A 139,551-nucleotide genomic window follows, 5' to 3' on the forward strand; every position below is an offset into this window, starting at 1 on the left:
TCGGTGCTGGGGCTGTGCCATTTGCACAGGGGGGATGAGCCCATTATCTCCACATTAGGGGAACTAATTGCCCATTTCCCAGGAAGTCTGTGGGCAATAAAAGTAAGTGGGCCGTTTTATTTCCTTAGCAGAGAGAAGCTGGCCCAAAGGATGGGGGGAGCCTTTATTTTTCTCTCTGGTTAGTGGGGGTGTCAGTACGGGCTGAGAGCAGCCCCTCCCCTGCTTCTGTCCCCAACGCTGCAGCGGAACAAGGCTACAGCCCCAAACCAGGAGGAAGGAAAGCTGTCCTGTCCTGTGCCTTGGCTGCCTCCCATCCCAGCTCCTGTCCGCACAAAAGCTGAGGCAGGACAGGACACACTAGTCCTTGGAACTTAATGAGAACTTGTCACCTCTCCCAAGATCAGGCTTCCTCAAGGCTGCATTTCCCACTGTGGGGTGACAGGCTTTGTCCCCTCCTGGATGAACTTGGAGGTGGGGTCTATGGGGAGGCTGCAGGTAGAGCCGCCCCTCACTCCCCAGCAGTGGGTCTGAGTCCCACCCTGTGTGGAGGTCCCCAGCTCGTGGGCTGCCTGCCATGGACAGCCTGCTCCGTGCCCAGGTTCCCTGTGTCCCAAAGGTGGATTCGAACCTGTGGCAACAAACCAGCTGAAGGTTCCCTGTGCCCTTTGCTGCTGTCACCACTTGAGGGATGGTGAGGATGGAGATGACACTCTTTAACTTGCGGCCCACAGCACCTCTTCTACCAGGGAAGGGCACACAGGGCCCCATAGGCAACAACTTTGCTGAAGCAGGCGGCCTCTCAGGATGGCCACCACATCCGGTGTCCAGCATGGCGCTCCTCCTGTCCACAGAGCAGCTGGGCCTCTCTTAGCTCCGTCCTGCATCACCTGAAGGCCAACCCCCTTGGCGCCCTGTTTCCCGGAGAAACAGTCTTTCTGGTTCGTGTGCTATTTCATCAGTCTTTTCTCTTCCTTTTCTTTTATTTTTTATCCTCACCTGAGGACTTTTTTAAAATTGATTTTAGGGAGAGAGGAAAGGAGAGAAACATCGATGCAAGAGAGAAGCATTGATTGGCTGCCTCCCCCAACCCAGGATTGAACTGCAACCTAGGTATGTGCCCTGACTGGGAATCGAACCTGCAGCCTGTTGGTTGTGAGATAATGCTCCAACTGAGACACACCGGCCAGCGCATCAGTCCTTTATTCTTCCATCAATATACATGGATGGTGGGCCTACTATATGCCAGGGACTGAAGTTGGTGGCCCAGGAGAGAGTTTGTTTGCAGAGACGGCAGGTTAGAGAGAAGCGTGCCCCCTGCTGTCCAGGTTTGGCATGCGGTGCTGTGCTGTTACCTAGCATTGTCACTTTTGCCCATTGTCCTGAGTGATTGGGGCTGGGAATTGTTCATCAGGATGAAAATTCTCGCAGATCTTGGAGAAGGAGGGGGCTTAAAATGTTCCAGAGTCCCAGAGAGTCATAGGCCCTTCCCACATTCAGAGTGAGGGGTCTCCTGAAGGCCCAGACATCAATCAGGAGGTCTGTCTGCCACAGCAGGTGGTGACTGTGTCATATATTTTGCACGTATGAATGAAATCACTGGTCATAAGCCAACTAAAGTGTCAGGTTTGGTCCAGGAGCTGTGGGAGCAGAGCTGAGTCTCAGGGAGGCTCCAAGGAGAAGGTGGCATTTGAGTTGGTGAAGGATGGAAAGGGCTCCTGAGGGACTTTTCTTGACACCCAGAAGTTCCCATGTCACACCTGGAGACCTGTAGCTTGGCTCAGCACACCAGCCTGTGAGCTTGCCGGGTGCCTCGTGATGCTCAGACACACACAGACAGGGAGACACTCCTCAGGTGCAGGGCCACAAACACGTGGGCACCCCCAACCGTTCACACCCACCGCGCGGGGCCTGCCGGGGTGGAGCCGGGTTTGCAGGAAGGTGCTGTGGGCTCTGTCCCACTTCGATTCCCGGGTCCAGACCGTGCCTTTCAGGGCTCAGGCTGCTGGAGCTGAGCTGACCCACCCGGCCTGAGCAGCTCAGCTGGAAGACCCCACGCAGCACGTTCAACGGCAGTAAGGAAGGCTGCAGAGGCAGGAACCTCGAGCACTGTCCGGGCTTTGAGGGCCAGGAATGACTGTGCTATGTGCGAGTGGCGCCTCCTGTCACCAGGATGGGTGTCTACAGGATACACAGGGACATGGGCAGGGACACATGGGACACACGTCTGTGTGCTGGGTGGTTGTTGGGCTTGCAAGCTTCCCTGCATGTGTAGTCAGCCCACATCTGTCCGAGGACAGAGATCCCTTCTCTGTGGGGACTCTGCAAGGTGGCCCATGCTGGCCTTCCGGGTCCCTGCCCCAGACAGGGTCACTCTACCTATGGCCCGAGTTGGGCCTGGGTGGTGGCCGGCCTGTGGCAGGGGGGTGACCGGAGGGCCGGCCGCCCTGGGGGAGGGTCCTGTACCACCAGCTGTCGCGCATGGACACAGCTGAGGCGACAGCAGCAGCAGAGCCCAGGCTGGGGCCCTAGGGAGCAGATGGTGCTCCCTCCACTGTCTCGTCCTTCCTTCCCTTTTGGGTCACCTTTCTCCTCTTCCTGTCTTTTCTGCTTTTCTTCCTGCACCTCTTCCCCACCCTTTCCCTCCCGTTCTCTCTGGCCACACTTGGGCCAAGTTGGCTGTATCATGTGGACATCTGGGTGCTTCCTTTCAGCTTTCTCTGTTCCTCTGTTCCCTGCCACCCAGCCCCGCCCCCTCCCCCTTCCATCCCTTTCATTGGTGGTTGCCCTTGTATTAACACCACCAGCTTTCCTCCTGTCTTCTCGCGTCTTTTTCTCTTGTTTTTTACCCAGATTCACGCAGTGGGCAGGCGTGGACAGGAAGGACCTAGATCCCACTACCTTTGGGTATGTCCCCCCCTGCCCCCCCTGCATATGCACTACTGACCCTTAGGTGCCTCCACCCAGCCCAGGGCTCAGGTACAAAGCACAATGGTCTTACTGCACGTATACACTTATCTGATATAAACCTTAAAACAGACCACAGCCAGAGAAAAGGCCCAGACATCTGCCCACACGGGGCCACTCACAGAAGGACATGCTGCTGGGCAGGTGGGACTGGCCAGGCACGGGCGGTGGTGGCAGCAAGCCGCCTCTCACAGTCGCAGTGGCCAGCTCTTTGGTGCTGAGTCCCTGTACTTCCTGGCACGGCTCTGCCCAGACCAGCCCAGCTGGCACCGGGCACCCTCCTCCTCCTGGCTCAGCTCCTGCAGTCCTCCTGGCTCCTCCTGAGGAGCTACCAGCAGCTACTCAGCTCTGGGCTGTAAATCCCCCTCTGGAAAGGACCGCAACCCGAGGGGCCAGCAGGAAGCCCCGGCGTTCAGGATGGCTCCCACCGACCTGCCCTGCGCCCCCTCCGACAGCCTTTCCCATCACCGTGATTTAAGGGCTCCCTCTGCCCTCGTGGACGGGTGATAAATCTGAGGTAACTACTGTCTGCTGGCCAGCTTTAAACCTGTCACAGCCCACTGCAGTGAGTCCTGGTCTGCCCGACGAGACGACCTTGTCAGCCAGCTGCCCCGGAGAAGTCCCAGTGCACCCACGCGGGGACTTATTTATGAGCCGCAGACCCCAGGATCAAAGCCCCTGTCCATCAGAGAGGGCGGGGGGGGGGGGAGGCCCCTCCTCGAAACCAGACAACCTCAGGCCGTGCTGCTACTTAAACTTGAATGATGCTCCCTAGCCCCCTCCTACTTTGCCTTCTTGACCAACTCTGAGTGTACGCCCCCTTCCTTCCACACACACAGACACACACATACACACACATGAACAGAGACTGGGGGGAGCTTTGGTGACAGAGTTGGGGTAACAGAGAGGGCTCCAGCACCTGTGTGTCTCCCCTGAGCTGGGCACCAGCGCTGGAGTTGGGGACCTAAGAGAGGGCAGTCACATCCTTCCCATTCCTGGCATGGAGCTCAAGTCCACAGGTGGGGTGAAGGGCAAGGGGAGGGCTGATGCCGGACCTCAGGAAGCTGCGGGCTGGAGTTGGCCTTCCTGGCTGCACGTGGCTGTCCTGGGCGATGCTCAGGCTCGCAGGCCTCGCAGAGAGAAGCTGCTGCTCAGGCAGATGCCCCAGGCCTGTGGGAAGAGCGGAGTGCTCTCAGGGCACCAGCAGGAACCCCGAGGCCGTCCCCAGGGAACCCTGTTTGGTTAGGCTCCATGACCCTGTGGACCAGGCTGGCCTGGACTCTGCCCCGGAAGAGCCCTGCACCCTAAGGGGCGGGGGGAGGGGGATATCTGTGGAGGAGAATCTCAGAGGGGAAAGCAGTTTATGGCAGAGAGGTCCTGCTGGGGGTGGAGAGTGAGGTGGGGGATGCAGATGGCGGAGGACATCGGAGCCGTGGTTAAAATGAGGACGGAGGGACAGAGCAGGAAAGACGCAGTGACAGGAAGCTAAGAGTCTTGATCTCCAACCCCGGGGTGAGAGAAATCACATTTTCTTTATTTTTGTTAAAGTAGCTTAAATGCTGTCTTGTCTTTATTGCTACAGAGTGGTGAAAAATTTGGAAGGAAACCCCCCGTCACTCTCCCTGGGACTGTTTTACTTCTTAGGAGATTAAGGAGAGCCCAGAAGTGGGGGTGGGGGGTTGGGGATGTGGGGAGAGGTGGGGGTGGGGTGGGGTGGGGGTTGGTAGGGGCAGGGATGGGGGTGGGGATATCTGCTTTTGACATCATCTGCCCTGGTTGTCAGAAAGCCCCAAGCCCAGGGCTGGCCCTCATGGCCTAGGGGTCCTCTGCCCCTTTCACACAAATCCAAGGGGGACACTTGGACGTCTGAGAGTGGCTGGAAGTCTCTCTCTGAGGACCACGTGCCCCAGAGGATTCTGGGGCCCTGTGACAGGGACTGCCTGCCAGCCCCAGGCCACTTAAGAACTCAAGACCTCAGCCTCTCCTGTATTGAAGGAGCAACTCCTAAGTCCTTGGGGGGAGGGGGGAGGGAGGTGGGGGAGGAGAAAAGGAGATAGGAAGGCAGTCTTCCCCAGAGAAGAGGATGTCACAGTCCAGTGCCAGCAGGGACCTGGACTCCACACGGAGGCACTGGTCCTGGCTCTCTGGGGCCCCTGGGTGTTCCCACCACATTGCGGCTGCCCGAGTCACCCTGGAAAGGGGCCAGGGTGGGAGAGGGGTGCCCCTAGAACCTTGTGCCCCTCTGGTCACAGGACACCGGCTGCTCTCTGGGGCGTGGGGTACTGTGGGTGCCCTGGTCTGTGAATGGAGCACGTCGGTGACCCTGAGACCTCTCAGCGAGCATCCTAGAGGGTTCCAGGGACCAGCCGTGATGTGGGGACTCCAACAGCCGCGGTTGGCGTCTCTTCCCCCCTCTCTGGTCTCTGGCGCCCGAGCGGCTCGTTTTTCACGGAGCCGTGTGACTTTCTAGACTATATTTTCAGCCTCAGTTTGACGTCAGTCCCTCGCTTCCTCCCCGGGGACAGGCTTTTTCACTTCGTCAGGCCATCAGGGCCGGAGCCTCCCCATCCCTCGGGCCTCTCGTGTCGTCCCTTCTGCCACCTCTGGCGGTTCCCTGGGCAACAGTGGGCGGGGCTCCCTGACCGGTGTGGGGGAGGGGGCGGATGTGGAGGGAGGGGAGTCCACCCGGTGCGTCACCTGGAGAAAAGGGGGTGGGGGTGTTGCCCTGTGCATGCGTGGGTGGAAATGGGGGGGCGCAGCCAGGCAGGTTGGCCCAGAGGTGGCTCCTCTGCTGACACTCCCTGGACCAGGATCTGCCCAGGGCCTCCGGCGAGGGAGGGGAGACGAGGCCATGGGAGGGCGGAGTTGGGGTGGTGAGGGGGGAGATGGAGCAGGACGGAAGGGGTGACGGGTAGCGGCAGAAGCAGGAGAGCCGGCTAATAGCACAGTCACAAATTACATGTTCCCCGGGGCATCGCTTTCCCATTTATTTCGCTCCTTTAATCCTTGTAACGACTTTGCTGTGGATGTCCTTCCATTTTTCACAGATGGAGAAAAACCTTTGCAGAAAGACTCCTCTGGGCTCACAGCGCCCGAAGCTCAGCTCAGCCTGGCCCTCGGCTTTGGCGGCAGAGTCTCAGAGCTGAAGGGCAGGACCTGCTCCCAGAGCTGAGTGCGTAGGCATCAGACAGTGGCCCCCGAATATTGTGTTTGAGGGTGTCTCCATCCTCACCCCATTTTTGGACCTAGACTAGGACTCTGTGCCAGGCACCCCAGATACAGTCAAGACACTTCAGTTCCAGTTCCTGCCGTAACATCTACCTTCTGTGTGACTCCCTGATGGTTACCTAACCTCTCTGGGCCTGGAAGGCCTCATTGTCTTGGATCCGATGAGTTTAACACGTCCTGTACCGACCTCATCTTCTCTCTGAAGCCCCACACTGGGGGAGCAGACCCCTACACAGCTCATCCTCCCAAAGGCTCTCTCTGGTTAACAAAGCCCTCAGCCCTCCCCAACCAGAGCCCAGAGTCCCCCTTCACGCCCCTCTCCCGTCACATCCTGTGGATGGTGTCTCCTGGTGTTTGGTCAATGCCCAGAATTGTTGGTGGTTCTTTTTCTTACCAGCCTCTCTTCCTGCTTTGAAAGTTATCAAGAGATCTGAACCCAGAACTTGGAGATAGCCAGATCTGCGAGCCTCCCTTCTCCCTTCTTCTCTAGTCACTGTATCCCATCCCCCACCCCAGGGACTGGGGCTGAATTCAAAACTGCTTCTGTCTGTCACCCAGTTCCCACCGCATGGCCTGGGGTCAGGTTTTCCTGGCACCTAGGGGTGGCACTGTGTCTCAGTGGTGAAGCATGTGGGCTTGGGACTCCCATCTCAGTTCTGCTACTAATTAGCTGTGTGACCCCGGCAAGTCACTGAACCTCTCTGTGCTGTGGTCTCCACACCTGTAAAATGGGACCGATGCTAGATGCCGCACCTTGTTATGAGACTTTGATGAATTTATACACACAAAATCCCTAGCAAAAAGTAAGCAAGCAGCTGGCAAAAGTAAGCAAGCAGCAAGGATTACCTCCTGTGGCTATTGCCTGGAGCATGATAACGACCCCCCAGTGGTCTCTCTGCCCTCAGTTTCATCCCCTCCCGTAAGTTCTCCACTCAGTGGCCAAATGCTCTCTCTGCTGCTCGCATCCTTGCACAGCTGCCCGAGAAAACGCAGAGTGCCCAGTATACATTTGGCTGGATGTCTGGTATTTTTTATTTGCTAAATCTGGCAACTCTACTTCCATGCTTAAAAATATTCCCTGGTCCTCAGTGAGCTTTAAAATAAAACCTAAGCTTTGAAGCGTGACATTCAAGTTCTCTGTGATTCAGACCACTGCCCTCTGTGTTTAATCTTTCCCCTCCGTATTTCTCCCCACCCCCGCCCCCCATCTTATGCTCCAGCCATCTCCAGCTGCCTTCTTGGAAATCCCAAGGATGAATCTTAGCACTTTTTGGAGCTGGGAAGAACCACTGGCTACGTTTTTTAGAAAGGTTAATGGCTTGTCCAAAGTCACACAGCAGTAAGTGAGGCTCACACCTCGCAAGCCGGGGTCCTTGCTAGGACCCCAAACCTTGGTCTGGAAACACTGAACGCCACCATCAGGCCAGAGGAAGACCCTTTTGGAGCAATGAACATATTAGGTTTAAAATTTCTGGCCTCGGAGGACTAGCAGGAGCTTCATTTGGGGTTTGCGTGGGTGAGGGAGGCCGGATCTGCTGGCCCGGAGCGGTTTCCAGGGTCTGCCTCAGCAAGCTGCGATGCTTGAGAGCCTTTTGGGGGGTGGAGGGGACAGAGTGATGACCTGGCAGGGCTCAGGGCTCAGGTAAGGAGCACCTCAGGGTATAAGGAAGTGCTTCTGAGACTTTGGGGGGGGGGGGGGCGGGGAAGCAAGGTCCTGTGTGCAGCTCTGTTTGGAATGGTAACTCATTTTCCCAAATCCAGGCAGCTGGGAGTGAGGGCATGTGAGGCTGGTGATTCTAACGTGGGCAGACTGGTCCCTGCTGGCCCAGCAGCCTGTGGTGGCTTCAGGGACAAACACAGAAGGAAGCCATCACGATGGGACTGGGGGACACCTTCCCCACGGGGCTCCTCGGCAGGTCCTGCTACCGTGCAGTCACCCCCATCCAACTCGCAGTGGACCCGCTTCCCCAGAAAGTGGGCCAGGTCCCCAGAAAGTTCTGGCTCCGTGACAGCCACTCAATGGAAATGTCTCTGTTCAGTGCTGGGAACTCGGTCCCAGTAATTGACTTGTATCGTGTCCAAAGACCATGCACATGACCAGCCCAGAGGAGTGCACCATCTTTAGCAAAAAGATTTATCACAGGCTGTGTGGCAGCTTCCCATTTGTCTGGCGCAGAGATGGGAGCGACTCCTCGCCAGGAGTCAGTCATCCTTTGTCTTCAAAGCAAATTCCTCCATGGTTGGAGGCTTCCTGGCCCCGGTCCCGACTCCTGCTGGAGACTCAACATGAACAGTGGGGAGTGAGGGAGAAGGTAGAGCGCTGGGTTTAGGAGCCCTGAGTTCTAGACCTGATTTTGCCCCTGGCCGGCCCATCGCTGTTATGTTATAGCATCCAACCGAACCACTCACAGGTCTAGGTGAGGAAATGGATTTGCAGAGGTGAGGGACTTAGACAAGGGCGCCCTCTCAACTGGTCAGTGGCGAAGGTCCCATGGTTTTTCTGCCTTATCATCTCACTGGCGTATAAACTCATGGGACAGAGCGAAGATGGTCAGGTAAGAGCACAAGCAACAGCGAGGATGCAGGAGCTGTGGAACCTGGTGGACTTGGGTTATGTCACCCTCACCAGCTTTTAGCTGTGAGACTGCAGATGAGCCTCTTGCCCTTTGCAAGCCCCATGCGTGTTAGGTTCTTGGCGCAGTAAAGGGTGCTCCCGAACGGTAGTTCTTGTTATCGCTGCGGTTAAAGGCGGTGTGGGCCCTGTATGGAAGGAAGGCACCGTGGCCTGTAGTTGGTACTGACAGAGTCGCTCCAGGGCCTCCTGTGGGCTGGAGGGGACCAGGCAGAACAGCAGGAGACAGTGGCATTGAAAGGGGGCTGTGAAGGGCAAAAAGGCTTCTGATGAGTGAAGCCAAGAGGGAGGAGCTTTGAAGCAGACTGGATGGAGCCCAGGAAGGTGCCAGGGGGGAAGGCCCGGGAGAGTTCTGGGGCAAGCGGCCGTGGGAGCTGGGTACCCACCCACAAGGACATGCACTTGGTCACCTGCTTCCTGGAACAGAGGCGATTGGTTTTAAATTCATTTCTGTGTGCCAGCCACTTCGTAACCACTGTCTCCAATGCTCACAACCGCTCTTCAAAGTAGGTAACACCGTCCCCTTTTACAAGTAAGCAGGTGAGGCCCACAGAGTCTCAAGAAGCTCCCCAAGTCCACACGAGTGGGGACAGAGCCAGGACTGAGTCGGGTCTGTCTCCAAAGCGGCACTTTGCCTGCACCCCTGCGCTAACACCAACCAGCCATGAGTGAGTCTGCGCTTCCGGCCCACATCCCTGCTCTGAGCTGGGGGACGGCGATGGGAAGAAGGTGGCACTGTCTCTGGACTCTGGTAGCCAGCGGTCTTGGTAAGCTTGCCTGGGGCCCAGCTGGCTGTGCCTGCACACGGGCTGGCCCAGCCTCCCTCCTCAGACTAACTACTGTCACCTTCGAGGTGGGGACAGTCCACTGTTTGGTAGGCCAACCCTCGGTGGGACAGGGCAGGTGGGCTGTGTCCTCAGCTCCATGGAGATGGCACAGGTGATGAATAAGGGAGACTGAGCCTTGCCCTGGGCCACTGCAGCTGCCACCTGCCTCCAGTGGGTTTTCATCTCCGGGGGGCCTGCTGGACATCTCTTCCAAGGCTGGGTGGTGGCAGAGTCCGCGGCTGACGTCTGCTTTTGTTTTCCGTCTCCTTCAGGCATATTCCAAGGCGAGCGTTTCTTTGTCTAACCTGACTCCATCTCCTCCTGGACCCTTCACCCCTGGCTGCTTGAGCGCATGTGACTGGACCGCGTGAGTCAGCTCCGAGGTGGGCAGCGTCCTATCCCAAGGCCTGGCTGTCATTTCCCCTCAGCCCACCGCAGCCAGAGCACTGTTCCTGTGCCCGAACACCCAGCGCCTGTGCCACCACCAGGCATTTCTGAGAGGGCTTCCCATCCACCTGCCAGGCTAGGCCCTCCTTCCCACCTCCCCCCCCCCCCCACCAAGCCTTTCCTGACTTCTGTGACCCACCTTGTTTCCAGACTGGACCGTCCCCGGAACACAGCTGGTGGTTAACACGCTCCTCTTCAGTTTGCTTCCCCGTGTGCACCTAAGCAGGCAGCTACACGAGGGCCAGACAGGTCTTTTCCTGCCTTTTCATTTCCTCCCCACACGGAGCAAGGAAGGACAAAGAACAGGGTGATGTTTGAAGGATTTAGATAGATAGGTGGGGGCAGATCCGGGATGTTCTGATTAAAAAAAAAAAAAAAAAAAGATTTCCATAGGTCACCAAGGATGACATCTGCCTTTGCTGGCACTGAGGGACTTTCCAGTGATTTATCAGTCTTTCTCTCCTCATTTATCAGCCGAGGTGGGGGTGGGGGCAGGGCTGAGTCCTGCTACAGACTACCTGAGCTGTTTCCACCTGTGTAGAGGCCCCCTGCCTCCAGCCAGCTGGGATAACCTGGGAGCAAAGGTGTCTAAGGTTCCACTCCCCAGAGCCACCCCCAGCCCGGAGCCGAGTCTGAACTAGGTGCAGAGGAGCGCGTTAATGACACACACCCCTGTTCTTGCCCTAGTTCAGCAACTGATTTGCTGTGTGACCTTGGACAAGCCACTCCACCCCACTGGGCCTGATTTTCTTCATCTGACAGCAAGAGTAGTGGCCCAGGGGACTGGTAAGGTGCCTTCCAGCCCTGAACCTCTGCTCTCCCGACTCCAACACAAGATGTCTATAGCTGCACAAATAAAACGTCCCTCCCCTGACCGGCAGCTTGGGCAGATCAATAATTCTCTCAGAGCGTCCTTGCAGTCAAGCGAGAATGCTGCAGTCTCCCCCCCAGGACCCATGGCACTTGATCTTTATTCATTGTTCATCTCCTCCCTCCAGCCCCCACCCCTCACCACCTCACCCCCACCCCCACCCCAGGATGCGGCAACTTGCCATGAATGAAGAGTGGCTAGTCACGTGGCCTGGTCACTATGACAACGGATCCAGCAGCCGAGGTAGGCATCAAAGTCACATGAGAGCCCCGGGAAACTGGCTGAGGTATTTATGGAAGCAGTCTGGTGCTTTTAGGGAAATGGGTCTATATTTGACTCAGGTAGGAAAGCTCCACGCTGGCCCAGGGGCAGGCTGGTTTTACATCGGGTTGGGGGCGCACAGCCCCCTCCCTTCCTCTGTACCCTGGCGCCTCCCCTTCCGCACCCCTCCCAGCTGCTGCTGCTGCTGCTGTCACTACTGCAGACCCCACTCCCTTCTGTTTACAAACAGGGCTTCCTCCCAGGTTGGGAGTTTGGGGCCCCAGGATGCTGGTGCCGTGGGCAACTGGGGACACCCTCCTTCACTCCCCCCAGGTACCAACAAGAGGAATGTCCTTGCAGCTCTCAGGAAATATTAGAAATCATGGTACTGTGATTACTCAAAGGCTTGGCCACTTCTTTCTTCCTTGTGAGTTTGGAGGGAACTGTTAAATGGAGGAAGTATAGAGCAAGACTTGGAAGGGGTCAGCCACCCAGCCCTGCAGGGGTTACAGCCACTTCCCAGAAAAGCGAGGTCATGCTCCCAGTAATGCTATTGGTTATTAAGTGCTCATGGGCGTCTGTTGTCTCGTCCAATGGTAGAGATGCCACTGTCATCCCCATTCCACAGATGAGGATGCTGATCTGTCTGATTCTCAGTCTCTTCAGTGTGCCCGAATGGAGGGGGCAGGGGACCTGGGAGAGAGCGGCATAGACAGGCAGCCTAGAGAAACAAGGAGAAACGCATCTTGCAATTTTAACAAACAGGTAATAAATGCACGGGATCAAAGAAAAATTAAAACCAAGTTAAGTCCAATACCAATTTCCCTTTCCAGGGTCCTCCAGCCTCCATCCACTCTGCAGAGGAAGCCACTGTGACCAGGTTCAGGCATCCCTTTCCAGAAGTCTCATCTTTGTATAGAAGCAGACAGAGATGTATGGACTATATTGTACATGGTACAGAATGCGGTATGAAATTCCAGAGGCACTGGACGAAAGGTAAATCTTCCTCCCTCGCCTGCCCCAGCCGCACAGTTCCTCACCCCAGAGGCAAGCACTACCGCAGTGTGTTATGTGTCGGTCCAGTAGTGGCTCCTATGTTTCCCTACAGGCACGTGCAGCGCACCCGAATGGCCACACCCTCCCCTGCCGTTTTGCATCCTTATTTCATTTAACAGTGCATCTGGAGATGTTTCCAGTTCAGAACATAGAGAGCAGACTTGTTCATTTAAAAAAAACTTTTTATTATTGTTCAAGCACAATTGTTTCCACTCCCCCCTCCCCCACCCCACCCACCCCCAGACTTGTTCATTTTAGTGACTGCAAAGAACTTCCTTGCATGGAGGTACGGTACGTTATTTAATAGTTCCTTGTTGATAGGCATCTAAATTGTTTCCATTTTCTTTACACTTCAAACACTGTTACAAGGGGTGTCTTTAAATGAATGTCTTTAAACAGCACGTGTGCAGAAACACGTAAAGCCTGTGCCTTCAAAATCCTGATACATAGACAGCAGCGATTTTCAAGTTTTCAGAACATGCACTACCTGCCTATTTAGTCAGGGGCCCTGCCCCCTTTTCCCTTACCTTGTCAAATAAAAACACGGTAACAGCCAGCACGGCGGTAGCCGTGCAGTATGAATGCCTGTCTTGAACCATCAATGTGTAGGTCTCATCATAGAGCTGCATCTTATTGGTCACGTCGCATAATAGGGTTGCGTCTGATTGGTTAATTCTTGGTTCCAGAAGCCTTATGTACAAGTGTAGGCATCTGATTTTTTGATAAGTCACTTTGTAACAAAAAGGGTGGGTAATTACTATTATTTTCTTTGTAAATCAATCTAAATTATACCTATTTTTTTCAGATTGGCAAAAAACATAATATTTTTTTGGTGTGCCGCAGAATTTTCAGAATTAGTTTGTGTGTGCCATGAGATGAAAAAGGTTGAAAATCACTGGTGTACAGTAAGGGGCCGTGGGTATGCGCCTTTGTAGTTTTGATAAGTATGGTTTAATTATCTTCCGTAGAGATTGTGCAGTTAAACTCTTCCATTCGCACATGTGCGTTATCGACCTTTTTAAAAAAATTATTTGCCAACATGATAGGTTAAAAAACGGTATCTCATTTTTCATTTTGCATTTTTCCATTATGAATGAAATTGCACACTTTTTTATGTTTTTTAAAAGATTTTATTTATTTTTAGAGATATGGAAAGGGAAGGAGAGAGAGGCAGAGCAATATCAGTGTGTGGTTGTCTCTCATATTCCCCCTACTGGGGACCTGGCCTGCAACCCAGGCATGTGCCCTGACTGGGAATCGAACCGGTGACCCTTTGGTTCACAGGCCCGTGCTCAGTCCACCGAGTCACACCGGCCAGGGCTGCACACCTTTTTATATGTGTAAGAGCCACTTGTATTTTATTTTCTATGAACTTTCTGTTCCTATCCTTCTCTCTTCTTATTGATTTTTAGGAATTCTTTTACCTCCCCTGCTTTTTAAGCAGCCACTCAACAGATGCCGCTAGACACCCAGCACAGGGCAGGGCGGTTCCAGGCATTGCTGACCCAGTGTTTGTCTAGCTGGGGAGCCAACAACAAGCAGATAAATGGGACAGTGAATTGAGTGCCAGGTGGCGATCAGCGACTCAGAGAACAAGAAAGCAGAAGGAAAAGGGAGAGCCAGTGATTCCGTCACTCTTAGAAAGGCCTTCCCCACTCAGCATTGTCTCAGTCTTTCCCATCTTTTCTTTGAGTGCTTCTATGGTTTCATTGTAAAAAATCCGACTTTTCGAAGGCCAGGGTTCTGACTTGGGTGACACTACTACCTAGGATACGTTTGGTTCCCTGTGTTACTAATTCCTGTGTTGCTTTTATCATTGCTTCCTCTGTCTCCTTTTCCTGAGTTCTCGAGATGGTGGCTTGGTTCGTTGATTTGCAATCTTTTTCTTTTTAATATATCCATTAAAGGTGATAAATACCCCTGTAAATACTGCTTTTGATGCATTCCTATGGCTTATTTTCATACATTTGTTCATTTTGATACATCTACAATTTATATGGGAAGAAGGAGTACGGAAAGGATTCAGACGTACTTGTTTTTGGATGGTCGAAGCAATACCATGTGTTAAAAATCAGTCTTTCCCCCACTCAATTAAAATGTAATCCTTATCACTTGCTCAGTGATGGGATCTGGGTTCACTTCTGGACCTCTGGGCTCTGCCTCCTGCATTTCTCACGACTGAGACCTGTGGCTGAGACGATGATGTGCTTTACCGGGGCTGGTGGGCGAGTTCCCCACCACGCCCCTCGCCTCCCCTGGTGATTTCCCTGGCTAATTGCTTGTTTCTTTTTCCGTGCGAACCTTAGAATCAGCTAGTCTGGTTAAAAAGAAAAAAAAAGCTCATCCTTTTGTTATTTTCATCATTTTAGAACTGTAGATTTAGAGCGAGTTAACGTGTTTCTTACGTTTCCTCTTCCGCTCTAAGAACATGTCCTTTCTTATGTTCTAATGTCCTTTGCAATCTCTCAGTGGCATTCAGGTGTTTTCTTTTTTTTATTGTTGACACTGTTACAGGTCTCCCCCATTTCCCGCCTTAGCCCCCCCTCCACCAAGCCCCCAGGTCCACTCCCCCCCCACTGCCTTCTGTATTGTTGTCTGTGTCCATGGGCTAGGCACACATGTGTATACGTTCTTTGGCTAGTCTCTTCCCGTCCCCTCTGAGATCTGCCAGTCTGTTCCACATGTCCCTGCCTCTGGTTTTATTGTGTTTCTCAGTTTATTTTGTGTATTATATTCCACATATGAGTGAGATCATGTAAGATTTCCTACACATCTTTTAAAGTTTATTCCCAGCATTTTCCTTTTTTTTGGTTATTGCTCCTGCAGATGAAGCATTTCTCGTATCTTCTCACTGGTTGGTATATTTGAAGGTTATGATATTTTACATGCTAATTTTGCATCCAATCACGTTACTGAGTTATATTCTTTTTTATGTTTTTTAGATGTGAATTATTTTTTAAATGAAGCTCTCAGCCTTTAAGGGGAGAATGCACATTATATTGAACCCCCTGCCCCAGGGTAAATGGCTATTTCTTAATTCAACGAATTCATAAGTGTAGGGTGTTCAGAATTGTGCCCGGTGCATCTTACGAGCTACTGGTCACGGCAGCAGTCATAACCCAGCCTCGAGTTTGCACACGGGGCCTTGTCTCATTGAATCCTCACAACGACCCCATGATGATAGAGAGCAGATTATTCCTTCCATTTTCCAGGTAAAGAATCTGAAGGTCAGAGGTATGAACTGATTTGTCAAAGGTCATTTGTAAGGTAGTGCTGGGTCAGAACCCAAGGTTACCCGACGCTGCATATCATGCAGTCTCAGAACAAGAGATGAGGTCAGTCCTTCTGTGAAGTGGAGGGTCCCTTGGAATCGCTCCTTTGGGTGTGTATTCTGCGTGTTCACACAAGTGTGTGACTAGTTGGGGCTCCCCACCCTGCTCAATGAGGACTCTACGGATTCAGAATCACTGGGCCACTTTCAAGACCAGTGAGTCCCAATTGAAGTCAAAGGCTGGGCCAGGCCTGCATTTGTGTGGCTCCCTCATTACTTCCCAAGAGGAGCAGAGGCTTTCCAGCCTCACACACCAGGCTCCACCTCAGAGACTTCCGCTCACATTCTGGCTTTCTCTTCCACTTGTCCCTTGAGCCCAGTGTCTAAACAGCCTGGCTGGATCCAGGCCTGTAGGTTGGGGATGTGGTGAATTCCATCACAAGCCTGCTCCTGCTTGTTCTTCCTTTCCTTGCAGTGATCCTCTAGCTCCAGACGGGAAGCGAGAACTTGTTATACCCACCCCTGCACCTGCCAGCCACGATTCCATAAATGCAGCCTGAACTTCAGTTGCTTCTGACGTGGGGTGCTTCTGTTTGAGCAGCCATTGCATGTCGTTGCTTCATTGTAGCTTGAAATAAAGTAAACTCTGGTAATTTTTTGTATAAAGTCTGATGAAACTGAGGATAATGGATTTTGAGAAGAAGCAGCAATGTAACAGAATGAACTCATCTGTGTGGTTTCTACAAAGATTCTTACTTGAATCTTTGGCAAGAGAGAGAGAATGATAATCCTATTCCCTCTTCCAAGCAGCATAATACTCAGAGCAAAAATGGGCTGAACACACCCCACAGGTGCTAACAAGGTCCCCTCTTCATTTGGATGAAGGTTGTGGTTGTCTTCTTGCCTCCAGGGGCTGCTTCAGGGCTTTTGTTAGGCTCTGGCCTCTACAGAGGAAAGCTGCTTAGCTCCTTTACACCTTGCAAGCTGTCCTCCGATTTATAACTCCTGCCCTAGATGCAGCCATGAGCTGACTTACCTATGCACTGGCCCCGAGGACTTTCCCAGGTGTGATCCGGTTGGATCTGAAAGCCTGACCACTGCGAGTCGGCCGCAGCAGGTGGGCTCTGAGTGGTAGGTAGGGCTGTCATGCCCCAAGGCTGACAGCAGGTGAGTCAGGTGAGGAGGGCCAGCTGCCGGCGGTGTCCTGCACCTACCCAGGGAAGTCCCTTCTCTGTTCCCTCCTCGCCACATGGCTCAAGTCTGGACAGGTGACCCTCTGGACAGCCTGGCTTGCAAGAAGTTCTGTTCCTTCTGTAGAGGACCCCAGGACAAAGAGCCTTCGCCTGAAGCAGCCTCTTCGAGCTGCTGGCTCAGCCCCTCACTATCACCATCATCATCATCACCACTATCATCCTCATCACAGCAGCAAGAGTGGACATGTGTGAGGTCCTCACTATGCGCCAGGCTGGCTGTTACAAAGGTGTCACTTGGGAAAATCCCATTTACTAGTCAACATCTGTGAAGGGGGCACTATTATTATTCCCATTTCACAGGCGAGGACCCTCTGGCCCTGAGGGGTCCCTGGCTGGTACGGGGGTTTGGGGGGCAGGTGAGGCTATGAACCACAACCACAGGGACCAAGCTTTGAACCGCACACGCACTGTGCTACCCACCGCGCTGTGCATGCAGGGACTGTGCTGCTCTGTCCCCCAGCCTCACAGGGCCGAGACCTCACTTTCCCACTCATTTCCTGACTCAGGACCCGTGACTACCGCCTGTGACTCCAGCGGACTGGTGAGAGGATGTAGCCAAGTGGGGGCTTACCGCCTTTTGTTAGGACCATCGCCCTGGGGCAGGAAAGGGGAGTAAGGAGTCAGAAGTGCCAGGGATGTGGACCAGCCCTGGAGACACTCAGGGCTCAAGTTCTTGCTTCCAGTGTCCGTTTCCCCCAGGGAGTCACCCTGGCATGTGCCCCTTCCTGCAGGTAAAATTCCACCGCACACAGGGAGGCCACAGCAGGGTAATGTCTCTCGAGGAACCTCAGTGAGCCTAGCATGTCTTCTGCAGCTACACCCTACCAGAGGTGGATGGGGGCTTGTCAGCTACGCTTTGGGCTTTGTGCCCTAAATGGGCAGGGTTGGCTCATGCTCTTTGCTGATCTGTCACAACTCGTCAGGAGGATGGGGTCTCTGCAACCACCTGCTGTGGGCAGAGGCCCTTTTACTGCTTCCAGGTCAGGGGTGGGGAGGTTCTCAAAGGTGTGAGAGCAGTACGTGGGCCAGACCTGCTTGCTACTTCCATAATTATTCAGCAATTACAGGGCTGTTCTGGTTACTTACTGCTGTGTTACAAAACACCCTAAAGGTTAGTGGCTTAAAACAATAATTATTTTTCCCTCTCATGGTTTCTGTGGATCAGGCGTTTAGGAAGGACTCCGTTTGTCTCTGTTCCATGCAGCGACAGCTGGGGAGGCCTGACCGGTCTGGAGAACCCACTGCCAAGGTGACTCATTCCCAAGGCTGGTGTGGCGGGGCTGGCTGCAGGTCAGGAGCACAGCCAGGGCTGGGGCCTCAGTTCCTCTCCGCATGGGCCTCTCCGTGGGCAGCTTGGGCTTCCTCACAGAATGGGAGTTAGGTCTAAGAGCAAGCATCCCGAGAGAGAGAAGGAATGCAAGCTACCATGGGCTCACGGCCTGGGTCTAGACACAGCGGACATGGCAGGACTTTTCTCATTCACGGAGTTGCGGAGCCCAGTTTCAAAGGGGGAGACACAGACTTCCCTTCTTGGAGAGAGTGTGGTCAAAGAACTGGGGGGGAAATGCTGGAAAAATGGATAATTGTGCCACGTAGAACAAAGGCAAGCTCATAGCTTATTTAGTATCTGTGCCTTAAGATACTCAGAAACACAGACTCAACTTAGGTGACCAGTGTCCGACACCCCCGGGTGCGAGGGGCTGCCTGGCCTGTAAGCTCGGGCTGAGCTGCTGCTGGGGGCGGGAGGCATGGGGGCGTGAGTGAAGAGGGCCCCGCCCTCTAAGCCTCACACTCTGACATAGTAGGCAGGGCGTAGAAGAATGGAGAGAGACCTACATCATACAGACCTAAATGTCAAGGTTGAGAGCAAGGGCTTTGGACCAGGACGCACCTTACTCTCTGACTTGGAGAGATTATTTAGACACTAAGCCTTAGTTTCCCCATCAGTAAGATGGCGAGACTAATAGTACTTACCTCATACTGTTGATATTAAAACTATATAATTTAAATATATTTCTATAGGCCTGGTAAAAGGCAGAATCAGTGGTCTAGATAGTCCACGGAGAGCTGGAAGTTTCCAGAAGACTTCCTGGTGGAAGCCTTACTTCCTGTTGCCCTCTCAGGGTCTTCCATATGGTGCCCTGCCCACCACCCGTGGGTGCTTTTGGCAAGGACAACTTCCAGGCCTCCTCTGTAACCTGTCTACAGGTCTGGACACCGTGGACTGCCTGCTCCTCCTCAACCGCCTCTGGGTCTTCTCAGCCCTCGACTTGTCCTCTCTGTCCCGTTCCCTGACCCTTGTGCACCGCCCCCTGCGCCAGCTTCTGTCCTCCCGACTATCTTCTCCACGCTTCCCTGGAGGGCTCTCTTTCTCTCTGGGTCACGACCCCCTTTATGCTTATGACCCCAAGCCTGTCTCCAGTCCATTCTCCTGGACTTGATAGCCACATTTCTACCCATTCTTTATTTATTCTTTCAGAAAATCCTCATGGAGAGGCTGTTCTGTGTTGAAGCTGGGCGTGGTCTCCGCCCTGTGGAATGTATACACCAGCGGTGGGTCGGGGGCTGTCATACTGTTAGGTACTGAACTACAATTGTGACAAAGGCTACTGAGCAGGAGAAATGTCCACCTGGGAGGCTGACTGAATTCTTATCTGTGGTCAGGAGAGGCCTGAAGAATTAGGGTCTGAGGCGAGGGGGTGGAAGGCTGAGTCAGGACGGGGTGGGCAGGCGGAGAGCTGGAGAAGGCCGGTGTCGGCAGTGGGCTGCAGGGAAGGCCAGAGGAGGGTAATGTGGAATGAGGCTAGAGGTGAGGGGGTGCCTGTTAAAGAGGGGGGCAAAACTGCAAGCTTGAGAAGGCTGCGCTCCTAGTTGTGCTTTCAGAAGAGGCACGGATGGCTTATTGTTTCAGAACTATCTTTTTAGGATGTTTGCATTGCAGACAGCTTTGGAAGCTGGAGATAGGGTCTCCCCAGTGGAGGACAGGTTTGTTCGCTGTCCAGTATAATAACAATATAGGTATAATGACATCCTGGGCAAAGGTTGGGCAGGGTTGCTCAAAGCCCGTTGTAGGAGGTTGGGATTTCCTAAGCTCAGAGTTCCCCTGATGGAGTATCTCCTGGACACAGCCCCAGGCTCCTCCCATGGTCTTGGCATTGAGGTAGACTGACTTGACTGGGAAGTGCAAGCTGCCTGCCATGCCTTGAGTAGTAAAGTCCTTTGTCTCTGGCCCGGGAGTCTCTTGGCTTTTGCCAGGATCCAGGAAGCTGGCAGGCCACCTTGTCAGAAAGCAAGGGTAAAGTCTGAGCCTGCAGAGTTCACAACAATGGTCCTACCTCCAGATTTGCCTTTCAGTACACCTGAGGCACCTGACCCCTCCCATTCTTCCCAAACACCTGTCTCTCATGCCAGGTGTTTTCAGGCCCAGCCCTTTCGGCCCTCCTTCATGATCTCAGCTGCACCCAAAGTGCTTGTTCCCCCTGCCCTGGCAACTTGCACCTTCCTGCCTTCTCTCCCTCTCCTCTCTCTTGGAATGCCTCTTCTGCTCCAGGAGAGCATGTCCTCTAGAGCAGAGATGATTCATTCCAGACTCCACACACAGCCCTCCAAGGCCCTGGAGCATGGAGCCTACCTCCCTACCTCACCCCTGCTCCAGCTTGGGCGGTCACTCCCCCTGCACACCACCACGCTCTTGTAGCTGTGCTCTGTTGGGCTGTGCCCTCCACAGGGTCACCCTTCTCTCCTTCCACCTTTTGAGGCCAGGATCCTGTCTCACCTCATCCATAAGGTCTTCCTAGAGCCCAGTCTCCCCTCACTGCCCCCCACTTTCCTCATCTTCTAGAGTCTTCCGTCCTTCTGCCTTGTCTTGTGGCTGCTGGGCAAACCCCACTCTGCCTCTCCCAGAGGTTTCCCACCACCATCTCCGTGATCTCAATCCCTGCAGCACCTTCAGTAGGAGCCCAATAGAAGAGGGACATGTTGAGGAGCTGAACTGCACAGCGGGGAGGTCCTGCTGGAGGCAGGATGGGAGGGCCCCAGAGCGGAAGAGGCATTCCGAGAGAGAGGAGAGGGAGAGAAGGCAGGAAGGTGCAAGTCGCCAGGGCAGGGGGAACGAGCACTTTGGGTGCGACTGAGATCATGAAGGAGGGCCGAAAGGGCTGGGCCTGAAAAGGTGAAGAAAGGAGGCCCAAGACTCAGGAGGGCCTCGGCTATTGGGGCCCGACTCCTCTCTGAGGGCAGAAGCCGTGGGGACTCCTCTCCAGGGTCTGAGCTCCTTGGTGAGAGGCCTCAAGAGGCTGGTGCCCTGAGCAGCCCCTGTCCCTCCTTCTGCCCACCCCCGCCCCTCCGCCTGCGTCGGCCATCAGAGCCTCGCTCGCAGCCCCAAAGCCTCGCATTGACGCGGGCCCCGCGCGTGAGTCAAGCCTGCGTCACGGCGCCCCGCCGCCAGGGTGGCCTTTCGGAAAGCGAGGGAACAGTGCGCGCTGCGCTCCGCCCAGCTTCGTTCCGCTCCGCAGAGCCCGGCGTGACCAGGGCGAAGGGAAGGTGGCACTAGGCTCCGGCTTCTGCAGCCCCACGCGCTCCCTCTGCCGCGGCACCTGGGTCCCCGGACCGCTCCCCAAAGCACTGAGGGAGCCGCGGGCGGGAGCTGGGCCGGGACCGTCGGCGAGAGAGGGAGCGAGAAGCGAGCAGAGTCGCGGGAGCGAGGCTCCGGGTCCCCTCCCAGCCCCGGCCCCTGCCCGTGGCCACCACACTCCGGCTGACTGTGGGAGGGGCCGTGCGCCCGCCACCCGTTGGGGACCGCAGGTGCTCCGCGGGAGTGCAGGGGTCCAGTCCGCGCGACGGTCCACGCGGGACAGGTGAGTCGCGGGCCGCGCCCTGCCTGGCTTTGCCAGGTCAGCCACTGCAACTTTAGCTGTTCCAGCGCCGCCCCAGCCAGGAAGGCCTAAGAACCCGGGTGCGAGGCGGCGCTGCTCGTTCATCCGCCCGGCTCTGCGCGGGCCTGGGCTCCTCCCCCCTCTCCTGCCTCCGTTGCCTGGCGACGGAGCCCTGGGGCCGCGCTCCTCCGGCGTTTCGGGGGTGCCTAGGTCCGTGCTCACGAGTTGGACACCTGACGCCAGCTTCCGGGGCTCTGATGGGCCCAAGAACTCCGGAGGAAATGGGGCAGACTTGCAGAGACAAGCGCCTGGGGCTTGCGGGGTGGAGGCCCGGCGGGTCTCCTCGCCTGGAGCTGCGCGCCCAGGGCGCAGTTCCGCGGGGAGGCTCCTGCGCTGCTGGAGACCCCAGCCGAGCCGCTAGGCTTTAGGCCCGTGACCTTGACGGTATCATTGACAGGAGAATCAGAGCACTCACGCCCGAGATGAATATTTAATCCCTAGTTCTGGGGCTGATCCTCGCTGAATTCGGAGCTAGCGGGAAGCCTATCCTCCCTCTAGGGAAGCGTATCTGGGATCGGAATGGCGGTGATGGGGAACATGCGCGGAGTACAGGTGGAGGGGGGGTGTCCTCTCGGAAGAGAGGCCTCTGACTCGTTTATACCTGTGCGCGCGGGGCTCGGCTCTCTAGCGATGCTCGCAGTACTCCAGGGGCGCTGCCGCCGCGTGGACGGAAGCCTGCTGTTTCCTTTTAAAGCCAAACAGCCCTCTCAGGGCTCCAAGTGTCAGAAACCCGAGGTCGGGTTAGAGGACCTAGTCTCTGTCAAGAGGTATTAAAAAAAACAAAACAACAACAACAAAAAACTTGATCCCACTCCTCTTTCCTTTGGTAAATATTATAACGAATTCTTTGGATTAGGAAATTTCTAACCAGAACTATATTTGGGGCAATTCAGCTGTGAACACGAGCAGGTGGGGTTGGGGAGATCTTTCGAGGGCACTGGCCCTTGTTAACAGGAACTTCTAGAAACTAAGAAGATCTTGTAATGGCTCAAAAAAAAAAAAATCAATCAAAACTTTAGTTAGGTCCTGTTAGGCTGTGCAGGGTGCACTGATGGACGGCCGTCCGTCTGGAGAGCAAGGTCAGAGTGTGCAGACGTTAGCCACGGGGGCTTCCTGTGTCTCGGGCCATGCGTACATTGTCAGTGGTCTGGTGAGGTGGACCCAGCACTTGGGCAGGAAGGGCTTTGAGGTCACACCTGGTTGTCCTTGGCTGTGGCCCATTGACGGGGACCATCAGAGGCTCAGCTCCTCTGCTGGCTTTTTCTCGAATGGAGCAGCTGTGGCTAAGTAGGTGGTGAGTGTCAGCGAATCCGTAGCCTGGAGGTGACTCAGTGCAGGAGGCAAATCGTGCCACCCGCCCTGGTTGGAGTGAGCTGGCTGGGCCTGAGTCACACGCGGAACTGCCTCCGCTGCTTGTGAGTTGAATGGAATTCGGTACCAGGACTTGCGAGTGGGAATGGCCAGCGTTGGGGGCCCCTGATGCCAGCGTAAGGGGTGGGCAAGTCCTCAGGGGGAACTAAGCGGAACTCAGGCTGCCTGGCTCCTGGGCAAGGGTCCTCGAGCCATGAGCCCTGGGAAGGGCAGGCAGGGCCGGGGTGGGGCTGGGGTGGGGGAGGCCTCGGGCGAGGCTCTATGGTTGTGGTCACATGGCCCAGTGCTCTGCCATGTGCCAGGAGGGTGACCTTGGGCGAGCCTCTTTACCTCTGGAGCCTGGGCTTCCTCGGCGGGAAACCAGGGATGCCTGAGGTGCCTTTGCCGCAGGCTCATTTGGAGCCCAGTACGGACAGGTAGCAGATGAGCCATTGTGGTTAAATGTGAGTTCCCCACCTCTTTTTTCCTGGGCCTTACCCGGAAGTGTTCTTTCTCTCCCTGCCCTCACTCCTTGGTGTGAGAGGGGGTAGAGACAAAAGGAAGTGGTGGGGCTTCACTCGTGGTTGAGAAGGACCCTGCAGCTCAGCTGCAAACTGACCTACTTCTGCCCCTCAGTTCTCCCCAGGAGACCCTGAACAGGGAAGCCTGAGGAAGGGCCTGGCTGTAGGGGAGGGTGGTGGGCAAGCCTGTGCTGGGTCTGCGGGTGCCCTGGGACGACTGCAGTGGCTCCCACAGAGACCTTGACTCCTGAGCATTGTTCATGGCTGTGGCCCGGTCCCAACTTGTGGCACCTGCTGGGTGGACTTCAGGGGTCCCTGCCCTTTGATCTGGTCTTGCCATCCCGCTCCCCACCTGTCCCATCTGTAGTGGAGTTGGAAGCTCCAAGACTGCTGTCCTGGAGAGGTGAGGCCGGCCTTTCCCGAGAGGGAAGGAGTGTGTCCCTTGCCTGCCCTGAAGGATCCCAGGCCCCTGGCTCCCTCCTCTGGAGTGTGTCTAGACTTGGTGCTGAGCTAGAATGTGTTTGCTCAAGAGTGGAGGAAATAAGGGAATCCCCAGGGCAGCAAGAAAGGTCTGCGGACCCAGGGGACTCCAGTTTGCTCCTGGAAACATGTGCGTGTGTTTGCATGCATTTGGGGGGGAGTGTGTGCACCCTGGAAATCAACGCCCTTCCCATGCGATCTGGCAAACTCCTAGGGTGCTAGGGACAGAGGTGAGAGGATTCTGAGAAGCAGGCCTCTCTCCCTGGGCACCTTCCCTTCCCTCAGGCCCCTTTCCTGTCTGGCTGAGTTGCAGGAGGACGATTCATCACTAATCCCTTTAAAGCTGCTAAGATAAGCAGCAAAATACTTTAAAGGGAAGATGAATTTGGGCTTTTTTTTTTTTTTCCTAGAACCAGGTCTGAGTTATCACTCGCTCCCAGGCTGGGCTGCAAGAAGTCATCACGGCTGCACATCTGGAGCTCTGGGATAGGAAAACGAAAATTGTCACTCAGCCCCTGCAAGGTAGTCTCCCATCGGCCTCCCTTAGCTGGTGGCCCCGGCATTCCAAGGACAAAAGCTCAGTTCCACGGGCAGATCCGCATTAGTGCGCTCTCCCACACTCAGGACAGAGACTGTGGGGAAATGCCCGCTTCGTGAGCTCTTCAGAGGGGCGGGTGCAGTTCTGGAGTCCGACAGCTCACGCCGCACTTGGCACCCAGCGCTAATATGCAGATTTTCATGGAGGCTTCCGCGCTGTGCTAAGTGCTTTATTCATACACCATCTTGTTTAATCTTCACTCCATCCCAGGAGACAGATACTGCGCTCGGCAGTTTTGAAGATGTGGGACTTGAGGTTCAGAGAGGTTGAATAACTTGGTCAAGGTCATCCAAGAGGTGTCTGGCACCCTGAGAGTTTGAACTCTGGCCTGTCAGGTTCTAAACTTCGTGCTCTTGATGTTGATGTGATATGTCTCCATCCTATGTCCTTTATACATGCTTGCTGGACCCTAGGCATTTACCCACACGAGGTTTGTCTAAGCCCACGGTTCGCGTTCTCGAAGCTCAAGCCCTGAGAAAGGAGGCAGTGAGCCTCCGCCAGTGGGAAGCTGGTAGAGAATGAACAGACCTCCACTCGCAAGGTTTGGGGAACGCTGTCCGTGGTTCCATGTGGGTTGGAATCCACCCGGAAGAAGGTTCCAGGCTGCATCTGGGTGCTTTGTTGTCACGTCTGCATTTCTCTCCCTGACTTCTCACTGCCCCCCCCCACCTCATTCCCTCACAGTTTGCCCAGGTCTGGGGTTGCTGCTGGAGCGGTGAGGGGAAGAGTCAGAGCAGGCTGGATGTTGCAGGGAGGACTTTTGCATCTGCAGAGTCAGGTGGGAACTCTAGTGTGTCGGGTTTCTCTGCTGGAGAGCGGCAGCCAGGGACGACTCACAGCAGTTCCCAGTGAGATCCCGAATGCTTCACGGTTATTTACAGCAGCTGCCCGCATCAGCTGCTCCGAGGGACGAGGGACGCTGCTTGTGTCCCAAGCTCGTCCCCTGGAGAGCCCACCCTCCTCACCTTCAGGGCTCTGCCACTTTGCATCCTTGGCAGTTCTGGGAAACTTGGCGTGTGCCTCTCTCCATCTCTTCTCTCTCTGAGAAGTAAATCACCATGCCCGGAGGAACAGGCCCCACACTGCCCTAGCCTGCCCAGCACCTCCAAACCACCCTTGATCTCGGCGGGAAGTTCCTGTACGTGAGGGTGGATAGTTGCACTGGAAGCATTAATGTTGCCCCCGCCCCCAGGACACAAGGTGTTCTTCCCAGACACCCCTGCCCCCCAGGAAGCTATTTTGTGGACATGGAGCCCCTTGATAATCCCGCCCCTGACCCCAGCACGAGTAATTTTAAAAATATGAACATTGTTCATCTATGAATAAATCCAAGTATTAAAAACCATAATTAGATATTCACGGTGTACAGGAAACTCGTGAGAACGGGAGCTCAGGCGCAAGCTGGATTACTGGACGACATTATCCTCATGTTCAGAACCAGGTGTATCCCTTAGGGAATGATTCTGAGTCAGGTGAGTCCCGGGCAGCCCGAGTCCCCAGTTTGGAAGGTGAGATGCAGGCCTGTTTGCTCTGTGGCCCCTCGGGCAAGCATAGGGCCCCGGGAAATCATGCCCCCACTCCCCGGCCTGGGGTCACCTCACCAGCTGTGCTGATCCCACCGAGCTGCCACCCTGCCTTCCAGAGCCGACTCAGGGCTCACTTGAAGATAAGTCTCCTCTCACTGTAGTCCATCATTTCTAACTGCTGGTTTAATTATAATTTCTGCTGGATTCTGTGCACCGCTAATTTGCTACCTATTTTAGTTGCAAACAGAATTCATTGGTGCACACCCCTAATTCCTATTGGTTGCATGGTCCCTTTAATTACAAGACACCTAGGCTCCTGTGGTTTTAAACCCCACTCCAGGTGGGGCGTGCTGTTTGATAACACTACCTTTCAAGAGATGTGAACTCACCTGGTGGAGTGGCTTCCTCAGGTGTTTCCAGGTGGATATTCAGTGAGGACATGGGCCTCTTCCTCCCCCGTGTGTCTACAGGACAGAGTGGGGGTTCTCCTGCACTGGGCAATATGGCAGTGGCTCCCCAGTGGCCTGGCGGGCGCTGTCCACGGTCCTGGCACGCTGCTGAGACACCCTGCCTGCTGGTTACCTGGGGACTCCTTTAGAACAGCTGGGAGAAATCTCCTTGACCAGTTCCCCATATTGCATTATGCCATTGGCTTTGGGAAAGGAGCCGGCCAGCTGAGGAGGCTCCTGACCCCAGGGACAAATGGTGGGGGCCGCACTCGTCCCACTGTGGGCTTGCTGGATGAGACTCAGGTGAATGCTTTTCGACTCGGCTTGGTACGTTGGGCAACTTCCTAACCGGTGCCACAGGTGGGTGGCATGTGGCCCAGTAGGCAGGATACCTTCATCCTTTGGAGTAGCCTGGAGCTGCCTAGGGTGCTGGAGCCCCCTCCATGTGCCCCAGTGTGCCATGCCAGTTTGCTCCTCTCTGTGGGTCAGGCATGCAAAGGACTGGAAAGCTCTAGTGTATCAGAAAGAATGTGGGCTGCAGAGTCGGAGACACCGGTTCAACTCCCCATTCTCCCCCTTTATGGTGAGTCATCTTTTTAATTTTTTTAATCCTCACTTGAGGATATGTTTATTGATTTTAGAGAGAGGGGGGCGGAGGGAGAGAGAGAGAGAGAAAGAAACATCAATCGGTTGCCTCCCTCATGCAATCTGACTGGGGAATCGAACTGCAGACTTTTGATGCATAGGACGATGCCTCTACCAACTGAGCCACTTGGCCAGGGCATAGCTGGGTAATCTTGCACCTGATATTTATCTTGCCCAGGCATCTTCGTTTGTAAAAGGAGAACAATAGTTCACCCCGAGTTGGTGGGGGATACATAACATATGTAAGCATAGTAGGTCTTCAAAGATGCCTGCTCCCTTCGCTGTGTCCTGCGACCGGGCCTGATAGGAGCGCTTTTCTGCCCAGCCCTTCACGAAGCTGCCCTGAAGGCTGGCGAGGAAGCAGACAAACGTTTCTGGTTCTCAGGAAAGAGGCATCATGGTGGGCTGTAATTAAGGGTTCCTCACCGCTGTTTCTTCAAGTGCTCTTCAGCAGTCTGGTGGGTAACTCCAGTAATTGGACACCCTCGGCGTCCTCTGTGTCTCTGTCTCTCTCTGTCTGAGACAAGAGAAAAGAAGTGGCTTTAAGGGAATTCAGGTCAGAGGATCGCGGCAGATGCCGTGAGGACCCATCTGTCACCACCCAGGGCCTCCTGTGAATGAGAGAAGGAGAGTGAGGCCTTCACTTGTCACTCCTGGACTTTTTATTTTCACATCTGATTTTTAAAAATACTCTGGTTTCCAAATTGGGACAGTCTGCCTGCCTGCGCCCTGGCGCGCCCTTCAGTGCCCTCGAGTCATCCGTGTACTTCTCCCTGTGAATCCTAGACCTCATCTAACAGCCTGGCCTGGGTCCCCATCCTCTCTTACCCACCCTCCCTGTTTCTTCCCTTGTACACAGTGATCCCTTTTAATACAGATGGGTCCCCTTATTCCCCTGCCTGAGAGCTGCCAGCAGCTTCCCGTTTGCCTTGAAAGCAAACCCCCAGTGCTTTCTGTGGCCCTTGAGTCCTGCCTGCTCGGGGCTCCGGCTGGCCCCTGTCTCAGCACCTCCCCCTCTCCTTTGCTCAGGATGCTCTAGGCATGGGGCCCCTTCTTGTCCTTCTACTCATCAGATGTGCCCAGTCCTGCCTCAGGGCCTTTGCACTTCCTGTTAGTGCTGCCCTGGGTGTTTTCCCAGCATATCCACATGGCTCTACCAGGCCTCATTCAGAGTTGCTTGCCCAACCCCCTGTATATTGTAGCATCCCTGCCTCACTCCATCCCCTCCTACTCTCTATTACATATTTATCTGATATCTTTACATATGTTATAGATACAGTATATTCCAGTATTCCTGTACACTATTAATTATATATTTATTGATTTATTTGTCCCTTTGCACTAGAATATAGATTCCACAGGGCAGGAACATTATTTGCTTGGTTCTCTGCCCTGCTAGGGCCTGGATCATGCTTAGTGTTCCGTAAATATTTGTCAAGGAAGGAGAGGAAAGGAAGGAGGGAGAGAAGGAGGGAGAGATATGGAGAGGGATTTTCAGAATCCCATATTTACATTTCAGCAGAATCTCTAGTTCACAGGGGTCTTTGGGCTCCATTCTCCTTCAGCCCAAGAGGGAAGCAGAGGGTCTGCTGGAGCCCCGAGCTCCTGCATCCTGCTGCCAGCCCCAACGTCCTCAGGCACCTGCTGTTGTGCCACGTTGGGGCCAGGATACCGCAGAACAGGGGGTGGGTACACTTCTGTTCCTAGTTGAGCCCACCCCACCGTGTTCTCACATGAACCTGGTGCTGATCTGTGGTGTGCCCTCTGTGTGATCTCATTTTATCCCCATGCCACCCTGGGAGGTCGGAGCCCCATCCCCATCATTTCAGAGCCAGGAGCGGAAACTGAGAGAGGTTGGGTGCTTTCCCGAAGACTCACAGCTAATCAGATGCCCCAGGACTCAACTCCAGGTTTTCCGGGTCCAAAGCCCATGACCCTTCTGTGACAGCATTGTGGTTTTGGAGCCAGGTGGTCGGTGGGGACCCAGGGCCTTCACTTCCCGACTGCGCCTCATTGCGTCACTTCCAAGATGCATACTTGGGCATTGTCCCATCTTCAAGTCAGGACGCGATGCCCAGTCAGCGATGCCTCAGATTGGCTGTTGGTCAGCAGGCTGTGGGGACCTGGTTGGGTAAAAACCTTCCATTGGCCCTTTCCAGTAAGTTCCAGAAAGTGCCAGCATCAAAGGGCCTGAAGGTCCATGGAATGTAGGTCGTTCATCCCTCTGAGCCTCTACTGCTTCGTTTGTCGATGGGCATGATAGTGGCACCAACCTCACGCCGTTGGTGGTGGGTCAGAGCAGATGGTGGCTGCTCCAGAGTCCGCCCTCAGGAGCTGCTGCCTGCGTGCCGCTGTTGTCAGCGTCGCTATCACCACACCCGCTGTGCCGGCAGAAGTCCCCTCAGCACCTAGACTCCAGCACAGGTCTTGCGTCTGTGGGGCGGCCGTGGTACTGGTCTCGCTGCCTCCCCACTGGGCACGTATTTCGCCCACGTGAAGCAGTGAAATTAAACCAAAAGATTGGGCTGGCACTGGCCTGCCCACATTTTCCGGTGCCCATTCCTGCCCCCACCCCTCCCCACCATCTGCCCGTTTTCTTGCTTCCCTTCCTCTTGACGGAGAAAACAGAATACCGACTGCAGAGAACATGCAGAAACATGGGACGGCGAGGTGAGCTGCGCCGTGGAGGGCGCACTGGCTCCTGTGCCTAAGCTGTTGTTTGGACCTGTCCCCCCAGCCCCTGGGACACTCGGGGCCGAGCCTGTGCCCATCCGGTGCTTGTTTCCCAGTGGGGAGGGTGGATGCTGTCTACAAAGTGGAGAAAGTGGGGCAGAGAAGAGTAGCTCCTTTGTAAGAAGCCCACAGTCAGTGAGCAATAGTCAGGCCTTAGCTTTGAACTGTCGCTCGGGGCATCCGTGGGCATCTGGTGTTCCTGAGATCAGAATATCGCAGCTGCAAATGGGAACAGAGTTGAAGCTGGGAATTACATCAGACTCGAGAGAAGTTGGGGAGCTCGAGCATCAGGTCATCAATCCGCTCATTCAGTTCATTCATTTCATTCCCTGAGCACATGTCATAGTAAGACACCGGGACGTGGCCTTGCAGAAGCAAGGGTGGTTTCAGACCCCACAAATCTGCGAAGCGGAGTGAGAGATGACCGTTCCGTTTATTTGGCTTCTCAATCAGCCTTTCATTTTCTTTCCCCTCCCATCCATGTGGTAACCAGATACAGTTGGTAGGTAAGCCCTGTTCCCTGTTTTGCAGATGCATGAGGAACAGAAAGCTGGCTTCTGAGTCCTGGGGTCCTCCCCACATGTGCTTCGGGGCTATGCTCCATTAGAGTCCCCCACCCCAGCTGGGTGCACAGTTTTCCTGGAGGTGCAGCCGGCTCCCTCATCAGATCTGTTAGCTTGACAGGCCCGCCTCTGTGTTTCAGAGGGGAAGGCAGGGGATAGATTGCACCATCGGCAGCAGCAGGTGGTTCTTGGGAAGGCAGGGACCCTGGGACATTCGTCAAGTGCCATACTCCGTCCTGTGTGGGTCGGGCATGGCACTCAGGAAAGGAATCAGCTGTGGAAACAGCCAGCTGTACTAGAAAGCCAGATGGTAAAAGCACAGAAGAGCATTCCAAGGAGCGGGCTGAGAAGGGGAAAGAAAGGACATTCATTCTCACTTAGAGATGGCAGACGGTGTCGTGGAGGCCAGACGGTGGACCTTGAGCCTCACCACCTCCAAAGACGGGAGGCTTCAGTAGGCAGCGGGAGTGGAGGGTGGGCGGGGGTCCGGGAGAGGAGCTGTAAATGCCACAGCAAGTCAGCGCCAGGCCACGTGGCATTTCAAAAAGCTGCCTCCGAAGGCCTAGAGGAGAAGTGTGCTGGGAGCCTGCTGCAGGCATCCAGCAGAGGGAGGGTCTGGACCGGAGATGAGGGGTGGGAAAGAGGGCAGATCTGAGCTTGCTGACAGGACTCAGTGACTTTTGGTTGGAGGATGCAGGAGGGAGAGGTCAAGAATGATGCTCGTGTCCCTGCCTGGGTGTCCTGGGTGAGGAAACCCAAGGAGAGCAGCCACCCGGTCAAGGCCAGGGCCTGCCAGCAGCAGTTTGCTCCAGGTGACTGCCCGAGGTTTCAGTAAAACAATTAAAAATAATTTGGAGGACAATTTGTGTCTCTGATCACAGTGACCTGTTTTGGGCTCAGTGGAAGCCCAGAGGCTCTGAGGTAATTAGGAGAATTTGTTGGGGCCAAAATGGCTTGTCACGCGGAAATCAGGAAGCTGTCAAGTTCTTGGGGAGAGAGGGCCCCAACCTCGCTTCCTTCTCAGCCCGAGTTAATCTCGCATTGGACCTTGTTTTGAGGGCCTGGGAGTCTGGGGTCTGTTCACTGCTTGGCTTCCCTGATGCAGAGGTTTGCACTTAAGAATGCAGAGTACTCCTTCCAGGGCCGAGGGACCCGAGGGCAGCTAGCTAGGCCTGCCCCATGGGGCTCGGGGTCTGGCCACCTTGGCTGCCTGCTTTCCTGAAGATGTGGCCTCTCTACTCAGCTCCCCAGGGGTCTGACTTGGAAAGTAAGTGGTTCCCTTGAGTTACACGGTACGACCTTTCCAAGGGAGAGACCCCCAACCCCAGGAGGCAGTCGGTGCTCAGAGGGCCCTGGCTATGTGGGGCGGAGGGGCTCCAGTGCCGCCTGGTCTGGGGCGAGCAGCCGTCCACACCCCTTGAGGTACTGGCTGAGAGCTGTGCTTGAAAAGTTGTTGTGAAGCCCTCCGCCCCCAGACAGGAGATGTTTTTCCCTGTCTGCCTCCTAGTCGGTGTTTTTTTTCTCTTTTTAGGAAGATGCACAGTTCCGTGGCTCAGTCCTGCCTCCCTCACGTGCGCTCTTCTGAGCTGTGAGCCATTGGTTGCTAGGTGACAGACTGGCACAAGGCTTCCTGGGCCTCCAGCCCCTCTGCATTGCGCTTTGAGTAACGGACGCGTCCCTTTCAGAGAATGCCATGGAATGGCACCTTATGTGCTGTTCCCAAAAGCAACCTCCCAGCCACCCCCGGGGGGAATTCTACTACAGCTGGGCTGGCTATCAGAGTGTCCCAGCGAGCCCTCAGGGGATGAAGGTGGCGTGACAGACAGGCTCAAGAGCCTGCAGCAGCTAGAGCCCGGAGCACGCCAGGCTCCCTGTCATCCGAATGCAAGGGGGCACTCACCGGATATATGCAGAGCTGAAGGGGGCCTCCGAGGTCACCCAGACCACCCCATTTCACATGCAGTGAAACCGAGACCCCAGAGGTCGGGGCTACCATGCCAGTCTGCCAGTTTGCGCAGTTGGTTGGTGGTGGGTCAGGCCCAGCAGCCCACCGACCTCCTGACACCTGGATCATGGCTGGCTCCCCTCCTGGGTCCTTCGCTGACCCTGGTGCTTGTTCCAGGTCATGCTTCGGGGTCATGGGCTGCGCACGCGTTGGATTCCCGTGCGCTGGTCTGAAAGCTGACCTTCGCCAGCACAGGGACTCCAGGTGGCAGGTAGGGTGGGGAGGGAGGGCTGTTCCAAGTCACTGCTGGTGCCACCTCCCCTTTAAAATCATGGAGAGGGCACCGGAGTGAGGAGACCCGTGAGCCGTGCCTGCCTTCCCTCTCTTCTAGGTGCATGGCATGCAGCAGTGCAGGGAGTACGCTGAGTGTTTCCTCTTGTGGAATTCATACTTCTTGTAGAAGGGCCAGGCACGAAAGAAAGGAAAAGACATCGAAGGGCCGGTGGTGGTACTTGCTGTAGACAGAGCGCAGGGTGGGCTGAGGGGTTGGGACCTGGAGGGCTGCCATTTTATGGTCCGGAAAGGCATCCCTGAAGAGGGGACATTTGAGCAGAGGCACTCAGGGAATGAGTGAATGAATGAATGAAACGGGAGCACTCAAACCCGGGCCTGTCTGGCTTCAAAGTCCCTGATCTTCGCCACCACCGCCTTCGTCCTCTGCTCGTCCCCCAGGGTCTGGCCCCGTGCCTTTAGGCTGTTGGCGTGCTCTCTCTGGGCCTCTGCTGCCTCATACGTAAACTGAGAATGGTGCTAGGGTCCCTCGAGCCTTCATGTTTTAAGTGTCAGACTCAGGGGTTGTCACCTGATCACATTCACTGAGCACGGAAGGTTCCAGCCAATACCGCAGCCCAGCCCCGAGCCTCAGCCTTCGCGGTGAAGTGTCCTGCAGAGCTGCCAGTACTGGAGGCCCCTGGACCCCACCCTGCAACACAGGGTGCTCGCCCAGGGTGAGGGCGGTGCCGTCTGGGGAGAAAGAAGCCTTTCCTGTTGAGCTGTTTCCTGTGATGCTGCTGTGGTATCTCAGGCTTTACCACAGCCTGCTGATTTTGTCCTTGAGTCCTCCTAGTTGAAAGTGAAGTGTCCCCACCCCCAGCCCTTTCTCATGTTGGTGACCAGAGCTGCCACTCATGGGGCTGTGTATGGAGTCAGCATCGAGATAAATTCTGCAGACCTGCGGAACACCCCTTGCTTTTTTCCCGTTGTGGCAGGGTGCACAGTAAATCAAACCTAATGCACTGCAGGTCGCTCTGATCAGACCCTGCTGCAGCCGGAAAGCGGGAGACGCACTCTGCACTGAGGCGCCCTGCCCACGCGGTGTCCAGTGGGACCCCGACCCTTCTCCCCTGTCCAGTGTTAATACAAATTCTCTGTGTCAGCTGTAGGAGAGGGGGGAAGCTAGACAACAGCCATTGCAGGCGCCTTAGGTCCACTCCCTGTCAGTGCCTAGGGACAGGGACCTGCTGCTGGTTGCGGGGGGGGAGCAGGGCTTATCCTGGAAGCCCCACATGAACACCTGCCTCCCCAAGTGCCCTGGGGCGCCATTTGATTGTGCAGCAGCCCAGGGAGGCCGAGGGCTGGAGGGCCCACAGCCACACAGTCCCTCCTTGGGGCACTTTCAGGACACAATGGGACAGTCAGCTGACACACTGGGGAGACCCGACAGAGAGCTGCATTTTTTCTAGGGAATTCTGGGGTCTTCTAGGCAGGTGGCTCTGTTACGGTCACTCCAAAGCCCAAGACCCTGACTGTTCCTGGGGTGGCAGAGGGCTGTCACTAAGGACTCACTATCCCCTTGGATGAAGAGGACAGGGAAGTGTCACCTGGTGATGTGTCCCAAGGTCTGGCCTGGGAGGGTTGGCTAACCCTACAGACCAGCGTGGACAGTTGTCCCCATCTGCCAGGCTTCCCAGTTTCATCAGCATCTGAAGCCCAGCGGGGAAGGCACCCTTGCCTATGTGGTTGAGGCGTCCGTCTGAGGACCACAGACGGGAGCCGGCTTCCAGAGGCAGTGCGCCGCTCAGTTAAGTAATGAAAGTGCAGGGCAATTGACGTCCCTAGAAAGACGCAGGGCGACTGCAGGCCATGTGTCCATGAGTTTAATTTAAAAGTCTCTGACCTCCCCCTAACGAGGAAGGGCTTTGAAATAGAGCAGAATGCTGGGTCCTTCAAAGGGCTCACTTCCTGGGGGCTTTATTTCTCTATGGGGAAGCAGGGAAGATGGATGAGGAATGGCGGGGAAGGTGCCACCCCCGCCCCCTCCACTGTCCCTGGGGAGCAGACACTGTCTGCTATAAAACTGTCCCTGCAGGATGGAGAGCCGCTCTTGGCTGCGATGGCCCTCAGATAATGTCATCGGTGAGCGATGACCCAGGATTTGTTGGCACTGAGCACACACCTCCAGGACTCTGGTGCCAGAACCCTGAGCCTGGTCAGCGCTCCTGCCTGGGGACGAAGGGGCCACAGGGGCTGGTGTCCAGGGGCCCCATGGTGAGAAAAATAGCCCCCCCCATGTTAATATCCCTTTGAATCACCTGGGGACCCTGCAAAAGTACAGAGAAAGGCTGAGCGGGGCTGGAGCGAGCCTGACGCTCTGCATTTCTAACCAGCCCCTGCCATGCTGCGGGCCCATGGTGACATTTTGAGTGGAAGGACTCTAGAGAAGGCAGCCGCTGGCTTCCCTGGGTCCCACCAGGTGCTTTAGGCTCATAAGAACCAGTGGGGTTGGCCTTGGCCTTGGCCTTGGCCCAACCTGCTCAACCCTGGGAGCAGGAGGCCCGAGTGGTAGTGGGGCCTCTGCACAGTCAGTCGTGAGCACTTGGATCTGCTCTGATGAGAGACAGCAAGGCTCTGTGTCTGACCTTGGGTTTGGGTTTGGTGTCTGCTGTGGCCTCTTCTGCCTCATTAGACTTGCCCTCTACTGATGCTCAGATAAGACCTGGGGGGAAACTGAGTCTGCAGACCTCAGGTTCCTCAGTGGGCACCCCTGATGGGGAGGAAGGCCAGCTCAGTATTCCATGCCACAGACCAGCTCCATGTGCATGACAAGGAGTTGACTTGATTGTGTCCACCTGAGTCTCCCGCCTCTCTGGTCTGGCCAGCTAACCCTCTCTTGCCTGCCCCACTTCACAGGTCCCGGATGAGAAGGAGCTGACAACAGCCGAGTCCCACCTTCTCTGTGTGCCGGGCAGCAGGGCAGCGTGGCCCCGGTGGCACCGATGCCAAAGAACAGCAAGGTGACCCAGCGCGAGCACAGCAATGAGCATGTCACGGAGTCGGTGGCCGACCTGCTGGCCCTCGAGGAGCCCGTGGACTACAAGCAAAGCATCCTGAATGTGGCGGGCGGGGTAGGCGGCAAGCAGGCAGCGGTGGAGGAGGAGCTGGACGCCGAGGACCGGCCGGCCTGGAACAGCAAGCTGCAGTACATCCTGGCCCAGATCGGCTTCTCCGTGGGCCTCGGCAACATCTGGAGGTTCCCCTACCTGTGCCAGAAAAACGGAGGCGGTAAGCGGCGGGCCGGTGGGCTGCGCGGTGCCCTGCAAACCGGCTGGGCTGAGGGGTGAAAAGGAGCACCCCTTGTCCTAGGCAGAATTGGAACCCTTGTAGGCCGGAGCTCAGGATGACAGAGTGAGGCTCCCCAGGAATTGCTAAGACCTATCGAGATCTTGGCCAGCCTGGGTTCAAGGCCCCATCCAGCAGTCAGCTGTCTGCGGTGCAGCTTCATCTCCCTGCGCCTCTCTGTTCCTCATCCATAAAATGGGAATGATAGTAATTCCTGCCTGACAGGGTAGCTGGGAGGGTGAAAGGAGGTTTCCATGAAGAATGCTGAACACGGGATCTTACACACTGTAAGGAGCAACTTCTGGCCATTGTGATTAAACGCTTACTAGGTGCCAGGCACTGTCCTAGGTACTTACTAGATGTTAGGCTGAAGTAGACAAAACTGCTGATATTTGAGCATCTTGAAACGATCAAAGCTGGTTTCGTATGGTTCGACCATCGAATCCCCCAGCAACCCCATGTTATTATCATCCTCATTTTAGAGACTGTGCAGCTGAGGCACAGAGAGGTTAGATGACTTGCTCGAGGTCACATAGTTAGTGATAAAGTCAGGACTCAAGCCTGGACAGCGTGGCCCTAGGCCTGAGCACGCAATCCCCCTACCTACCGCCTCCCAGGTAGGAGGGGCCCTGAGTCTGAATCCCCCTAGAAGGTCTTACTCCAGTATCACGCCCCTCCTGCTCCCCAGAGTCTGGGCCTCAACCCCTGCTCAGCATGCATCTCAACAGGTCTCAACAGGCTGAGACCACTTTCTTTTTTCTTTTTATTTTAAAGATTTTATTTATTTACTTTTAGAGAGAGGGAAAGAGAGGGAGAACCATCAATGTGTGGTTGCCTCTTGCACGCCCCCTACTGGGGACCTGGCCCACAACCCAGTTATGTGTCCTGACTGGGAATAGAACCGGTGACCTTTTGGTCTGCAGGCTGACACTCAATCCATTGAGCTACACCAACCAGGGCCCAGGGCAGTCTTTCAAATCCCAGAAATAACCTCAGGGTTGGCCAGAAACAAGACCCAAAGTGTAGGCTGAGACATAGACCGTCAGCGATTGTTTGAGATCCCGGAGACCTCCAAAGTCAGTCTCTGTAGCCATCGTCTGCTGAACTTCCTAACCCTGAGCAGTGCTCCTGCCGTTCAGACTGGTGGCCTGAGGCTCCTGCTGTCCAGGAACATCAAAGGAAGCCCAGGGGTATCCCTAAATTGTATTTCCTGGGGTGGAAGAGGGTGCATTTTCCAATGATTTCAACAAGGTTGATATGAAAAAGTACCTCTGATTACCCAGAAATCGTGCCCACCCAGCCCCCATCCCTGAGCCCTGGGGTGGGCGAGGCCTCTGCCGGGTGCAGAGAGCAGTAGGCAAGGCCTGAGTAAAGGGTGGCGGGGGGCAGGTGTCGGGTGGCCAGTCCTTGCTGCAGGACCCTCTTTGGACTGTACTCACCTGGAGGCTTTCCCTGGTTCTCTGGGGAGAGGAGAGGCACATCCAGAGAAGATGCCAACCTCCTCCTCTGATGCCCTGAAACCCACCTCCCTGAATGCCTTGCCCACCCAAGGCCATGTGGGCAAAGTGCAGAGCCAGCGTGGCTGTTGCCGTGGCCCTTCGCTGCCCCGCGGATCACTGCTCTCCCTTCCATCTCCCCGGCCCAAGACCACAAAACAGAACTCAGTGCAGAGACAGACCTTCCCTCCTTTTAGTGCTACAGTGCGACTGCGTGTTAGCGACAGTGGAATTCATGTGTGCGTGTGACTGTGCGTGTGTGCGTTAGTGAGCTGGAGGCTGTTGTGTGGGCTCAGTGGACTGCCTCCCCTGGGAACTTCTCCCAATTAGCTCTCCTGGCCCCTCAGCATGTGTGTGCTCAGCTGGTTCCGTGTGACGTGTGTGTACATGTGACAACATTGCTCACGTGAGTCTGGAGGACCTGCCAGCTTGCCCAGGAGAGTACCTGAGCCCTCTGTTGTCCTGATGTGCCCTCCCTGCATGGGCCTGGTGCAGAGTGGCCGACTCCTGACTGTTGCCAGGGGCCGGGTCTTGTGCCTAGAAGATGCCGATCCCCTGGGTTTGTGGGCAAGCTGAGCACATACTGGGGAGCATGTGGGATGTCGTGTTGTGGGGGGCAGAGTGGTGTGGCTGGAGGGGCTTCTCGAGACTCTCAGCTCACAGGGCATGGCCTGGGGCGACCAGCAGGGCACCGGTGACTGGTGCTGGCCTGACGCCCTTTGACGGACAGGCAGGGCTGGGCCAGCGGCTCAGCTAACAGGACTGAGTCATTGGCACAGCGCTCCATGGGGTTGCTCGTCCGTGTCCAGATGCGGTTTTAATTCTCCTGCTAAATGCCCTGTCACTTGGAAACAAGACTCTGTGTGCAGCGAGGCCCAGGACAGCGAGTTAATTTATCATTCGGAATCTTGAGCGGTATCCCTTCTGTCCTTTATGATCCTCCCAGCTATACCTTCCTGAACCTCTAATCTCTCCTGTTCCTCCCAGTTAGCTGTAGATTCATGGCCACGCTGGTCAGACCCTCTCCCTGGAGAGCTTCCAAGCTCCGCTTTGCTGGAGCTGCCCGGTCTGCTGCGTCAGCATCTGGCGCAGACACAGGGAAGGCTGTGCCCGGGGTCTGTGCCTCCGGGGGGCCCACTCCCTCTGGGCTGCTGCTCCATGGGTGGCAGGTGGAGTTGTGAGCAGGTGTCCACAGAGTAGATCAGGAGGTGAGTGTATCTGTTGGCGTGTGCCTTGACATGCGGATTCTAAGAGGCAGGACAGCGTCTGTCTGTCTTTGGGTCCAGCCTTGTAAGCAGGAGGCATTGATGTATGCCTGGACCCTCCCTTAGTGCTTCAGGTCGGGGGAGTCGAGGGGATGAAGGAGGGTTGAGGTGGCCAGTGTGTGGTAGGTCGCACATATGAGCCAGACTGCTCCTGAGGAGCCCAAGAACTAGTGACAGCTCGAGATGTTCGGAGAGGTGGGCAGGACTGCGCTGTGCTCCGACACCCTGTGACGCCCCTCCCTCCCCTGCAGGTGCCTACCTGGTGCCCTACCTGGTGCTGCTGATCATCATCGGGATCCCGCTCTTCTTCCTAGAGCTGGCCGTGGGCCAGAGGATCCGCAGGGGCAGCATTGGCGTATGGCACTACGTCTGTCCCCGCCTGGGAGGCATTGGCTTCTCCAGCTGCATCGTGAGTCAGGGGCTGGCCCCGGGCACTTACTGGGAGGCAGAGGGGTGGCTCTTAGGTACAGGGTTTCCAGACCAGAGTCCTAGGCCAGGCCAAGGGCAGGGAAGGAGACCCTCCATGTGAGAATTGCTCCCAGCTGGTGACTCAGGACCACGTGATTTCCTCAACCGAAAGTTGGCTCCACAGCCTGAAGCAGGATCTAAATTGGGGATGTCATTGAGGAGAAAAGGTGGGGACGTATGCACAGGGGGTCCCTGGGACACTGCTGCTGGAGCCCTCTGGGGACATGTAGACCACCCTGGATACCACCCTCTGCTCCCCAGCCCAACAACTCCCACGAGGGAGGCCCTTTCTCTTTCCTTGGTCAAAGAGCACTTTAATTGGGCGAGTGCATGAGCAGAGCCGGAGGGCGACGGGTGAGGCTTTGGAACAGCAGGAGGCAGGGAGACCCCTGGGCAGGGAGTGTCGTGAGGGCCCTCGGCTCATCCACAGGGCCTGGCTTAGTGCTCTAGGTTGGGACACGGAGCCTCCCTTAGGGACAGAGCCCACAGGTGCCCACGCTTACACCTGGGCTAAAAACTGGGACCTGCCTCTGGAAGGGACGGAGGATTCTGTCGGGTGTGGCAGCAGGGCCTGTCCAACCCTGGCTCAGACAGAGGCCTAGGAGGGTCTCTGCAGCCACCTCTCTCTGCCAGTGTCACCTGTGCGTGGAGGACACGGCCAAGTATGGACCCCTGCTGGGGCTGGCCATGGGTGTGAGTGGGGTCCCTGCTTAAACTGAAAGCACCCAGTAAAGGCAGTGGGGGTCCCTCTCCCTCTGTACCCCCTAAAGGGTGCTGCAGGGTGTCTGCCCCTGCACACCAGGGCGCAGGTGCAATCGATGAAGCCAGGGGCCCTCAGCTGTCATGCCGACCAGCAGTGTCACCGATGTGTAAGACAGCCGGGCCCTGGAAGGCAGAAGGGACCTGTCACCGTCCCTGTAGCACATCTGTGCACGAGAAAGCACTGCTTTCAGAGCAGCACCTTGGACCCTCGGTCAGAACTACCCAAGTCAGTCACCGTACTTCCAAAACATGAGAACTGACGTCCTCTGAGGGGTGGGCCGCAGGCAGTGCCCAGGGAGCGGAGTGTCCTGAGAAGAGAGAGGGCACAGGAAGCCAATAAGAAGCATCCAGAACATATCGAAAATCACCACAGTCCGGGGGTAGTTGACTACTGAGGCCAACGCTGTGCGTGCCCCCAGGTCCCGGAGCAGCTCTAAAACTGTGAATCTGAGGCATCAGGAAAGGGTGGGGAAGAGCTTTAGAGCATCTTAGAGAAATTTCACACTGGAAAAGATTAACATGTTAAGAGTTTATGCGTAAAGGAGAGAACTTTAACATCAGAAACATTCCTCTATGGATTCTCTGAATACCAGGTGAAGGGAGGGTTAGGGGGCCTTCAGCTGCCCAGTCTCATCCCTCCTCCTCCAGCTGGTGCTGAGCCTTGAGTGGGGCAGGGGAAGGGTGGGGGAGTGCCCTGCCGCCTCCTTGACCCCTGCCACGGACCCTCGTCCTCAGGTCTGCCTCTTTGTTGGGCTGTATTATAATGTGATTATCGGGTGGAGCATCTTCTACTTCTTCAAGTCCTTCCAGTACCCACTGCCCTGGAGCGAATGCCCTGTCGTCAGGAATGGGACCGTGGCAGGCAAGTATGGGACCCCCCTAAGTATGACCAGCTGGGGATCCCAGCCAGCCCTGTCCCAGGAAGGAGTGAAGTGAGTTGAGGAGGCTTCGGGGCTGTACTGGCTGCGGTGTCACCTCGAATAAGACACCTTCCCTCTCTGATCCACATTGCCCCTTCGGATGCCCGTTCACCAGCCAGCCCCACAGAGTCTTATGGGGATTGAACGAACCAGTGAGTGCAGGTAAAACTCTGGAAACTCGACTTTTCTGTGGTTGTTACCAACTACTCTGCACTGCTCATGTACCGTCCTCTCTGGGAACAGCCTTGATTTGTGTGCCGTTTCCATAAAAGGCTGGGTGATTCCTCCCACTCACAGGCAGGTAAACTGAGGCCTGGAAACCACTCTCCCACAGTCACACCACTGATTTATCCAGGGGGTGGGAACCCAGATCATCAGCTCCCAGCTCAGGCCCTTCCCGAGGAACTAGGGGCCAGGTCTGCCCGACCCTTCCTGCCTGGACATGGGCAGGGCATGGCATCAGCGGGAATTGAGGTCAATGTGCCCTGGCGCTGTTGGGAGCCTGGGTGTCCAGAGGGTCTGTCAGATCCTGGCCGAGCCAGTGCAGGCCCAGCCCCTCCCTGCTGCACTCTCCTCTGCCCCCTTGCGCACTGCTTTCCCCGAGGGCGAGGGCGGGGGGGAGGGGGGCCGGCAGGGGCGGTAGCTCTGCAGCCCCACCGCTGAGACCTCTGCTGCCGGTGCAGTGGTGGAGACCGAGTGTGAGAAGAGCTCAGCCACCACCTACTTCTGGTACCGAGAGGCCCTGGACATCTCCAACTCCATCTCGGAGAGCGGCGGCCTCAACTGGAAGATGACCCTGTGCCTCCTCGTGGCCTGGACCATTGTGGGCCTGGCCGTCGTCAAGGGCATCCAGTCCTCGGGGAAGGTGAGTTGGGGGGCACTCAGACCCGTGCAGTCTGAGAAAAGCAGGGAGGGGGGTGCTGAGAAATCTGGGTCGCCCTGTACAGGGTCCTGTGGGTGGGCTTGGCCTCTGGGTGACTCAGGATGAGGACACAGGCCCCCCCCAGGGTGGGATGGAGAGTCCCTGCTGCAGTATTGTCATCCCCCAAGGGGGTTCCACCCAGGTCTGTGCGGGTGCAGACCAGCCGAGCCCTCCACTCCTCCCCACAGTCAGATCTCCTTCAAATAAGGGCACATTCTTCTCTGTCACGTGTCGGTGTTTGTGGACTGCCGGGGCTGGGAAGGACGTTAGGGATCCTCTCTGCTCATTTTTCAGAAAAGGAAAATGAGGCCGAGAGAGGGGAAAGCAGCTCGCCTGAGATCTCGCAGCCAGTCTGTCCACCTCAGGGCTGGAGTTAGAGCCCGGGCTGTATGTCTGGGACCCCAGGCTCTTTACCAGACTTGATGAGCAAGGAAGCTAAGCCTTGGGACAGTAGTATGGTCTCAGCCACCTCCCCTTCCCTCTCTAAAGGCCAAAACCGTGGCTGACACTTTGTGGCCCTTATCGGTGTAGGAATTCATTTGATCCACAGTGGCCTTTTTATGAGTTAGGAGTTATTGTGCCCATTTTATAGATGAAGAGGTGGAGGCAAGCTGAGGCTAAGTAAACAGTCCAAGGTCACGTGCTCCGTAAGTGGTGGAGCCAGGAGGAGAACACAGGTGGTCTGGCTGCGGACTCGAATGCTCTCACACACGCCCCTGACCTTCACCCCACCTGGCCCAAGCAGCCCTCCCGATCTGTTTCGGTGCCACAGACACTGTGTGCACGTCTTCCTTGCATGAGGCTCTGTGCCAGGCACGGTGGGGCAGGTGGGGTGGGGGGAGCGCGGGGTATGGAAAGGCGCAAGAATCGCACATGCTAGAAAATGGCACACGATTTACAGGCATGAGAGGCAGGACCGTCTTCTGATGTTTTTGCTTTGGAGCCCTGACTGTGACCTCCTGGCTGCCTTCTGTCATAGGAGCTCTGAGGACGGGGGAGATCCCAGGGGGGGCATCCAGGCACAGGAAAGCAGGCTTGAGATGTGAAAAAAGTGAGGTCGGGGGAGCGAAGGGCTCCTCGCCCCCTTGGTGACCCTCGGGGGCCGGGGGACCTCGGGCCCAGCCCTGCCAGCCCTTGAAAGGAGAAAGGCAGCCCCAGGCCCAGCCCTGCTGACTCCAGCTTTTCCGTGCTCCTGTTTCTGCCTTGGCTGTAGGCCAGACATGCGGTGGGGTTGGCCCCGTGCCCAGGGGTCCCAGGGCTCTGCTTTCTGCAGATATCAGAGGAGGCCCGTGTGCCCCAGCTGTGAACAGGGAGGGAGCTGGCAGCTGAGGGGGGGGGCCCTGCCCCATGGTGGGTCCCTGTCTTCTCTGCAGGTGATGTATTTCAGCTCCCTCTTCCCCTACGTGGTGCTGGCCTGCTTCCTGGTTCGGGGGCTGCTGCTGCGAGGCGCCATCGACGGCATCCTTCACATGTTCACCCCCAAGGTAGGCATCCATCAGCCTCAGGTAGCGCGTGGTATGTGGAGGACCCGCTGTGTGTCAGGCGCTGGGGGGGTGCACTGGGGGCCGAGCCTCAGCCCTGCCTTTGGGGTTCCCAGGAGAAAGACATCGTGTTAATTTGGGTGAAATCAGGAGAAGCTTTAGGGAGGAGGTGATGTGTGAACGGAGCCTCTGGGAGCAGATAGGATTTCAGTGAGTGGCAGGACATTGCAGTCAAAGGGACCACGTAAGCAGGAGTGTGGAAAAGCGCTGGGCGTGCTGAGGCCATGGGGGGAAGTCCGGTTTCACTGGGGCACAGGGACAGGGAGTGGTGGGGCTTCCACGGGGTGGATCTGTGACAGCAGATGCCTAGGAGAAGGAAGCTGCCCCTGGGAATCCCAGCCTGTACCCAAATCAGGGGAACAGTGTCACTATAAAGATAAGAGATCACGTGGTTAGTGGTTTTACCCTCTCCGAATCCATCCATATCTCCTCTCATTCCATCCTCCCAGAAGCCCAGTGAGGGGCCAAGCAGGACCACTGTGCCCGTCTCCCAGACCTGCAGCGCAGGCGTCCCGAAGATGGTCACCCAGGGTTCCTCCCGGAGGTCTCTGCCCACCATGTGCCACTGCCAAGGCTGTTCCCCTTTAGACCTCTGGGCATGGCTGGCATGAGCCAGTCCCTGAGAAGTAAGAGAATTTCAATGCAGCTTGGGATGTCCTTCAAGGTACCCCAAGCTATGTAATTAGCAACCCTGCTGGGCAGGCTGGGAAGTCCACCTCCAAATGCCAGCTGACAGATCAGCCACCAGCAGGGCCTGGTGAGACTCCGGTCCACGAGCACAGGTCAGAAGCTTGCCAGCTTGAGGCCCCAACCTTGGCCCTCAGTAGTGCTGTCTCACGTGTTCACACACACACACACTCACACCCACATACAAAGTGCACCTTGATGACACAGGGCGAGGAGTGCCCATCCCCTCCCCACTCCCCCTGGTGGGTGGTGATGGGCAGGACACACTTACTCCCTATACACTGGAAGCCAGAAACCGGCCCTCGGCATGCTGGGAAATCACTTCTGAGGTTTCTATGGTAACAGCCATGGAGGTCCACTTTATAAGGCCCTTGGTGAATCTCCAGAGACATGAGTGTGACTCCCGGGCCATGTGGCTAGCCCAGGGCTTTTGTGAACACATGGGTCTGACAAGGGAAGAAAATGCAAACCTGGTTTCTTTATGGGGTACCGGCCATGAGAAGAAAACCAACTGTTTTATGAATTACTGCAACTCTATCTCTAGAGGCAGTCTAATGCATACACTTGAGTCTTTCAGTTACACTCTGCTGAACCTTACGAGGAAATGATTCACTCTGGAGATGGTCATAAATGCAGCGTGCGCACAGGACTCCAGGTGGGCTCCCCAGTGGTGTTAGGAAGGACTGGTCTAATTCCAGGAACCAGGGAACCGAATTGTGGCATCGGCTGCCGGTCCCAGCATGCACAACACTGCTCCCCATTTGAATCAGACACTCTTGGAAACATTTTTTTTTATAAAGATTTATTTATTTTTAGAGAGAGAGGAAGGGAAGGAGAAGGAAGGGGAGGGAAACATTGACATGCAAGATATACTTCAATCGGTTGCCTGTCACGTGCCCCCAACTGGGGACCCGGCCTGCAACGCAGGCATGTGCCCTGACTGGGAATCGAACCATCAACCTTTCAGTTCACAGGCCAGCACTCAATCCACTCAGCCACACCAGCCAGGGCTTGAAAACATCTTTTTATTTGTGAAATATCTCAGGCATATAAACACACATACATACCAATATAATAAACATTCTCTTTGTTTAATATATTTTTAAAAGATGTTATTTATTTATTTTTAGAGAGAGGGGAAGAGAGGGAGGAAGAGAGGAAGAGAAACATCAATTGGTTGCCTGTCACATGCCCCCAGCTGGGGACCTGGCCTGCAACCCAGGCATGTGCCCTGACTAGGAATCGAACCAGCAACCTTTTGGTTCACAGGCTGGCATTCAATCCACTAAGCCACACCAGCCAGGGCTGTCCAACACTATTTTTTGAGATTTAGCTATAAACATATATGTAGCCTAGTGTGTCCATTTTTTGCTGCTGCATAGTATTCCACTGTAGCACCAGACTAAAGTTGATTTTTTCATTTCTACGTTTGTTCCGTGCTCACCATTGCTAATAATGCCACGATAACCGTGATTACTCAGGTCTTCGTGTGCACAAGTCTCTCTAGGGCACGTGCATTTAGGAGTGGAACTGCTGTCCCAAAGGATAGGCGTACCTCCAGCTTCAGAAGATGTTGGCCAAATTGCTTTCCAAGGTGGTGGCCTCCATTCACCCTCCCCCAGTCCGTTAGACTTCAGTTACTGTGGATCAGACTGGCGCAAGTGGTTGGTGTGCACTTTGAGCAGCAGGGGGCGCTGCTTTCCAAAACCCTCTCGTGGGTGTTCCCGAAACTCTGTGATTCCACTTGCGCATCTGCAGAGGCTGGAGTCTTTCAGAGATGAAGGATGAAGAACTAAGTCCAGAAGGCCCTAGAGGAGCCAGGTCACCAAGACCCGGCCGGTGTGGCCCCTGGCCCACTTAGCTCTTGTGACTTGCCCTCTAGATGGAATCTGTGGGCCCATCCTGAGACCCTGCCCACTGTGCAGTTCTCTGGGGCGGCTCCTGCCCTTGACCCTGGAGGGATGTGTTCAGCAGGGAAAGGGGGCCTGAGGGCCTCAGGGGATGTCTTCCATCAAGGACCATAGCCTGTGCCACTGTTCGAGGCAGGTGAGGCCAGCAGCGATGGCTGGGGGGAGGTTCCCATGGTCGAATCCTTCCCAGCCATCTGCACAAGGCCCATTCCCAGAAACAGCTGTGGATAGCCCAGGCATGGCAGAGCTGTGCCTGGTCCAGGACAGGACGGGGAAACGGGAGGACCCCTGGAACCACCGTGAGTTCTCGCCCTGGAATGGCACCACAGAGTGTCAGGGCTGGGGGTGCACACGGCTGCCTGGGCTGCACCCTGCCCCACTCCCACTGGCCACAGGAGAAATGACAGGGGCTGTGCCATTGGGCAGCTATGGCAGAGGCCAAGGTTTTCGGCTGGGCATCTCAGCACCCTGAGGGAAGCGCAGGCTCTCTGTGGATGTGCTGAATGCCCTGGACATAAAGTCTTTACTTCCTCCCGTGAAGCCTTCCAGCAGCAGAGGCAGTCCAAGCCGCAGGACCCGGACTTCCTGCCCACAACTTCAGGCGGTTACTGAGCATGACAGGTGCCACGTGGTCAGGATACCACGATGACCAGTAGCATTTTGGATGGGACCTGAACTCACGTTAATGGCTAATGAACTTCTCAGACTCCTCCGGCCACTTCTGTCCTGATTACTTTTTCCCATCCAGTTAAAAACCCAAGTCAGTGTGGGGCACCACGCCACTAATCATGTGGTTAGTTCAACATAACATGGTGGGTAATGGTATGTTTTAACCCTCACAAATTCGAGGGAGTGGTCATCACAATTATCAGTGCTCATGCCCTTCGGCCCAGCGATTCCACTTCTAGGTATTTGTCCCGCAGACGGACTTACCCACAAGCAGAATGACCTGTGCTCAGTCTTGGTCATTACAGCATTTTGTTTTAGTAACAAAAGACTGAAAACAGCCCAAACGACTGTCATTCATTTATTGCCTCATTCAGCAGAGGTTCAGCGAATGCCTGGGATGTTCTGGGCACTGGTGTGGGTCCTGGGACCCGGCCGTGAACAAAGCAGGTGAACTTCCTGGCCACCATGCAGCCTGGGAGTTAGTGGTGGCAGACAGACAATATAAGAGAAAGGAGATGCTGGATGGTGTGGGTGAGGAGGAAGATAAAGCAGAGAAAGAAGGGCTGCGGGGAGGGGTTGCTTTAGACAGTGTGCTCAGGGAGGCCTCGCTGAGAAGACCACGTTTGCAGGGAGACCTGAAGGAGGCGAGGGAGTGGGCTGTGTGGCTGTGTGGAGGTGGCACATTCCACTGCAAACAGGGAGGACAAATGAAAGGCCTTGAGCTAGGACGTGGCTGGTGCGTGCAGGGCGGCTGGCGTTGCTGGAGCGGAGGGGAGGGCAGTGGGAAGCAGATCCTGAGGGTCTTGCGGGCCAGGCAAGGACTTTGGAGTTTATTCTGGGCGCCGCTGGAGCAGAGCAGAGGAGTGACGTGCTCTGACTTCACCTTCGAAGGGTCGCTCTGGTTGCCATAGAGAATCCGAGCAGTCCAGGATGGAGCAGGGAGAGCTGCTGGAAGGCAGCCCCAGGTGAATTCATCCAGGGGCTAGAATTCATTCTGGGTGCCAGGTGCGCATGGTTGGAGCCCAGGTATGGCCATGGGGATGTGGAGGAAGTGAAGTCAACCAGGGTTGCTTGCTGTTGGATTGGATGTGAGGTGTGAGAGAAAGAGAGGGCTCCAGGATGACTCCAAGGCCTTTTGCCTGAGCAATGAATGAGGAGGGTGGTGTTGACATTGATGGAGATGGGGGAGGTCGGTGGGAGGAGCCGGTTTTGTGGGGAGCACGGAGAGTACTGTTTTGGACGTGGCAGGTTCGGTGGGTGGAGATGCTGAGTGGGTGGTTAGGTGGATGAGTGTGCAGGTTGGGTGGATGTGTAAATTTGGGAGTCCAAGAATTTAAAGTCTCGGACTGGTTACAGACGCTCTGAGAGTGAAAGCCCACAGAGAGGAGGTCTGGACACCGAGCACTGGGGTCCCGGGGTTTAGAGGCTGGGGGAGGAGGGAGGTGTCTATCCAGAGGCAAAGAGGAGAAAGTGCTTTAGGAAGGAGGGAATGGCCAGCCACACCCACAGCTGCAGAGAGAAGAGGCCACGAGGGCTGGGAGACAGCGGGAGCACGTGGCCACAGAGGGGTCACTGGTGACCTTGACGAGAGGCGTTTCGGTGGAGTGCCGGGGACAAAGTCTCATAGTAAGGAGTCCACGGGGAAATTGGAGGCGAGAAATTGGAAATGTGTAATAGAGGCCACTTATTTTCAGTTGTGCTGTGAAGGGGTGCAGAGATGAGAGAAATGGGGTGTTACCTGGACGGGGCTGCAGGACCAGAGGTGTTGTTTCAGCATTTCGTGTGATAAAAACCAGCCATCACGCCCTGCCAGTGGGGATGCAGAATGGTGCAGCCGCTGCGGGAGAGCAATCTGGCAGTGCCTCAGAAGGTCGGGCAGGGTTAGCATATGACGCAGCAGCCCCACTCCTGGGCACGTGGCCAAGGGAACTGAAAACATATGTCCCCCCAGAAACTTGTACCCTAGCATTCAAGGCAGCACTGTCGGCAATAGCCAAAGAACAGAAGCAGCTCAAATGTGCATCACGGATGAATGGAAAGGTCAGGGATGGTATATCCACACAGTGGAGTAGCACCCGGCCATCAAAGGGAACAGGGTACCAATCCATGCTGCAGTGTGGGTGAACCTTGAAAACATTACGTACACGAGAGAAGCCTGTCACGAAAGACTACGTAGTGTGTGGTTCCAGAATGGGCAAATCTGGAGAAACAGCCATCTGTGGGGCGGTTGGGGGGGCGTGGGGAGCGACTGGCTGCTAATGGGTACAGGCTTTGTTTTGGGGTGATGAGGATGCTCTAAAATTGACCATGGTAATGGCCGCTAGATGTTCCAAGATTGATGGTGGTAATGGCCATTAAGTTGCGTTCTGAGACTCAATTTCCAACATGGGGGGTGGTACTGCCTGCACCTCCGTCCAGCAATTCTTGGAACGCCAGCTAAGTGTCTGAGAATTCAGTCCAATTTAACTCAATTCTGAAACTCCTCAGAGATAGCATCCAATGTCACAGGTCAGGGGTTCGGTCCCACAGACTGCCCCCTGTCCCCAGATGCCAGCCACAGTCCAGGTTGTTATCTGTACCTCTGACCTCTGACCTCCTGGCTGTGGATAAGAGATTCCCACAACCCCCCTGCTTGGGTTCGATGCATTTGCCAGAATGGCTCACATAACTCAGACATGTTACTTAGCAGATCACTTAGGGTTTATTGGAAAGGGATATAACTCAGGAATAGCAAGAGCTGCATGGGACCAGGTGTGGGGAACGGGTGCGGAGCTGCTGTTCCCGCAGGTGAGCTGCTCTCTCCTCATCTCCGCGTGCTCGCCAGCCTGGAAGCTCTCGGGACCGTCCTCTCTGGTTTTCATGGAGGCTTCCTTATACAGACACGAAGCATCAGCCCCTGGCAATGGACTCACTCCCTAGCCCCGAGCCTCTCCTATCACAGAGTTGGTTCCCTGGCAACCAGCCCCCACCCTTAGTTGCTTCCCAAAGTCGCTTCATTCACATAACACAAGGCATCTTTCTCACTCTGCACACTTAGGAAACTCCCAGGGTCTCAGGAGCCATGACGGGGGGGGGGGCTGTGGATGAAGACCAAATAGCTTATCGGTCGCAAGGCCACAGCTGCCCAACCCTGGTCTACTAACAACCACTGAATTACACACTTAAAAGCTCCAACAAGGGGGGAGTTGATGCTGCGTGAGAAGAGGCAACTGATGCCCTTGAGTGAGCAGGAGAGATGGGACCCTGGAGGGGTCGATCTTGGCAGTGGGGAGCACACACTGTCCCCACAGGGACTGGAGGGACAGGCTGGCCCATGGGCGCCAGGTGTGGCAGCCACTTCTGGCAGGTGTCCTTTTTCTCTGAGGAGCAGGAGAGGAGTGATGGAGGAGGGGTTGGAGGCCCAAGGAGGAGAGAGTGTGAGGTGGGCTCCCGGAGGCTAGGGGGAGGCTAGGGGTTGGGGAGTGTTCACTGGTGAAGTGGACCAGCATGGGACTTAGAACCATCACGTGTTTTACGTGGACGGTGCTCACTACATGCTGGGCACTGTTACGCACACCTTCTGTATATTAGCTCATTTAAATGCATTCCAACCCTAGACGTGGCATTGCTGTTACCACCGTTCCGCATGTGGGAAACTGCAGGACAGAGAGATTCGCTGACTTGTCTTAAGTTCACACCTGTCCAGGGCGCCAGGTGTGCGTTATGTGATTTCTCCAGCTGTGTTCAGCTGCTTAGGGGCCAAGCCCAGAGAAGATGGAGGTTTGGATGTCCCCAGGGTGCGGAGTTTATTGAGTGATGACAATGGAGGAATGGCAGGGGAGTTGAGAATGTCAGCAAGGGAGTGGCCAGAAGGAAGAACCATCACACAGCCAGTGAGGAAGGGAGGTTAGGACACGCACAGGGTGGGCAGCAGGAAGTGGAGGCAGGGCCCAGTGGGACAGAAGGCTTTCTGGAGTCCAGACATTGGAGGAAGTGAGCTGGAAAGACAGGGTGTCTGGAGTGTGGGGTCCTTAACACTGAGGTTACCATTGGAGCACAGATGTGACAAAGGCCACGGCACAGGGATCGGGGACACCTGGGAGCCCTGGGCAGCTGGGCAGACGCGCCCCCACTATTCACAGTTGAGTGAGGGGACTAACTACCCCAACCACTGGGTACGATGTCCAGTCTCTTCCAAGCTCCCCGGGGATTCTAACGTGCAGCCAGGCTGGAGACCCCAGGAGTCAGAACAGGGAGATGCGGGAGCTGCCAGGGCAGGGTGTAGAGGTGGGGGATTTTGCTGATGGCGGACTGAGCTCCCCTGGCTGGGTGGGGCAGAGTGCCGGTGGTGAGGAAGGGATGCGGGCTGGAGTCGGAGCAGGGGACAGGCCCAGTTATCCTGGGTGCAGTCCTGATGAAGAAGGACAACCCCGGAGTCGTGGATGTCTTGCAGCAGCTTCGGTACATGGGGCCCAGGAACTGCGGGGCCAGGCCTGGTGGTCCCTTGGGCAGACCGTGGGGATGAGGCAGCTGGCCAGGAGCCCTGGAATGCTGCGGGTTCCCAGCTCAGCACATTGAGGGGGCACAGAAGCTGGGGACGAGGGTGGTGGCCCAGGAGGATGCAGAACTCCGTTGATACCTCTGGTATGGACATTGGGGAAAGGGGGGGAATACACACCCACACAGGTGTGTGCATGGATGTGTGTGTGTGTGTAAATATACCATGTTAATATCACTGGCAGGGTATGCAAGAAACTGATGTCACGCCTCTGTCTAGGGAAGGGGACGGGGCATCTGGGCTACAAAGGTGACGAAAAGGAGACCTTACTGTGGACCCTCTTCTGCTTGTTGAGCTTTAAAGCATGAGACTGCAGTACTTACAAGCAGCCACGATGGGAGGAGCCACACCAGTCTCCGGGCATTTGACTCGGTGGGACTCGCACACGTGGAGCTGTGGGCATTGCTGCCCCCAGGATCTAGACAAGTGAGCTCCCGACCAGTGAGCCAGGCTGGCTGCAGGGTCAGGGGTGTGCGGGAGCCCTGAGAGAAGAGAAGTGGGGCCCCTGCGAATCCTGAAGGCCCAGGCGTGGGGCTCCATGGTTAGAGCAAGGCCTCTGAGCAGGATGACGTGGGCAGCCCAGCCTGTCACCAGAGGGGGCGCTCCAGAGCCCAAGGCCTGGGCCCAATCCCAGCTCACCGCTCAGCAGTCAGAGGGCAAGCTCCTCGGCCTGTCCGTTTCTGCAGCTGCAAATTGGGCGAAGCGGGGTGGCTCCGTCACAGCTGTCAGGAGAGGCCCCTGGAAGCATCAGTGTTGTTACTCTCGTCCCTCCTGAAGGTGACTCTGCCCTTAGGCAGTGGGCACTCCGAGCTCCAGTGCCAGCTGGCGTCTCACGGTCCCGTCTGGCTCTCACACGGGCGGGTGTCGGGCAGTGTGCGAGGGGAGGAGGGCAGGTGCCCCGTCACGAACCCACTCGGCCTTTGCACCTAGCCGCAGCTCGTGGAGTCAGAAAGCATCTCCAGGCCACCGAGTCAGATGCCACGAAACCCCTGGCTCCCTGTGTGAGGAGTGACTCAGCCGTCGTGCCGAGGACGTGACAGGAAGCCGTTGGTGGAGCGTCCCGGGCAGGGTGTGAGCCTTGTCCTCGGTGCAGCGGCCCGTTCCCCACCTCTCCTCTGCAGTCTCATCCTGATGTCCCGAAAGGGCGCTGAGCTTCCTGAGGTCTGGCTGTGGGTTCATTCTCGTTGACACTGTGGTCAGGACCTTGCTGAAGTCTGCACCGTCACTCCAGGAACCCTGAAAGATCCCCTTTTAGTTCAGGGAGCACAGGCATTCCGTACTGCAGGTGCCTGGCTCAGCTCACCTTAGGACACAGGTCAGCCTTGGCCTGTCTGTCTGTCTGTCTCTTGTCCTCCCCTCCCCACTCCCCAGAACTCCCTTCTCTTTCGTGGGCCAGATGCTGCTAATACAAAGATGGCCCAGGTGGGCTCCATCACTAAGAAGCACAAAGTGTTGAAAGGAAGACAGACACATTCACCTGTAAGTCAAGTGTGAGCTGTGAGAGCCCAGGACCATGACTGGTTCTGCTAGAGGCAGTCAGGAAAAGCTTCTAAGAGGTCATATTTGTGCTGGGTTTCGAGGTATTCATAGGAGTTCACCAGAAAATGCGTAGGAGGGAGGAAATTCCAGGCGGAGGGAAGAGCCTGGGCTAAAACCACAGGCAGGAGGAGATCGTGGTGCTTTGGAAGAGTCATAAGTTCACGGCAGTCAGAGTGTTCAGAACGGAGTGGGAGAGACCTTCCAGCCAACAGTAGGGAACCAACAAAGATACTTCAACACACAAATGACACGGCCAGAGTTAGGTCTGTCTCAGCCTGCCTCTGTCCCAGAACTTTCTGCTGCTTTCTGGTTGGAACTCAGCAAACTACTCAGAGCCCTCCCACTATGTCCGGGCTTCTAGCCTGAGAGAGGTGCCCAGGTTCCGGATTGGTCGAACGCTCACGATTGACATCTGTTACATCAATGAATGCGGCACGAGTAATCCCTCCCTCCATTTCTGGAACCTACTGGGAGGATCTTTAAAAAAACAAAACTCACCCAGGAGAGGGAGGGTACAGAAGGACTACCAGTAGGACTAGGGTTCTAGCAGGCCCCCCAAATCTGCAGGGGATACGTTCTAGGAGCCCCCAGCGGATGTCTGAAACCGTGGACAGTACCTAACCCTATGCACCACAGTTATTCCCTGTATGCACCCAACTTCTCACTTGCTGTGCAGTTTTCACAGCAAACACGGCACAGCTCTCTGGCGTGTCTGAGTTGCCAGCCTCACTACTTTTGCACTTTGGGGACATTATTAAGTAAAATAAGGGTGACTTGAACACAGGCATGCGATACCGCGACGGTTGAGCCGACAACCGATGTGGCTGCAGTGACTGATGTCTGGTCCCCGCTGCACAGAGGGACGGTCCCGTCCCGGGCCAGACGGCGTGACATTTGACCACACTGCCCAGAATGACGCACGATTTAAAACTTGTGAATCATTTATTTCTGGAATTTTCCATTTAATATTTCCGGACTGCTGTTGAGCATAGGTCGCTGAAACTGGAAAGCAAAACCTCCAATAAGGGAGGACGAGTGTGTTTTTTTCTTTTTTATCGTCTCGAATCCCTCTTAGGAGTGTGGATAGGCCCCGTTTCCTTATTCACAATGCCTGAATCCAAGTAGCCCAGAAAAACAAAGGTGTTTTCTTTTCTTTCCCCGGGAACTCATTTTGTGTCAAAATGACCTGAGCAGATACGAGGCTATTTATAGTCATTATCGATTCACTCAGTGTGGATATTCATAGTCTGTGGCAGAAGGGGGAGTGGATTTGATTGCGTGTTTGTCCCAGACCCCCAGGGGCGCTGCGTGACTGGGTGGCATGTGCGCTGTATTACCTGCCCACAGTACACCTGGAAACAAAAGCCTCATTTCCAAAGCCAGCCTGGCCCCCGGGCGGCGCCAGAAGGAAAGGCGGGCCTGTGTTCTTGCACTGGGGCAAAGAGGAAGACGGGCTCCATTTCTGCGGCAGTGCGCCCTCTGTGTGTGCTCCGCAGTGACCCTTTTAAACCGCTTCACCGCCTGCACGCCCAGACCGCCCCTCCCAGCACTCTGGCCCCAGCAGGTGACCCTCCCCCTGCTTTCCGGGCCAGCTGAGTCAGGAGACCGTGTGAGGAGGACACCGCGGCCCGGGTGAGGTGATCTGTAGTTTAGAAACACCTCTGCCCCCGCTGGTGAGCACCATGGCTTTGAGCAAGCGTTGCACCTTCGGGCCTCCTGTCTGCTCTTCGAAGTGTGAATGGTAGTCCCTGCCCCCACCAAAAGTCCTCTCTGCCAACGAGGCCGAGGCGTTTTGTCAGGGTTCAGTGCTGCGAGGGGCCAGGCATGACCGGCGGCTCTCCATTTGAGCGACGGCGAGATGTCGCTCTGGGAGGGAGACTGTTATTATTTTATTATTCCCATGTTTCTGATGAGGAAACTGAGGCTCATAGAACAGGCATGACCACTTGCCTCAGTCTTCTCAGCTGATTAAAGGTGGGGGTCCGATGATGTAGACAGACGGGGCGGTCTGACTCTAAAGCCCTGGGCTGGGTCCAGGCCATGGTCCCTGCCTTGGGTAGCAAACGGTAAAAGGAGAACAGGTGTGAAAACACTTTGGAAATTGCCCCCTGCCTTCCAGACGCTGCTGTGGTTCAGGCTTCTGTCAGGTCTGAGAGCAGGTGGGGGGTCAGGTGGGGGCTGCCCCTCTCCAGGAAGGGCTGAGCGGGGCGAGGCGGAGTTCCTCTGTGACCTGGAGCCTGTAGGTGTGTGTGAATGAACATTGGGCATTTTATTTCTGGGAAAAGGGAGAGTGGATAGGCAGGAGAAAGACACTGGTGTCTTTTTACGTGGTTCGAAGTGGAAGGAGACCTTGACATTCTTAGTTCTCTTGTACTGTTGTGCAGGCTGTACCCCAGACAACTTCAGGAGGCACCACTCACACTCTAGTCTAAGTGAGTGGCGCTCCCTGGAGCTGTGCACTACACATTATATGATGGCCCCAGCGATGTCCCTTTGTATCATGGCTCCATGGTAAGCAATGACAGCAGTTAAAATGAACCAAGTCTGCAAGCACAGTGTTTATTTTCTTACCTAAGCCTGACAATGATGCTGTGAAGTCGATACTCTTGATATCTGTGTTTTACACATGGAGATATGGTTACATAGGGGCTAGGGGAAATGGCCAGGGTCACACGGCTCTTTCCCGCTGCGCCAAGGAGCCTCTGAACTCAGCCGAGGCTGAGGAAACGCGGTGCAGTGGGAACCCCATTGCACTTGAACACAACCGTTACTGTGTGTCTCTTTTCTTCCTCCTGCCACGGTCTCCTCCTGCATAGCTGGACAAGATGCTGGACCCGCAGGTGTGGCGGGAGGCGGCCACGCAGGTCTTCTTCGCCCTGGGGCTGGGTTTCGGGGGCGTCATCGCCTTCTCCAGCTACAACAAGCAGGACAACAACTGCCACTTCGACGCTGCCCTGGTGTCCTTCATCAACTTCTTCACCTCGGTGCTGGCCACCCTCGTGGTGTTTGCTGTGCTGGGCTTCAAGGCCAACATCATGAATGAGAAATGTGTGGTCGAGTAGGTGGCGCCTCTCCCCCGTCCTTTCTCCTCCCTGTCCACACCACCCTGGAGGGCGGGCGGGCTGTGGAGGTGAGTCCCTGTGTCCCCAGGCTGGCGGATGGAGATGGAAGGAGCTCTCTAGCCCCAGCCCTGGACCACAAGGTGTCACAGGTGTCTCTGTTGATGGCCAGGCAGAGGGAGGTCCTACCTGGGAGGTGCCCCCAGAATCGTGCTCACCTCCTGCCTTTTTCCTGGGTCCTCTCCCCTTCTTGCTGCAGGAATGCTGAGAAAATCCTGGGGTACCTCCACACCAACGTCCTGAGCCGGGACCTCATCCCTCCCCACGTGAATTTCTCCCACCTGACCACCAAGGACTACACGGAGATGTACAAGGTCATCAGGACCGTGAAGGAAGACCATTTCTCAGCCCTGGGCCTCGATCCCTGCCTGCTGGAGGACGAGCTAGACAAGGTGTGGGACAGGCTGCCCTTCCCGGACGGGCTGGGAGGTGGACAGGCCATGGGGCTCATTTGTGTACCTGATAAGCAAGGGCCTCCTATGTGCCCAGACAGGGAGAGGGGGGAGGTGTCAGCTCAAACCCCTGCCCTGAGGCGGGCTGAGTCTTGGTGGGGGGATGAGGCTGATACACATCATAGAAATCCCAGGAAGTGTGTGGGACGACTTTCATGTTTATTGAATGGGCTTCCTGTGCACCAGTCACCGCCACATGTCACACACTCAGAACAGTGCCTTGCACACGGCAGACAGAAAATGACAGTTTACAGCAGCACCTGCCCTTTGCTGTCTGTCCCCTTCGGCCCTCGTGACATGTCCTGAGTCGAGAGTTAATATTGTCCCAGTGTTATGGGCGAGTAGCCTGCAATGGCAGCTTGGCCGGGGTCACCTAGTCAGTAGGGGACCCAGGGTTCAAGTCGTCATGTGCTGAGTCACCCCTTGATGCTTCTGCCACTGCCCCCGGCTGCCCCCACTGCCCACTCTGGCACCCATGGCTGCCCGGACCCTCAGACCCTGGGGTAGCGCAGGGGGATGCTGCACCCTCGTTAATGCCCAGGCGCAGGTTCAGATACCCTGTTCCATCCCTATTTGTATAACTGGAAGCTTTCACAACGACCTTTCTGGTAGAAGTGGGAACAAGAGAGAGACATGCCCTCAGGGTTCTGGGGCCTGGGTGGTGCTCACTCTGGGTGGGGGGTGGGGGGAATGCAGGTAGAGCCAGCTCCCTTCGCCCTTGCCCAGGGCGGGGGGCAGGGATGGTGACACCCCCCGTGAGACATCCGAGCTCCACATTAAGTCAGCTGCCCTCTCCAGGCACCACCTGAGCACTGAGAGAGCTGTGCCCAGTCCCCCTGACCTGTTCCTGAGTGAGCACGAGCACAGGGGCTCTGTCCGGGGACCCCTGCCTGCTTCTCCCCCAGGTGACTGGCAGCTTCCAGGACCTCCCTCTTCCCTGGCACCCGCCCCATTCTCACTGGCGCAGCCGGGTCCTCGGAATAAAGCCGGGACCACAGCAGTGTTTTCTATGCTTCCACCTTGACAACATTCACACAACAGGGAGTTGCTCCCGCAGCCGCCGATGTCACGGGGCAACGGGGTGGGGGGGGTGTCAGTGGTCAGCGTGTGGTCAGGCACCCCATGAACAGGGGCCCGAGCATCATTGCTGTGGTTGCTGTGGTTCTCTACCTCAGCTGCCCATCAGAGCCAGCTGGGGGCTCTGTAACACCCTGGTGCCCAGCTTTCCCAGACCAACCTGATCATTGTCTCTGGCGTGAGACCCAGGCACGGTTGTTTTTAAAGGCTCCAGTATGATCCCATGGGGCAGCAGCAGCTGAGAGCACGCTGTTGAGGTCTGGAGATCAGAGCTGGGAGCAATCTGGGAAGACTTCTTAGAGGAGGAGTGCCTCGAGCTGAGTGTGTTTCTAAAAGGGGGCATCTTCGTCTGAATCACCTGTGGTCCTTGTACAGCTGGCAGGTTCTAGGCCCCACAGTGGAACTGCTGAATCGGTTGGTGTTTTACTCCCTTTGGGGGGATGGATTCTGACGCCCACTCAAATCTGAGACACACTAGCCAAAGCAGCTGGATATAGATGGGGGTGGGGGCCCCTGGGAAAGTCCTGCAGCTCGGAGGGCAGAGGTGGTGAAGCCAGTGGCTCCCAGGGTGGGCGTAGGCCCACGCGGAGCCCTCAACCTCTGCCCCCGCCCCCCGCAGTCCGTGCAGGGCACAGGCCTGGCCTTCATCGCCTTCACCGAGGCCATGACGCACTTCCCTGCCTCCCCGTTCTGGTCCGTCATGTTCTTCCTGATGCTCATCAACCTGGGCCTGGGCAGTATGATCGGGACCATGGCCGGCATCACCACGCCCATCATCGACACCTTCAAGGTGCCCAAGGAGATGTTCACAGGTAACTGCTCCTGGCCGGTGGGCTGCCCTGGGGACAGTGACGGGGCCATGGCTCTGACTTAGACACGCTGGGCTCTGACAGAGTCACTCCTGACCCACGGGGCTGGGCCTGCTGGAGGGAGGGGTAGGATGGGAGGGGTCTGGGTGCCCCCAAGACCCCCGGGCCCCGCCCACCTGCACCTCTGCCCCCACACCGGCCTCCCGGCTCTCTGTAGTGGGCTGCTGTGTCTTTGCATTCTTCGTGGGGCTGTTGTTCGTCCAGCGCTCCGGAAACTACTTTGTCACCATGTTTGATGACTACTCGGCCACCCTGCCGCTCACCCTCATTGTCATCCTCGAGAACATCGCTGTAGCCTGGATCTATGGAACTAAGAAGTAAGGGGGCTGTGGGGGAGAGGTGTGGACAGGAGGGGTCTGTCCCAGCTTGGCTCCCCCATTCCCCCATGAGAGCGCTGTGTTTTCAGGGCTGCTGTGAGAGGGCAGGGGGTCACGGAGCCAAAAGTGCCCTCACGGGTCCTTTAGAGAAACCGAGGCCCAGAGGGAGGCATCAAGGCTGGTGAGAGGCAGAGCCAGGCCGAGGACATGAGTCTCCTGGGCTCAGGCCCTGACGCTGCCCTCCACTGCCTGCAACCATCTCAGCGCCTCTCCTGGGTACCGACTGCTCAGAATTTTCTGAAGCTTAAGCACCTAGTGGGTATACGAGGGGCCCCTGCCCTCCAAGCGCTGGTAGACTTCAGCAGCCTGACTCACAGCTTTAAGGCTTTTACATAGGGGTGAGAGACGGGGTGTGGCTGGGGCCCGACGTTGGGGGTCAGGTAGGTAAGAGGGTTCAGCAATAAGAAAGGATGGGCTCTCGTGGCCTAAGCCTGGGGCAGACCTATGCTCACTGCCCACCCCCGGCCTCATTCCTCACTTAAGGACTAAACTGTACCCCCAGAAAGCCCCAGGACTGGGTCCCTCTCATTTGCTTAAGGCCAGGGCTCCGCTGACCCCCTCAGCCTGACCCTCCCCTGATGTCTAGACCTGGCCTTAGAATCAGGCTTTCTCCCTGTCCCTGAGAGAGCCGCCCACTTCTGGGAGGGTGCAGGAGGGGCCGGTGAGAAGGCAGGGAGCAACCCCCCGAGCCAGGGCTGGGATGCGCTGCTGGAAGGTGCTGGCTCTTTAGTCCCTTCTCAGAATATTATTTTTAAATGCATGTGATAAAGTGTATAGTATTGTGCAGGCAACTCAATTTATTCAAAATTAGCAAAATGTTGAAAATCTGAGATGTAGTGATGTCCGTGTACTTCATTTTTACTGCATTAAGTTGCGAGATCTGGCTGTGGGTCTAATAACAGTGGTAACTTTAAATGAGCAATGAGAATCAATGATATTTGCAGGTAATTTCCACTGTAATGTGATAGGAAAATATCTGAGATTTAATCTGTTGCTGACAGAATCCCAGGTGCTGTTAATGCTACTGTGGTTGCTTGCATTTATAATAGAAAGAAATGCAGTATTTCAGTGAGGTATTGTTGAGGTAAAGGTGATGTTTTAACGCCATTCATGGACATGGCCTGCAGCCCCCCCAGAATTCCACCCACTGGCGGGGTAGTTAGAAACCCCTGAGTCAGGGCACCCCTGTTCTGGACACTGGGGAAGGTGCACTGCCACCTCTTTTCCAGCAGGGGGAGTCTAGAGCCTGGCCATTGTGAGTGGGGGGTGGGGGCGCCCAGAGCACACAGCCCCCTGGTGTGCCCCATGGGTTGTATGGTAGCCTTGGGTAGGATGTGACTTGATGTAGTCAGAGGAGGTTAGAGGAAGGCGGCAGAGCCTGCCCAGAGGCCAGCGGGACCACAGAAAATATACCAGGAGCCTTGAGGGCGAAGAATGGAAGAGCCTGGGAGGGATGGAATGGTCAGGGAAGGCTTCCTGGAGGAGGTGGCTCTGGGGGGAATGCACAGGCTCCAACTTCTGAGCCCTCTGCTGCACCTGGCAGGTTCATGCAGGAGCTGACGGAGATGCTGGGCTTCCGGCCCTACCGCTTCTATTTCTACATGTGGAAGTTCGTGTCTCCACTGTGCATGGCTGTGCTCACCACGGCCAGCATCATCCAGCTGGGGGTCACGCCCCCGGGCTACAGCGCCTGGATCAAAGAGGAGGTGAGGGATGGCAGCCAGGCCCCTCAGGACTGAGGGTCAGAAGGGCTGACGCACCAGTTCAGTCTTTCTAACCCATGTTTTGTCTCCGTGTGTGGGGAGTGAAATCACCCATCCTTTTTTACGAGTGTAGAGACTGGGATGCAGGGGACCAGCGAACTTTAGTAGGGACCCCTGTGGGGACCAGGATAGTGGGTGGGATAGTTGAAGAGGGCGGGAAGAGGTGCTCTGGGGAGGGCGAGGCTGCGGCAGTGTGCCCTGTGAGGCAGCTGCCCTCCCTTGCCCACCCCTAGGCTGCCGAGCGCTACCTGTACTTCCCTGACTGGGCCATGGCCCTCCTGATTGCCCTCATCTTGGTGGCAACCCTGCCCATCCCCGTGGTGTTCATCCTGAGGCACTTCCACCTGCTCTCCGATGGCTCCAACACCCTCTCCGTGTCCTACAAGAAGGGCCGCATGATGAAGGACATCTCCAACCTGGAGGAGAACGATGAGACCCGCTTCATCCTCAACAAGGTGCCCAGTGAGGCGCCCTCCCCCATGCCCACTCATCGCTCCTACCTGGGACCCGGCAGCACATCACCGCTGGAGCCCAGCGGGGACCCCAATGGACGCTATGGGAGCGGCTACCTCCTGGCTAGCACCCCTGAGTCAGAGCTGTGACCACTGGTCCCCCCCACCACCTCTCCTCCATACCCTACCAGCCCCCATCCCAGCCTGGCCACCCCTCCCAAGAGAGGTGTCCGCCCTGCCTCATCCCCCACCCCAGTCCCAGCCAATTCGGCTCCCTAGACCTGGGTGGGGGTCGCACCATCTAACCCTCTGAGGTCTCCCCAAATGGTGGTCACATAATTAGAATACTCCTGAAGTTCTGATTCTCAGCGCAGGGGAGACTCCAGGTGGCCACTTTTGGATGGGGTCATTTCACCTTCCTTCTCTCCCCCTAACCTGCTACCTGCAGTTCTTAGGTCTCGGAGTCCCTCTGTGCTGCCAGGTGGTAGTGCTGGTGACAGGCACGGGGGCAGGGTGGGGTACCCAGCAGCTGTCTGATTGAAGGCTGGAGATGGGACAGATGTATCAGCACCCGGGGCTCAGGCTTCAGGTCATTTGAGGCACATGGTGCACTGACAGCAGAGGGGTGGGGGGCACCCCCACCTCCAGCTCTAGGTGCGATCTCTGATGTCCTAGGTTCTGCCTGAGTGGGTGGGGTGTGCTCCCACATCCTTCCTGGGAGGGTGATGACTAGGCTGGAACCTGCCTACCTCTGTGAGGGCTTAGCCATCTCCCTGTTGTCTCCCCGCCCCCAGCCCCATCCTAGAGCCCAGAGTGGTGGCCTCTGCTCTTCCCGGAGGTTCCCAGAGCACACCTGCCCACAGCACAATTCGGATGGTGTGCAGCACAGCTGCAAAGCACACCCCTTCATTTCACCTGGGCCCCTACTTTCTCTCTAGTGGCAGCTTTTCCCCTGGAATGGGGTCCCTGGAGTTCAGGGGCCCACATCCAGGAAGCCTGGCATCTGGGCAAAGGGTTTAATTCTGCTGCCCCTCTGGGCCGGCCGCCACTCACCCTCTGTTGTGTGAGCACAGCTCCCCAGGTGCACATTGTGAACAGACACCTCGGGAACCTTTCCCAAGCCACCCGGCCCACTCCGGCCAGGGCCACAGGCACTGCTGTGGACCCTGGAGGTTGCCAAGGGGAGGGGGCTGGGTCTCTGTCCTGGGGCTCAGCCCCACAGCATTCCCCACCCCCACTCTTACCTTCTGGCTTACCCTGGAGTAGGGCCACCCTCAGAGTAAGGCTGGGAGGGTTAGAACCTGACTGGAGAGCAAATGTCTGTGGAGGGATGGATGGACCAATGAAAGGAAGGATGGAGGCTGGGTGATGGATGGGTGGATAGATAGATGATGGATTGGTAAGTGAGTGGATGGATGATGGATGGGTAGGTGGGTGGGTGGATAGATGGATAGATAGATGGATGGATGTGTAGGTAGATGATGGATGGGTAGGCAGGTGGGTGGATGGATATGGGTAAGCGGGTGGGTAGATGGATGGATGGGTGGATGGATGGATGGATAGATAGATGATGATGGATGGGTAGATGATGGATGGGTGGGTGGGTAGGGGGATGGATGGATGGAAGGTAGGAAGAAGGGCAGACTGGCTGGCACAGCACACCTCTGAGAGCTGTGGTGGGAAGGGAGGGAACAGGCCACATTGCTAGGCCTGGGCACCTTGACAGAGGGTCCTGAGTCACTTATGAGGGTGGGGACAGACTAGGCCCAGGGTTCCCTCCTTCATTCCTTAGTCCCTTGCCCCCTCCTTTGCCTGGGGATCCATCCCCCATCCCACCATTTTTCTTACCCTCCCCTCCCTCCCTCCTCCCATTTCTGGCCCTCTCAGCCCCACCCAGCTTCCTTACCTGAGGGGAGAGGAGAGACCCAGGTGTCTCCAGAGACCAGAGCCTTTGGGGCACAACGTTCCGCCGCAGGCCCCTCACCCAGCAGCACCTCCTACGTGGCCCCAAGCCCAGTCCCAGCTGATTTAGCAACAGGAGAGGCAAGGCCCCAGGAGAGGCACTCCACTATATATACTCTTCTGTGTACCCTACTTCTGTTGTACAGTCAATCCGAACGTGTGGGTGTCCTTGCTGTTAATGACAGACCCCCTATTACCCTGCGGCCGGCGGACTATTTGCATCCTCAGTGCTGTACAGATCTATTTTCATTGTATATCTGATATATTTTTAACTCTGTAGCTTGTGGCTGGGCCAGGCCCCAGCCCGCCAGCCTGAGACAGGGACTGGGCGGGGCAGCTGCTCAGTCAGAGGGCTGGGGAGCACGCCGAGGCCCGTCGTCCGGACTGTGTCTGCTGTGTTAGCCGTAGGGCCTGGAGCTTGACGTGTGTGTGCGTGTGTGCGTGTATGTGTGTGGCGTGTGTGTCTACATGGGTGTGGCTGTGTGTAGGGTGCTGACTTGTGAACCCCAGTGTTCACCGTGCTCCTGAAGACCCCACCGCCTTCCCTGCCTCCCCCTCCTCTCAGCCAGGCCTGGGCCAGCCTGCAGGAAGCCCCCAGCTGTGGGGAAGGTGGGCTTTCCTTGCCGGGGACTCGTTGCCTTCACACCACTGGGAAGAAAAGACCTGGTGGGGCCGGGGAAGCCCCTGCATTTATTTTCCAGTCAACTTCCTTCTGTCTCCCTGGAGACCCAAGCTCTCCGTCCTGCAGAAAGTCCTGGGCTCCTTAAGGTGGTGTGGCCCCAGGAGGCCTCTCACAGCGCCCGGGCCCTGCATTTGACTTTGGGACAGTCCCAACCATGCTCAGAAGGGGCTGCTGGCATGCACACCTTCGCCCAGTCCTCAGGGGGCTGGACGTGGGCCAGGGCCAGGGCAGGTGGGGCCTCTGATGAGGTGAGATCCAGCCCCAGGTTTCTTGGGGGAGCAGGAGGTGGTACCACGTCCCTGTGCAGGGTCCCCGCCCACCCGGGCTGTGGTGCTGTCCTGCAGCACCCACAGGAGACAGGGGGGATTCCAGGGCAGGGCGTGCCTGAGAGTCCCCTGCTCGCTGCCCTCTGGCCCGATCACCAGCTTCTTGTTCAGGGAGCTATCTCTGCTGAGGCAGCTTGAAGCCCAGATGGGTCTGGACGGGCAGGGTGCACAGTGAGGTTGGCTTTGCCCTCCGGCCATAAATCTGCAGAGACTGTCACAGAGACTTTTCCTAGTGGTAGGAGAGGCCGCGGGGCTGGGGGCTGGGGGCTGTGTGGTCCCGGACCCTGCAGTATTCCGGGCCGGGGCGCTCCTGCCACTGCCCCCAGAGTAGTCCCCACGGTGGAAAAGGGGAGAGGCTGGCAGGTTGGAAGGCACCTGACCCCCTGAGCATATGCTAAGCCCTGAAACTGGGGGCCTGAAGGGAACCCAGGGCCCCTCCTCATCCCAGGCACTGCTTTGTACAGACCCAGGTATACACTGCGAGCATCACTGGCTTCTGGCGCAAGTTCAAGTTCATGTGCCCATGGCTGCCCAGAGCCCTGGGTAGGTCAAGACCACTCAGCCCAGGGGAGGGGACGAGGTAGTGTCACCCTGGAGCCCCTCCTTTCTCTCTGCTCCCCCCACGGTGTACAATAAAGTGTCTGTTCTTACCAACCCCCTCTTGCCTTTCTGACCACCCCGGATGGGGGGTGGGGGCAGTGTTGGGGTATAAGCTTGGGTGGGAGGCTGTGGGAGCTGTGTGTGTGGCTGGCCGGCTGGGGACTTAAGGAGGGTGAGGAGGGATATGTACTCGCTCTCCCAGGAACTGTCCTGGTGTCCTTGTAGCGGCTGTGTTGGGCTCCAAGTGCTCCACACCGGCCATGGCTTGTGTTTGCAACAGCTGGCTCTCTGAGGCAGATCCAGGTGACCCTCAGGCAGCACGGGTTTGCGCTGCACGGCACCGCTTACACGTGGGTTTTTCCCCAGTAAATATACAGTCGGGCCCCTGTATCCTCAGGCTTCACTTCTATGAGTTCAGCCAACTGCGGGAGGACGGCAGAGTTTCCCGTCTGCAGCGTCTGCAGACTCTGGCCGTTCTATACTGTTCCACAGACGGAGCCTGCTCAGGCCTAGATTTCTGTCTGCGTTGTCCAGGGGTCAGCGGGCTGGCAGGTTTTGGTGTCCGATGTAAGGACGGTGTTTGGTGTCCACTTACAGGGCCTTGAGGGGGAAATTCCTGCCCTGCCTTACTGCCAGGAAGAGCTGTACCTGTCAGCTCCGTAAGACTCTGGTGTGCGGAGGCCCCCACAGGGAACGGGGCGGGGTGGGGGCGCTGAGAGCCAGGTAGGAGCCAGCAGGGGACTTGAGGGTTCATGGGGGCCAGCCACGTTCTAAGTTGTGAGGGAGCGGCCCCTCTCTTCAAGATGAAATTGGGATTTGTCATTACCTACTTTCCCAAATTTCAATCTCAAGTACTTACGAAGCACCGAAGGGGCTGATGGGAGGGGTAGGTGCTGCTTCTTGCCTCACCAGCAAGGAGCCCAGACAGTGGAAGAAACAGGAGGTTTGGCTCCTGGGGGCGGGGGAACCCCCACCTCACCGCATCCTCTCCAGCCTGGAATGCTGCTGCCTGGGCGGGACACCCACAGCCCAGCCCCCCAAGGCACCTTCCACTTCCTCCTCCTGCCAGAGAAGACAGTGCTGTTCCAGAAACAGCCAGCAGATGGCAGGAAAACCTTTCTATCCAGATCTTGGTCCACTCCTAGCTCTGTCACTTGACGCCTTTGTGGGCCAGTTTATTAGTTAAACAAATATTTATTATGCATCCACCATGACAGGCTCTGTGCCAGCTATGGACTCACAAAGATAGAGAAATCATCCCCCATTGTCCTGAGTGTGGGGAGAGGGAGGGAACCCCCCTCCCCCACTCCCGACTCCAAATCTCCCCACTTGCCTCCCGAATGGGAAGTGTCTTGGTGCTGCAAATACATCACTCCTGGAAAATTTACTGAACCCTTCGGTTGAAAGTAAAGCTGTTGGTTGAAATGTCAACCGTCCTGTCAGGGGGGACACACAAGTGCACTAAGAAACACTGTAACAAGGCCTTGCGTTTGAGGGAGCTATGGAGCTAGACTTCCCAAGTTCAAGTTCAAACGCCAGCCAGGCCTTCTGCTTCTTGGGAGCTCTAGAGCAAGTTATTTAATGCCTCTGAGCTCACGTTTCCTGGTCTGTAAAACAGGTATAAAGAAAGGATTGAAACAAGATGGCACATCTTGCTATGTATCAAGTTACCCCAAATCTTAGTGGTTTAAAACAACTCTTTTATTATGTCTCGTGGTGTTTTGGGTGAGGGATTCAAGCAGAGCTTGTAAGTGACTCTCCTGGTGGCAGCTGAGGTCACTCAGTGGTATTCAGTGGCAGACAGGCTGGCCTGGAGGGCCCGAGGCAGCCTCACTCACACGGTGCAAACGCTGGCACGTCGGTGAGAACGGCCACAAGGCTGGGCTCGAGTGTCTCCAGAGGGGCGTCTACCACTGGCCACTCGAGCCTCGCACATCTCTGAGTGGCCAGACTTCTGTGATGGCTCAGAGAGACTATTTCAAGGGACAGGAGGTAGACACAGCCACTTCTCAAGGCCTGGGCCTCGAAAATGGCTCAGCGTCACTTCTGCCGTATTCTACGGGTCACAGCATCTGCCCAAGGTTAATGGGAAGGCAGTGAGACCCCATTTGTCTGGGGGAGGAAAGGGACCAAAGAATTTGTGGCTGCCCACGTGATGGATCTATTATTCCAGGGGGCTAGGGACTCCCAGTCATCGGCCCTTGTGAGGGTACTTTCTCCTAAGGGGGTGTCAGCTTAGAGGCACAGCACAGGGACATTCGCAGAGAGAGGTGAGTGGCTGAATTGCAGCCTGGGTGCAGGGAGCAGGCAGGGAGGAAGGGAAACACAGGCAGCGGGTGGGGGAGACAGCTCCCTCTGCCTCGTGTGCTCCAGAAGCGGGCCCCACAAGGTAGGTTTGAGTCATGGCTTTGTCCCCAGCCGCACGACTTTTGGTACATCACTTAACTCTCGGAACCTCCGTTTTCTAATGTAAAAAGAGAATGACAATAAAATCTCTTTCTTGCAAAGACGGTGAGAGAAAAAAAAAAAAAAACAAAAACTCCTGGAGTACCTACTGGGATGCAGTATGGAATTATTTCCAGCTGGAACATAATAGGTGCTCATTAAATATTAGCTTCCTTCTTGTACCTGTAAGTCCATGGCCTGCTTCCTTCTGGAAGCTCGTCACCCAGGTAAGGAGACTTCTCTCAGAGCTATTCAGAAAGGACAGTTTCAGCCTCAAACCCAAGGAAGTCCTGGAAGGAGGCAAGGGAAGGCACCATTTCCAGGAAAGGAAGTATCAGATCGCGGGGTTCTCACTGATATGGCTTGTCCTCCTTGAATCAGGGAGAAAAAAATGCCTCCTCTGACCAGCACATTATGACGGAAGTGATGCTCTGTGACTTTGGAGGTGTTAAAGGGTTAGTGGTTCTGGGAGGACTCAGCTGCCACATAAGAAGCCCAGCTACCCTGAGGCTGCCCGTGCTGGAGAAGCTGTGTGTTTACAGGTGCTTAGGTCAACAATTTCAGCTGAAACCCAAGCCGATTGCCAGTATCAACTACCAGCCAGGTGAATGTGCCCTAGTGGACACGCCCTAGTGAACATGCGGCCCAGCTGACCTTCAGACGTTCACAGGCCTGCATGGAACTGTCCAACCGAGCCCCTTCTAACCTCCTGACCCATAAAACCATGAGCCAAATAAAACACTTATTGGATTTACACCACTAAACTGTGGGAACAATTTGCTTCACAGCAATTTCAATCACAATATCTTAGTGATTACCTGGCCCAACACCCTCGTAGAACAGTTGGGGAAACTGAGGCCCAGAGAAGGAAGGGTTCTACCCAAAATTCCTACAACCAAGCAGGGGGGACACTGGGTCAAAGCCTGGGTTTCTTGACTGAGTCCTGTGCGCCCTCTAGGACAGCAAGCTGCCAACAGGAAGGGCTCTCCCCTGCTCCCCTGTCCTGCCCCGCCCCACCCCGCATTAAGTCCGAGTATCAGGCACAGACAGAGAGTTCTGAGTGCCCAGGGCTGCGCCGGTCACTGAGAAGCACAGAGAAGGATCAGGCAGGCCCTGCCTCGTCGTGGCAGTCATCACCTGACTCGGAACGACCTGCCACGCTCATAGCCCCTGGTGCCCACTGTGTCCTTTACTTAGGTTGTCTTATGTAGCAAGAAGCCCGGGCAGTGAGGAGAAGACGACATCTGCCCCTCAACAGCAAACCAACCACTGTTGAAGCTACGCCATGCCAGGCACAGGAGCTGCGGAGCAGGAAGATGGTGCTGATTCACCCTGTGGCTCCCCGGCTTGGAGCTAGCTGGGGCTGGGTCTCTGTTCTTCCCAGGCTGGCCCAAGCAGGGGAGGGTCCCTGGGCTTGGGAGCACCTAAGAGGAGCCCGAGTTTGGTTGGCCTCTCCAGACAATTTCCTTCCCCTTCCCTAGGACACTGCTGGAGGGGACTGGGTCCATCAGGACTAATTAACAATGCTGATGAAATGAACCAGTTTTGCTGGAATTTAGCCCAGGTGGGAGGAATCTGTACTTTTGAAGATGGAGACAGACTGTGCGCCAACGAGTCTCGCCAGCTGCGCCCTGCACTAACCTATGTGCATGCATGTTCTCTGGACGTAGGCTGGGTGTCTACCGCAGCCGCCTTGAGCAAGGAGGGCTCTGGAGGTCCACTCAGCTGGCCTTGGCCTTGTGATTCCCGTGAACAGCATTCTCTGAACACCATTCTACATGCAGAGGCCAGGTGGGCACCTATGTTGGGCTCTGCCTTCGACCCAGACCCAGGCTCAGGCCCAGCCAAGTCTCCCAGAGCTCACTGCTGCTCTCTAGGCCTGAAATCCCTCAAAGAGACACTGCCTGCAAGCTGGCCTCAGGTCCCTTCCTGCCCTTTGGTTCCAAGTCCATGGTTCACAAGCTCGGAGTCCTGGCCAGGCCTGAGCTTGTGGCCTGCACCCTTCTGGTCCTTTCCCTTTAAGAGCTGGGCCATCAAATGCCCCACTTGGAGATCCCCAGAGCCCCAGATACACCTTCATGCAAATTTTCACAGGAGCCCAAACCCTGATTTCAGCCCCAGTGCAGAGCTGTTCTAGCTGACCCCCACAGGGCCCTCAGGCTGTCCTCTACGCTGGGTCCTCCCCAGACCCCTCCTGGGAAGGCTCTCAGCTTGGATCTGGAGCCTGCTCCTCTCTGTAGGCTGAGGGGCCTCGGGGTGGGAGGCAGGGTTAAATGAACTGATAAGCAAACTGGAGGCTTGCGGCCTCCTCTCACCCTCCCTTCCTTTCTCCTTCCATGAGGGGCAGGGCCCCATCAGCCTCCCCTCAGTTATGATGGCCAATAAAGCAATTCAATTAACCGGGCTGGGGAGCAAGGCAGGCCGGGAAAGGGTGCTGGCTCCTTGACCTGGACCTGAGGGAGAAGGGGGTGGTCCCTGGCAGGAGCCAGAATGCCAAGAGGGGCAGACATGGGAAGCAAAGGATAGGACCTTGCTCTGGCAGCCGTGGGGCCTGCTACTAGGCCTGGAGCCCTCCAAACAAGCAGAGTCCAAAGGAGAGATTGCACGCAGAGAGAAAGGAGAGATTTCCTGTCACCTCGAAGTGGCTGAGCCCCACACCAAGTTCCTATGGGGAGAAATGGCTTTGATGTCGGGCTTGCCCTGGTGGGACCAGCCGCTGCTCTGAGAACAAGGACCCTATTTGGGGGGCTGTAGAAAAGCTGCAGGTGCTCGGAAGGCCCCTTTGTGCCACTCTGGGCTCAAACGTGCTTCCCCTAGTCCTTTGCCACACTTAGATTCCTTGGTGGCTGACACTACAGCCTGAACTGGCTCCTAGGCAGAGATGTTCAGCCCCAAGGGGACAAAGGTGAAGAAGAGGTGGTAACTGAGGGAAAGAAGCTTGCAGAATTAGGAATTTCCAACTGTGAGTGCTTCAGTCTTGCTTCAGCCTGTCAGTTATCAAGGATGGAAAAGGGAAGGAGCAGGTGGAGTCCCAGATGGGACGTTGATGCCGGCAGAAATACAAGAGGTTCTGGAATTGATGGGAAGTCCAGAATCAGCTGCCACCCCACCGGGGTTCGCCCCCTTTTCTCTTGATCAACACAGTCCTGAGCTAAGGGGTGGTCTGGCGCAGGGTCTCCTAAAACCACCAGGGGGCAGCACCCACCCATCCAGAATAGACTCACTGCAGGTTAGGCAGGGGGCTCTCCTCGCTTCCTGGGTTCTGTGCTTTGGGGAAATAGCATGACCTCATACACGCAGAACTGATGGGAGACCAGCCCTAGGATGCCAACTGCAGCATACTGAATTCCCCAGAAAATTCCAGAAGGAATTAGCCCAGAGCTCTAGAATAAACCCTTCAGCCAGTGCTGAGGCCTTCTCTGAAGGCCAGTGGCCTGAAGCTGAAGTCCCCAATTCAGGTGCTTGTCAGGGGCTGAGTCAGGGGCCCTGCTGCCTTGGGGTACCTTCAACCCACTGTGCCTCCCAGGCTGGGCCCTCTAATTCCCTTGGCTCCTCAGGGGTTCCCTTACTCTCGAGGCCAGCTTTCTGACCTCCTCTCCAGGGCTCCTTTCTCCCTGTGCAGCTTTCTTCCTCCCCGCACCCCCCACTTGCCAATCACCACCTGCAAACACCACAGAATGGAAGCACCGAGAAGGCAGAGATTCTCTACAGAAAGGATGGTGTGGAGCTCTGTTGTTGTGATTGATTTCCAGTGCCTGGAACAGCTTCTGGCACATAGTAGGGCTCCAGAAATACTAATTGAATGAACAAATGACTCAGGAGTAAGATGGGTTTTCACCTCTCCCACCAGCCTCTCCCTTCCTTGGGATGACTGAGTTCAGGCAGCCTGGAGAACAGAAAGGGGGGACCAGACCGCAAGGGAGTTTGCCAGTGCATAACCAGGTTGGACTTTACAGCTGCTCATTATGGTCTGGTTGTTAATATTCTCGCTATGGTTCTTCCTTCCTCACTCCAGCGTATGGCCCGGCCTGGATATTCCCTTCCCAGTCATATCTGGGATTTTTCTTTTTTGCCGCAGGAAACTCAAAGCCAGCTAAACTCTCAAATGCAGACATCAGGTCCAAGGAGTACAGACGGGGTGCCACAAACGGGGTGCCAGTAAATGTGTGTTTCTGGCTACAGTCCAGATGCCCAGACTCTTCTGCCTATTAATGTAGATCATCAAAGATCATCGTCATTTTGGTTTCCTCACTCCATCATTAATGAGGCTTTGGATTATAAGTATCCCTTGAATGTGCACCAGGCTTTTAACCTTTTCTCGGAGAACCCCCAGGCCCTTGTCTTGCTTGTCAGGTGCTGCCAGGTACTCCTGGTCTGGAAATCGGACGGTGTACAGGTGTCTGGGCAGATGTGTCAGTCACCTTGCATTTCTGCCTTAAGATCTTCCTTACCTCACCCAGACGGCCCTGGAGGCTGCTTGAGACTGTACAAAATAAAATGAAAATTAAGATGAGGCTTAATTTAAAGATGTAGATGAGGTCCTGGACTTAAAAACAAATGAATCTGGAAACTGCTTTTGGGATGAGGCCAGTCAAGTTGGCCGGTGCCTAATGCTTTGGGCATGGTGTCTTCTCAATCACTTAGCAAACAAGTTCTCAGAGGCAGGCACTGTGGGAGAGAGCAAGATGAAAACGCAGTGCCTGGGGGAGCTGGGGTCAGAGAAGCTGATGAAACATAAAAAGGGCAAAGTCACATTGCAGTGAGTGAAACAGCAGCAGAAACAGGACGGGGTCACAGGGCAGGGCGGCAACGAGGACTTAACTGGGCTGGGCTTAACTTAATGGTCTTTCAGGCCCAGCCACCGGACACGCGGAAACAGCACCAGGACTCCAGTTCCCCTCCCCCAGACCAGGAGCCAGCGTGGTCCCCATTCCACCGAGGGGACTTCCGTGAGTGTGACAGAGGCGGTAAGCATCAAGACCAGGGCCTGGTTGGGCCTGGCTGGGCCTGGTAGGCGGAGGATGGGGGCGGGGTGGTCAGGAGGCCCAACACGGTGTCCGGGGCAGGAGGGGACACCATCTCTCCACTCGCTTTCTTATCCCGCCTCCAGTTAGCCGCAATGAAACCGCAACAATGAGGCCAGCTTGGCGGGGAGGGGGCGACCGAAGCCGACAGAAGGGGAGGGCGGAGGTTAGAGGTCAGGGGTGGAGAGAGCTTAGCTGTCACCAGGGCTGCAGTGGGAGGAGCTGCGGGCTTGGGGGAGGCGGGGAGGCGGGAGGAGTGGGGCGAGCGGGGAAGGTGGCGGGGGCGCGCAGGAGTGGCGCGCTGGGTTGGGCGCTGGCGGCGAGAGGGTTACGCGCCTCGGCTGGGCTCGGCCTGGCCGAGGAAGGCTGTGATCTAGCCGCCGAAGCCCTGCAGCGAGCCCTATCGGCCCCGCGCCGCGCCCCGCCCACCCCGCCCAGCGGAGGGCGCGCCCAGGCGAGGCGGGGCCGAGAGGAAAAGGCGCCACCGGAGAATGGTGTCCGCTAGCATCGGTGGAGGGAGGCAGAGAACCCCTTGAGCCCCAGCCCACCGGCGCCGCTGCGTCCCCCTCCCACCCGCTAGGCCACCTCTCGCCCGCCCCCTGCCGCGAGCCAAGGCCGGCGCCCCGCTCGGAGATGGGCAGACGCGTGGATGGCACGGCTCCCAGCGCCGCCAGATCACAGGAGCCCGGTGCCGGGGCGCTGCGCTGAGGTTCCTACTTGGCGCATCCCGGGAAGCCTGCAGGTGTCCTTGGCCGCTCGGCCGCCGCCCGGGAGACTTCTTCGCCAGTGCCCAGATCTCAGCTCTCCGGAGCAGCCCCGCCCCCCGGGTTCGGCGCAGCCAGGACGCCCCGTCTGAGGCCCCCTCCGCCCCAGCGCAGCCCCCGCCGCGCAGCACCCAGCCCAGCGCTGTTCCAAGCCGCTGCCGAGCCGCGGACGCAGGACCTGAGGCTCGCTCCTGCGGGTGCGCTTGTTTTCCTGCCGCCGCCTCGCCCTGCGCAGCCCCCGCCCGCCCGATCGCCGCGCTCCGCTCGGCCCCGCCCGCCATCGGTGCCTGGCGCTGGATTTATGAATGGGGGATAGAGGCCACATGCCGCCGCCGCCGCCTTGTGTTGACCGCACAGAACCCGGGCCCGCGGAGCTCCGGCTGCTGTGAGAGCGTCGGCCGGGCCCCGGCAGCGGGTCGGAAGACTTGTTGCTGCTGCGCTGCCGCCGCCACCGCGGGGAAGCCGGCCGCTCCCGGGGCTCGGCGCGGTCTGGGAGCCAGAAGGTGGCCCGTGTGAGTGTGAGCGCGCGCGCGCCCCGGAGCCTCGCGGTGCGCGGGGACTGTGCGCCTCCTCTCCTTTTGGGGGGTAAAGTGGGGGCGTGTCCCGGGCAGAGCGTCTGAGTGTCCAGTCCTAGCGGGGGAGCGTGTGTGTGCTTGCCCCTGCTCCACCCCCGCCACCTCCGGCCCCTCGCTGGGGTTCTCGGCTCCCCTTTCCCCCTTCTGCCTCCCTCCCTGGGCTGCCTGCCCAAACCCCAACCACCTGTGCACCAACTCCTCCCGCTCCGCGCCCCGGGGGGGAGGCAGGGGCAGGGCCACGCCGCAGAGGGGGCTGCCGCCGCCTCCTGCCTCCTTGTCGTCTCCTCCCCCTCCCCCGTCTGACGCTGCCTCCTCGGGAAGGGTGTTTGGAGGGCAGCGGCCGCCCCAAGCCGAAGCCCCGCAGCGCTTCTTATGATCAGCTCGGTGTGTGTCTCCTCCTACCGCGGGCGCAAGTCGGGGAACAAGCCTCCGTCCAAAACATGTCTGAAGGAGGAGATGGCCAAGGGCGAGGCGTCGGAGAAGATCATCATCAACGTGGGCGGCACGCGACATGAGACCTACCGCAGCACCCTGCGCACCCTGCCGGGCACCCGCCTCGCCTGGCTGGCTGATCCGGACGGCGGGGGCCGGCCGGAGTCCGATGGCGGAGGCGCGGGCAGCAGCGGCAGCAGCGGCGGCGGGGGCTGCGAGTTCTTCTTCGACCGGCACCCGGGCGTCTTTGCGTACGTGCTCAACTACTACCGCACGGGCAAGCTGCACTGCCCCGCCGACGTGTGCGGGCCGCTCTTCGAGGAGGAGCTCACCTTCTGGGGCATCGACGAGACCGACGTGGAGCCCTGCTGCTGGATGACCTACCGGCAGCACCGCGACGCGGAGGAGGCGCTGGACATCTTTGAGAGCCCGGACGGAGGCGGCAGTGGCGCGGGACAGGGTGATGAAGCCGGCGACGAGGAGCGGGAGCTGGCCCTGCAGCGCCTGGGGCCCCACGAGGGAGGCGCCGGCCCAGGAGCTGGGTCCGGGGGCTGCCGTGGCTGGCAACCCCGCATGTGGGCACTGTTCGAGGATCCCTACTCCTCCAGGGCAGCCAGGGTGAGTGGCAGGAGCCTGGGCCATCTCTCAGGTCTGCAAGGGGGCCCGGGCTGTGGTGGGTAGAGGCAGGGAGGATCCTGACCCAAACTGACCTAGCTTTCCACCACTTCCCTCCCCATTCCCCCTGCCTTCCGTAGACCCCGGGAGTAGCCCACCCTCTCCCCTGCACACCTCATCAGGAGATAGCACACACTTGACTTACTACTTGGACCGGCCTGCTTTGCTGTATCGCTTCCCAGTACATGGGGGTGCGCTTTGCTGTGCTCACCCCCACTTCTGTCTGCATAGGCTCCCTGTGTTGGTTTACCCCCACTCCTCCACAGGGTCGGAGCCCTGGAGGGGAGCTGCCCGTTGCCTCTTCTGCCGGGGTCAGGCTGGGTTCAGGGGAAGAAAACTACAGAGTGTGTTTAGCACCCACTCTGTGGCGTGCTCTGTGGCATGCCCTTGGTGAGCTGCCTCCAGGTGCGCCACCTCACTGAAATCCTCCTGCAGCTCAGAGTGCGGGGAACTGGGAGTTTCAGAGAGGGGACACGGGCTTTGGCCTCCTCTGCTCATAAAAGGCAGAGCTGGGACCAGAACCCAGGCCTGTGGTCCCAGGTTTGGGAAAGGCCTCTTACAGGGTGACAAGATGCCTGCCTCGAAGGTTTCCTGGATACCCCAACGTCCTGGCCTTGGCTGGGGTGAGGGGAGAGTTAGACAGGGAGAGCCTGATGCCTGGGCCCTGCAGGCTGCCACGGCCAGTGGCCGGGCACAGGCTGCCTGATGATGAGCCCAGATTCGTTGCCTCTTCTTCCTGCTGCAGCGCTGCTTGGCTTCCCAGAAAGCCCTGGTTCGGGGTTCTGCTTGATATGGGTGAGCGGGGTGGGCAGGGGGGCGGGCAGCTTAGTCCCTTCCCAGCACTCCCTCCCTAAGTTGATCCAGTTTCCCTAAACGCCCCTTGGTGGGAGGGGGTGGTGGGGCAGCGGAAAGCAGCCCTGAAGGGTGGCTTTAGATTCTGTGAAAAAGGGAACCCGGGGCTGGTGTCTGGTCTCCTGGCTGGCAGCGGAAGCCTGGCTGGGGTCTCTCCGGGATACCATGTGTTGGGTCTAGGGACTGGTCCTGTCACCTCTGGCATCCCAGGTTGTCATGCTGCTGAGTCCCAGAGCCCTGCTGCCCTCTGCAGCACCTCCTGGGCTGGGCCTCCCCCTGGTCGTGGAAGGAAGAGTTTCATTGCACACCGCCCCCTCCCCCAGGTGAGGACAGGAGATGAGGCAGTGGGGTGCAGGCAGGGGCCCAGCGGGCCTGCTAGACCAGGGTGGGTGGCTCTCCCTCCTGGAAGACAAGGGAGGAGCAGAGGTCTCTGTGGCTGTGGCAGGCTGGGCTGGGACTGCAGGTGTCCCAGGGCTGGAAGGCGGGGACCTTCTCCATGGCTGAGAGTGAAGCCAGGGTCAGCTGCCCTAGTTCCTTCCCCTGCGGCCCCTACGCCAGCTCAGAAGGTGAGGTCATGCCCCAGCCTGGGTCTGCTGTGAGTTCTGTGGGCCTCTCAGTGTAGTTCCTTGACCCTGCTGGTGTCCTCCCTTGACTGTGTGCACTAGGGGGACAGAGACAAGTGCAGGTAATTCGGACTCTTCCAAAGTCGGGGAGGAGGAGGCAGATTTAGCTTGATGGAGATGGGACGAGCCAGGGGGAATGAGTGAGGTGCCAGGGGAGCTAGGCCCTATTCCTGGGCACTCTGGGCTCTCTGGGGACTTTGCACCTTCTCAGGTTCTTCCCTCTTGGATACCAAGGGGCGGTACCATCAATGAGTTTATTTCCTCTTCACCTCACTGGAGAGTGGCCCGGCCGGGGGCTCTGAGCTTACTCAGCCCCTTGAGGCCCTCCAGGCCCAGAGTCCTTTTGGTGTAGAGTCACAGCAGCCAGGGCACTCCGGTTGAGGTGGGAAGTTTGGGGCCAGCCAGGGGTCCCATGGAAGAAACGCAGAGACCAGGATTCAGAGCCGTTTAGCATCGTGTCAAAGACACTGAACCAATAGCAGAGCCAGCAACCCACCGCGGGTTTCCAGTTTCCGGTTGTTGAGACCGATGTCACAGCTGTCTGTGGCTTTGGGGGCACCCCTGCCACTGAGCCCTGCCCTCCTGCGCAGGAGCCCAGGGAAAGGGGGGCCTTCAGCTGTTCCTGGGACTCAAATGAAGATACAGAATTTTTAAAAAATTAACTAATGACAACTGCGATGTATTGAGCACTCCATGCGCATACTTGGCACTAGTCTCTAATCCTCCCAATGAATTTACAGTGGAGGCATTATCCCCACTAATAGACCGAGGCTGTGAGAAGGTAAACAACGTGCCTGAGATCACACAGCCACCCAGTGGCGGGCTGTGAGCCAGCGCCAGGGCTCACGACACTGGAGCCACCAAGTCCTCCACCAACGGTGGGGAGCTGGCTCCTTTCTCACTCCTGTTGGAAGGTGTTCTGAGGGTCTATACTTCCTGTGGATGACTTCAGAAAGCCCGAGGGCAGATGGTGACACTTCCTCTCTTATCCTTCTGGGCCTGGGCCCTCCCCATTCTGTCACCTGGGTCTGTGTGCATGCCTACCCTGGTAGAAACCTGCAGCGCTGTGCCTGTGGCCTTGGGGTCCTCACTGAGGGTGGGTGGAGCCCAGGAGCAGGACTCTGCCCCAGGCGTCTCCCCGCACCAGCGTGTCTGGTTTGAGTAGTGCATTAAGACAGGAGCAGACCAGGCACCAACGGAAAGTGAGCTGAGCTGATTGCAAGAGCCTGTTGCCTAGCTACCAGCCTGGCCCAGGTCAGGCAGGGGGTGTTCACCCCTGCTCCCATCACTATGGCCGGGCCCTTGGGAGGTGGTGCTGTGGTTCCATTTCTCTGGCCGGACCTGGGAGTGAGCACAAGCTGGTCCTGTCCCCACCTGCCCACTGTCCTCAGTCCCAGGTAGAGTGGGGCTCAGCGATGGCCAGGGTGGCTTTGTAGGCCGAGGGAGGCCAGCGGCAGTCTTGGCAGCAGCCAGAGCTATAGAATCGGGTTTTCCTCCTTTCCTGAGGGCGGACAGGAGGCTGATGAATGGGACTGGGACACTCACCTCCCTCACACCCACTCTGCAGAGGTCCCAGGAGCTGGGCTGGCCTAGCTTGCTTATCGACCCTCTTAAGGATGAGAGTCCTCCTTTGGCTAAATCAGTCCCAAGGAAGGGTTTCCCCAGGAGATTTCCCTTCTAAGGAGAAGACGTGTACGCAGGGTCCCCGCTGTCCACAGGTGGCTGGAGCTGGGTTTGCATGCTGATGAGGCATCTGCTATGTGTTGGGTGCTGTCACCTCTGCTTTCTTCGAATATCTCATCTGGCTGGTGTCAGGCAGGGATTATTAACCTCAGTTTACAGAGAAGGAAACTGAGGCCTAGAGGGGCTTGTTCAAGGTCACCCACCACTCAGTGGTAAACTAGACTCAAGGCCGGATCTCGCGAATGCACGTCTGCTTACGCAGCTGCCTTGGCCCCTCTTGGGGCTGCAGCCCAGGGGCCTCTGACTTAGGAGGGCTGGGAGGGGCCCCTCTGCTCTCCTGCTGCCCCTTCCCTCACTTCGCCCTCCACACGAACACTCCTGTCTCCTCCGTCCCCAGAATTGCCCGAGTCTGAGCTTGCTCCATTTTTTCTCGCTGTAGGACTTTGATAAGACAAAAAGCAAGGGGACTGCGTGGCCCAGGCCCAGGCTGAGGACTGAAACCAAGGCCTTCTCGAGAGGAAATGCAGAACCCAGTACTTTCGCCCCCAGGCCTGGGCGTTGCCTGGGACCAGCTGGCCAGTGGGCATGACAGGCTTTGGAATGAGGACAGGGGTCACTGGTCCCTCCCCTTCGGACTAGGGAGAGCCAGCAGGCCCTAGGGCAGCCCCTCTGCCTCCTCCAGGGGCAAGGGGGGGTGTCAGGCCGAGGCCTACAGCCCTCCCCCACATCCCACCTGCCCTGAGGCAGCCTCCATGTCCTCCTGGGCTGATTTTGTGTTTTTCTCTCCGGCCCAACATTTGCCTCTTGAACATCTTGTTTCTGGATGACGACGTGTTTCTGTCGCAGGTTGGGGTTGGGTGTGAAGTGGGGGAGGGGATAACATAAACTTGGGCTATTTTGGAGAGTCAGGGGAGGGGCAGGCAAGGCTGGGCCTACGGAACAGGCAGCCCCCAGGCCCCTCCCCCGCCCCACAGACAGCGTGGGCCTGGGCACCAGTGCACCCGTGCCATCCTTGTGCCTGGGCGAGCCGCTGGCTGAGACCTCTGCCCAGCTCCCTGCTGGGTGATGGTTACCCAGCCCCCGCCAGGGGTCCCTGTCAGGCAGTAGAGGGGGCCCAACCCGGAGAGCCAGAGTCTGAGAGCTTAGGTGCCTGGAGTCGGTCCCAGGCACACACACCTTTGTCACCTCTAGCCTCAGTGAGCGGGGCTGACCATCCCTCCTCAAGACAGCCCCCCTGGGACCAGGAGAGGGAGCAGGCAGCCCCTTGGCTCTAGCCATTCAGAAAATATTTGCTGTGGGAGAGCAGGCAGGGCTCTGTCAATGCAGAGACGAGTCGGAGGTGGTGCGTATCCCTGACAAGGGCCAGGTCAGGTGCAGCTGGTGGCAGTAAGGGGAAGTTAGGTGACAGGACACAGCCATGATAATACAAGACAGATCAGGAGTGGTGTCCCAGTAGTCTTAAAAGATAAAGTTCAATCGGAGGCAGGGGAGGAAGTGACAGGGGTGGGGGCGGTGTGCAGGGAGGCGTCCTGAGGAGGCAGAAGGTGAGCTGGGGAGGCCCTGCAGGGTGATGACTTAGCTCCCTGAGGTAATTTTTAGAAGGAGGCAGGTTATAAATAAATAAGTTTTCAATGTGGGTGGTGTCTACCCATGCAGAACGAGGGAAGAGGGGAACTTCTGGCCAGGGATGAGCTTGAGCAGAGATAGGACAGCTTGGGACAGGGATGGGCAATGCTTGGCTGGATAAGTTCCAGGCCAGCGGTCTGGGCTGGGCTGGATTCCTCCTGGGGCAGGGACTCATTGGCTGCGGGTGGCAGCTCAGTGGCCCTGAGAGGCCCCAAGTGCTGGTGTGACAGGGTGGGATTAGGTAGACACTAGCCCTGGACTCTGGAACCAGTGTGTGTCCTGGTTCTAGGTCGGAGGGCCCAGGTTCTGCCTTGGGGGCACGGGGGTCTTTTGGCTAGAACTGAGGCCTCATAGGGCAGGCAGGCCGTCTCCCAGGAGCCCAGGGACAACTCAGAGGTGCCCTGCCTTGCAGACGCCCGCTCCTTCCCTCCTCTTAGCCCTCGGGGCTGCCCACTTCCTTCTCAGCACTTCCCAGGCTCCTGGATCCTGCTTCCCCAGAAGGCTCAGCTCCTCATCTCGTCCCCGCAGTGCTTCCTCTGCAAGTGTCTTTGGCTGTGTTCTCGAATTTCTTTTCTCCTACACTTCATCCTTAATATAGGTTCCCGGGCATGAGTCTCCTTATGTTTATCTGTCCCTCTGTCTCCTTGGCCCTCCTTCCTCGGGCTCCCCTCCCCTGCCCCCACTGGTTGTATTCAGTTTCCAGTGACTGGTGTCTGTCACCTCCCCGCCACCCCCTGGCCTGTGCCAGATTCCTGAGATATCTAGGCTCTCTGCTGAGTTTGACAAATATCATTTCTGTGCATCCTCAGAGGGGCCCTACAAGGTTAGTACCACCAAGGTTAAGTACCACCCTCAGCCCCTCGGCATACTGAGCGTGCTGAAGCCTCAGGGCCTTTGCCCTGCCTGTTCCCTCTGCCTCTCCCCTCCTTTGGGTGCTCTCAGAGCTCCTTCAGTCTCTGCTTGGGCGCCACCTTGGCACTGAGGCCTGGCCCGAGCACCCTATTTGAAACGGCTCCTCCACCCTCACGCTCCTTACCCCCTGTTGTCTTTATTTTTCTCCCTGATGCTTATTCCCTCTGATGCACTGTATATTTTACTTTTCCATTTGTTGACAGTCTCCCTCCACTAGAATGTAGTCTTGTTTTTTGTCCCGTTCTTCCTCAGCCCCCAGAAGAGTGTCTGGCGCGTAGTAGGTGCTCAACTTTCTGTTTGATGAACAGCGATCAGAGAGGTTAAGAAACTGGCCCAGGGTTTCCCAGGAAGTAAGCAGTGGAGCCCAACTTGTGCCCAGAAGTGTGTGGCTTTCCATTTTCATCAAGGACCATCCAAGGATAAGCTTGGTGAAGGAGGCTGGTCGCAACGCTGGGCCACTAGCTGAAATACCTGGGGCTCTGGGGACGGGAGTGTCCCCAGCCAGCCAGCCTGAGGGGCCCACAGTGAGCAGCGAGCTTGGAGGAGCAGTGGTCTCCCGCCCAGAGCCGAGGCCCCTCCTGTCCCAGGTGATGCGACCCTGCACCCTCCCAGCTGCCAGGAGAGGAGCTGACTCCGCCTGGCCAGTTCACGCGGGCCTGGCCTGGCCTGGCCGTTTTGGCATTTTCTGCCTGGGCAGTTCTGACCTCCAGCAGAGTCGTGCCCTGAGTCTCTTTGGAGGAGAGTGGTTCCCTTTGGGAGGTGCCGGTGGGAAGGAAGCTTTCACGAACACTGCCAGCTGTGTGGGATGGCCCGGTGGGGACTGAACGGGAGGCTTGAGGCCCTGACCCGCCACCAGGGTGGTGCCACCTCCTCCCCGGGCCCTTTTCTGCCCCAGGAAGACCCCCACCCCCAATCAGGATGGTGGGGGGAGGTGAGAAAGCACTGTGCCTGCACCAGAGGGGACAGCCTGGTCACAGCCCCTATTGCAGGCAGGGCCCCACTTACCAAACAGTCATGTTGGGCAGTAACGTAGGGGAGAAAGGAATGATTGGGGCCCTGAAGGGTGGTGTGCCAGAGTCCACATCCCCACCTTTGTCATGGCTCAGCCTCAGGTCCGCCTGTCTCCTCAGAGGGAGGGCTTCCTGGGCCTGCCTGGCGCCTGCTGCCAGCCCCGGAGAGGTGGGAGGGGAGACAGAGGCCCCTCTAGGTGCCATACAGGAGGAGTGGACTGTCCCACGTGTTTGGCCAAACTGGAAAGAGCTCCGAGCGGAGGGGCAGGAGACCTGGCCTCAGGTCCGCCCCGAGCGAGTCTTTTGACCTCTCTGGTGCCTCTGTTGCCCGTGAGAAGCGGATGCACGTGGCTACCCTTTACCTGCCCTCATTTTATGAGAGGTGGCCTTGAGGGATAGAGGTGACTGGATGGGACAGCTTGGTGTTAAAAAAAAGCTAAAGTGAGTGAACACGGCAGAAATTCAGGGGGTAAATCCTAGTGCAGGTGGGGTGCTCGGCACTCACTGGACCTGCCGCAGAAGGGTCTGGGGCAGCAGTGGAGGGAGGCCCTTGCAGGTGACCGTGGCCCAGCCACGCGGACCTCACTGCCCTCCCCCATCCGCCCCACCCCTTGGCAGCTCCTGAGCTTGTTTTTCTAATTCACTAACTACCTTCACACTGGGCTCCCAGGTGGGCAACTCTCCTGGCTAGTTTTTCCTCAGAGGGAGCAAGTGACGGCTTCCCATGCTTCTTGGCAGCGCTGGGACATGCTGACCCCAATGCCCTTTGCTTCCGGGGGGGCGAACATCGAGGCCAGGAAAGGAGCTTGAAATTCACCTTCGTGGGGAAGAGCAGGCAGGAGAAGCTCCAGCAAAGTGGTCAAGTGGAGGGAGTGTCTGCCACGCCCTTCCTCCATGCTCTATCTGGTCAGCCTGCCCATGGTCAAGTGTAAATGAGTCTTAGTGTGAGACGGGTGTCTGTCCTAAGCCACAGGTCCGCATCCCGAAGGGTGACATGTCATCAGGGCGCCTCAGTGACAGGTCAGAGAAGGCTTTCCCAGGCCTGTGAACCGGCCCTGCCCTGGAAGGGGTGGGGGTGGGTGTGAAGAGAAGGTACAGCCTCTGACGTGAAGCAGTGCTGAGTTCAAGTCGTCTCCATGCTTTCCAGGCTGTGTGACATTAGGCAGATGTATAACCTCTCTGATCCTCAGTTCCTCCTTCATGAAGTGGGAAGATTGGTCTGCTTCACAGGATCCCTGGGAGGACGGAAGGCGACAGCGCACATGGAGGGCCCCACTGTGCCTGGCACAGAAGAGACAGCTGATACCTGTTCATTCCCAAAGTTCCCTCCTCAGACTGGCTCCTGCTCCAGAGCCCTGGATGTGCGGCGTTTTCCCCCACCTCCCTGTGCCCTCCATTGGTGTTTTGTGGCAGGGAGAACAAGGCGCGTGCCCCACACCGCCCCCTCCTGGTGCAGGCTCCCAGGGAGGAGAGCAGCTCTGAGAGGCGTCATTAGGCAGGGCAATGCCAGGGCGGTGTGGAAATCAGGCATGGGGCAGACACGGGGGTGCCACATCCTCTGTCACCCACCAACTGTGGCTCAGCCCTGTATTCAGGGAGGAAGCCCCCCTGCTTCCACCCACCAAGCAGAACAGGCGGCATGGCAGGCCCTGGACCCTGGCTCCTGGTGCCCTGACAGTGGTGAATGGCATCGCATGAATCACAGATGAAGGCTCCATAATTGGTGCTATTACACATGCATTTCATCTCCATTCATAATGATTGGGCACTTAAGCCCAGCTGTTCCTCTGCCGAGTGCCCCTGTGGTTCTCCCCGAGACCCCAACAGCTGTCGGGACCAGCCGCTGCCACGCTTTGATCCTGGTGGGGGCAGTTTCTTCTTCAGAGCTCATGGTCCAGGAAATGCCTGCTCTGGGAGGGGGAGGGACGGCTACTCTGGCCAGACCGCCCTGCCTCCCGCCATGGAGCGTGTTGTCTTCCTTCAGGCGCTGCTCACTGGCAGGGCGGTCAGCTGGGACACCCCAAAGTGAGAGGCAAGAAAGAGGGGCTTGAACTTGGGGTTTCTAGAGGTGGGTCGTGGCTGGCGCTTAATAGGCTCAGCTGGCAGAAAGAGGCCCGGAGTCATTCCCTCTAGTCCCCTGCCTCAGGGTGTTTTCCAAAATGCAGTGGACCTCAAAATTGAGTGTGTCTCGGAATTATCTGGAAGGTGTGTTAGAACAGATTGTGGGGCCCTCCCCCGAGCATTTCTCATTCAGGGGGTTCAGGTAGGGGTTGAGAATTTGCACTCCTAACTAGTTCCCCGTGACGCTCAGCTGCGGGTCCCGGGTCCCACTTGGAGGAACACGGCCTCAAAGCCTAGATGCTGCTCCAAAGCTGGGTGTGTGCGCAGGCAGCCTGGCCCGAGAGCTTGTCAGAAATGCAGAGTCACAGGTCCCGCCCTGACCTCCAGGAGCAGAATGGCATCTATCAAGGTTCCAATGACTCACCACCCGTGACAGAAAAGCCTTGAAGCCTACCTGGGTTACAGGTGGGCTGCGCTGGGCAGTGAGCTGGCCCGGGCGGCTATTGTCAGGGGCTTCCAGCTAAGAGCAGCAACGATGGGGAAATATTGCCTTAAAGCACCCATGGAGGTGGATGAAGACCCTGTGAGGAGGGATTCTAGCTCCTGACTCTGCTTTAATCCCACCCCTCACCATTTCTAACGGACCACCTGGTGATCCAGGTCCCCACCCTCTACATGCAGAGAGGTCCCTGTCCCTGCTGGGCCTGCCCGCCCCATCTTAAAGTTGTCCCCACTCTCTCCCCCACCCGCAGGTGGTAGCCTTCGCCTCGCTCTTCTTCATCCTGGTCTCCATCACCACCTTCTGCCTGGAGACGCACGAGGCCTTCAACATCGACCGCAACGTGACGGAGGTCCACCGCGTGGGGAACACCACCAGCGTGCACTTCCGGCGGGAGGTGGAGACCGAGCCCATCCTGACCTACATCGAGGGCGTGTGTGTGCTGTGGTTTACGCTGGAGTTCCTGGTGCGCATCGTGTGCTGCCCAGACACTCTGGACTTCGTCAAGAACCTGCTGAACATCATCGACTTCGTGGCCATCCTGCCCTTCTACCTGGAGGTTGGGCTGAGTGGCCTGTCGTCCAAGGCAGCCCGCGACGTGCTGGGCTTCCTGCGCGTGGTGCGCTTCGTGCGCATCCTGCGCATCTTCAAGCTCACGCGCCACTTCGTGGGGCTGCGTGTGCTGGGCCACACGCTCCGCGCCAGCACCAACGAGTTCCTGCTGCTCATCATCTTCCTGGCGCTGGGCGTGCTCATCTTCGCCACCATGATCTACTACGCCGAGCGCATTGGCGCCAGGCCCTCCGACCCCAGGGGCAACGACCACACCGACTTCAAGAACATCCCTATCGGCTTCTGGTGGGCTGTGGTCACCATGACGACGCTGGGCTACGGGGACATGTACCCCAAGACGTGGTCGGGGATGCTGGTTGGGGCGCTGTGTGCACTGGCCGGGGTGCTCACCATCGCAATGCCCGTGCCGGTCATTGTCAACAACTTCGGCATGTACTACTCCCTGGCCATGGCCAAGCAGAAGCTGCCCAAGAAACGGAAGAAGCATGTGCCCCGGCCGCCCCAGCTCGAGTCACCCATTTACTGCAAGTCCGAGGAGACCTCGCCCCGGGACAGCACCTACAGCGATACCAGCCCCCCTGCCCAGGCAGAGGGTGTGGTGGAGAGGAAGCGGGCAGGTGAGGCTGGAGGTGGGGAGGGAAGGCCACCTCTCCCACCATGGTTGAGGGTGCCCCCCAGTGACCCTCCGCCCTTGGAATTTGGAATTGCACTTGCCTGCTCTGAACTGCCCTAAGCGTAGCCCGTGCCTTTATGAGGGCAAAGTTCTGAGGCCAACTCTTTCTCCCCTTTGGTTCTCTGATAGCTCCCTGAGCATCAGGGTCTGTGGCGTGAGTATCCCGCTGAACTGAGGCTGTGGTGGGCTGTACATGGGGCTTTAAGGTGGAAGCCCAGGTTTCTAATCTCATCTTGCCCACTCTGCTGTGTGCCCTAAGGCCAGTCGCTCACCCTCTCTGGGCAGAGATTCCTCACCTGTGAAATGGGAATGATATTAATACCCTACCCCCAGGCCTTTGATGAGAGCCAAACAAATGACAGAAACAAAAGTCCTTGAGACATTAAACCCACTTTACAAATCTCAGACACTGCCATTGTCGGCTGGAGAGCAGCATGCTGTTCTCCCCAGGCGCGTGGACACAGGAATCACGTCTCCATGGGTTCGCGTCTGCCGGCTCTCGGCCTGATAAACCTGCGGCCATAACAGCAGTGGGAAGCTGCCTTCTGTGCGGTACAATCTAGATCGAGTCCTGGGCTTGGGGACTCAGGGCACCGGAAGGGCCCCCGAGGCAGCGGCCCAGGCGGGGCTGGGAAAGGTCACAGCAACCGGTCCCCGGGTCCTGGACGAGGAGGGCCTGTGTGTCTGAACCCTGTTTTTCAAGGACAGGAGGGGCCTCCGGGGAACGTCCCCACCACCTGAGTCAGGAGATGGGAAAGGAGGTTGGCTTAATGAACTCTTGGCAAGGTGGAGTTAGGTCAGAGGGGGTACCTAACTGGTGGGTGTGGGGTGTGCTCCTAAGGGAAGTGGGATTCCTGGTACTGGGGGCTGTTGGGTGCTAGGCCGTTGGGGACCTGGGGGTGGGCCAGGACACTGAGGTAGCAGCCCTTGCCTAGGCCCTGTGGGCAAAGTGGGACTCGTCCTCAGACACAGGTGCCTGACCAGGGACACTCACCCATGGCCTGTTGGTGGGTGCCCATCACACATGCCAAAACCACTCATGCCGAAGCCATTTAGGGTAGGGTCTGGGACTTCTGAACCCGGCATGCTCCCCTCCGTGCCCCACCAAAGTGCTACCTCCTTCCTGGTCCCTGTGCCCCAGGAATAGAGATCCCTGGCCGGTACCCCAGGGACTTTCAGCTGTACCCCAGGCCCATTCAGGGCTCAGAGGGAAACCTGGTATCACAGTGTGCAAGTCTGCAGTCCAGCGCTCAGCGCTCACTGACCTGTGGCTGTCGGCCATGCCTTAGCTGGACCCTCCCTGCGCGGCCTCAGTCAGGGCATTGCCGGCCAATGCCGGACCGCTGCCTTCAGAACAAGCGGTGCCCCCTTCTCCAGACCCAGGGGCTCCACTCTGCCTGGGCTGCTGCCTGAGGGAGCCTGGGGCAAAGAGCCCACAGCAGTGAGAGCCGAATGGGCTCTTTTCCACCACAGCATCCCCCAGACCCAGGGGAGCCCCAAGCATAGAGAGCTCTCTAGCTCAGGTGCCTGGTGAACAAGAGTAACTGTGCCTTCAGGGGGTCCGGGCCGACAGCTGTGGAAGCTACTCTGTTGGTGTCACCTTGGCAGGGCCACCCAGCACCCCAGCACCCCAGGCATTTTCTAAGGGAGTACGCTCATCAAGTGTCAGCCTGAGCCAGAACCAAGGAAGGAGCAGGGTCTACCGTCTGCCTGGGCCCATCTCCCAGGGCAGCCACAGCCAACCTGGGACTCCCTGCTCAGGATGCCTATCTCCCAGGAAAGGTGCTTGGCCGAGGGTGGGAGGGATGCCACCATCCTGCCCCCTGCCCCAGGCCCAGGCCCATGCCCTGGGCCCCCTCCTCAGGGTAGAGAAGTAACACACTAGTCTGGGATCTGACGGACCCCAAGTGACCTGTGAGGAGGGTCCACAGCCCTCACACAGTGTCCTTTCTGTCTGCCCCTTTAGATTCCAAGCAGAACGGGGAAGCCAACGTGGTGCTGTCTGACGAGGAGGCAGCCGGCCTCACCCAGCCGCTGGCCTCCGCCCCCAGCCCCGAGGAGCGACGGGCCCTGCGCGGCTCCGGCACGCGAGACAGGAACAAGAAGGCAGCCGCCTGCTTCCTGCTCAGCGCTGGGGACTATGCCTGTGCTGACGGGAGTGTCCGGAAAGGTACGGCTCCCCAGGCAGGGCAGTGGGGGAGCCCCCATGGACCTGGGGCTCCTCGGTGTCCCCCACCAAGCTTGAGGTCCCCTCCGCCCCTGAGGCCGTGGCCTCCATCTCCTCTGCCTTGGACACGCCCCCACTTTTAGGATGACTGCCCTGAACCCCAGTCCCTGATTTCCTTAGAAAGGCCTGTAGCATTCCCAGAAGGTACCCACAGCCCGCTCCCCAGGTGCCCCCAGGGAAGACAAGTGCTGACCGCGAGGGGACGTGAGATCGGGGTCCCTGCCCCACCCCCCAGTTTGTTACCTTCTTCTCCTCTGGCTCCTGCTGAGACCTTCAGGCCCGGCTTCCAGGGTCACAGCCTGCCTTTCCTTGGGCCTCCCTTACAGAGAGCTGAGGCTCCCCAAGTAAGCAGTCCCATCAGCACTGGGGAGGCCCACCTCCTCCGTCCTGCCCTGGGGGGCCTGGAACCCAGGAGGGGCTCACCCAGCTCTGAAAGCCCCTAGGATATGACTTGAGTAGAGCCACAGGGTGACCAGGGGTAGGGAGCAGGGAGAGTGGGTCCCCTCTGAAGAGTGTTCTGAAGAACTTGGAGAGCACAAGGGGGCCACCCATGGCCTCCTGTCCTGGAAGGCTGCAGTGCCATCAGTGGGCCCAGGCGCTGGAGCCAGGGTTGCTGGCCTGAGAGGGGCAGGAACGATCAAGGACGGCCGAGGGCCAGTGGTGGCTGGGGACCATAGTCTCCGGGCCAGGTGCTCCTTCTTCCCAGCCCCGCCAATGACCTTTCTTGTCTTTCCTGCCCTGACCAGTGAACTAACCTCCCTGAACACCCTGTCTGGTTTCAGGAGCCACCCTGAAACTGCCCCCAAACAAAGCTGTGCCCTGGTTCCTGGGCCACCTATTAATGAGCCTTCCTCCAGCCCAGTCCCCCTGCCACTTCCCACTGTCCCCAAACCCCAGACCAAGTCTGGGTTGACTGAGGCAGGGGCAGTGGCTGCTGCAGGAATAGCCTGTGATGTCAGTCCCCCCCAAGGATGTCCCCTGGCCTGTCCAGCCATGCAGCCTCCAGAGCCACCTTCCCAGGACCCTGTCCCTGGCCCTCTCAGTGCCCCCGCTCCCACAAGATCCCCAGGGCACCCGAACCCTAACCTGGCCCTGAGGGGCATCAGCCTAAGCCCTGCTGGCTGTCAGAAGCAGAGGCTGCGACCTGGCAGCTGGAAGGAGGTGGCCCAGAGGAGAGGCCCCAGCCGAAGGGCGGCAGGTGTCTGTGCCCAGATCGCTGCACCCTCTCCTGTGTCCCTCTGGTCACCCCTGGCCTCTGCATGCCCCAATCCTCTGGCTCTGGAGGTGTCTCTCTCCCCTGCTCCCCACTCCAAACACGAAGAGGCTCCACTGTGTCCTGCTCAGACCTGGCCCCTGCCCTGGCCGGGGCACTCGAAGTGGCCTGCCCAGAATGTGAGGAGGGGCCCCTCCCTCGTGCAGGACTTGAGCAGCCCTGCTTTCACCCGTGCATTGTAAGGGCCTCGTTGTCGGTAACACAGTGGAAGAGGCCTCCAGGGTGCACGTCAGGAGGGACCTCGAGGTATGGGGAGCGGGTGGCTCCCAGGGAAGGGGTCGCACATGGGCATGCATGGTGCCTGCATCCCACCACCAGATCTCTGGGTGCTCGTGGGGCCTGGCTGCTCTATTTTCAAGATGCCTCCACACTGCTTCTTGGCAACAACCGTGTAGCTCAGCCAATTAGAGTAACCTTCGAGAGGGAACAGGTGGGTTGCTGGGAAACAGGCCGTGCAGCACGCTCGGCAACTTTTCCCTGTGCCAGACTCTGCCGTGCTCACTCCTCTGCACTCAGGCGTCGTGTAGGACCAGAAGTGGGTGGGCACAGGCCTCTGCCAGCCACTGGCGCGGACCCCCTTGTCCGCCTGTAGCTGTGCACGCATCAGAGTGAGAGCTCCCTGGGAGGAAGGTGGCAGGTGTTCACTAAGGCTTCTAAAGGCTGAGGAAGGAGGGTGCTGGGGTCTTCATGTAGCTTGAGAGGCACTCAGCTGGGGACACAACAGGGCAAAGGGCAGCTGGGTGTGCGGCCCTGGAGTCTGTTCTAAGGAGCCCAGGTGACCCGGAGACCAGGGGAAGTCAGGAAGCCTTTCCCAGGTAGGCCTTCCCTGCAGGGGGGCCCCCCCAGAGCGTGGATGCCCTGGAGCTGCGCAGGGGAGGAGCACACCCTCTGACCCCTGTGCCTTTTCTTCACCAAGGCTGTGAAAAGTCCAGGAGTCTAAACAACCTAGCGGGAGCGGCTGCAACCAGCCTGGGGCTGTCTCCACTGGCATCGCGATTCAGCTCGCCCTACCCTCCAAGAAAGCTCCTGTTCTCCCTCCCCCCCCACCCCCTCCCCAGCCCATCCCCCAGGCACTCGGCCTCGTAGCTGTGCCTTGGCCCTCCAGCCTCTGGGCCTGAACTCACAAGCAGCACACCCATGCCTGCCAGCCCCCATTCCTCCTGGGGCCCAAGGGACCTGGGCCAGAGGCAAGAGAATTTAGGACCCCGAGCTTCCTCCACAGGACCCAGCTCCCCAGAATGCTCGGGTCTGGGTCTGAAAGCAGGGGGAGATTACTCTCAGGGCCCCTATCCTGAGCTGGAGGGGCCAGCACACCCCCAGGACCTGTGACCCTGAGCCCCGCCTCTCCCACAGGGTCCCACCTTAATCACAGCAAATATATTTCCATTCCCTGTGGCCTTCAACCAGTAAGCAACAGCCTGCAACCAAACATCTCTGTCTGTCTGTCTGTCCGCCCCACACCCAGACCAGCAAGGAATAAGGGGGCATCCCGTGGGGCATCTCTGCCAGTGTCCAGGGGCCTTCTCTCCCGAGGGGAGCAGTGCCTCCCACCCTCGGAGAAGAGGCTGCTGTTCTCCAGCTCTGGCCAGGGGCACAGGTGGGGTCCTTAGAGTCCAAGCCCCAGGATAGGCTGCCTGGGACAGGGAGGCCCTCCTTTCGGGGTGACACCCGGCGGCACGGCCCAGCATCCCATCTGCGCTCCGAGCCTCGGCACCCCTCACCACGCTGCTCCCTCCTCTGCTTCCACGACAGTTTCTCCTTCCCCCTTCCCTGCCTCACACTCCCAGCCCAGCCTCTGAGTCGCCTGCCGCTCCCACCCAGCCTCTGCGCTCTGAATTGCTGCCAGAACCAGAGACTCATCTAATTTCTATAATTAAGTGTATTCATTTACCTGACGAGCCCAGGAGCACAACAGATTTGTGAGTCACTGTGATTGGGGTGCACCCTGGGCAGGGGTAGTGTGGGGACAGCCGCCGCCCCCACCACTCCTACACGAGCACCCTGCCACTCCCAGGGAGGCCTGAGCCCCAGCCCCCCACCCCACCCCCCAGTAGTGCACAGAGCAGGGCTCCCCGGGCAGGCCCTCCAAAGCCCAGGGATGGAGGGGCGGCATTTCCCCTCCACCTGATGGGAATGAGCCCTGACAGCAGAGCCGTGTGCCTGGCCATTTTTAGAGTCAGATTATGCAACTTCGTGGAGGGAATGACTAAGTAAAGGCAGTAGCTGCTTCGTCCAGGATGGGCAGAGATAGGTATGGCAGGACAGTATTCGGGAGGATGCTGGGAAGTCTGGGGGCCACCCCAGAAGGCGAACTGGGCAGAAGGGTCAGATCATCTCCTGGAGGGCCGGCAGCCTCCTCTCCGAGTCTCCTTCAGCCTCAGGCAGACAAGGAATGTGCCTCCCAGAAAGGTCTGTCCCAGGTGGGAGCTGGGATGGCCCAGCCTTTCTGGGGTCTCTGGGGCCTGTATCCCCCTTGCTTTAAGAGTTGAGAAGATACAGGGGTACCCGTGCGACCGCCATGAAGAAGGAACGGGTCCCTTTAAGGGACAGGGAGAGGAAAGCCCTGTGGCTGAGGATGGAGAGGCCAAGTAGCTTCTCCCCCACGGCCGAGTGCGAGGGCCCAGCTGCTCCTTGGTGAGGACTGCTTCAGCCCTGCCCCCGCAGGGCTCCCTGGCTCCAGGGGCCCGGCTCTGGTGGACACGGTGAGCGAGGTGTCCAGTTTAGTGCGGCCCCACAGCTATTTCCCTCTGACTTGCGTTTCTGCTTCGGGGAACCGAGGTGGCTATTTCGGTGGCAGCCCGCAGTTGTCAGGAGCCCAGGTCTCCACGGCACCCGCCGCCTCCTTCCCTCCCACAGGGACGGGCATGCTCACAGCACCCCTGTGGCAGGCACAGATGTCCCTGGGCGACATGATGCAGGAGTGCCAGGCTGGGGCCCCCAGTACCTTGGGAGTGGGGCTCCCACACGTCCCTCCCGGCCCCCTGTCCCCCGTGGGGAGACCCAGACCCTAGCAAACGGGGGAGCCGAGTAGGCTGTCTGCCCCTCTACTTCTCAGGACCTCAGCATTCCCACGGCGCTGGGGAAGGTTCTGGAGCTCACAGAGACCCTGGGCTCTGCCTGGGGAGGCTATGCCTGCAGGGCCACAGCCTGGCCCGGGGCTTGAGCCTCCTGCCTCCGGGAGGGCCCTCCCTTCTGGGACAATCTGAGAGCACAGTCTACTTCACCTTGCATCCTGACTTGGACCTGTATTTGGCTTCTAGAAGCCTTTCCTCTATAGCTGGGGCTCGGCCTCTCCTTGCAGAGCAGGGAAGCAGCTTGGTAGGGGTTGTTAACCTTACCTCCCAGTCTGTACCAGGGCTCCTGGCGACCCTAGAGGCCACTTCTCAGCCTCCAGGGCTTCTGAGAGGAGTGGCTGTGAGCTGGAACCAGAGGGGAAGGTGTCTGTTCAGCCCAGGGCCCTGGCTGCATGGGAGGAGGTTGGGAGGGGGGCTGCCATTCACAGGCTTCCTGGAAGAGGAGGGCCTCTGATCTTGGCAGAGAGCGTCACCTTCCAAAGTCCCTGCCCCCGCAGCAGCCTCCCTGTGGGTCCCAGCTGTGCCTGCACTGGGAGGGTAGGGGAAGAACAGGCCCGGGTCACTGACCTGGCAGGCTGGCGGGGAATGCCTAGAGGGCTCCCTGAGGGCTTTGCTTTCCGGCTTTCTCTCCTGACCCTCCCTGTGCTCCTGCCAGATTGAGGAAGGGGGCTGGGCAGGCCGTGGCAGCCCCGTGGAAGCCCCATGGAACAATGGCAGGGCCCCAGGTGGTGGTGGCAGATGGAGCTTTAGGGGGGAGGGAGCCCAAGTGGGGCAGGTGACAGCCTGGGTGATGGCTTGTGGGTTACAAGCCAAGCAGGAACCTCTCCCCACCCCCTGCCTCCTGCCAGGCTGCACAGCTGGGGTCCCTCTCTCCACTGCACTGGAGCTTTGAAGACCCCGGAGTTCATTCCCTCAGCGTGTATGGAGATGAGCTGTGACATCACCTGGGAGGCCCATCGGCCCAGAGCTGGGTGGGCAGAGGGACAATGAAGGGGCTTCCCCCGTACCTTGACCCATCCCTGCTCTTCCTGGCCTCTTAGCCCTGGGCCCCCGTGCTGTCCAGCTCTGCTCCTGGCCTGCTCGCCTGCCTACAGCCTGTGGGTTGGCAGCTGCCTCCTTCTAACCTCTCATTCTTTGTGTCTCCCTTCCTTTTGCTGAACGCCTTGCCCTCCGCCCCCAGAAGGCAATGTTGGGCCGAAAGCGTGCGTCCCAGTGTCTCACACCTGTGCTCTTTAAACACAGAGACCTGCCAAGACGCCCTCTCGTCCAACTATGCCCAGGCTGAAGTGCTCACCCTCTCTTAAAGCGGCACCAGCGTGAGAGAGACAGGCAGACAGACAGAGAGCCAGAGGCTTAGGGGAACTCTGGAACCCAGGCAAGAATCTTTCGCTGGGAAAGACGCAGATATCCTTGTTTGCACAAGACTGATGGAAAACCTCCCGTGTGACCCTCGGGGCCTGGAGCCATCCGGGTCTGACGTTCTGTTCTGTTGTACATTGAAGAGATATATATGCACATATAGTATCTATATTCATACATACTATACTCTTGTGTGTAGTGCACGTGCTATTGGTGGTCTGTCTTCGTTAGGCTGTCTCCCCAAGCCCTTGACCCTCCCCTAGGCCCTGTTCCCTTTCCTTCACGGATTCCTCGTTTCTGCTGTGCGTGTGTTTAGAACGTCCCAGGGAAAGTGGGCCTGGAACTGCCGGTCCAGCTGGGTGGTCCCAGGCTAGACTCTGTTGGGGGTGTGGGCCGGTGGCCTGTGGAAGGCCAGATTACCCCCCAGGGTCACTGCTCCACTGGCCCCACCCCACCCCAGATTGGGGTTCTACCTCCCACCCCACGCCCCAGTTGTGGGGGGACTTCCAGGGGCTTCTCTGTAGCTTCTCCCACTCCCCCCCACCCTTACCTGTGTCCTTGACTGAGGGGGCATTTTGTCTTTTCTTTTCTAACGTTGGGTTTTTCTGTGTCTCTTGTCCACTTGTTTTTAAAGATGCTGCTGGGCAGATGGGCGGGGAAGGGGTCTGTCTGCCCAGCAGGCTCAGGGGTCTGAGAAGGGGAAGCCTTGGGCGAGCGGAGACCAGTTGCAATACTGTACTTCCTGGCCAGTGGCCAGAGGACGCGTGCAATAGCAGAGGCCAGGTGACCCCTTCCACCTTGGCCTCTGCCCCTCCCTCAGCCCTCCCACTCCTCTGCCGCACTCCCCACCTGCCCCACCCCTTCCTGGTGTTGGTCCTTTTCTAAAGCTGTGTCCTCTCATGTGTCTGAGGCAAGCCGCGGCCGGGGGCCCGTCGCCCGTCGCCCTGTCTGCATGCCTTCGACTGTCCTGCTGTGTGCTCCGCTCTCAATAAAGACACCTGGGGCGTCCGCTGCTCCTGCTGTTCCAGTGACTGCCTCCGCCTCTCCTTCCAGCTCTGGGTCTGTGGGGACCTCCCCGGGCTTGCGTCCCAACTCCAGAGACAGGCCACACCCTCCTGTCCTAACCTCCCCCCCACCAGGAATGGTCCGTTTAGAGCTGGACACAGATGCTCAGAGAGGAAAAGTGAGCTGGCCGAGGTCTCGCGCTAAGCCGGGGACCCCCACCTGCGGGCAGCATTCTGATCCCTCCATCGGGCCTCCCCCCATCCCGCGGAAGCCAAGGCTGCTGTTTGTGTAGGGAGATACACTGTATTCCTGCTCTGCGGTGCAAGAGGCCTCCCCTCCTCCCCAGATCGCACCATTTCTATGTGGGCCAGGGCCCTGGGGAGGGACGCCACAGTCATTGAGATGTCTGGATGGCCAACGAAGCAAGGCTGACAAGGCACTGGTGGCACAGACGGGATCACGGAGGGCTGGGGAACGAACACCTCCGGGGCTCAGAGAGGGGAGGCTGGGGTAGTGGGAAGGGACAGTCAGACGTGGTCCCTCAATGTCACACTTAGAGGGGCACACACAGGGCTGGCTTCACAGGCGTGGAGCCTGGGCAGTTGCTCACAAGGACCCCCGCACTCAGCTGTTGCCATCTTGAAGTGACAAGTAACTATTGAAGAAGGGGCCCTGGGTTTTCATTTTGCGCCGGGCCCTGAGAATTATGTAGCCAGGCCTGGGTGCGCGTTCTTATTCTTGCCTTGCTTCTTACTCCTACTTCAGGCACAATAGAGTCTTACGGGCCTCAGGTTAAAGTCTTGGTCTGCCACTTCTTAGGTGGGTCACTTGGGACAACTCAGGGAACCTCAGTTTCCCTGTCCATAGAATGGGGATAACAGTAGCCTCTGTTTCGGGGCCCTTTATCTCCACAACATGCAGTAGATGTGCTAAGGAATTAGCTCCTGCCCCACCCTTTTCCTGGAGCTCTGGGTCTCTTGTCCCCAGGTTTCTGCCTTCTTCTCGTCTGGCCACACCAAGAGAAGGCAAGAGCACTCTGGGGGGCCGAGTGAGGATGGCAGGGCTGAGGGCAGGGAAGCTGCAAGGGGAAGCCTGTTCCTGAAGCGTAAGGGGAAATCGGGCCTGGAGCCTGGGCCCACAGAGGCAAGGCATGGCAGGCGGCCAGTCGTCAATTAAAGATAAAACCTCTCCTCCGGCAGTGGAGGGCAAGTCAGGCTTCCACCCCCCCAGACAGGAGAAGGCCATTTGCAGCCAGGCTCGCCTGCCTCGCAGAAGCTTGGCGGGCGATAATGGGGTGGGATACTTGGTTGGCTCCATAATGATATTACGCATCAGGGCCCACGTCCAAAATGGCTGGGGTTTTTTTCCTTTTTTTTTTAGATCATGTGGAACCATTCCATGATCAGGGGCTGAGAACTCAACCAGCAAGCAGCCCCAGGGTACCAGATGCCACGGTGGTCCTGCAGGGACCCCAGGAGATGCAGCTGGGGTCCTGGTGACACCATCAGATCCCTGGAGGGGACAGGGGCCAGGTGCAGGGGGGACAGGGAGATCAGTGAGAAGCAGGAGAGCGCCCCTCCTCCTACCTCCCAGAAACTGCAGGCAGTTCTCTCCTGGAGGACCAGGCTTGGCTTCCTGTGGTCCCTGCAGCTGGAGGGGAGCCCCAGCTAGGGAGCTGGTTAAAAGGGCAGGACCCAGGTGATCGAGACTGACTTCAGTAGTCAGAGAGACTTGGGTTCCAGCCCTGGCTCTGTCACTCCCTCGTGGTGTGACCTTGGGCAGATGCCTGAAGCTGAGTGACCCTCGACTTCCTCATCTGTAAAATGGGAGTAAAGATGCTGTCGGCGGCCTGGAGCCCAGGGGAGAATTCAGTGAGCTGGGAACTGTGGAGCCCTGAGACACAGTGAGACAGTGCCTGCCCCACTCATGACTGCTTACCAATATGGGGGTGGTTGGGAAACAACTCACCCCAATAACCACTGTGACCAGTGTGGTAGGATGGCCTCACCTTTCAGACAGGTGCCATGAATGCCCTCATTTCCCGAAGGAGTAAGACGGTAATAATAGCAAACAGCGGATGTTTATGGTATGCTGGGCCTTGCCTCTAATGCTCCTCCAAATGCATTCTGAGATGCGTGGTGTCGTCATCCTCGTTCCGCTGAGGAGAAAACAGCCCCGCAATGTCAGGTTGCTTCTCCAAGGTCACACAGCCCATAGGCAAGCGGCAAAGCTGGGACTGAACCCGAGGAGCCTGGCTCTAGGGGCCTGACACTTAGCTGCTGCCTGAACGGAACACCTAAGTCATAACCCTTAGGGTAGGGATGACTGCTTTTTAAGGTTTTTATGTTCTCACTGTCAGTGGATTCTCATAGCAAAGGTATTGTCTCCCACTTTTGTAGATAAGAAACCAAGGCTTGAGGAAGTGAGCGATAGGGTTGAGTCACCCCTCCCCCACCTCACCCCACACACAACACAAATTCGAGAAGGGTGTCTTCCCAGGCTTCTTCATTTAATTAGCAGGAGGTTACACCCAACTCAGGGAGCTACTGCTTTCTCCCTTCTGCACCCCTCTGCCGTTTTATCGTCTCTGCTCTGAAGGGGACAACTAGTGGCGACCTGTCTGGAAACCAAGTTAGAAGACTCGGTGGAGACGTGACCCCCACCTTCAGGTACTTGAAGAGCATCTGAGAGGAAGCGGGTTAGATTATTCTCGGGTCCCAGGCAGCTGACCTGGGCCCAGAGGCCCGGAATGTTAGGAGAGCAGACGGGGTTCAGACGAAGAACCTTGCTTGTTGTCCTTGCCATTGAAAATTTAACACATGGTATCAAGAGCATCTCAGAGCAAATTAACAGGGCAGCCCCTGCCACCCTCCCTCACTCCCACTCTCCTCCCCAACAGAGGTGATACTATTGACATCTGTCGGCTCCTTCCAGGCCTTTTGAAAAAGGGGTGCTTTCTAACAAAACCGTCAAATAACAGGCTGCCCTGTGGGCAGAGGAGTTCTGTCCCTGGCCATTTGGAGAGACGCTGGAGGATGCTGTGCCCGGGGTTTGTGGGAAGAATCTCTGCTCAGCGTGGAAGGTGGAGTTAGAAGACCTCTTCCACTTCTAAGAGGTTCCGACGCACGTGGGGCCACCCAGCTAGTGAGTGGTGGAGACAAGCCCAGAACCCAGGTCAGAACAACTCTGATAAGGTCTTTCCCAGCATGCCTTTCTTCAAAATCCTAAACTCTAGGTGGAATTCCCTGCTAGACTCCCTGTCTGCCTCTTCCCAGCCAGCCCCGGTGGAGGCCAGGGTGGAGGCCAGCACTGGTGGTGTGTCTAGTCCCGAGGGACTTGGGCGCCCTGGGCCTGGGTTGACAGCCTGTACCCAGCACGCCTTCCCCCACAGTGTAATCATGGTGAGCACCGCCTTCCTGTCCCAGCTCCAGGCCACTATATGTGCACACTCTGGGACCCACACAGTAGGTGGCACATGATCTGGCTGAGTCCCTGAGGCCTGTGGTAACCACACCTTGGCCCCAGGCAGCATGTGTTGCTCCAGGGCCAGCAAGGGCAGCGGGAGACTGGCACCTGCTCTCACCTGGGCGGCCTCTGCTGGGCATCATAGTCTGAGGAGAGGGAACCAGGGGAGACCTGTGGCTGCAGGTCAGATGGGGCAAAGGCCTTCTCTGCTGATGCCGGAAGTTTTTCCTCTCCCTACTGGGCTGTGGAACCAGCCCCTCCCTCTTCCATGTTTGCCTGCTTCTAGGGCCACTCCACAACTGCAAGGCGCTGCCTTTGGCTGAGTCAGGGACTCTGCTTCCTAAATCAGCAATACTGGGCTTGGGGTGATGGGCTGGCTAGCAGGGGTCCCTTCCTTTCTCTCTCCACACTCTTTCCCAGGTGACCTCATTCACTCCCATGACCTTAAACACCTTCCAGGCACTGGGGTCAGCCACATGCACAGTTCCAGCCCAGAACTCTGCTCTCAACTCCATCCCCCCATCCATCCATCCGTCTGTCCGTCCAACAAACCCATACTGAGCCTCTTCTCTATTCTAGTTCCTGCTTTCCATGCTGGGGGGCTAATAGTGACCCAAACAGCCAACCCCCTTCCCCTTCCTGCTCTCCGTGCCCACTCACACTGCCTGCTGGGCCCCTCGCTGACCCCTCTACCGCCTCCCTGACACTGGGCTTAGACCTCACCCCTCTGCCCCTGGTCCCCTCCTCTGTGCGTGCTATCCCCAGCCTCCCGAAGGCTGACCGGAAACGGGTGTCATCATTAAGCCTACCCTCTCATTCATTAATTCACTCACTCCCCATGCATTAAGTCTTTATTAAATGCCTGTACCGTGTCCGGGGGAACCAAGAGTGAACAAGGCCAGCAGGACCTCTGCCCTGAGGGAGCTCACAGTTCAATGGGGCAGATAGGCCCAAAGATCGGTCGATGAAACAAAAACACCATATCTTCCACCCACATTCCAACCCATTAGCTAGCTCTGAAATACATTCCCACAGTCTTCATCCCCTGCTCTCCTCACTCCCGCACGACCTCTCACCTGGTCACCCAGGCTCCACCCAGCAGCCAAGGACACAGTTTCTTAAAGTGGAAGCGGGGTCCTGTTCCCCTGCTGAAACTTTCAGTGGCTGGATTCCCACTGCATTTCTCATAAAACCCCAGAAGGCTCGTTGGGGGCCCTTCCTGCCCCTGCAAAGCATTCCTGCCCCTCCCTCCCTCAGCCCACTGCCCCCACCTCCCGCCTCGCTTACAAGCACTTTGAACCTTTTTTCACCATCTCTTCCACCATTGGTGGCTTATACACGCCGACCCCTCACAGAGGCCAGCTCCCCCGGCTCCTTTACTGGGCTGAATTCTCATCCTCTGAGTCTGGCTGCAAATGTCACTTCCTTGGTGAGGCCCCGTTTCCTCCCCCACTGTGTTTTTGTCACTGCAGCTGGCTCATTTTCCCCATGGTACTGAGACCCCTTGGAATGGCGTATTTGCTTATCGCCTGCCTCCCTGTAAGAGCCTGGGCCTAGCGCGGAGCTGGGGCCCCATCAATCTTTTACGAATGAACGACCGGGTGGAGAGGGCCCTGCTGAACTCCAGCCTCCCTCCTCCCCTCCCCAGCTCTGGCTCCAGCTGGCTTTGCACTTCACTTCTAGGGCATTCCTGAGAGCCGTAGGGGAACACGGGAAAGCTCTCCTCTTCACATTATGCATTTCCTGCCCGAGAAACTGTCAGAATAAAGAGGGTTGCAAGGGGGCGGGGAGGAGAGTTCCCAGAGCTCTTCCTTCCTCTTCCTGTGGAACTTGGCATTTGTACTTGGTGGTTCAGGTTCCTGTACGCTTCCCCCTCCCCCACAGTGAGCTCCCCAGGGATCGGATTCACCCTGGCTTCCCCAGGGGACCAGCCGCTCCAAGAACAGCAGGTGCTTAGGGAAATGTCCCAGGGAACAGAGAAAGGGAAGGAAAAGGAAGAGATGAGGAAGAAGGGGAGGAAAGAGGAAGAGGGAGGGGCAGTGAAGGGGGTGATAGAGAGATTAACGGAAGGATGGAAGGAAGGAAAACCTGGAACTGGAACTTGCCTGGCCCAGCTTGGCCCTCAGGCCAGTCCCCCCACCCCCATGGAGTCCTTCCTGAAATCAGAGCCTCCTGATCCCGCCCAAGCCTCTGGGTGGGACAGCGGCCCCCACTCCAGCAGCATCCTGAGCCCGGGGAACACAGACCCCCGGGGCCTCCGGGGGCCTCTGCGGGACGGAGCTGAGACCCCTTCACCCCAGATACACTGCATTCCTAATGTCTCCCTAGAGACTCCCCCATAGCACCTCCTTCCGGGTCCTCCTATTGAGGCCCCAGGCCTAAGGACAGTTACTTCAAATTCAGTGTCAGTGATCAAATGTTCAGAGCAGACAAAGGGAGCCAAACAAAAACGCTGAGCCCCATCCTCAGGGCCTGAGCTGGGCCAGGTGCCCCTCGGGAAGAGCAGGCGTGAGCCCAGGAGGCTCTGAGGCCCAGAGATGCTGCTCCTGGACTAGCTGTAGCCATGGCGGCCCTCCCTGAGGTGGTGGCTCCCAAGTTGCTACAGAAGGCAGAATTATACCATTGCCACCAACACCACTCTGGAGAGGCTGCCCCGAGATCCTCAAATCTGGTGGCCAGCCTGTGGCATCCTCTCAGCGTACCAGGCCACGCAAGACCAAGGGACAGGAGTCAGAACCAGCCCCCTTCCTGACACCGAGGCATCCAGCCTTGTGCCCCAAGGCCGCCTCCTTCCCTGAGGGCCAACAGTGTTTGTGCTCCTGGCAAATTGATCAGGGACCTGGGCTCTCTCAGGACCCCACAGCAGGTGGCAAACAGCTCCCGGGAGCCTGGGGGTGGGATGTTGAGCCTACAGGGTAGGTAAAAAGGTTCCAATGGTACCACTCTCCCTCCAGGCCTCAGTGTGCTGGATTGTGACAAGTTGGGCTTCCCTGGACAGGACTGGAGAATCGGTCTGTAGTCCTCTTCATCTCTGATCTTGGGTTTTTCTCTTCCCCTTGCCAGAGGCTCTCACTAACTGCCACCATCTTATTGACCCTTAAGCACACACACACACACACACACATGCACATTTCCAGGGTCCTTCTGTTCTCTTCACTTTCTAACCCATGCATAGGCAAGTGTCTTGTATCAGTCAACCACACTCTAGTATAAATGAGGGCCCATGTGTATTTTATTTCCTAGGACACGGGATTACTAGACCTCCTCTCAATTTATGGAATGAGAGCCTTCTTCTTTCTTATAGGAAATCCTAGCACCAGGCAGCTCCAAACAGAGTAAATACTTTTTTGCTCAGAGGAGAAAGAAAGCAGGAACTTCCTTGTGTGAGTCAAATTACAGGGCCCTACAAGGAATTCTGGCTTGGCCCTCATTAATAAGAAAGAAAATGGAGCATGAAAGGGAAATCATAAATGAGGTACAATAGGAATTGCCTCTAGACAGAAGATCCTCTCCTTTTTGTTCCCCTTTGACATTCTAGTATCGAGTCCATTGCCTGGCAAGCTCTTATTCATCCCTCAAGGCCCACTCAACTGTCACCTCCTCTGAGAAGCCTTCCTGGACTTTTCCTTTAAGCTCTCACAGCACCTTGTTGCCCCTGCATTAGACTCATCACAGTGATGGTGTGTTGCTTGTTTTCTCATTTATAGATGCTCCATGTGGCAACACTTTTATCTCCAGCCCCTGCTCAGTGTTCGGGATCTCAACAAGGAAGGAAGGAAGGAAGGAAGGAGTTAGTGGCTTGCTGCTGACTTCTGTCATCTCTGTCATTCCAGCCCATGTGTGGGTCTCATAATTTGTGCAAAACAATCCCTGGACTTCTGGGCCTCTCCTTCTACCACCCAGCCAGTGTGTGCCAGCCAAGTCTACCCCCGACTCCCCTCAGCTTCCCAGGCTCTGACAGGCTGGGTCTCTCATTCCTGGTGTTAATGGCTTTGGACTGGCACCAGAGTCCACTTGGAGCCCCAGGGGCTCATGTTCTGGGTTCTTCGACTCTGCCTTCCTCCTCCTCAGTCTTCATGGGGGTGTTCTTTCAGGAGCCTCCTGCTCTCCCCAGCTCTCCAAGCGCCAATGTGATTGCTCAGGTTTGCGCTCTTGGGCAAATCCCTGCTGCTTAAGTGAGAGGCTGGAAGGGTCGTTCCCACAGGGGCCGGAGCCAGCCCCATGACACTGCTGGACTGGAGATTCCATGTCGGTGAAAGGGGCATTAACTCTCCCTGCTCTTACCCAAGGGTGATATGAAGGGTAAAGGAGAAAGCAGGTGAACGGGTCTTTGGGGGCCTCTAAAGCCAGAAAGCTGGGACCTCAGGAAAGAGTAGCAGTGAACACTGCGAGCTCGCGACGAGCCGGGCACTGTTCTAAGCCCTCTGTGTAGATTAACCCTCAGTATACACCCAGGGGGTCAGGGCTCCTGCAGTCAGTCCCATTTCACAGATGAGGACACCAAGGCCAGAGATGACCTTGACAGAGATCTCACAGATGGTAGATTCCTCAGCCTGGTTGTGAGCTGAACCCAGTCAGCCCAGCTCTGGGGCCCCTGTGCTCCCACCCCTGGCTCTGTGGCCACACACGGCCACAGGCAGGAGCTGGGCCTCAACACCACACTTGTTGATTTACTGCCACTGGCTCTGTTGTTCTTGAGCTGTGTGACATTGGGTAAATGACTTAACCTCTCTGAGCATGGCCCTCCATCTGTGAAATGGGGCAATTGTTTATCTCCTGCAGGTGTTGCCAGGAGGAGGGAGCCAGACTCAGGCAGGTGAACGGCGCTCAGTGCGCCTCCTGCCCGTTTGCACTTGAAGAAACAGTCCGGGCAGTGGGGGTGGGCGGGCCTGGCTTCTGCAACAGAAAGTACTGGAAGCTCTTTTCCAGAATGCCCTTGCTAGGGCCACTCACTGTGGGGGACAAGATGGTGGCTGTGTCCAGCTCGATGCACGGCTGTGGGACGTGAATGCTCGTGAGATGTCTCACTGGCAGTGCCATTTCCCTCTGTGACTCAGAAGCAGTGACACTTGTGTACCTGCTTCCCAAAGCAGTGGGAAGTCAGAGAGAAGCCCTCAGAGAAGCTGCCTGCTCCCAAGGCTACCGCCTGTGCTGGGGGCGCCTCTGTCTCACCTACTCCTCTCTCCCCCAGGCCTGGGATCAGGAGCTGCCCGGGGTCTTTTCCACACACACACACAAGTGTGAGCCCCTGGAAATGCCAAGCGAGGAGGAGGGGAGGTAAGAGAAAGTACCATGGGGGGAGGGGAGAGAAAGAGAGATCTCAGAAGATAAGGAGGAGTAGGAGGGGAGGAGGAGAGGAGAATGGGGAGGGGAGGAGGAGACGGGGAGGAGAGAACAGGGAGAAAGGAGGAGTGGTAGATGGAGGTGTGGGAGGGGAAACTGGCAGGAGGAGAAAAAAAGCGGGAAGGAGAAGACTGGGAGGGGAGGAGGGGGAAGGAAGATCAGCCCTGGCAGTGGGACCTAAAATGAACCAAACAGGCTGGAAATAGAACAGCGGGGCGAACCCCAAGCCCTCTGTTTGGGTGTCTGCTGAGCGAGCACGTGAATGAACAGAACTGGGGGCGCAATTCAAGGAAGAAATAGATCCTTTCACCGCAGAGGTAGGTCAGAACGGGAGACGTGCACTCCAGCCCAGCCCAGCCCAGATTAGCTGGGTTTTTGTTTTTTTGTTTTTCCTGAGGACGTTTTCTTTATGTAACCGTTATTTTTAACTGGGTTGCTGGATTAGCCTGACGCCACCCCATCCTTGGCAGGTGGCAGCTTTGGGTGACTCTGAAACCAAGACCACTCAGGACTTTTGTTCTAACTGTGGACACTGCTGACTTCAGGGGAAGGGATCTTAATCCACTTTCCAAAAGGAGGCTTTGGCATCGGAGTGGTGTCACTGGATACCACCTCCCTTATTAGAACAAAACCCAGTTCTCAGAAGGCTCTGGACTGGCGGGGGTGGGGAGGCTGTCTGTCTTAGCCCCCCAGGACCCCCATGTGTTTGGATGACTGGACTTGACACCGGCAAACTTCACCCTGGCAGGTGCCCAGGCTGCCTCCCTCCCTGACCACCAGCTCCATAGCACCCTGTCCCTCCCTTCTTCCCAACACTTTTTCTCCCTTTCCTCAACTAGGCCCCCATGGAGACTCCTGGGTTGTAAAGAGAATTCGCTGACTCTTGGGGCCCAGGGAACCCATAAAGTTTAAGCTGAAGTTGTGTGTATGTGTGCGTGAATATACATCTTCTGGAGACATGGTCCAGCCCTCCCACCAGACTCTCTGAGGATTTTGTGCCCAGCCCCACCCCCACTCCAAAATGAAGAACTAATATCTAGGCATGAGACATGGGCCCAGACCTGGCTGTGAAGACAGCGGGCGCCCTTGGCCCCTGGCGGCTGCTTTCCAGTCTGGCCCAAGGAGTCCTCCTCACTTTGGAGCTTTTGCTGCATCACAGAATTCTCTAGAGTTCAGACCAGTTCTGACTTGGGATACAAGGTAGACAGGAGTCAGGGCTGGGACTCCAGCCTTGTACCCGCCCCTGGCCATGCAGGCTTTGGCCATTTGCTTGATGTGGCTGAGCTCAGTCCCCCATTTGTGAAGCTGGGGATAATCCTGCCCACCTTAGCGGTTCTCACAGGCTCAGGGGAGATCCTGTTCCCTACTCCTTAGCTCGTACCTGACCTAATAAAGCATCATTTCCTTCCTTCCTATCTCCCTTCTGTCCTGGAGGAACTCCAAGGCCCTTTGCAGATGTGATAGGTGGGCTCCATGGGGCAGGTAGAGGCAGTTTGGGGTTTGAGGAACCCTAAACTGGGGAGAGAAAGAGCCCAGGTCCTTCCCCAGCCTCTTCAGGGAGGGCTGGGGCAGGAGTATTAGATCTGGTGGAGGACGGGAGAGGGAGACCTGGGGGAGCAGGTCTCCATTGGGGCAGAGAGGCAACCAAAGTCACACCTGACATTTGGAACCTAGCTGGCTGTCAGAGTGGATTTTGGCTTTAACCAGATCTGAAATTTCTGCAGAGCACCAGGAGGCTGGGGGCTAGCAGGCCTGGGTCCCTTCCCCAAGCTCCAGCGCAGTTCCCTCTGCTGCTCTGGGCCTCAGTTCGCATCTGAAGATGTTCAACCAAAGCCCCAGCTGGAGATCAGTTCATGGCAAAAACTGAGAGGAAGTCTTATCTCCAAGGAGATTAGATGAGAGTTTTTCTGTTTCTACCCGATGGTTAGTCCTGAACATGGTGACCCTGAGTGGCCACAGGACCCTAGAGTCATCTGGCTTCCCAGACTGGCTGCTTCAAGATACATTAGCCAAAAGGAAGCTGATTGAAGACCGCTTGGCCCCTGCCCTCTTTGCACATGGGCCCCCCACTCCCCAGAGGGACAATGGATTGAAAAGCCACCCTGAAGTCCCTCGGTCCCCACTTGGTCTCTCCTCTTCCTCGGCCTGAAGTAGCTTGAACGTGTGTGTTGGGTAGGACTGCCTGGAAGGAAAGCCAGTCAGCTGCCTCCCTTCTGACAGTGATGAGGTGGGGGACCAAGGGGGATGTTTCAGAAAATTGAAGAGCTCTCGGTTCTTCGTACTGTTCGGGTCTGTTCCAGCTCTGCCCGCCCTCGTTTGACCCTCCTCTTGCAGTAGCAAGAGCCTGGCATATTAAACAGTGCCCTGAGGGGCTCCAAGTTCCTCAGATGTGAAGGGCCAGAGAGAGCCAGGCCAGCCCTCATCTCCCGCCAGGTGATGGGGTCAGAGCGGCCCAAGCACGTGCTCTGTCTTGCCTCCCTAGGCCAAAGGCTGAGTTCACACCAGGCTGAGCATTCTCTGACCCTTACCAACCCGCCCCCAAGGCTGCCAGGGTGTCAGCTACCAAACCACCAACCCATAAAAGTCATCTCCACTTTGTCCTGACCTCAGGAGCCACCTCGCCCCCATGTTTTCTTCACTGTGGACTTGGATACCACAGCTGTAACCTGACGCGTATAAAATATTTTTAGCTACCAGCCATGACGCCAACCTCATCCCCATTCACAACTGGGTGACCAGAGGGTGGGAAACTGGAAGGCCCCGCCAGCCGACTGCAAGGCCAACGCTCCTTGAAGGACAAGCCTGGTCACGGCCTTCCTTTTCTGAAAGCCCCTTATGGCTCCCTTTTGGGTGATGCCTTTGTGTAGCTTCCCAAGAGCCTTGACCATCTGGTCCCAGCTGGTCTCTCAGGCCTCTGTCCCTGCCCCTCCCCCCCACACACACACCCAAGCACACCCTTCCCTTTGCTCGGAGTGAAGCCTGATCATCCTTTGTGAAGTCTTTTCCGACCCACCCCATCCCACCAGCAGAATTTTGTGTCCTTGATACACCTGTCCAGGGGCATCTGTTGTATGTGGTGTTTACCTGAGCGCTTTGCACAAACCCTGTTACTTGGGCCCTTAGCTTGGACTCATCTGTCCTGAACCCCTACCAACGGAGCCACGGAGACCTGTGTAGCTATGCTCGGAAAAATTACCCGAAATTTAGATAAGGCCAAGAGAATGCCCATGTGTTTCTTTGGTGTCCTACTGAAGCTTTGTTTAACAGACCTGCGCAAAGATTAGTTAATTCTCTAGAACTGTGCTATTACCACACAGCGACTGAGCACTTGGAATGTGGCGAATGCCCCGTGTCCAAATGACAATATTTGGATAGGTTGGGTTACATAAAATATCCTATTGAAATAAATTTCACCTGTTCATGTTTACTTTTTAAGGAGGCTACTAGAAAGATTTAAATTATACACGCAGGTCTGGTTGTCTACCTGCCAGACAGCGCTAGAGGGTGGTTTCGACTCTGCCCTTTGCTGTTATTAAGGAAGGGCTCAGACTGTGAAGTCACCTGTGAACTTGTAGATTTTCGTCGGATAGAGATTCGAATGGTCTCTGTCCAGGAGGAGAGGTCACCCCAGTTTTGTTAGACATATACCAGATTTGTCTCCAACTTCACCAAAAATATTTTTCTGTGCCTTTCTTTTAAATCCTAGTTCCTGAAGGACCCTCTGAACCAGCTTTACCATCCCATTGGTTCTCATGTTAATCGATGCGTTCATCCGCGTCTTTGACACATGGCCGCTCTGTATTTGTATGAGACTCATGCTTTTAACCTTTTGGAAATTCTGCTTAGACAGATCTCTGTCTCCTGTCCAGGTTAAGAACAGACACTGAATTATTGACATACCTGGATTAAACAGGGCCTCGATAAAGGTTGAAGGAATAAAAAGCGCCTGTTTGACGTTGGGACCTTAGTTTCAAACTGCCAACCGCAGTGTATGGTGGGATACCTTTCTGCCATATGCTGGGGTTGGGGCACGTACAATAGGGAAAATGAGACCCTCTTTTCAGGACCCCAAACTATTTGGGTGGTCCCCATGAAGATTCTCTGATTTGGGAGGATCTCAAGGGAATGTTGGCCAAGGTGAGTCCTTTCAGTCAGCTGAAAGGGGGGGTCCTTTTAGCTCCCCCCAGGATGCTGCTGGAAGCAGGGCACCCAGATAGGTCTCCCTGCCCTAGCTGTCCCCCAGCCTGGACTCTTGCCATCCGCAGCACTGGGAAGGTCCCACCAGGCCACGCTGACTGCCCACGCTGGTCTGGGCACAGGAGCTCCTTCTGTTTGAGTTCAGAGGCAGGGCTGGCCTGGGGAGCCAGGTCCTCTAGGGGGTCTGGATGGTCTCAGGGGCCTGAGTCCAGGCAGACAACTGCAAAACAATATCTCTTCCCCTGACCCCACTCTCCATCCCCACAGTGGGAATGGCCGCTGACAGGTAGGGAAGGAAGTTGATTGCAAATTCCTGGAGGGCCAAAAAGTGTCATTTGTATGCCTGGCACCTGCTAAGCACTTTGCTGGGGCGCGCAGTGGAAGCTCCGTGAATGCTAATCCACTCTCTGCACAGCTCCAGCCTAAGCCAGTTTCCTCTGTGAGCCTGATGTGCGGACTCCCTGGCCTCGACCGGACAGGGACTCAGCAACCCCCCACTGGGGTCTGGGCCGGGCCTGCCGGTAACTAGGCATCAAATGCAGGGTGGTGACCTTTTAGGAGTGTCACACCAAGCCTGCCCTGTCCACACTCCTTACACATAAAAGAAACATCGGTAGAGAACCTGCTGCTGGGGAAGGAGAATAAAAGCACGTATTCTTTTATTATGGTGAAATCTACATAAAATGTACCATTTCAGGGCACTGAGCCCATTCACAGTGTTGTATGACCGTCCTCACCATTTATCCTCTTAAGTCTTTTCATCTTGTAAAAATGAAACACTGAGCCTGCTCAACAACAGCTCCCCGGCCTCCCCTCCCCCATCCCGGCAGCCACCTTCTACTTCCTGTACCTCATGTCAGTGGAATCATGTAGTATTTGTCCTTTTGTGACTGGCTTAGCATAATGTCCTCCAAGTTCCTTCATATTGTAGCATGTGGCAGAACTTCCTTCTTTCCTGACACTAAAAAATAGTCCACTGTTTATATAGCAGTCCCCCTGATCCGCAGGAGACATGGTCCAAGGCCTCCCCGGGGCAGCTGAAACTGAGGATAATACCAAACCCCATGTGTACGAAGTTTTTTCCTACTCGCACATATTGAATACTTACAGGCTTAACGTAGAAATTCGGCTCAGTTAGAGATAACAGTAACTAATAAACAGAACAATTATAACAATGGGCTGTAATTACAGTTATACGAATGGCATGGGGCCACCATGAAGTAAAGTAGGGTCACTTGGACACAAGCACCCGGTCCCTCGACGGTCCCCTTGGAAACCCACATGGCTGCCAAGCGCTTAACGGGTGGGAAGTGTGTGCCACAGGGGAGACACCGCACAAAGGAAGGGTCCACGTCCCGGGCGGGATGGCACGAGATTTCATCATGCTACTCAGAAAGGTGTGCGATTTAAAACTCATGAAGTATTTATTTCTGGAACCTTCCATTGCATATTTTCAAACCTCTGTTGACCATGCACAACCAAAACAGGGAAAGTGAATTGGCAGATAAGAAGGGACATTAGGACTTGGGTTGCTTTCAACGTCGAGTTTGGGCTGTCGTGGATAACGGGAGAGTGACTGTGTTGTGCTGGCTTTGAGCTACGCTCTGCCCCGGTGACATCTCTCTTACTCCACACCACAGCCCTATGGGGTGGAGACTGTCGTTTCCACTTTATACAAAGTGAAGTTTCCAGAGACCTAATGACTTGCTCGAGGTCATAGGTGATGAGTGGCAGTGGAGTCTGGAACCCAGGTTCAGCTTGGTTCCAAAGCCACACTCTTCCCAGGCAGCTGGGGAATGAAAACAAATGCAGTCCTCAAAAGGAGGGGCCACACCCCCAAAGCTGTTAGCAGCTCACACTTTCCCTTAATTAACAATGAACACCTCAGATAACAGTGGGTCATTCCCAGTTTTCTCATAAAGTAACACTGTTTTCCAGATGGTTCCCAGACACAGGCCCTCCTTCCCTGACTCCTGACCCTTCCCCTCCCTCATTCACAGTCTAAGGCCCACCCCACTCAGCTCTAGCTTCATTTCCAACCGCCACACCCTTGGGAGGGGGTCCCTCCTCCTTGCTTACCTGGGCTTCCAGGCCTCCCTGCACGCTGTGCTACGGTTTACCCTCTCGCTCCCTCCTGGCTGTAGGGTCCTCAGGGCACAGTTCACACGGTCCCTTTGCGTGCTTGCCCCTCCCACGGCCCATGCTCTACAGCTGGTGGAATCAGTGAATGACTCACCCAGTCAATGGCAGCAGGGAAGATGAGGAATGAAGAAAGAGAAAACCAGAATGCTCCTCCTCTACTTCACCATTTGTGTCAGACCAGGCAGTGAGTTATTAAGACTGATTTCTGTACCACGTGGGGCGCCACTGCACAAGCCTGAGCCACTGGGGGCCAGGTGGTGGAAACTCCCTGGAAAATCAATGGAACCATCGTCCTGGAGAAGTATGCCCACATGGTTGGCCAAGGAAGGAGAGGAGGGGCCTTTCAGTCGGTAGATTTCACATCCGGAGGACAACTGGATCCCCAGGGCACAAGCCATTTGTGTGAGCTTAGGTGAGATGACTCGTTCATTCCTTCATTCACAGTCACCCCAATTACCAGACATGCACTGGCCTTGAGTTAGACACCTGTTCAGCACCCAGCTCACACCTGAGGGAGAAGAGGGAGGTCAGACCCTCTCCTGAGATGCCGTGTGCACAGGCAGAGGCCCCACCACCTTGGAGAGGCCCGGGGCTTCTCTGGGACGAGGAGAGAGGCTGGGCAGAAGAGGCTCAGCCATGCCCACGGGCAGGGAGCGGGTGGCCGCTTCTGAAGCTGAGCCCCTGGACTTCAGGACGTACTCACTGCACCTGCAGGCTTGGCCAATGCTCCAGCCTTTGCTGTCAGGACAGGAGGACCACTCAGCAGGTCGGGGTGCGGCGGGGGACAGTAGGCAAACAGTCATAGCCAGGTATCTGGTGTGGCAACTTTACTTCCAGAGGGTAAGGGAAGTGCCTGTCCTTTTATAGGGCTTCACGTTCCACAGGCTATGAACTTAAAAATGTACAGCAGAAAGAGACAGGATTTGAATTTGGACGGCAAGGACCGAGATTATTTGCCCAAGAGAGGAGGCACTTAAGTGATTTGATCATTCCTGATTATCCGTAAGGTGTTAGGATGACAACATTAACCCATGGTCCTCATGTCAACCCTAACAGGTGAGCAGGGGAGGGCACCGTCCCATCGTGCAGGCAAAGAAAACGGGCCATGAAAAGTGGAGGCCCTCGCCGGCCGCTCGGTTCATCAGAAAGGGCATTCGATGGCAGTATCTCTGTCCTTGGTCCAGGGTCCCTGCTCACACCATGTTGCATCCCTGACCACATGGGTACAAGGAGAAGTCTCACATTGGGGGCACCGTGGAACCAAGTTCAGGTAGCTCTCTGAGGACTGCCCACAGGGAGGAGCAGGGGTGGGGCAGGCTCTGGGTCTCCGGGAGCCTGTGGAGCCCGCCACACCTCACTCCCACTCTTCACCTAGGTGCCCAGGCCCAGCGGCCCTGGCAGCTCGAGTGCAGTCATTTACCTTCCCCGGCACTGGCAGAGGTGACCTGGGGAACTCAGAGGCTTGTGGCTCAAGGAGGATGTCCAGGTTCTGTTACTCAGTGTGCCTGCAAGAAAATAAATCCACTGAAGTTATTTTTTTTTCTTTCCAACAAAGAAATGAGATTGACCATCCATCCCTGGCTGCCAGAGGAGAGTTCCTTTCCTGCCTTAGTCACAGCCATTAAATCGGTCATTTTGGTTCAGGGATAAAAGTCCACCCCGCTGGGCTGTGGCTAGCCTGGTTAACTCAAGTTCACCGGTTAGCTTGTTGACTGGGGGAGGGATGGAGAGAGGCTTTGCTCCCCAGTGGGCCCTCCCTCCCAGATGCCTGGAGCACTCCCAAAGGCTGTTCCTCAGTCAGAGCAGGAGAGGGTGGAGGGCTCAGCTCGGACCCTTCCTCTTTGCTCAGAAAACGTCCCAAAGCCCCGCTTCCCTAGGGAGGACCTGGCACATCTCGGTCCCTAGGCACTTCCTGTGTGCCGATGTGCTGTGCGCTTCAGCACATCAAACCCTAACACCGTCCTTCGGAGAAGACGAAAAACCAGAGGTTCAGGGTGTTCTTGGTGGGGCAGGCAGCTAGCACATTGCATGGCCTCAATCTAGCATGATCGTCACTTCGGTCACCGCAGGTGTTGTCAACTTTTAATAGTGAGGGAACCGAGACTCAGGCTTCCTGAGCTTGTCCAAGGCAAACAACTGCCAAGTGATAGACCTAAAATTGGAGGCCAGACCTGTGTTTACGGTCTGATCTCCCGACTGCCTCAGGCCGACTGTCTTCCCCCATACCACCCATGGTGGGGCCTCCGCACCTGGGCTCACTGGGTCCCTCAGCACCCTCGTCCCACCCCCATCCTGTCAGCCAGCTTTCTGGAGTGACTGAACATCTTCATGGCCTGTGTGTGTGGTCCATGCCAGACATGCCGGGCCCGTTCTCTCCTTCCCACTCTCCTGTGGCATTTACCAGAAGGCACTTCATTATGATCTGTAGGTGTGTCCTCAGCTTGCACACATGTGTTTGTTACTCAAAGCATTTGAATGTGTATTTAAAGATTTTATTTATTTATTTTTAGAGAGGGGAAGGGAGGGAGAGAGGGAGAGAAACATCAATGTGCGGTTGCCTCTCGAGCGCCCCCTACTGGAGACCTGGCCCAAAACCCAGGTATGTGCCCTAGACTGGGAATGGAACCGGCGACCCTTTGGTTCGCAGGCCAACACTCAGTCCACCGAGCCACACCAGCCAAGGCTGAATGTCCATTTTCTTGATGAGTCTTCCTGAGAACCTGGTGCGGGGGTGTACAAATCCTGAGGGCTGGCCAGAGCTAAGGTGACGAGCTGGTTGGTGGGAGAGCAGGACCACGACCCAGGCGTGGACCCGTGGGTAAGGCTCTTTTCTCTGCTGGCCCACAGACACGTGATCGACTGCTTCATGGAACCGTGTCCCCGATCAGCTGATTTCCTCCCCGTTTCTTCTCCCCCAGAACCATGAGAAGGGTCTTGCTGCGGTGCTGTTGAGGGTGTCGTCACACTGGCTCAGAGGGCAGCTTGAGTCAGAGGGGCACTGGCAAGAAGCATCTCAGGTGAAGCCTTGAATGAGTCCAGCACCTGGCAAGGTGAGGTCCTGGTTCAGGACAGGGGGCCTTCCAGTGTCCCCCAAAGGGTTCATGCCAGGTCTTGGGTCTGCAGATCCCTGCCTCACCCTGTGTCTATGCAGGGGACCACAGTAAGGACAGGCGGTCAGTTACAGACCAGTCCCCAGGGAGCCACAGCATCCTGCCTCCAGCAGGAGGGGAAAGGAAAATCTTCCGAGACCTGCTCTTGCCTCACCTGAAAAAGGAAATGGGAGAAGGAGGAGCTATTGCTTTGCCCACAGAGTTGCAGGAAGGAACCAGAAGCAGAGCAATGGGTGCCTCCTCGGGCAGTGGGTGCCCCCACTGAGCATATCTGTTCTACCAAAAAGGAGGATCAGGTTGCGTGGAACCATTTCTGTTCCAGCCAGACAGCCTGAAGGATTTGGGGTGCATCCAGGAGCGCAGCCCCTTCTCTCTGTTTCAAGCCAACCAGTCTGCTGCAGGGCCTGACCCCCTGAGGCTCAGGAGAGTGGTCAAGGTCAGGAAGGCACCCTCAAGTGACATGGTGTGTCATCTGTGGGATCCTTCTGTGCCTGCATAGCACCAACTGTATCTCCCAGAACCGTCCCAAAGAGTCGTGGTCACGTTCCATCTCTCCAGCCTCATGGGTGAGGCCCGGCCTGGAGCAGGGACTGCGGCTGGGTGTGTGACGCCTGCTCTTTGAGAGCAGCCCTGGCAGGGACTGCTTGTTCTGCACTCCGCACAGTTTCCTGCTCTGGGAAATGCAGAATTAATTGAATGACATGTGCAGGATTACGGGAAGGCAATGGGGCGGGGGCAGGGCTGTCTGTCGATCCTGCCAAGGAGACTAGGAATTCATTCAACCTGTCACTTTATACTGAGCTCCCTGAGCAGATGTCAGTGAGCAGTCACCTCTTCTACCCTGAATACAGTACCTCACAGCCCAAGCATGTCCTTTGCAGGGCTGGCCAGAGCCTGGGGGGCCCATGGAGAGGGCCGCTGTTCTAGGGTTAGCACGGGCCACACCTGCAACAGCCACACCACCCAATTCCACCCCGTTCCAGTTCCTTCCATGTTAGCTGATCACCTACTATGTGCAGGGAACACTGCCAGGGTTGTAAGTAAAATCGTCTTCCTGTTGAGAGACTTGATGCATAGCACAGGAGACATCCAGGCACGCAGGCGGCATGCCTGCAGTCTCAGAAATAACCCTGGTTTCAAACATTCCGTAAACTCTGGGGGGAGCGAGGAACATACGTGCTCTCATTCACACCTGTCATCCCGGCGCCTGACAGCCTGGAACAGAGTATGACTCCGTACACGTTTGTTGAACGTGTAAATGAACAAATGCCCAGCTCCCCTGAGCTGGACCAGCACATTCGCCGGAGCCCTGCAGGGAGTTAGGGCTCCAGGTGCTCGCTACTGGCTGTCCCTCCAGAACCCCTCAGTTTCCTCTCGAGAGAGCTTCCTTGCTTCACTTCCCTGCCTTCTGTTCAGCAGACTCCCGGCCCCAGTGCCGAGCTCTGCGATTTCACAGGCGGCGCCCCACTGCAAGTGCCCCGGCCCCAGGTGCCCAGGATGACTGATGTTAGCAGCCCGTTGTCGGCCAGATACGCTTGAAGACGCCTGGCCTGGCTGGAGGGCCGTAGACAGAGCCAGGTGTATTTTTAGCTCTTTGGGTATCCAGACTGGTTTTGAGATGCAGTTGTTACAGACACCCGGGCAAATCAGTATTCTGCTACTGGCCTCCCCACACCAGCAGTTTCCACTCAGTGTCTCAGAAGCAAGGGTTGCCATGGAGATTGAGTGCCAGGGCAACCGAACTTCCTGTAGGGAATCAGTGGTCCAGGTAGAGCTCTGGGCCAATGGGAATGCAGGTGCTCCTGGGATGGCCACAGCTTTGTGTCCTGAAGGCAGAGGGTGGCAGAAGTCCCTGGCACCCTCAGAAAGGGTCATCTGGGTGACGGAGAACGCTGTCTCTGGAACTTTGTTCAGGGAGGGCCTGAATCTGTGTCATCCTCACATCGGCCATAGGACTGGGTTGGTTCTCTCCCTGTTCCTTTGCCCAAGGATTTTGGCCATCCAAGAAGCAGGCTGGAAGCTGTTTGGTGGGGAAGGCGGCGGGGCAATTTTGTAAGAGAGGCCAGTCCTGGCAATTACCTAGAACACAAGCTGTGTGTGAGACTAGGGGAGGCCAGGTAGACCTAGTTCTAGAGCCATGGAATTACCATAGCCCACGCTTCTGGGTGGCTCTGGGCAGGATTATCTCATTTGAACCTTGCTGTCATCTGCGGGAGGGCAGCCAAGACAGGTGTCATGGTCCCCACTTTCCTCATTCATTCAACAAACATTTCCTGTGTGTCTGATAGGCTAGGCAATTGACATGAAAAATCCGAGGCCCCGAAAGGCCAAGAGACCCACCTGCAGTTTACAAAGCTAGTAAGATGGGACCAGAAGAGCACTCAGGTCTGTCTGGTCCATGGAGTCAGAGGCTTAAGAGCCCGGAGCTCTTAGAGAGCATTTAGCCTGACCCTCACACTTCACAGAAGATAAACTGGGGCCCACAGAGACCCTGACAGTTGGTCACTCAGGGAGTTGGTGGTAGAGGGCCAGGATACTTTTGCCCACTCTTCCTCACTTCACCCAGAGCTCTTTCTAGAGAAACGTGCTGCTCCAAATTTTTACTGGACACTTGTTCTGTGTTAGACACTAGTTCAGATGAAATTTACCCTTCATTGTTGTTAACAGAGATGTGACCACAGTGATTTAAACAAACAAGAGTTTTATTCCTTCTCATAAGAAAAGGTCCAGAGGCAGGTATTCCAGGGCTGAGTGACAGCTTGATAAAGTCATCAAGGATGCAGGTTCCTCCTAGCTTTCTGCATCACTGTCTTTAGCACACAGGTTCACTCCTAAAGTACCCAAAATAGCTGCTGGAGTTCTACCACTTACATCCACATTCCAGGTAGGAAAACAAGGAAAAGAGAGGAACAAAAGGGTGTGCATGCTGCCCTGTCTCATCCACTCCCTTCTTTAGGACTCTTCCTGAAAGCCCATCTAAGTTGCACTTATAACCAATTAACACTTACTGGTTGCCAGGGAGGTTAAGAAATAAATATCTTTTACCAGAGCACATTGCTAACCTAAATAAAAATGGGGTTATGGGAAGAATGAAGAATGGGAGAATGATGGTGGGAACAATCAGCAATTTCTGCCTTAGGCACTTTGCTAGACACTCTATGGATATATATGTTATATAACATGTAATATGGGTCCTAAGATTTATAAAGGGTTTTTGTTTCCTGCTTATTAAAACTTTTCTGTCCTTTCTAAACTTTGTGCAGTGTGTGTATATATACTTGACAAAGACAAAAAACATTACCCATCCACCTTCCTCCTTCCATGTGGGTGATGATTGGCCCTGCCAGAGTCCCCTGTTATACTTTCATGAGGGACAGTGCAAAAATTCTTGAAACAGGATTTGAACAAACTTAATTCAGTTCATTTTGAATGAAATCCACAGACCTTGTAGATATCACCCTTGGAGGAGGCTTGGAGCAGAAGTGGCAAATTCACCCAGGAGCTGAAGAAAATCATAGCTTCCTGCAAAGCCAGCTGCCCAGCCCTGAGCCCCTCCACCTGCTGGACCCCCACTGCCAGCCTCCAGCCCCCAGCTCCTCTTGTCTGGGAGTCCCTCCCACACACAGTCTCCTCCCTGCTGAAATCCAACGCTGAGCTGCTGGGCTGCTGGGCTGTACGCCGGCCTGGAGTCATACTGAACAGAAGGGGTGGACGCTGCAGGTCCGCCAGGAGGGCTTGGCCTTTGCACAGCCTCTCACAGATGGCGAGGGTTATTTATGAATTGGAACTGGCCTCCTCAAGGACCCATCAGGTAGGTCAAAGGCGTGGAGAAGCTCCACCGTAAACCAAAGCTGGGGCCCACGCATCCCGACTGCTGACTGGGAGCCCAGAGAGCCCACTCCAACACTGTCTCCCAACGCGGAGTTTCTTGACAACAAGTAATATGTTGTCCAAGTCGTGGTGAGAGGTTTTTGAGAGGCAGCCATGACAAAGCAAGGGTCAGTCTACAAGGGGGTACCCAAAAGAAATTGGAGTTATCTTATGGTGGGTGGGCCCCTTGTAGTACAGGCTTCCCCTGCTAGGTGAGTGTTCTAGGAACCCATCTGTATCAGTGCACCAGCTGACGTTGTTGTGAGAGGCTACATTCAGCTTCAGTGAATTTTGTTTTGAAGATTCTTTCAATGCATTTGCTCATTTCATGATGGGTGATTTACAAGCGCACCTGCGCACATGCCCCACCCTCCCTATTCACCTGTTCTCACCCTGAGTGACTTTTTTGTTGTTTCCCTGGATGGAAAAAGTCCTCAAAGGGAGATGTTTTGCCGATGTGGAAAAGGTGAAAGAAAAAATGGCAGAAGCACTAAAAGGCATCAAAATCGATGAGTTCAGAAACTGTTTTGAGCAGTGGAAAAAAGTCTCGACAGGTGTATTGCATCAAATGGGGAGGACTTTGAAGGTGAGTGAAGTTAAAACATGTAAGAATAAGTACAGGTTTTAATAAATGAATTTTTAATAAGTGAATCCTGGGTTTTTTGGGTTCCCCCTTGTATGCAATATGAAATTGAAGTTCAGGTAGTTCACTCATGAGATGAGGCGAGACACTCCTAGTATCCCAGAATCCTTGTTGCCTTAATCTGTCTTAAATGAACACCGATTTTATCCGGGAGCAGTCACATGCTCAGTGGAAACATCTGCTCACTTGAAGATGTCCAGGAAATAGAGGTAGCAGCCCCCAGAAAGACTGGGCATCCATCCCTACCCAAAGGCAAAGGCCCAAGAGGAAAAGATAGTGTGCTGGCCTCTCCTCTCCCCTTCCTGCCTGGAGCGAGAAGGGGATGCCTGGGAATGCAGCAGCTGACTTGTGTCCCTGTGGAGGAAAGCCCATGCGAGGGGGGCCCGGAGGGGAAGCCAGGCCAGGGTCTGGGGTCCTCCGTGACCTCTTGGCAACATCCCTGGACTTCCTACCCCCTGACTTCTTATGTGACGAAAAGCCCAATTTGGGTCAGCTGGCATCAGTTTCTGATACAAGAAGTCAAATGCAATTCTGACTGACACCCAAAGGCTGAGGAAGGGCTGTGCCCCTTGTGTGATGGCAGCCTCGCCAACCGACATGCAGGGCTGCCCTGGTTCTGTCGCCTGGTCCCTGTGGGGTTAGAAGCGGGCCAGCTGGGGTCAGACCACCCCATGGATCGGGGAAGAAACGGACAGAGTTCTCCCACCCAGCTGAGCCCCCAGCAGGCCTGGCTTGCCTCTCGGACTGGGCTGGGCTCTTCCTTGACTGTCTGTCTGTACATCACTCTGCGGGGGTGTCCAACCCTCGGCCTGCGGGCCGCCGCGTGCGGCCCAGGATGGCTAGGAATGCAGCCCAACACAAAATCGTAAATTTACTGAAAACATTATGAGATTTTGTTTTTGTTTTTGTCCGTGTTTGTGTATTTAATGTGGGGCCCAAGACAGCTCTTCTTCCAGTGTGGCCCAGAGACGCCAAAAGGGTGGACACCCCTGAGTAAGGGATACTTTGTCCTAATATTGGTTTCTTAAAAGTTCCAGCAATGTGTTCTGTGCATCTTCCAGTAATGTCTGCTGACAAAAGATTGCATTTTTGTCGCCGTATTGTTTTCCGTGTGTTATTTCAGCCATTTTTCATGGTAGAGAGAGCAAGTATTTCCCTACGGGCATGTGGCTTTTTGTGTTTTGCAATTATTAAGAAATACCGCAAGACTCTTGTAGACATTTATCGCTACATTTAATGAAATGTTGTGAAATAGTGGGGTAAGTGTTGGAATAACTTTAAGCACCAATAAAATAATTGATGTTTTATGTTTATGTTTGTGGTCTGGATTCTCACTTTTTAAATATCTTACTAATTGGGAAGCTTTCTGCAATTATTAGCTAATATCTCAAGGCCAAAACTCTTATGTCAATAACCTTCTTTAATGATAATAACTGCCAGCCATATTTTAGGGAATTACCTTGAAAATGTTGAATTTGTTGGTCAACTTTTCAGATACAATTAAATCGTCGTTGCTTTTGCCGCATAAGTACAGCCAACAAAGAGCGTGTCCAGAAGAAGGTCATTCCAGACATTTTCTTACTGTTTCTGGTGTTTGCGTTATTGATCACATATTTAACCCAGATGCCTTTGCAGGAAGCTTCTGAAGCCATTTGTGCGTTTTGTGGAGATTATATAGATACAGAGTAGGCACTCACAAAGGTGAATTGAGAAAAATATCACAGAGGATACTCATGGTTTCCTGCCTACAAAATCCTTACAGATCCTGAAGGACTGAGACCCTCCCTCCCTCTGTGGGGCCGTCGGCAGGGAGCCGTCTTATGCCCTCCACGGTGTGAAAGGGTGAGGGAGATGGTTCTGTTCCTGGGTTTGGGAGGGTCAAGTTCTTCATTCTCGGAGACTCTTCAGCCCAGACGCATTTTCCTGTATGGCGTATTCTCCCTCGGGAGAAGTATCAGCAGTCCATGGGACCCCGTTCTTCACTCTCCCGTAGAGCGGGGGGTCCAACCTTTTGGGGTCTCTAGGCCACACTGAAAGGAGAAGAGTTGTCTTGGGCCCCATGTTAAATACACAAACACTAACGAAAACAAAAAAAAAATCTCTTAATGTTTTCAGTAAATCCACGATTTTGTGTCGGGCCTCATTCATAGCCATCCTGGGCCATGGTGGACACCCCTGCTTTATAGGAAGATTGCTCTATGTTTGATTAAAAATATAGAGATTTGGGCTGTCTGTCCAAGTCCAGGCAGAACTGACTCCTTCCTGCGAGCCGTGAGGAACCCCTCTCTCCCCAAACATGGCCAACAAGGGACCTTCCTATGGCGGGAGCCGTGAAGTGCAATCCAAAGTTGAGAAGAAGTATGATGAGGAGCTGGAGGAGCGGCTGGTGGAATGGACTGTAGTGCGGTGTGGCCCTGATGTGGGCCGCCCAGACCGTGGGCACCTGGGCTTCCAGGTCTGGCTGAAGAATGGTGTGATTCTGAGCAAGCTGGTGAACAGCCTGTATCCTGATGGCTCCAAGCCAGTGAAGGTGGCCGAGAACCCACCCTCCATGGTCTTTAAGCAGATGGAGCAGGTGGCTCAGTTCCTGAAGGCAGCTGAGGACTACGGTGTCACCAAGACCGACATGTTCCAGACTGTTGACCTCTTTGAAGGCAAAGACAAGGCAGCAGTGCAGAGGACCCTGATGGTCCTGGGTAGCTTGGCAGTGACCAAGAATGATGGGCACTGCTGTGGAGTTCCCAGCTGGTTTATGAAGAAAGCCCAGGAGCACAAGAGGGAATTCACAGACAGCCAGCTGCGGGAGGGAAAGCACATCATTGGCTTATAAATGGGCAGCGACAGAGGAGCCTCCCAGGCTCGCAGGACATTTACAGAAGACCCCGGCAGATCATCAGTTAGACGATGAGGGCCAGCCCCCAGCCCCGCCCTTCCCCAGCTCACTGGCTGCAGCCATCCCGCCTAGCCCACCTTACCCACAGCTGTGTAGTTCTTCAGCCCCAGCCAAGTTTCCAGGCTCAGAGGCTCCATCACAGAGCAAAGGGGACTATGCTTGGGCAACTCCCCCCAACCCCTCAGCCCGACTTCTGAACCCAAACACTGCTACCCAGACCTCCTCCTAGTTCCCTCGCCATCTCTACTGTCTCTCCCCATCCTGGGCTGAGCAGGGGGGTTTGGGCTGGGGGTGGCCTGGGGGTGGGGCACATCCACTGTTCTCCTTGGCAGCACATGCCCATTGAAGGAGACCCCACCCAACCTCCCCCCGATTCTTGCTGGAATATTTTGGGGGTTGAAATTCAAAAAGGAAAAAAATATACATTAATCTTTTCTCAAAAATAAACAAATAAATAATAAAAATATAGAGATTTCTAACATCTCTGTGAATGGGATTTGCTAGATTCTGTTTAAATACTAGAAACACGGAGAAAGAGCTATTTTTGAACCACTGAAGGAGAGATGTGTGTGGGAAGAGTCAATGACTTCCTTCACAAAGTGTGTTATAAGAAAACTGCAGACTTGAACAAAAGGGGCCCTAGGGTGAGAGGACAGAGATGGACCCACACCGGACATCCGTTCAGCTGGCAGCAGAGAAGTTAAACCCAGACGTGCTCGCAGCATTAATGCTGTCATGGATGTTGCTTGTTTTATAAAACTAAGGTCTTTCAAGAATAGTATCAGAATCTTTACGCCACTTATTACTGGGGTGTGGGGCAGCCAGGGAGCTCTGCCCTGTGGCAGGGAGCTTCCCTGGTTTTTTGAGCAGATTTTGCAGTGTCCAAACTCTTCAATTTATTTTTATTGAATTTATTGGGGTGACACTGGTTAATAAAATTATATAGGTGTCAAGGATATGAGTCTATGATACATCATCTGTATATTGTATTGTGTGTTCACCACCCCAAGTCAAGCCTCCCCCCATCACCGTTCCCCGTCCCCCTTTACCTCCTCCTACCTCCCCCAGCCCCTTTCCCTCTGGTAGTCACCGCACTGTTGCCTGTGTCTGCGAGGTTTGGTTTTTTGTCGTTTTGCTTAATCCCTTCACCTTTTTCACCCAGCCCCACTCCCCTCTGACTGCTGTCTGTTCTCTGCGTCTGTGAGTCTGTTTCTATTTTGTTCGTTAGTTTATTTTGGTCATTAGGCCCCACATATAAGTGAAATCATATGATATTTGTCTTTCTCTGACTGGCTTATTTCACTGAGCATAATGCTCTCCAGGTCCATCCACATAGTTGCAAAAGGTTAAGATTTCTTTCTTTTTTGTGGTTTCAGAGCAAGCTCTTAATCCAGTTACCAAACTTCAAGATAAAGCACGTGTTTCCCCTATAAAGACAAATGCTCCATTTTTATGGCCCTTCTCTGTGAGGGCAAATGGCTGTCAGATTTTTTTAATAAGCACTCTTGATCTTCCCCTTCCCGATAAATGCTTTACTGTCTCTTTAAAAAAAAAAAAAAAAAACAGTCATGCTAAGGAAAAGGCACTTGAAAACAGATGTTTGCATGTTTCCATTGTCATCCAATTTTGCCCAAAGCCCCGCTTGTCATATCTTTAAATCTCTCAGATCTGTATCCTCAGGAAGGAACTGAGGACAGAATTTTCTAACTTGTTATTAAATCTTCCAAATGAGAAGTCTCCGTAGGTTTTTAACTCCATTTTATTACAATTATAAAAATATAATATATACTGCATAGTAAATAATCATAAAAATGTTTCTGTTTGCTTAAAATCACAGACTTTTGGTGCTAGAGCAATTGCACAATGCTTACTGTATACGGCCTTCCTCTGTTGGTTGTCAGGCCCCACGGGAGGGCACCTTGTCTTCTGCCCCAAGGGAAGCTTGGTGACTGTTTCTTATTCTCCTGTCCCTGCCCCTCCTATCCCCTGCCACCCGACCCGCCCCCACCTTGCCCCCATCCCAGCATTGTTCTGCAGGTGCCACATTTGTTCCTGGGAATGTCAAATTCAGCCAGAAGGGACTTCCTAGGTCTCTAGTCCACATCTGGGGACTTGTTTCTGCAACCCCCTCTGGCTCCCTCATGACCATAAGGTAAACCCTGACTTCTATGCAGGACAGCTGTGCTCTGCCTGGCCTGGTCTCTCTCAGCCTCATCAAACTGCCTTTCTCGATTCTTCTCTGGGAGCCTTCCTCCTCCCTACTTGTCTGAGGTCTGGGTTTGCACCAAGACCCCAGCTCATGTCCCATTTCCTTCTTGCACCTTGTTGTCCTGGCCTTCCAGGCGCCCCTCCTGCAGCTTTTCTGCAGCACTTAGGCTCCGTCAGGAACTATCACTGCTTACGGGAGGATGCTGTGTCTCTCGAACCTGTGAGCACCCAACCGTGGGCCTCCGTGTTCCCAGCACCGAAAACAGAGCCCCGCGGACAACGGAGCTGCACCCAGGCCTCATGCCTCACTGGACCCCGTGACTGCTGAGTACGGGAAATGCTCACTGGTGACAGCAGGACATCTGGGGTCTTTGCGGTGACTTGTCTGCATCTGCCATGTGCGCATTTTCTGTGGTGGAAGGAGTGGCCCTGTGCTGTGACAGAATCACTGGCTGCCTGGTGGCAGAGGGGACATGTGGGGTCAGGATACATGGCTGCCCAGCCTGTTCTGGGGATAGGCGGCTACCCTGAGCCCAGAGACTTGAGGGCTGGGTGCCAGCTCCTTGCCGGGGTAAGAGTTACGGTAATAACTGCCATTCTGGCCCAAAATACACTTAGTGACATGCTTGGAGATTTGCTTCCATGAGGCAGACTTTAAAAATACATAAGAATTTAAGGTGGGTTTTTTTCCCCCGCTACGCCTGCTGGGGGAACATGTCCACACGTCTCGGCTAATATTAGGGCTATTTATTTTCTGTGGCTGACTTTTCCTCAGCCCTCTAAGATTGCCACAGGAGATAGAATGACCGATGTTGATTTTGGCAGCCCTCACCCAGCAAGGATGACCGAGAGTAAGTAGGAGCACGTCTGGGCAGCACAGACAGACAGACACCCAGAAATATGTGGGTCACTCCAAACAGGGCCATCAGCTGATCCACAGTTGTTCCTGGGGTTCAAAGTGGCCCTGACATAAAGGAACCCATCACCGGGTACATTTCATGTGGGGGCTAATAGTTCCAAAATCAATCTTTACACCTGGGAAAAGAAACAGCTCTTCAGTGGTAAGACTACTCTGGGAAACAAATTCAGGCCTGTAAGCCAACAGGTTCCCTAATGTGAGGCGGAGATCGGGGGTCTTTATTTGTCAGGGGCCCACTTCCCAAGCATCTCTTTGCCTCTGGGCTTTGCCTCCCCTTTGAGTACAAAGCTGCCCCATTCTCCCTGAGAGAAAGAATGGGGAAAATAAGTCTTTATCTTGTGTTGCCCTTAGGACCAATGAGGCAGGTTGAAATTCTAAAAGGGACTCAATGTAAAAAAAAGGCAAGAGCAAAAAAAGTACAAAAACAATTGCCAATCAAAACATCATTTATTGATGTTATACTGGAACTTATGCCTTCCGCTACCCTTTGAAAGTCCCCAGAAAAATGTCTCCTTTATAGAGTTTGGGCTCTTGCGAGGCAGAAAGACCTGGAAAACAGGTTTGCAAGTGGCAGATGAGTTAACAGTAGAATTTTCAGTCTATCTGGGTTTCCAGCAACAGCAGAAAAAGAAAAGAGAGAAAGAAAGAAAGCCGTCCTCACCTGGGGGACAGCCCTGGCCTGTGACCTAAGGCTGCTGGAAGCTAGAGCCAGAAGCCAAAGGGGGGGCTACCCCAGGGGCTCATCCAGGTCCCTCTCCCAGGAAGCAGGGCATGGTCATGGTCACTGTCCTCCTGGTTGCCTGAGTTCCCTGGACTACAGGACACTTATGTCGGAGTGCTAACCCTCACTGTTTCAGGGGGAGTGCTAAAGAGAAGTCACCCATGCAGCACCAGGGAGCCAGCTCCAGGCCCCAAAGAAGAACCCAGGACCTCGGGAGGCGGATAGGACGGGTTAGATCCAGAACCAGACCCACTACTCCTGAAAGGATGGAGGCACTAGGCTGGGGACAGGGGTGTTACTAGGGACAGAGTAGGGACTGGCGCCTGAGGTCTACATGAGGACAAACGGAGCACTATTGAGCCCCTACTAGCAGCAGGCGCACATGCTTGAGTGTGGTTCACTCAGCACCCCAGTAGCCCTGAGGAAGAGGAGGAGAAACAATGAGCACGGAAGTCAGTGAAGGGGTCCGTCAGGCTGCGTCGTCTGGGTCCCCCACAGGGCTGCAGGGTGAGGCTCTTGGCTGAACTGAACTGGGCAGAGCCTGAGAGGTTCATGGCCGCAGGGCTGGGAGGGGCCGCAGCTCAGAACCACCAGGTCCCACACATAAAAATCCAGGCCCGGACCCTGCTGGGAAATCTCTCACTCTCCTCCAGGCTCCCTCTAAACCCTGCACAGCTCCTTCGTTTCCCCACCAACCCTGGGAGGTGGGGACTGTGCCATTTTTGGAAATGAGCATGGATAGGTTAAACAACCTGCCGAAAGGCTCACTGCTCCAGAGTGGCAGGGCTGGGGCTTGACCCCAAGCAGTCTAGCTCCAGTCCCTTAGCTCTGCTGGCCACAGCTGTCGTCGCTACTCCCCGGCCCTGAGTGGCCCCCTATGCTAAAATTCACTCTCGGTGATAGGCCCCATCGCTTCCCCTGAAATCCTTGGCATTTGCACCCCAAAATACCTCATTACCAGGAGATCCCTGAGATCACGGGTCCCCTCGTCCCCTGAGGACCCTGGGCCTTGATGCACTGTTGTCTTTGTGAGGTCCCCTCACCCTCTCCTGGCTGGTTCCCCTGGGGCACCCACTTTCTCTCCTCTGCCAGGCTGAGCTAACAGCGTCCGCCCAGGGACCTGCATAGCAAACTGCAGCAGCCCCAGAGGTCCCCATAGTTTCCATTCAGCAAGCCACCATGAGCCTCTGCGGGTGTGTCCTTGGGGACGGCTGCGATTCCTCACGCCTTTGGCTGTGGCTGGCGCAGGCACCTGTGCAGGGTGGGCTTTGCTGGGGAGAGGGGCTCCAGCTTTCTGGGACCTGACAGGGCAACTGGGACAGGCTGGGGGACAGGCAGAGGTGCTGCTGGAGCTCCCATCAGGCCTTGGGGCTGCTTCTGGGCCAGCGCAGGTCTTCACTCCGTTCTGAAGCAGAAGAACATTGTGTTTGCTTCTTTGCTATTTATATGGTAGTTGCTGTCTGGGGGTTTCCTTTGAAGCAGACTGGTGAGCGCCCGGGCCCGGAAGAACATTTCTGGCTGTGCTGTGCTCACACACGCTGGTTCCACTGACGACAAGGCAGGTCCTCACTCCCCACGGCCTCCGAGTCCTTCCTGAACCTGTACATTCCAGGTCCCCCTGCCCCCCCACACCCCCACATTAATTCACTCGTGAATACGTTCAGGGTCTGGCTCCTGCTTCCTGCCCTGAGCAGCGGAACTTCATTTCAGCCCCCCTAGGACTAGGCCATGCCCTTGGCCACTGTCTTGCTAATTGTGTTCCTTTTAGCGGAAGGGCCCTCTGCAGTGTAGCTGTTTTGAATCCCCCCTGCCACTCTTCCCACACAACCCCCCCCTACCTGCCCCCTCGCTCTGACAGGGCCACCTCCTGAGCAAGCAAAGGCCCCCTAGTTCTTCCCATAACACCGTAGGTAAACCTCATGGCTGTTTTGTTTCCAGTGAGTTTTACTGAGGTATAATTAATCCGCCTTTTTTAGCACACAGGTCTATGACTTTTGACAAACACCTGCGGTCATTTTGACAAATCACCACCGCAGTCAAGGCACAGGGCAAAGGCCCTGGCGGGGTGGCTCTGTTGCTTGGAGCGCCGTCCTGCACACCAAAAGGTTGCAAGTTTGATCCCCAGTTGGAGCATGTACGGGAGGCAACCGATCGATGTTTCTCTCTCACGCTGATGTTCTTCTCTCTGTCTCTAAAATCAATAAAAATATATCCTCGGGTGAGGATTAAAAAAAAGAAAAACAAAGATACAGAACAATTCCATCGCCCCCAAAGTTTCCCTTGTAGTCGACGCTATGTCTTGCAACAGCCACCAATCAGGTGGGTTTTACTGTCCCCTCTAGTTTGGCCAGAATGTCCCAGAATGTGCCATAATGTCAGCCTGAGCCTGTGGAGACTCCTCCATATTGCTGCGTGTGGCTGTAACCCGTCCCTCTGTCACGCTGGGCGGTGCGGATGTACCACAGTTTGTCCGGTCACCGGGAGAAGAACATATAGGTTTCCAGTGTTAGGCAGTTATGAATGAAGCGGCTATAAGTCATTTGTGCAGAGGTTTTTTTGTGGATGTACATTTTCATTTCACTTCTCTTGTGTAAATACCTAGGAATGGGATTTCTGAGCTGTGAGGCAAGTATATATCTAACTTTTAAGAAACTGCCCGTCTGTTTTCCAAAGTAGCGTTTTGCATCTCTGCCTGCGATGTTTGAGAAACCCTTTGCTCCGTGTCCCCACCAGCATTAGGGGGTGTCAGTTTCCCCAGCACACCTTCCTCTGGCTCTAAAGATGTGCCACCTGGTGCTCTTGGAATCTATTTCTGTGTTTCTCTCCCTCAAGTGGAAGACCTAGAGGGCAGAAAATGGGGTCTCCCTGTTTCTATTCAGTATATTGCCTTCACAGAATACTCAGGGGAGGAGCTCAGTAAATCTTTACCATCTGTATGAATGAGTGCATGCATGCATGCACACTCTCCAGGATACTTGGAAGTTTCTATAGGGCAGCTATCAGTGCTCCATCACTCTCAGCTGGAAAACACTTTAATTCCACCAACTCCCCTCCAGGCATAGGGCAGTGCCTGGCCCACCTCTATCCTCACCCCTTCTTAAAGTCCTGTCACCCCCAGAGTCTTCCCTTTGGCCCCTTTCTCTTAGGCCACTGCCGGCTGCATTAGCCTCATTCTTCTGGGACTCAGCAGTGCAGAGAGGGCCTTCCCTTCTAGGGCCAGGTGATGGCCAGTGGGTCGTGGTCACGGTCTCCTGGGGACACGTAAGGACTGAGGGATTAAGAGGGGACTGTTAGGAAGGACAGCTGCTTCTGCCTGCAAAGTTCAAACCAAAGCCAAGGAGTTGCGTGAGGATGTACTGATGCCTCAGGGTAGACCAGAAGAGAGGCAGCCCAGCAGCCTGGTGACCCTGAGCCCGCACATTCACTGCGAGCTCTGTGAGCTGTCCCCACAGCGTGGCTACCAGGCTTCTTTAGGGAGATCCGCCGCTCATTGGAGAGTGTGAGCGCAAACTGGGAGGGCGAAAACATGAACTTGGAGGGAAACAGCTGCTGAGAGCTGGGGACAAGGAGGACAAGCAGCGGCACTGTGTGGTGGGGGACACGAGGCTGCAAGGCGGGGAGGGACTGCCTGCCAGAGCGGGCCTGGGTCTCCTGACCCAGCCACACAGCATCAGGGCAGCAGCCAGCCAGGGCTCTGAGGCTCTGACCGTGGGATGCCTGGCCCAGCTTGGTGGCCACAGTGCCCCTTTCACCCTCTGCAGACTGGTGTGGCGGTGGCCTCAGTTCAGAGTTACACATTCAGGGACAGTGGGGGAGACTACCGATACGGAAGGTCAGTGTTTAGGTGGATTTGGGCACGGGAGGCTGTTGGAACTCTCCCAAAGGATCTTTTCAGGAGGGCTTGGGGGCATGTGGAGGGATGCCGAGGACTACAGTCCTGGAGGAGGGAAGAAACAGACAGAAAAAACTAAACAGATGACTCCCCAGAGTCAAGGGTGTTTTGTGCCCCTTGCACAGCCTGGTCAGGGCCAGAAGCTGCTGGAGACATTGAGCAATGAGAAGCGAGAAGTTAACCCTTCAGAGGTGAGGGGCTGTGCGTTCAGCGCGTGTTCCTGCCGAGGTGAGAACAGGTGAGTGCTGACGTGTGGTCCTGGTAAAGGTGGACAAGAGACGGTCAAGAAGAAAGAACTAGAGGGAGCATCTACTTCTAATTCCTGCAGCCGAGGAATCTGAGGCCTAGGGCAGGGCAGGGACTTGCCGATGGACACACAGTAAAGCAGCAGAGATAAAACTGGAACCCACATCTCCAGGCTCTGTTGAGAGCAGTTTTGAATCAGAATCCTGGCAGCTCATCAGGAAAATCTAGTCTAGGAAACTTCTCTTAAATAGTAAAAAACTTAAAAAAAAAAAAAAAAAAAAAGGAAGCCAGACTCTTGAGTCCAGATGTGTTTGGACTGGTTCATTCCTATCCAGAATGTGGCATGTACGTGGCCTCTGGCTACACGGCATTAAATGTAAAGCGTGGTGCGTAGGGCCCCCTTTCTCCTTCAGAAGACCATTCTACCAACAGCGGGCTAGCTTCTCTGGGAAGCGTTTAGGCCCCGTTTTGCTGGGAAGCAGGCAGCCATGTGGGGCTCATTCTAGTTTAGGGTATGGCAGAAGGGGGTAGGCTACGGAATGGGGGAAGACACTGTCCCACCACATGCTTCGGGGATCTTCCCGTTTGCTGACTGCTGTGCAGTGACTCAGGGAGGCAGCTCGTGGTGGAGGAGGTCCTGCTTGCGTATAAAGCTAACAGCGACCTGAAGCTCGCACCACACAATCACCCATCGTTTCCCTACATTCCTCTAGCTCATCGACACCATGACCGCACAGATTCCCTCTTCCTGACACAATTTTCTGTAAGGTTGTGGACCTTTGATGACCTCAAAACTGACCTAACAGTAATTTTGTTCTGAGGTACCTGGATCTCTCTCTCTTTTCGTCTAGAAAGCCTACTCAAAGGACAGGCCCATGAATCTATTGCATGAGACTACCCCACCCCCGCCCTCAGCTACAGCTGATTGGACCAGAATCACGTCCTCTCAGTGCTGAACAATCTATTGGCTTGTCGGTAACCAATCAGATTTACCCGCTTGAGAATTCTAATTAAGTGCTGCAGAACCAGACCTTAGTCAGAATTCAAAGGTTACAGAGAGCTGGGGACTTTGCCCACAAACCAAAGCTGTGAACAGGCCAAAGTTATCAAGAAGCCGAGAAGCTTCTTGAGGAAGCTGAACAGAGGAAAATGACAGCCGCTTGGAAAATCGATGAGCCACCATGGAGGCCCCAAAGAAAGAGAACCAAAGAGAGTGGAGGCACTAGGCTGGGGAGCAGGGGTGTTACTAGGGACAGAGGGGGCCCGGCTCCTGAGCTCTGCGTGAGGAAAACGGAGCACTATTGAGCACTCATTAGCTGCAGGTGCACGTGCTTAAGTGTGGTTCACTCAGCACCCCAGCAGCCCTGCAGAATAAGGCGGAGAAAAGATGAGCAAGGAAGTCCGTTAAGGGGCCCGTCAGGCTGCATCGTCCAGGTCCCCGTGTGGTTGCAGGGGCGAGGCTCTCGGCTGAATTAAACTGAGCAGAGCCTCAGAGTTCAGATCACCCAGGACCATTTTCTAAGAACCTGGGCTGCACTTTATTTACCTCCTTTACTGTGGCTTGCGCGAGTGCTTTCTGTCCTTTGCATCCAGTAAATCCCTCCTAAAATGCCTTGATCTGCACATAATCTGATTTCATACATTATAAAAATGATCACTCCCTAGTCTCCCTGGAGTTGGTGGTGGTGTCTGCCTAAGTCGCCGCAGTTCCCATGACGATCGCCTTGGCAGAAGGAAAGATCATTAAGAAGCAGAGTGAGGAGAGGAAGGAGGAACGCTCTACTCCTGCAACAGCAGAGTTTCCTGGAGAAAAGGAGCCCGGGGGCTGAACGCGGGCAGGCGTCTAGTTCCAGCGAGAAAGCGCCTTTCACTGCCTTGGCTGCTCCCTGGGGAAGAAGCACTCTGAGTTTCCTCAGCTGGCTCCACTCACTCTGTGATCACTTACGGTGCCTGAGCATGGCCTGACCCTGGGTTTGGCACGGAGGACACAGAGAACTGGACAGTTTCTTCTCCCAGCTCAGTGAGGGAGACAGACACGTGATCACGTGGTTGGTTTCTTCTATGAGACAAGGAGTCTAGGACAGACAGGGATGCTGGGTTGTCATCTCTCTTCCTTGAACTGAGACTCAGGGGGAGCCTGGCTCCCTGGAAGTGACTAGAGGGTCAGAGCTGCGGATTTGAGCTGTGTTGCTCCTTAAGGCTCTCTGATGGTCGCCCCAGCCCTGACCAGCAAGTCTTGGGAATATGTGCTCCCAGATCACAAAAGGAGACCTGGGAGGGGTGAGGAGTGCAGGTGAAACCACTCAGACCACGTCGGGGGAAAGGAGTCGGGGCACCTGCCCCCTGAGCGTGGGTGAGTGATGTCTGTAGAGAGGCACCCCCCTGCACTTAGAGCAAAAGCCGCTCCTTTGCGACTAGAGCCAGGAGCAAAACTAGTCATCCCAAAGTTAGTTCACTGGATGCTCTGTATTTTCTGAGGGGCCACCCAGGCCTGAGAGTCCAACCAGTTGTAGGAGGGCTTGAATACTCCCAGGACTAAAAGGTCGTTGAGAACTGAGTACATGCTTTGTGACTGTATACATAAAACATGAGTTAGTGGAAATGGGGTGGTTTTCATGGTGGCCAAACAAGACGAGGGAGTCCCCAGGGGCAGGTATCTGGACCCCTTGACAGAAATCCTTCTAGAGCAGAGATGTGGGTTCCTGGCTCCCTTGACCATTAAAAACATAAACCAACCTCCTGCCCCAACATTCAGCCTCAAGACCACCCAAGAAACTCTTGCTTCCAGATTTGGGAGTGACATTTCTCAAGAGAATTCTGACCATCCCTCTCTTAGGAGGCCAGTTGGCATGAGCTAATCTTCTAGTGCATCTAATAAATGCAAGAGCGTCGTCTTCGGGCAGAGAGAGAAGGGCATTTTGTGTTCGGCATAGCGGGGAAGCGAGTGTTCTCACTGCTCCAGCAGCTTCCCGCCTCATGCAGGACCCAGGCATCACATCACAAAGCTCCACAAGCGGGGACCCGCAGGGGGAAGCTGCAGACGTGAGTTGGTGACAGGCAGCTCCCCCAGTAAGTTCTCCACAATGGTGAGAGAACTCCACCTGGCTTGTGTGGATGTACCGATATAGCTCACACATGTTTAATTAGTTAGAGACTTGAGTTTGAGTGAATTGTGAAGGACCTGTAAACTGTCCTTGTCTTTGGAAGCCTCTGCTTTCAGCATTACCTACCACCCCAGTCCCTGCAAAATCTAAATTCAGCGTCTCCTTTTCACTATCTCAATCATCACTGGGGCTTCCGCTCACTTGATGGTGGGAGAGGGGAGGAGTATTATACTCAAAATCGAGAAAGAACACATCATTAAAAATGGTCAGACCACACCCTGGCTGGTATGGCTCAGTGGATTGAGCACCAGTGCACAAACCAAAGGGTAACCAGTTCGATTCCCAGTCAGGGCACATGCCTGGGTTGCAGGCCGGGTCCCCAATAGGGGGTGTGCAAGAGGAAACCACACATTGATGTTTCTCTCTCCCTCTTTTCTCCTTCTCCTCTCTCTTAAAATAAATAAATAAAATCTTTAAAAAAAATGGTCAGGCCAGCAAAATGCCTTTGAAATGGCTTGCTTTTTAGCTGGAAATGTGAAATAGCCTAGCACGAGGGGGTCTCGCCCACATGAGGAGGCTGATAGAAAGCTCAGGCAATTATTCCCCGTGCCAATCTGAAAGTCATGGGCACCTCTGGGCTCTCCCGAACTAATGGTGAGATGTTCTTTTCTTCAAGAAAAAAGAAAACGAGATTTATTAGTGAAATGGGCAGCCACCACCTTTCTTATTCAGTCATCCTTTCTGCCCTGACGTAGCCCAACTGCTGCTAACCTCCGAGTGCCTCCCTTCCTGGGGAGATCAAGGTCCTTCGTTTCCCTTCAACACGGAGACCAGTACAGTCTGACATTCAGGTCAGCAGGGCCGCCATGGGAGCAGCCAGTGGCAGTGTTGCCACCTCTGAAGCCTGATGCATTCTGTTCTGAGCTGATTCCAGGAAGGTCTGGGTGGGAAGCAATACTGTGAAAGGCCCCAGCCCCGCCCCAGCCCAGCAGAAGGTTCAAGAGCAGGGCTAAGTTGAGACATTTTTTTAATATATTGTATGTGAAGTTATCTGATCTGTAAGACCCTGTCTTTTGTGTCAGGTATTACAAACTGAAGTTTCCTTGGGCAGGCAACCTCTCTGGACCTCAGTTCCTTTGTCTATAAATCAAAAAGATTTGAGTCTGTTTTTCAACCAGGATGCCTTTGCTCCCAGGGGACGTTTGGCAGCATCAGGAGAATTTTTTTTTTTAATCTTTACCTGAGAAAATTTTTTCACTGCTTTTTTTAGAAAGAGGAAGGGAGAGAGAGAAACATGGATGTGAAAGAGAAACATCAATCAGTTGCCTCCCACATGTACCCTGACCTGGGGTTGAACTCGCAACCTTTTGGTTACAGGATGATGTTCCAATCAACTGATCCATAAGGGCCAGGACTGGAGATAGTTTTGGTTGTAATAATATGGAGGATTGTGCAGTACCACTGGTATCTATGGACGCTGCTAGACATCCCACAATGCACCAGACAGCCTCTTACACCAAAAAATTATTTGGCTTAAAATGTCAATAGTGTCTACACTGAGAAGCCCTGGATCATGATCTCTAAGTTCCCTTCAAGCTACCAGAGTATCTGACTTTTTGCATGAGTATCAAAAACCCACATGTAGCCCTGGCCAGATGGCTCAGTTGGTTGGAGTGTCGTCCCTTGCACGGAAAGGTTGCAGGTTCGGTTCCCAATAAGGGCACATACCTAGGCTGAGGATTTAACCCTGGGTCGGGGCACATATGGGAGGCAACCAGTCAATGTTTCTCTTCACATCAATGTTTTTCTTCCTTTCTTCGTTTCTTCCTTACTTTCTTCCTCTCTCTCTCTTTCTCCAAAATCAATAAACATATCCTTGGGTGAGGATGTTTTTAAAACATAAAAAAAACCCCACATGAGCATGTATATTGGGACCCCTCAGTTTGGATGGCAAGGCCCAAGGCACTGGTTTCAGATATGAGGAAGGAACCCTGTTTTTGTCCCTACCTCCTGGGGCTCACTTTCCAAGCCAAGACCCAGGGCCATCTGCTGCCACCTTATGTATCATCCCCAACATTAGCAGAGCATTCGTCATCAAGAAAGACATTCCCAGTTAGAGAAGCTTGACGGGGGTGGAGACGGAGACCATGGTGGCATCACTCCATCAGTTGGCTAGGTTGTCACTTGTCACTGGACTTTTCTCACCGCCAGATCTCTCTCACTATCTGGTGAACTCAGTTCCCATCTGTCAGGCACCCAGGAGTGTGATCTTACTTCACTATCCATTTCTTTCCTCCTTCGAGACTTATGTCTGCCAGCTGCAAGACTCACCTTCATCAGAGCTGGGGACTCAAGGAGACTTGGATTCAGTCCTAAAAAGGATTTCAGACTGCAAGCTGTGAGCTTTTATTCCAGGATTTGGCATGCAAGGAAATCCTCAACGTGCACATCAATGGCCCCTGTGGCCACTGCTCCCTCCTGCACCCATGGCAGACATCACTAATCAATCACAAACCTTTCCCCATTGCCCTGGAGCATGGCTATACACAGCATAGCCACCTCCGACCGATCAAAGATGGCATTCGGATTTTAACCAATTTGCCATCTCAGTCTCTGAACCATTCAAGTGACTATGGCAGCAATTTGGAGGGGCAAGGAGATGAGACCCTCAACTAGACTGTAAGTTCCTTGAGGGTAAGACCCAGGTCTGTTTCGATTACTAGCCTGTTCCCAGTACACGCAGGAGAGGCTCGCTAAAGTTTGTTGAATGAATGAAGAGCCCCCCAGCTGGTAAGCTCCCTGCATTGCCCACTGCGCCCTGGGCTCTGGGCCAACGCTGGAGGGAGCTGGCCGGGGGAAGGACAGAAAGGAAGGAGCAAAGGCGAATCGGTGAGCTCTGGGCTCAGGTACAGAAAAGGGGCTGAGGGGAAGCTGGTTCCCATTATTTTTAGAAGGGTAGTGGCTGGGAATGAGAACTGTGAAAGAATCTGGTACTTGTGTAACCTCCCCACATTTATTATTTTTTAATTATCCGTTTCCCGGTTCCCTGTGGAGATGAGAGGGCTTTCGGCATTTGAAGCTCTTGTTTATTGAGTGCTACGTTCCAACAGCTTTATAAATGGTAACCCACTAGTTGATCACGATGGCTCGGCTCTCTTTCTACCCCCATTTCTCAGACACCGAGGCTCAGAGGAGTTAATGTCAGGCCCAGAGGCTCAGCTAGGGGGTGACTCAGCTCAGTCATACCCAGGCCAGGGCGCCTCCAAAGCCAGTATTCATAAACCCTTCAGACGAGGTCAGGCACGTCAGGGTGGCATGGCCGTAGACTCACAAACCCTTCAAAGGGAAGGAGTCTGGGAGCTGGTGCCCGGTGGCGGCAGGGTGGGAGGAGACAGCGGCCCACCTCTCTGCCAAGCTTGTGGCAGCGGAGCAGCTGAGGGCCCCAGACCTTAGGGAAGGCAGAAGAAAGCCCCATGGTGCTGGCCTGGTTAGGAATTAGCTTCTCAGAACCGAACTCTGGGAATCTCCCCAGGGTGGGAGAGGAATGACTTCGAGGTCCAGGGCGGGGTATATTTCTGCTCTACTGCCCCATGACCCCCTGGTTACTGCCCACCATCTCCAATCTACTATCCACTCCATAGTCCATTGCCCCACCCCTGTCTCCTGGTTATCTGTCCCACCATTAGGGCTGCCAGATTTAGCCCTTAAATACACCAAATGGCCAGTTAACTCGGCAATTCAAATCACAACAAATAATTGTTCAGTATGCCGGGAAATGTTTGGGACATACTTATACTCAGAAATCATTGGTCGTTTATCTGAAATTTGAATTTAATTGGTTGTGCTATATTTGATGTAGCAGTTCTATCCATCGTCCCTGGTTTACAGATCCACCGCCCCCTGTCCCCCAGCCCCCCTGTCTCCAGTGGAAAGTTCTGGCCCACACAGGCCCCTGACTGACCGTGCCACGCTCCCTGCCCGGGGATGCCTGATCTTTGCCCAGCTCAGGTGTTCCTGGAGCCCTACTGGAAGCAAACAGCTGCAGCCCTGCAAACAGGGCCCTAAGCATCCTTGTTCAAGACTCCAGCCCCCGTGGGCATGATGAAGGGGCTTCTGGCCAGAAAATAATGAAGCTAACGAGTCCCAAAAGGTTGTCTTGCCATTTGGAAAACAGCACCACTTCCCTGGCTCTGGGCCAGACAGTCATTGTAAGGTGTTCAGAGGACGGGGGTGGGGGGAGTAAAGGGGGGTGTTTTGTTGTCCATTTCTTCCCAGCTGCAGACAGGAGAGGTTAATGAGCTGTGTGTGGAAGCAGAATTCACCCTGGAAATGATGCAGAGACCCTCCCGGGCCTGTTCCCAAGGCTGTAAAGCTCCGGTTTGGAGCCGGTGGAACCTGGACGCTCACTGCCTGCTGGGGGGCTGCCACCCCTCCCTTCAGACACTGAGGAAGACAGGGAGGGGCCCAGGAGGGAGGAGGAATGAAAGGAGCCGTGTTTTCTGTGCTTTCACCCCAATGTGCACACGCGCGCGCACACACACACAGACACTCCGGCACAGGAGCTGGGAGGCTGGTGCTCACGCCTCTTCTGCAGCTCACGGCGAGGCAGTTGCTTGCCCTGTCTAGGCCTCAGTGTGCCCGATCATCAAATTCAGGACCAGAATCTCAGGCCTTGCCTGGAAAGGCCCAGGAGTTTGGTAACCCTACCCTACCGTGACCTTCTTTGGGGCAGGAACTGGGCTTCCACCCCCTTGGGTGACTGAGCACCCGGAACCTGCCAGCCTCAGGGTGGGTCCAATTGCTTCTGTTGTTCCTGTCCCTAGACCTGGGGACTGCCCACAAAACCAGAGGCCTTTGTCAAAGTGTAAGCCGGGACCTGCCTAGGCTGCTCTGGCTGAGGCTGCAGGAGGAAGCTGCTTCTGAGTCAAGATCCTGAGTTTCCAAGCAGGTCACCCTATGGGCACCCTATAAACTGGCACCTGGGGACCAAGCAGGAGACCCTGCAAAGGGGCCAGGACACATCTGGCAGGTACCTCCCAGGGTCCCACCCTCCCTGAATCAGTCACACACTCAGAGACCGCAGCGAATGCCTTTCGATTTTGCTTAATTAAGCCATCTGCCCACATTAACTGGTAAATTATCTCAATCACTCCCCAAATCCCAGAGGGGAAAAAGAGACAAAAGGGAACTGTCATCCCTTAAGAGAGGAGCTGGAGTACCCTGCTCTGTTCCCCCCTTACTGTGCCCCCCCACCACTTCTCCCCACCCCATGATTTCTCCCTCCGGCAAAGAGACAGCCTCCAGTATTTACCAAGCCTCCTGCTTCCCCCGAACTCTGCCTCCATCTGTTGTCTCACTGCTTCCTTCTCTTCCTGGGGAAAGGAGCAGGGCTCATGCATGTCTGACCACATGGAGGAAAAAAGATGACAGCCTTTCTTTGTTTGCCCTCTGCCTCGGAGTATGGAGTACCTGTGGCATTGTTCTCTTCCAATAAGCCTGTGCTATTCTGAGCATCCAAAAGCATCCCTTTAGCTCCTGGGAGCCCTGTGCTCCCAATGGTGGGGGGTGCCCTGCAGGGTGCCACCGAAGTGACCTGTGAACCTCACTGCAAGGAAGGGAAGGAAGGAAGAGAAATCTCATTACAGACATCCTGTGTGTATGTTGAGGGTCTCCCAGGGCACCTTTGCAGGGCTGCTGTGGACCAGGGGATGCTTTGCAGTTGCAGACATGGGAATTCTAAACATGCTCATAAACACTCCAGCTCAAGAGGCATCTACACGACCCCTGAATTCATCCAACACTGATGAACCTGAGGCCAGCATCAAGCTGGAGACCAAGCTCAAGAAGGGTTGACTCACAATCATTAAACTCCTATGAGACTGAGAAACCCAAGGCAAACATCAAAGGGGCGACCATCCCTAAGAGGTGCCCCCCTTTCTGGTATCCAGCTCACCCAGAAAACTACCAATCGGAAGGCTGCTTAGTGAGGACAGAGGGAAGGGATGTGGTGTCAAGGCTTTAGACAGTTGTGACGGATTGTGCCTGGCCCACAGCGGAGTCGCTGTCTCCAGAGCCAGAAAGTCTCTTGCAGGCAGAGCCGGAGACACGGTGACTGGTTCTGGCCTCTGATCATCCCTTTCCTGGGCTCCCAGCCGACCACAGACCTTGGGTTACCATGCCCTTTCTACAGTCCGTCCGAGAACTATTGATTGGGCTGTGAGTCTCTCGCTCCATTTTTAGTCCTGGTCACCTTTACAGGCTTGGGAATTTCCCAATCTCTTCATTACACATTTACAAAACACTGTATAGAGTGGGTCTCCTCTATAAATGACTAAATGTCCATTTTTTGTTAATTATTAGCTTATTATTTTGTTTTAATTATTATTTTGTTTTGCTTTCTTCTTAAGAGATTTTACTTATTATTTGAGAGGGGGCAAGGGAGGGAGAAAGAGAGGGAGAGAAACATCAACACGAGAGAGAAACATAGATTGGCTGCCCCTTATAAAGGCCCGGACTGGGGACCGAACCTACAACCCAGGCACATGGGAACCTACATCCCATGTGCCCTGACTGGGAATTGAACCAGAGACTCCTCACCCTGCGGAACGTTACCCAACCAACTGAGCCACGCTAGTTAGGGCTGTTTTACTTTCTTGAAAGCGGCTTCAGCTCCAGGTTCTGGGAATATGTTTCTGTAGTTCCCTAGGTGCATAGAGTCCTTTTAATGAACCATTAATCAGGCCCTCCGATCTCAGGATTTTTATCCTATTTTTGCGTGCACCGGGGACTCTGTTTGAGGCTTAGCCCAACTACTTGCTAGCTGTGTTACTTTAGCAAGTTGCCAAACCGCCATACACCATAGTTTTGTTGGGACGAAATAGTGACATTGATGGTGATCTCACAGGGTGTAAGGGTCCAGCGACACGGTGAAGTGTATCTCAATCATGTATCCGAATGGACTGGGTCCTGTGATTCTGATACACACGTGTGGGAGGTTTTCCTGCACCACCAAGCAATTTCCCTACTCTAGTTGGGTGTCCTTCAATTTAATTTAATTCTTACACTATCTACCTGGAGATAACATCAGATCCCACGAGTTAAAGGCTCAGTCCTCGGAGCTAGAACATTAAAGACATGACAGATTCCCTGAAGCTTTGTCCTCTGCGTTCTCTTCAGCTGATATGCTGGGACAGCCCTGTCTCCATAGGGTTACTGCCAAGTGACACTTCACTCAATAGCTCTGAGGCCCTAACTGCCCTCCCCGCCCTGCCGCCCCACCAACAGGCTCAGCAACTGATGCTCCTGCTCTCAGATTTCTGATAATGGTTCCGGGTGGGGACCATTATCTAGCACCTTACTACCCAGAGTGTGTCCCTGTCCAAGGGTCCATTGGCCTAGCATCACGAGAGATTGTAAAGAATGCAGAACCTCAGGCCTGCCTTGGCCTACTGAATCATTTTCCCCACTTTAACAAGATCTCCAGGGGATTCAGATGCGCAGGAAAGTTTGAGATGCAGGGGCTCTTAACCTTGGACCATGGACTTGAATGGGGAAAAGAAATACAACATCTTCATTTGTACTAACCACTAACCAAACTTTAGCATTTACTTCAACTGTGGATGTACATAGCAAGTCACAGAAGTATTTGCAGTACGTGGGCTTTGTCACCAGCCGAAATCGTGGGTCTGTTCGTAACACAGCACAGTTATTCTCAATATTTTGCAATGGCCTGTGTTGTACCACGACTTCAAAGATACAACAAGGATAAATCTGAAATAGCATGAAGCCAGATCATGCTATTTAATATACTGGTAACAAAGCACACATTGTTACATCACAAAATTTTAAAATATATTTGATAGCTATTTCAAAGGGATCGATTTTCCTTATAATGCTATGTATTTTATTTTAATCATTAGACACGGGGGGTATTAACTACCGAGGACCTAACCTCGCTGGTTTGTGTGGGCATCGAAGGCACGTGGGTGTGAAAGGCTAAGGACTTCACTGAGGAGTAAAAACTGTTGGTCTCGAGCACTCTTCTCTCCTGTGTTGGGTTCCTAGGGCGTCATGATAGAATGAGATAAATCAAGCGGCTTAAACAACAGAAATTGATCGTCTCCCAGGTGTGAAGGATATGAGTTCGAGAGCAGGGCGTCGGCAGCGCCGGTTCTTTCCAAGGCTTTGAAGGGAGGCTCTGGTCCACACCTCTCCGCTAGCTCCAGGGGCCTATGGGCAGCCTTTGGTGCTCACAGAGAGCATGTAGAGCAACGCCCTGATCTCAGCCTTCATCTTCATAAGACATGTCCCCGTGTGTGCGAATGGGTCCACATTTCTCCCTTTCACAAAGATACCAGTCGTATTGGAGCAGGGGCCGCCCAACTCTGGTGTGACCTCATCTTAGCCCATTATATAGGCAACTGCCCTAGTTCCAAATAAGGTCACTTTCTGAGGTGCTGAGAGTGAAGACTTCAAGATATGAATTCGGGAGGGAGGCAGAATTCAACCCCATCACCTCCAGGAACCCAATTGACCCTCCTTGGCATTGGGTAGCCCAGGAGAAATGCACAGTGAGGTCAAGTGCAAGGGTGGAATAAGGTAAAGAGGTTCCACCTCTTCGAGGCTGGTTCCGCTTTCAGACTTGCAGCTGGACTGAGTTCTGTTCCACCACCCTTTATATTAAACACTTAAACATTTATTAAATGTCTACATATTCCAGACACAGAGGATATACAAATGAATAAAATATTGTCCTTGACTTTAAGGGAAAAGAAAGACAGCCATGTATACAAATCAGTCTGATTCATGCAGTAAAAGATTTATGTGACAAAGAAGGGTGCCGGGGGTCCAGGATAAGATTGTCCAG

The 139,551-nt window shown here is 55.7% G+C and overlaps 2 protein-coding genes and 1 pseudogene across 7 annotated transcripts; all 3 read left to right on the top strand.

The window, feature by feature from the left end:
* Positions 1-21,072: 21,072 nt before the first annotated feature.
* On the top strand, positions 21,073-64,638 carry SLC6A17 (solute carrier family 6 member 17). Of its 2 annotated transcripts, none has more exons than XM_045203490.3 (12): positions 21,073-21,666; positions 35,744-36,115; positions 39,185-39,342; positions 40,899-41,025; positions 41,767-41,948; positions 43,379-43,489; positions 55,705-55,946; positions 56,207-56,399; positions 58,156-58,348; positions 58,563-58,722; positions 60,326-60,488; positions 60,779-64,638. In XM_045203490.3, exons 2-12 carry the CDS (start codon positions 35,830-35,832, stop codon positions 61,145-61,147), a joined length of 2,184 nt encoding a protein of 727 aa, XP_045059425.2. In that variant the 5' UTR covers positions 21,073-21,666; positions 35,744-35,829; the 3' UTR covers positions 61,148-64,638. The 2 variants fall into 2 exon arrangements, with proteins under 2 accessions (XP_045059425.2, XP_045059426.2); XM_045203491.3 differs by lacking the exon at positions 21,073-21,666 and adding an exon at positions 35,082-35,101.
* Positions 64,639-72,344: 7,706 nt separating this feature from the next.
* On the top strand, positions 72,345-102,674 carry KCNC4 (potassium voltage-gated channel subfamily C member 4). 5 transcript variants are annotated; one of them, XM_053914628.2, is made up of 5 exons: positions 72,345-74,425; positions 84,002-84,938; positions 86,961-87,164; positions 88,641-88,740; positions 92,811-93,955. In XM_053914628.2, exons 1-5 carry the CDS (start codon positions 73,748-73,750, stop codon positions 92,851-92,853), a joined length of 1,962 nt encoding a protein of 653 aa, XP_053770603.1. In that variant the 5' UTR covers positions 72,345-73,747; the 3' UTR covers positions 92,854-93,955. The 5 variants fall into 5 exon arrangements, with proteins under 5 accessions (XP_053770603.1, XP_053770602.1, XP_053770605.1 ...); XM_053914627.2 differs by lacking the exon at positions 88,641-88,740 and having other exon boundaries at positions 72,346-74,425; positions 89,411-93,955; XM_053914630.2 differs by lacking the exons at positions 88,641-88,740; positions 92,811-93,955 and adding an exon at positions 102,589-102,674 and having other exon boundaries at positions 72,347-74,425.
* Positions 102,675-118,998: 16,324 nt separating this feature from the next.
* On the top strand, positions 118,999-119,534 carry LOC112313816 (transgelin pseudogene; annotated as a pseudogene).
* The last annotated feature ends 20,017 nt before the right edge of the window (positions 119,535-139,551 follow it).

Source organism: Desmodus rotundus, chromosome 12, assembly GCF_022682495.2.
Source record: "Desmodus rotundus isolate HL8 chromosome 12, HLdesRot8A.1, whole genome shotgun sequence".
In the NCBI taxonomy this organism is placed as follows: Eukaryota; Metazoa; Chordata; class Mammalia; order Chiroptera; family Phyllostomidae; genus Desmodus; species Desmodus rotundus.

Excerpts from the sequence above, each read along its gene's own strand:
- SLC6A17 (XM_045203490.3), top strand. The coding sequence starts at position 35,830 with ATGCCAAAGAACAGCAAGGTGACCCAGCGCGAGCACAGCAATGAGCAT. Across the intron at positions 43,490-55,704 it reads TTCACATGTTCACCCCCAAG|CTGGACAAGATGCTGGACCC; the intron begins GTAGGCATCCAT and ends CCTCCTGCATAG. Across the intron at positions 55,947-56,206 it reads AATGAGAAATGTGTGGTCGA|GAATGCTGAGAAAATCCTGG; the intron begins GTAGGTGGCGCC and ends TTCTTGCTGCAG.
- KCNC4 (XM_053914627.2), top strand. The coding sequence starts at position 73,748 with ATGATCAGCTCGGTGTGTGTCTCCTCCTACCGCGGGCGCAAGTCGGGG. Across the intron at positions 74,426-84,001 it reads ACTCCTCCAGGGCAGCCAGG|GTGGTAGCCTTCGCCTCGCT; the intron begins GTGAGTGGCAGG and ends CCCCACCCGCAG. Across the intron at positions 87,165-89,410 it reads TGACGGGAGTGTCCGGAAAG|GCTGTGAAAAGTCCAGGAGT; the intron begins GTACGGCTCCCC and ends TTCTTCACCAAG.